The 144,179-nt window shown below is 39.7% G+C and overlaps 4 protein-coding genes across 13 annotated transcripts in view; 3 read left to right on the forward strand and 1 right to left on the reverse strand.

Moving 5' to 3' along the window:
* Window positions 1–5,285: 5,285 nt before the first annotated feature.
* On the forward strand, window positions 5,286–13,755 carry ism2b (isthmin 2b; the record flags this gene model as incomplete). The annotated part of the gene is made up of 6 exons (XM_081379473.1): window positions 5,286–5,405; window positions 8,671–8,853; window positions 9,375–9,675; window positions 12,555–12,692; window positions 12,785–12,853; window positions 13,238–13,755. 6 exons carry the CDS (start codon window positions 5,286–5,288, stop codon window positions 13,753–13,755), a joined length of 1,329 nt encoding a protein of 442 aa, XP_081235599.1.
* A 23,896-nt stretch (window positions 13,756–37,651) lies between these two features.
* On the forward strand, window positions 37,652–95,614 carry ccdc85cb (coiled-coil domain containing 85C, b). Of its 3 annotated transcripts, none has more exons than XR_014031032.1 (8): window positions 37,652–38,841; window positions 77,666–77,745; window positions 81,640–81,678; window positions 85,344–85,445; window positions 89,022–89,114; window positions 90,609–90,707; window positions 92,652–92,933; window positions 93,269–95,614. XR_014031032.1 is itself a non-coding variant. In XM_081378085.1 (8 exons), the coding sequence occupies exons 1-8, from the start codon at window positions 38,142–38,144 to the stop codon at window positions 93,274–93,276; spliced, it is 1,200 nt and encodes a 399-aa protein (XP_081234211.1). In that variant the 5' UTR covers window positions 37,652–38,141; the 3' UTR covers window positions 93,277–93,287. The 3 variants fall into 3 exon arrangements, 2 of the variants coding, with proteins under 2 accessions (XP_081234211.1, XP_081234210.1); XM_081378085.1 differs by having other exon boundaries at window positions 92,652–92,730; window positions 93,269–93,287; XM_081378084.1 differs by having other exon boundaries at window positions 92,652–95,614.
* Window positions 95,615–116,189: 20,575 nt separating this feature from the next.
* On the reverse strand, window positions 116,190–125,935 carry ccnk (cyclin K). 2 transcript variants are annotated; one of them, XM_081378428.1, is made up of 11 exons: window positions 125,818–125,935; window positions 124,020–124,295; window positions 123,820–123,901; window positions 122,088–122,219; window positions 121,892–121,997; window positions 121,729–121,786; window positions 120,334–120,503; window positions 119,961–120,163; window positions 119,510–119,543; window positions 119,335–119,403; window positions 116,190–117,885 (listed from the first exon to the last, which is right to left on the reverse strand). In XM_081378428.1, the coding sequence occupies exons 2-11, from the start codon at window positions 124,220–124,222 to the stop codon at window positions 117,308–117,310; spliced, it is 1,635 nt and encodes a 544-aa protein (XP_081234554.1). In that variant the 5' UTR covers window positions 124,223–124,295; window positions 125,818–125,935; the 3' UTR covers window positions 116,190–117,307. The 2 variants fall into 2 exon arrangements, with proteins under 2 accessions (XP_081234554.1, XP_081234553.1); XM_081378427.1 differs by having other exon boundaries at window positions 121,892–122,219; window positions 125,818–125,932.
* A 16,122-nt stretch (window positions 125,936–142,057) lies between these two features.
* Window positions 142,058–144,179, forward strand: part of arid1b (AT-rich interactive domain 1B) — a 114,126-nt gene continuing 112,004 nt past the window's right edge. For all 7 annotated transcript variants that reach the window (XM_081379174.1, XM_081379175.1, XM_081379178.1 and 4 more), the window contains exon 1: window positions 142,058–143,354. In XM_081379174.1, coding sequence (XP_081235300.1) covers window positions 142,335–143,354 — 1,020 coding nt within the window. In that variant the 5' untranslated portion in view covers window positions 142,058–142,334. The remainder of the gene's footprint in view (window positions 143,355–144,179) is intronic.

Genomic DNA, 144,179 nt, shown 5'->3' on the forward strand with positions numbered 1-144,179 from the left:
AATAAGCTTGATATATACACTTCTGAAGGAGAGAATTTATTATAGCTAAACTTATAGCTTACGTAAATAAGAATATGACTTTTCATGTCCATATATATATATATATATCCATAAATATATTAACACATTTATTAATACATTGCAGTGTATCTGCATTTAACATACTAGCTTTGGTCTTTTAGGTCTCCAAATCTTAATCTTTTTCAAAATGCACATTTCATTGCATTGAGTTAGCGATGTCTTAATGAACTTATAAAGAGGAATACTAACATTTTCTGATTAGTTTAATCAAAGCTTTCTATTATGGAAAACTATTATGTTTTATCTTAATTTGAATTGTGGTACTTTCTACAAATAAGGTACAGTTTGGTGTCCCTCATCTGTATCCTCCTCCTTATTTGCTCTCTAGTTTTGATTTAACCAAAACAGGGGAACAAAATATTACAACATGGACACGATTTTGTGAAATGAGGGAACAAATTATTATATTTTGCACACGATTTTGTAAAACCAGACAACAAGTAATTCTATTGTGTGCATGATTTACTGGGAATGAAAATGTGCTGACCTATTAGTAACAAATTGTTAATGTGTGTGTGTGTGTGTGTGTGTGTGTGTGTGTGTGTGTGTGTGTGTGTGTGTGTGTGTGTGTGTGTGTGTGTGTGTGTGTGTGTCACACACACACACACACACACACACACACACACACACACACACACACACACACACACATATATGTATTGCTAGAAAACAACAATCACACAAATTGGGATATTAAACTATTTAGACATGTTCCACATTTTGGTAATAGGCTTAAAAACTGCAGACTGCCTTACACTCATCATCTGTAAAAAGTTTTTTTTCCTTTGCTCATTTTTATATATTGTTTTTAGAGTTTCAGGCCACTATTTGTACTCTATTTGTGGAAAGTTACTTTATGTCTGTCTTGAAGATCTGTTGCGGTTTGCATTTCTCGCGATTACCGCTTTGATATCTTAGCCAGGGCATTTCAAAAAAGAAATCTTCTTTGAGCCAACAGAATTAGGCTGACATTGTTCATTCAACATTTCATTATGTCTGCTGTTAACAGACAGCAGTGAAAAGATGTTCATGTTGCTATTTTAACATTAAGAGTTAAGATAATCTATTTTATATAATCTATTATTTAAACCTGTCTTGTGTTCTAACAAAAGTTCTAAATACGGGTCACTGATATATGAAGAGCACTGTCAAGTCTGTAACGTATGTATGATGATTTGGCTTATGAACGCCTGTCGGATGTACTTTTTTTTTTTTTTTTTTTTTGCACAGTTTTTTTCCTATTCCTTTTTGTGTTCTGAAGTTTTGTTCTTAATCGGAAAGGCAGCTCTAAATATGTCTGACTGCAGATGTATGTAAGTGGGACTCTATGACTTCAGAGCTACTGATGACTGTTAAGAGATGCAGATATGACGTTGGCATATGCACTATAAGCAGCCTCTATAAATGAACGTAATGCCACTGAATTGCATTCGACTGTGAAATCAAAGGGCATTCCACAGTTTTTTCCCTGTTTGTTTGTTTCTTATCCATTCTGAGTTGGAATTTTTCCAATATTTATCAAATATACATGCTATCATGGTCAGACTCGTCCGTGTTAAAAAAAAAAAGGCATTTGTTGAAAGTGACTGTCTATTTGTTTCTGAAGATAATTAAAAAAACATGTATATGTATATAAATATAAATAATATATATATATATATATATATATATATATATATATATATATATATATATATATATATATATATGTATATATATAGTGTATGTATATATAGTGTATGTATATAGTGTGTTTGTTTGTTTTTCAAATCCAGAGTAATTATCAGATCTCAGAATTAGCAGTTAATTAACAGTGACCATTAACTTCTATTGTATGGTTTTTTTTTCTACTATGGAAGTAAATGGTTACTGTCAACTGTCTGGTGGAACAATGAATCAACCATAAATATGTAACGTAATACACATTTTTCATATTTATGGCAGTTACACTTTATTTTGATGGTCCACTTTAGACAGTACTTACTGTAAGTATCTTTGCAACTATATGTCAGCTAACTCAGAGTAGAATAAGTTGACATGTTCCTGGAAAGTTACTTATAGTCAGTAGAATGTCTGTTGGTGGAGCATCAAAATAAAGAGTTAGCAGATATTCAGCAGACAGTACTAATACTCTAAAGACAGTTAGTTGACAATAACATGTAGTTGCAAAGACAAAGTTACTTATAGTTAGTTGAATGTCTAAATGACTGGTGTATCAACCGCACTGCACTCGAGAGCTACTGCTCACCAGATCTGGAGTATCTCATGTTGAAATGCAGAGCGTTTTATCTACCGCTGGAGTTCTCTGTTGTCGTCATTGTAGCTGTTTACATTCCACCACAAGTCAATGCTAAGCAGGCCCTAGCACTGCTATATTCAGTCATTAGTAAGCATCAGGATGATCACCCGAACAGAGCCTTCATAATAGCAGGAGATTTTAATCATACTGATAGAATTTGTGGAGCACTTTCCTTGTATCAGCCTGTGCAGTGTCCCACCAGAGACTCCAATATTTTAGACCATATGCACACCAACATTAAAGACTCACACAGAGCTTTCCCTAATAGACCGTCTCGGACAGTCTGATCACATCACACGAGATCCACCATGAAACTGTTAAGACCTGGCCAGAAGATGCCACGGCGCAACGACAGGACTGTTTTGATCGCACAAACTGTGAGCTGTTTGGAGAAGCAGCAACCCAAGGAACAGAGACAGACCTGGAGGAACACACAGCCACATTAACAGCTGTGTAAGAAATTAGGAAATGTAACAGTGGAGAAGAGGTATGCTAATCAGAAACAGTGGATGAACAAAGGTAAAAAAAAACCTCTAAGAGTACGCAATGATGTGTTTAAATTGGGTGACCCTTAAAGAAGGGCATTAAAAAGCAAAAGCCAGCTATAGACAATGTGTCGAGGCCCACTTCAATAGTTCTGTGTGGCAAAGAATCAGCAGAATCACCTGCTCTCCTCCACAAGACAATCGCCTCTCTGAACAACTATCGACCAGTGGCACTCACTCCTGTAGTGATGAAGTGTTTTGAGAGACTTGTACTCTCGCACATCAAAGATACATACCTGCCTCACTTGACTCAGATCAGTTTGCATTTAAAGCGAACAGGTCCACAGAGGACGGCCTATACCTGGCTCTCCACACGGCTCTGAATCATCCAGAGAGACACAACACGTATGTAAGGATGCTGTTCGCAGGCTATAGCTCGGTGTTTAATACTGTCAATCCCTGCAAACTGACCATAAAACTCCACCCGCTAGGCCTGGGCCCACTGTTCTGCATTAAGATTCAAGATTTCCTGACAGAGCTCTCACAGGTAGTGAGACTGGGGCCCTATTAATCCTCCACTAGCACTGGCACACCACAGGGGTACGTGCTGAGTCCCATCATGTACTCCCTCGACACCAATTGAAGTTTGCGGATAATACAACTGTAGTGGGGCTGATCACGGATAATGACGAAACAGCTTAGAGAGGAGGCACAGAATTTGGCAGATTGGTGTTTGAAGAACAATCTCCGAACATTGGAAAAACCAAAGAGCTCATTACTGACTTTCGGAGATCCAAGGACGGGAATTAGCATCCGTTTCCTGGGTGTTTACATTACAGAGGACCTTACCTGGCCCACAAATGCCACTGCACAAGTAGGCACAGCAGCGGTGGCCGCTCTAAATCAATCTGAGAAGAACATACAATGTAACTAATCACCCGCATTTTCTGCTAATGTTTACATACAGATTATGGCACATGACAGTGAACATTATTTACAATTTATGAACATACGTATGTGCAATACTGTATTGCTAAGGTACTGCCTCTTGCACTATATCACTTTATAAAAATTTACTGCTGCTGCTGCTGCATCAATGTTTATACTGTTTACCGTCATTTTATACTGTTTTACTCTGAACATTGTTAAACAATTACGCACATACATGTCAAACTGATGTTGTTTTAAAGTACTCTTGCACTACCTCACTTTATAACACTATACTGTGTGGCTGCACTATGTTTATTGGTATTCTACTTGTTATTTATTATTATTATTATTATTTACTGTTTTAGTAATCTTTTAGAGCTGCTAACCCCATTGTTGTGTACTACTGTGCATACAATGACAATAAAGGTTTTTATTCTTCTTAAAGTGGACCTTTTTTTATTTTTATTTTTTTACATTTCTTTAAATTTAATTTCATTCAAATTTTACTTTCTTAGATTAAAAGCCAATGGCTACGAGTTATGCATTCTACATCCTGTTTGCCACCTCGATTTAAATTGAGTTCAAACTTAGGAAATTAATTGGAATTTAAAAAGCATTCTTAAAGGTTTAGTTCACCCGAAAATGAAAATCCTGTCATCATTTACTCACCCTCAAGTCATTCCAAACCTGTATGAGTTTCTTTGTTCTGCTGCAGCTGAACACAAAGGAAGATATTAGAATATGGGTAACCAAACAGTTGATGGACCCCATTGACTTCCATGGTATTTTTGGAGGGCCCATCAACTGTTTGAATATCCTTCAAAATATATTTTGTGTTCAGCAGAAGAAAGAAATTCATAGCTAAATTTCTGAAGGGAAATCAATCTTCATACTCACACACACCTTGCAGATACATGAGCATCACTGGTTCTGTCACATGCGAGGAAACGATTCTCCTCCCATGCTGAGATTGCTGACCCCTCTGGAGATCATCGGACCGTCCTGCGACTGTGCCACTGCTGCGTGCGCTCTCAGCTTTACAGCTCAACTCAATACCCTTCTCTTTTGGCACTTGATACCATTTACCGTAGAAATGTGTCAGCAATGACTCTGACATCTTGTAGAGTAAGAGAAGACAAAGTTTTGTAATAGTTGAATAAGGATGCACTGGTGCGGACTGAAGAGAGGGAGACCTGCAGTCGCTACTTAAACTGAGAGACGATCAGTCTATTGGCAGACAACAGTGCAACAAGACGTTTCGAGTCACATTAATGTATTTTTGAAGGAATGAACAGGCGAGGGTTATCTGTATGAATATATAAAATGTGCATACCTGTGCAAGTTTTAATGAAGTTTGGATGAAGATGACGAACAGCGCATTGAAGAAGATCTTTGCCAGGAGGGAAACGCGCAGAGCTTCCTAAGCAACGACTGCACGTTTAAGACTTTATTTTAACGGTATTTAGTGGACAGATACGCAACTGTGCAAAATGCTAAGGGTGCGTAAAAGTTTCTGGGTGCTTTTAAGTGTGTTTCTGGCTGTCTGGATAGAAGGAGCGAGCAGCTTCCCTGTGAGACACCAGAGATCCAGACACGGCGGCTCCGGAGAGGTGAGTACAAGTGGAGCTAAAAGCACTCATCTCGTTTTAGGATTCTTCTTCAATGTCACAGGGGTTGATTTGAACAACAACAACAACAACAACAACAACAACAACAAAAATCGTGCCTTTATCATTTATCTTTGCCGTTTTAAAATGTATATGTACATTTTATTGTTTTACTGTGTGTAAGACTTCGATTTCAGTCTTACAAAATCTCCAGATTAAATCCATTAGAAAATATGTTAAAAATGATCTAAACAAAGAAACGTGCCCTTGGTTATCAGAGAGACAATAATTTTAGTAAAGAGCAGGCTTGAAATGAAAAATTAGACGTGATGTGTGACGAAAAAGAAAAATCTATCACTTGTTAATAGAATTTTTTTTTTTTTTTTTTTTTTTTGCATCATTTCCAAACAAGCTGTACTTTCATAATGTGTGAAAATGTTATTTTTGTGTGTTTGTATTTGATAAGCATATTTCAAAAAGGTCTCATTTGTTAACATTAGTTAACGTATATTAACTAACATGAAACAATTAACAATGCTTGTTAATGCTAGTTTGTAATGCCAGCTGGTCATGATAGTTCACAGTGCATTAAATAATGTTCACCAATACAACATTTGATTTTAATAATTGGTAAAAATTGTAACATTAACTACGATTAATAAATGCTGCAGATGTATTGTTAATTCTTAGTTCATGTTAACTAACTAATGTTAACGAATGAAACCTTATTGTAAAGTGTTACCAAATTAACCATAGCATGACAAATAAGTCTAGCCATTTTATTCCATCTACAAACTTCTCATTTACGAACATTTGTTGATTCAGAAGAAAAAAAAAAGAAAAGAAAAAAAATACAGAATTGTCCAATGATCCATGTAGTACATCCACAGTTGGACATTGTTAGCAGATAAATGATCTAATGGTTGTGAAAAGTGTTTTAAGAGAGTTACACAGAGACAAAACTGCCTTGAAGAAACTGTAATGCACCATGAAACATAAAGTCATTTTTAAACCCAAACAGTGCAAGTTATATTAATTTCAAGTTACCAAATGGTCAATACTGTTTTTTGTTTAATTGAATATTGCGATATTTATTATATGTTTATTAAAATTCATGTGCCCTCATAATAATCTTTAATCACAATAACTTCCCCTCCCTCTTGCAATTGCATCTCTTCTCTGATGACGGGACATGTCACTCATATAAGATGTACCAACAGCAAACGACGATCCAACTATCCAATCATTTCCCAATAAACAAAATCAAGTCCCGCCCTACATATTTTCCAGTTCGAGAAGATGTTTCACTCACATGAGGGAAGAAAAGACTACGGCAACTTCCGTTACATGCCGACTTCAAGCATTAATAATGTATAATAATGCACTGTGTTCATCTTCAGATAAATTAAAACAGTATTACAGTTAATACTGCTAATAGTAGTGATAGTGGCACTTAATAATATGAAATAATAATTTCATGCTGATATCTCTACATGCACCCAGTTTTCAGTACACATTTTTTTACTCTACCACAACATGGTAAAATGGTTGTCCATTTAAAATGATCACCATGCGCCCTTTTTAATAATCTGTTTAAATTATTGAGTGATCATTTACCATTGGTCATTGTGTAAATGTGGCAGAATATCTTGGTTGGAGGAATTGTCTTGACTCTTAACCACCCCACAGGTGAGAGTTGCATCTTGTCTCACTAATACAAATCTTAAGTGACTATATCTTGTGGTCTGGCAAAAAAAATTTAAGTTTCTTACTCATCAAGAGCAGTGCAACATGTTTTTTTTTTCTGCTTATAGACCAATATATTCAACACCACCCCTTTTTTTTATTATGTCACCATGCAAAGGAGGCCAGAATAGAGAGAGGTCCCATACAGTAGAGTAGTACAATAGTGAGACCTTACATAATACTGTTTAAAAAACAAGTTTCATTCTCACACAGGGTCATAGTTCAGCTCCTAAATTGTTTTTTTAGCCCCTCTTCTGTGTTAATGTGGAATTTCCTGCATTCTGGTCTCCTTGATCTTGTGTGTGTGCACACGGGGGCCATGTCTAACCTCTCCAAGAAAGGTCCTGCTACTCAGTTTTGTATTACTAAATGTCTCTTTTGTTTTTACATGTGGGGCAGGGGTCATCAAAGGGAAAGGGAATGGGGGGTCTTAGTTTATTGTTTTTCTTCACTGGTTTGGAAATGGCGTGGTCCTGTGACTTTGATATTGGAGGTCACATAAATCTATGCTGCACTGCCGACTGCTTTCCCAATGCCCCAACATAAAGTGTGTGAGCTGATCATGTCCATGTGTCTCACCATAGAGCTCAATAGAGGCTGTGTGTGTATTGCATGGTCTTTTGCTAGTGCATAAGGCTTTGTTTCAGGGTCTGGAATTCATGCCATATGTTTGTGATGGTGAGAAAGCCCACTGGCAGCACAGGCCACATTCCACCGTCGACTTTACAATGAATTAACAATACAGAGAAAGACAAGAGATGGCCCCAGGCAGACTAAGGATGCAAGGAGAGATTTGGTTTCCATTATGAACACTTAGGAAATTAAACGCTGAGTAACAGCGACTACTCTTTCACCTGGCCCCTCTTGTTGAGACTTCCAGGAAGAAAAGACCAGATAACATTGAGAATAAGTCTTACATAGAAGATCAAATATCACTGAGTATCCAAAAATTAGACTTTGGACACCTCTGATTCACTATTACATTCATGCTCAGAACCGATATGTTACCAGTTGGTTAAAACGCATCAGCACCATCACAGTGATAATTGGGTACAAGTTAACTCATTATAAGCTTTTTATTAGGGAAGGTGATCCTTTTTGCTTGAGAGTTATACCTCTAATGGAAAGTTGCAAGGTCTAATGCAAAGTCATTGTCAACTCACCATATGCAAGACTTCTGCAAGAGGAAATATCTTAATAGTGACTAAAATTTAACTCATTATAAGCTTTTTATTAGGGAAGGTGATCCTTTTTGCTTGAGAGTTATACCTCTAATGGAAAGTTGCAAGGTCTAATGCAAAGTCATTGTCAACTCACCATATGCAAGACTTCTGCAAGAGGAAATATCTTAATAGTGACTAAAATTTATTTTTCAAGTGAAGGTCACTTAAGATGTTCCGAAATGCTGAAATGCAGGTGCAGTTAGCACTTATTGTTGCATGTTATGTTTGTTTTTCATCAGACACATCCACAGACATCTTTGAGAGACATTAGCAACGACCATAATCTCCTGCACCAGCAGAACCAGGTCCAGAGTGATTTGGCAGACTCACATCCCCACCAACACAGGTGGCTCCAGCATCGCTCTACAGGTGTCCTGCCACAGCCTGAGCCTGAGGAAGAATCAAAACCCTTTGTTCTAGACCTCAAAAACTTTCCAGACCTGGCAAATGCTGACATTGGCTCCCAAAACCCCAACATTCAGGTGAGAGCATGCAAGAGAACACATCTCAAGTTAGTAGTCATCTCTGAAATGCTTTATGTTAGGGAGTCCCTCTTCCAAAACTTTTGGTGACTGAGCAGGGCAAGTCAAAAATGCAGGGCCGGATATAATAATCCATTACAGGGTTTCTCCTCTCTGAGGCTAATGTCTAATCCTGTCTAATCCAAAGTGGATTCATCAGCATCCATAGTGAGTCATCCCTCCTCATAGGATGTAATTAAGTGTAATAACTAATCTCATCTTGAGATGAGGAGGAAGCAATTCTGCTTGATTTGATATTGAGCCTGAGCTCAAATCAAGAGACTCGATCAGTGAGTCACTGCTGAAACTAACTGCCACTGACTGTTCTCCAGACTAGAAGCAAGGCATTCCTTATGCAAAATGATTTGTCTTTGTTGCCTTTATTAGCTGTGTGTTTAAGTTCTCTAAAACAACACCCAATTTTCAATCAAATTTTGATTCAGTGCTTTGAATCCCTGCATACTTTGCATCTTTGGTTGTAGGTGACCATTGAGGTGTTGGATGACCCCCCTATGGAAGTGGAGAGGGATCTGGTTAAAGAATGGAGCAATGACTGGCCCACATCTTCTCCCTCCTCTACTGTAGAATGGCTTGGTGGAAAGAAGCTTTTCTGGCCTTTATTTTGGGGCTACACGGATGCAGATTCAGGGGACGATGGTACTGGCCAAGCAGTGGAGGAAGAGGACGACTACGCACTGGAGTATGACAGCGGGGAACCCCTCCCTAGTGGTCTGGGCAAGACAGATGGTAATTGGGAAAGCCCATGGACTCAAAGCCATTATGGTGAGTGCTCTCTTGTATATTAGCTGTTTCTACACACAGTTCTCGAGCCTTTAGAAGTAAGACTGTTTGAACTAAGTGAAGTTCCTAAATGTAATTTCGGGAGGAGTGAACCCATCTAATCTTTCAATTAACTGCCGGAGCATAAAAGCAGCCGCTCAACTTGCTCTGGCATCAGCTGTTTTGGCATCCCTCCACCTCCCCAAACTCCACCAACATAATTTAGACATCTTGCAACTAGACTCATCTTCCAAGCATTGGTAGTCCCACTGGGGGGTATATCTAAGCTTGAGTTGAAGCTGCTTCCTTGAGTCCCTCTACTGTGGACAGCAAGCCAAATATGTTTATTAAAAGCTTAAAAAATTATATGGGCAAATGAACTTGTGAAAAGAGTATTTTCTGGAGTATAAAAGAGTATAAAACTGGAATGGAGAAAAAAAACAGCTGTTTTTAAGCAAGACCAGAATTTGCACAATCAGAACTTTAAGCAGATGAAGATGGTGGAACGGGAGAATTTAAGAAAGCTGGATTGCCAGCAGTCAGATAAAAGGTGATTTGAAGAGTAGTTGAAGGGAAAGAGAGATTTAGAGATTGGGGAGGGAGGGTAGAGCAAGCTGGTAAGGAGTGTTTCACAGCATTAATTCGGACTAAACTTTCAGCCAGTGACGGGGTATTTGTGAGTGTCGGACCTTTGAAGTAGACACTGGTCCCACTCTGTGGAGAAGGCCGCTGTTTGAAGACGAGCCCGATCCGCTCACTAATGGCAGCGTGAGTGCGTTCTCTTGGACAAATAAGTCCATGCTTTTGTTCAATTAGAGCGCAGATCGGGAACACAGAGTGAGAGGGGTCATCTGTTTACTTTTTATGTCCCGCGGGTTGGGCCCCAGACCCTCCACCCCCTCCACCCCCTCCACCCCCTCCACCCCCTCCACCCCCTCCACCCCCGTCCAGTCCAGAGCGGCTGGGTCTTTTAAGCCTGTTCAAGAATCCTAGGCTTTTCAAGGCCATGCATAACATCATGCCTCTGTTGCTTTTTTGTTTTTCTCTCTAGGACATGTCTGTTTCGTGGTGGGAATTGTGTACTTTGTGCTGTAGCTGTGCAGTCTTGTTTCATTGGAGACAAGGATGAAATGGGACAGGGATTTAATTTTAGGGGTCAAGGAAAGACATTATGATTGAGATTAAGGATGGCCTCAATCTAGACCAGATTCTCATAAAACATTCAGATCAGTGTGATGGGGCAGAAATGATATTCACGGATAAGAAAGAACATTTCTAGTATAATATAAGAGGAGAAAGCTATCTGTTAGAAGCTGCTTAGTTGCTACAACTGAGCTAGAAGAACATGGAAAAACATGGACAAAATATATTTGTCTTCTCAAGAACTGAATAGTGGACCCTTTAAAAGTTCTTTCTGCCAAAGGAATCACTTTGGGGTCCCAAACAGACTCAGATATACAGATATAATAGCCTGTTCAAAATGTTCTTGACTCCAGCAAGGGGTAACTGATAATGCTAACCATCCTAATCTTGACCCTCTGGATGTAGTGGCTGTTTCTGCTGATTAACCTCTGATATAAGACTAACCCCGTGGCTGTTGTGGGTTTTGCAGTTTGGCACTTCTACAAAGCCAGCTAGAATAGTCGCTGAGCCTACGCCTCCTTTTCATCATTCCCTAGTCTGTCTGTAATCAGGGTGCCATCACTGTGTGTGCAATATCATTGGCACCCCACCCAAATTCAAGTTAAATATTTAAACATTTTAGTCTCTAATCTATACTCTTTATTACAGAAGAAGGAAGAATACATCTGTTGTCCTTGTTTAATTCATTATCTGCAGTCTGCTTTTGGTAAAGAGTTTTGAGATCTCCCCCAAAGCTAAAAGCTAATCAACTTTTTGAGGCCTGTTTTCCTTTTTTTGGAGGCTATATTAGTCTTACTTACTCAGCTTACCGGTGTTTGTCCGTGGAAAAGTTGCCATCATGGTGTTCGAGTTTTGTTGTTGGTGTTTTCCAGGGTGCTCCTGTGCTAAGGTGTTCTTGGGGTGGTATCTTTAAGCTCAAAGGTGGTTCTTTGAGTGGTTGTTTTGTATTATTGTAGAACTGGACATTTCTGACATATAGACTTACTTGGACACAATCACGCCTGATATTAATTTACTCTAAATTGTAATGTAGACAAATTAATTTTCTGTAAAGCTGCTTTGAAATTATATGTATTGTAAAAAGCACTATACAGTGCTGAATTTAATTAGTGTGTTGCTATGCATTTGCTGGGATTATTTATAAGACATTGCTGGAGTGATTGCTAGGCCACTTCTAACTGCTAAGTTATCTATTTGACTATATTTACACATTGCATTAGCATCAGTTTTTTGTTGATCGGATCACTGAAGCCCCATATGGAGGTAGTCAGAAACTAAATAAGCAGGGTTGTCTTGACAACACAAGTGGTCACATGTTAATGCCAGGTGGAAATGGTAATTGTTATGAATCGATCACTGAACAGTACTAGGGGCGGCAGTGGCTCAGTGGTTCATGTAGATTGTCTACAAACCGAGAGGTTGGTGGTTCAATCCCCGGTTCCACCTGACCAAGTTTCGAGGTGTCCATGAGCAAGACACCTAACCCCAGCTGCTCCCGACGAGCTGGATGGCGCCTTGCATGGCTGACACCGCCGTCGGTGTGTGAATGGGTGAATGTGAGGCTATGTAAAGCGCTTTGGTGGCCATAGGTCTGTGAAAGCGCTATATAAATGCAGTCCATTTACCATTTACCATTTACTTAAGGTTAGGGGTTTTGTTCAGAACCTTTATAAGCAATAGGGATGCTTGTCTTAGTAACCACACATAAATGTGTAAACTCATTAGTCTTTTCCTCTTAGAAGAAGCAGAGGAAGAGTGGAGTGCATGGAGTCCCTGTGGTGTCACTTGTGGCCATGGCAATCAGACCCGCTCACGCTCATGTGGAGATTTCTGCACATCCACTGAGTCCCGGAGCTGTGACCTTGTCCCATGCCCAGGTTACTTCAGCACTCAAAAATGTGTCTGTTTTTATTTTTTAATTCAAACCCATTTTTATGTAATTTAATGTTAATGCTGATTTGTTTTTCAGATGATTGGAACAGTGTGGCTCATGTCTTTCCATTCGAGATGGAGAATGGTACAGAACCCTTTGGCACTGGTAAATGCTTTAAGTTTATACCTTCATCAGGCATATACAACATACTGTTCAAGCTCAATCACATTTAAAATTACTGCGAAGATCCCTTAATTACCAATCACACTCAATGACTGAATACATCATTAACTCCACATCATCATATTCAAAAGTTACATCATATAACATTGTACATTGTTATTATATTATAACGTTGTACATTATATAACATCAAAAATTTTACATTATATAACCGAGAATAAAAAAAAAACTATTGCATCACATTAAATAATACTTTATCATTCATGCCCATAGCTGAAAAGGGCATGAACTACTGTTAGACAAATGGCAATATGCTATAGATGATTTGACTAATGTGTAATCTTTTTGGGTTTGGCTGTTTTGCAGATGTTGACAGCTGTGAGAAGTGGTTAAATTGCAAGAGTGAGTTTCTTCAGCGTTACCTGCAGCAGGTATTGACTGAATTACCCAGCTGCCCGTGCACCTATCCTTCAGAAGCCTCCAACAATATAGTCAGTCTGCTGGATGCAGAGCACGACCGAACCTTCCAATGGAGGGATGCTAGCGGCCCACAAGAACGATTGGACATCTACAAGCCCTCTGCACAGTCCTGCCTGCGTTCCAGCCTATCTAAAGATGGCACCACTCTGGCTGCCCAGCATTGTTGCTATGATGATAACATGCATCTAATTACAAGGGGCAAGGGGGCAGGAACCCCCAACCTAATAAGCACAGAGTTCTCTCCAGAGCTGTATTTCAAGGTGGATGTAATGCCTTGGATACTGTGCAAAGGAGACTGGAGCAGGTTTCATGCAGTCCGCCCACCCAATAATGGCCTGCATTGCACGGAGAACCCCCAACAGGACATTTTCATGAATGAGTTGGAGGAGGCCAGAGAATATTAAATCACCAAATTACTATCCGTCCTCTGACTCACCGTCCTGCTGTGGTGCTTAACCCTATTAAAATAAATAAATTAATAAAAACCCCGGCCAGCCGCATAAGTGTGCAGTATAGAGCCAGTCTTGTGTTGTGGAACGCATTGCCGTAACTGTTTTCGCAAAGCCTCTAGCTTTTGTTATGTTTGGAATATTGTGGAAAATGAATGGAATGATTAATACAGCATTTTTTGTTGTACAACAGTTGTTGCTGCTGCTGCAATCACATACAGTGGGGTACAAACGTCTGACAATGGTAGTGAAAAATATTTGTTTTTGTGGTGTTTTTTTAATAATTTAATACAGCTTTATTACGAATTATATTATCAGAACAATACCATGAATTTCAGAATTTATTAGTATTTTGGTTTGTCCCTTTTGTTTGAATGACAGCAGAACTCAAGCTGACATGAGATCCACATTTGTGCAAAACCTGATGATCATGTGATCCGGCATGATTTGAGAATGTTCCAAAGAGCATCTTATGTGCTTCAGTCTGACCCTTTGTACAAAAGAGTTGCTCATGTGGTCAATGTCATTTTGTTATTTGGTTATCCTAGAAATAGTATAGAATCCAATTATTCATCCTAATTCATATGTAAAATTATTATTTGTTTTAACATGAACATAATCCTAATAGATTTTGAATCCCATATATTCAGTGTGGCCTCAGACCTTTGGACCCCACTGTTTTTACGTCGATATAAGTGCCATCCAATGTAAAATCTGGGTCCTGAAGCAAAATGAGTTAAGAACCTCTGCTTTAGACTTATGGGTGAATGGGCACAATTTCACTGCCAACTCAGGGGAAATCTTTCCATAACAATCAGTGTTCATTTAGTTCTTTAATTGTTTCAGAATTTCAGAAAAGGGAATGAGCCGGCAAATGTAAAGAGAATATTATAATGTGATACTTTTAATATGATGCTTATGTAACGTGTTGCTGTTGTTTTTGGAAACTATTGCAGGGGAACTACTTAATACTTCCTGAAATATTATTATTAAGAGTATGCAGACTGAATATGCACATGCTACGGCTGGCACTTTATTTAACATTTATTGAAATGTATATTTGCGTGATGTTATCCGTGTTTCTGGTGTTGCTATTGTGAAGAGATAGCTTCCTGGTCATTGTTACATTAATGGCAAGAACAGTAGCCTATTTCTGTGTTGGCATGTGTTGTACAGTATTTATTGTATTTTTATCGCACATTTGCTGACGCTTTGAACTGATCATTCATTCAGGTGGTACACTAGCCAGGATCCTCCAAGACAAACTGACCTAAAAAGGGAAATCATGTTCTCAAACACCTCTTTAAAGACAATTAATACAAGTCGATGTTCGCTGTTCATTATCATGTGTACTTGCAAGTTGCAAATTCTATAAAAAAAAATACAAAGATGAGTTTGAAAAAACTCTTGCTTGTTTCTTTGAATAAAATGCATGCGTCGATGTTCATTTAGGTTTGGATTATGAATGAATCTTCACATCTGGACTAACTTATGCTAAGCACTAACACTCTGTGGAGAACTTTTTGGCACTACCAAACAAATACCTGTCATCCATTTATCTGAAGAACCATCAACAATAGATCAGTTAGAGACTCAGGGCTTATGTTTTTGATTACTCTATTTTTCCATTTGCTTTTAACTAGACACAAATGGAAACTCATCTCCCCGGGGCTATCTGCTTTCCCCCCCTTAAAATCTGTTTTCAGTTAGAAGATCCATTAAATTGGAGTGGCAAACACAATGTAGAATTGTAATTTGAATTTGACAACATAAATACATATGCAGCAGATGTAAATAATCAACCGTGATATCACATCCAGTGTTTGGAGTAACACATTGCAAGTAAAGTAAGTTACGTAATCAGATTACTTAGTAAAGTAACTAATAAAGTAATGGCAAAAACAATTCTGAGTTACTTTTTCAAAAAAGTACCTCAAGTTACTTTGTTTTCCAGTTAATTGACTGACAGCTCTCCTGTCCTCCTGTTGAGAAATCGTGGATAATGGTTATTGTAGTTCTATCTAGACTAAATGAGCACACATTTACTCATCTCACACAAAAACAGATGAAGTATTCCTCAAAATGAATAAAAACATGAAATGCAAACTTAGAGTATAACACAACCCTGCAATAATTAAATATGTTAAATTACACAGATATACTTCATGTATTTAATCTCACTTTATTAACCAATTCTTTGCTGCTGATCCAATTTAAAAGTACCAATAAGCAGATATAACTTTAGATAAGCATCACATTTGTTTCATTTTTTATTTATTTTTATTGCTGAATTAAGAGTGTTGAACTTTCTTTTTCTGCATCCCATTCTTCGGCAATCCAGAAGGTTTGTTTTAGCTACTGTACAAGCGTGAATTTGCATTTCCTTTCGCATTTGCACTTACATTTGCCAAAAATATAACTTTTTTAAAAAAAAAATAAACAAGCAAGACCACCCCAGTTGAGAAAGAGTAATGCAAAAGTAACATAATGTATTACTTTCCATAAAAAGTAACTAAGCAACGCAAATAGTTAATTTTTAGGGAGTTACACAAGTGTGGGGGAAAGTTTCTTTTAAAAGTACAGCCCTTGCTCTCTGTTTGATAGATAGATAGATAGATAGATAGATAGATAGATAGATAGATAGATAGATAGATAGATAGATAGATAGATAGATAGATAGATAGATAGATAGATAGATAGATAGATAGATAGATAGATAGATAGATAGATAGATAGATAGATAGATAGATAGATAGATAGATAGAGGCTTTTTTGCACGTTGTCATGTCTGTCAGTATGTTCTTAGGCAGGGATTAGGGGGTCAAAGAGCAAGGTAACAAAAATCCATAGGATTAAGATTGCAGAGAAATCTCAAGGATCTTGTTCTTCAATACATATCTTAGAAATCCATTGACTTCCAGAAATCCAATCATTTGCAAATGGGTCACCATAAGATATTATACCAGAGGTCTGCTACTACATTACTTGGGCCTTAAGATGTTTAGAAAAGATCTGTAAAAGTTCCTGTTATTTCAGGATGAAAAGATAAAACAATGTACATAAATGTCAATTTTTGAAAGGCTACTCTTAAAATCCACAAGTATTTTACCCTTACCAGTATTACCAGTGTGAAAAATGCTGGCATAATGCAACACAATGACAAAGTAACAAATGGTTGATCCACATCAGAAGTGCGGGCTCAGGCACCCTGCCAGCACTGATGTCTGCAGTGCTGTTTGCTCTCTCAGGGCCACAGGGATCTAAAACACACTCTGTGTGTGTGTCTGTGGAGCCCCTTCAGACTCCTGTGCAGTCTGCCACCCACCGAGACCACAGATGGAAGTGATACAAGCCACACATGCTATAAACCCGATTATAGCATTCAACCGCCTTTTTTTCAGCTTTCTTTTCAATTAACTGGCTGTTTGAAGACTGAGAACTGTGGTGATTCGCACAGATAGAGGATGTGTTCAACTCATTGGAGGGCATCTGTGTAGGATAAATCTGTGGTGTATAGGATAAATTGAACCAAAAATTTAAAAACCAGTTCATTAGATCTTTCATTTCATACCAGTACAGTCATTTGATTCTGATATTTGCTGCTGCAGATATGTAAAATTTATTTAAATGACTAATGATTAGGTCAAAAATCTCATTACACAAATGTTTTCTTGAGCAGTGGTTTTGAAATCTGGTTTCAAACACCTAGCTCATAACTTAGCTAGGTTTTGATCCTATAAAGCCTACTGTCTTATTTGATACACAAATTATGGTCTCTAAATTATCAACATGATCAAAACATTTCTGAAAAAGCTGTTAGCTACGTAATCTACCAGAAGCCTTCTGACGTCGGATTGACAGTTTATCATTTTTAACAGGTACAAAGCCTTTTAGTACACCTTCAAGTTGTGGTACATTTCATAATATAGCTTTTGTTATATAGCCTATATTTCAAGATGAACACTTACTGGACTGGACTGGACTGGACTGGACTGAACCTATGTAGGTTTACTTGAGCCATACATATCCATGCATTATTTTTTAGTCAAGTCAAGTACCAAACATAACATATCACTTTGAGCTTTTTGAGGAAAGTTTATTTGTAGATTATCTGTTTCGTCCCCACAATAAAAACTACAGAGCTCTGATCATAAAACTGCATGATTTGAATATCATCTTACATAGCCTATTATCGGGATATATGGTGATATTTATTTGCATTTTATGTTAGTGTTCTGGCTCATTGATTTACATTGCCAGCCATCAGAATTTCATCTTTTTGGCCTTAAAAATATAAGCAACAATTGCATATTTTTGCTCAGTGTGGGTCTTTAAATAAAATTTTAGATGTTTTTACCCTCGCTTCAACCTTACATTGTGTTTGTGTGTGTGTGTGTGTGTGTGTGTGTGTGTGTGTGTGTGTGTGTGTGTGTGTGTGTGTGTGTGTGTGTGTGTGTGTGTGTGTGTGTGTGTGTGTGTGTGTGTGTGTGTGTGTGTGTGTAAGAAGCTGGACAGACATTGTTTTTCCTCTTGAATGTAGGAATGGAAGAAGGCTAGTACTGCCCTCTATGGTCCACAACCGTTCAGAACAAGTTCCAGAGACACGGAAATTAAGGCCGTAAGGCAGACGCACATTATAGCCTACACTGAGCTACTGTAGCCTAATGAACCATCATGATCTCAGAATGGGTCTCCTTTATGATGTTTTACCTGCTCGCTGCTGTTTTCAGTGCATGTATTGCATATTCTCTGTATGTAAGACATGTTCATCAGAAATATGATCATATACCTGGACCTCCAAGAGATCTGAAACTTTATGAATGTGTTATTTATATAAATGTGTTTGATAGAACTATATAACGGTATTGCAGTAAGTCAGTATTTGTCAGTATATGATCAAAGATGAGATAAATTAACATGAAAACTGATATTCTGACAGTTTTCTGCTGGGGCATATACCATCTTTCAGTATGCAATGAAATCGAAAAGTCTTGTGCACGACCTTTTTCTTCAATGGTAAGAACAAAACTCTTGTATAAACAGATTATTTGCAAATTTTTGCCAGAGTAATATCTTGTTGTTTTGACCTTGCATCTACAAAACGTGTCAATTGTTAAGTAATATCACGTAGGTAGTGACATTGCATATCTCTCTCTCTCTCTCTCTCTCTCTCTCTCTCTCTCTCTCTCTCTCTCTCTATGTGTGTGATTTGTTTAATATTTGTACTCTAAAAAGTCAAATGATTTAATGTAATTTAATATATTTTTTTCAGAAGAAAACTTCTGAACGTTATTGAAATAGAAATATAGAAATATAAATATTAAGCCATTTTCTAGCATGTAAGCTTCTGAGAAACTGCTGGAAAATAATAGCCTACAGTTTTATGCTTTCCACTTCATCAATATACATTTACTTAACTATAATAAAAACACAGTTGTTTCACTGAATAGCAGGCATTTCCTCACTTCAGCTAAATAAATAGATATATGGATATAGTGTTTATTAATCATCTAGGGGAAATTTGGTAAAGGGTTCTTCTCGCCAATGTGACCATGTTCTTGTTTTTAAGGGGAGAGAAATATGGCCCTGTCTACAGGATCATGTACAGTTTTCATTATGTCATGATCATGGTTTATTGTCCTGAGGCTACAAAGGTAAATATTTAATCTTTTATTTCTTTATTAAAAAAGAAAAGAAAAAATTGTATCAGAAGCCACAAAATCTAATAATAATAAAAAATCTCTGCCCTGTTATTGTAGACAATCCTGATGTCACCTAAGTATCTCGAAGATCCTTTTGTCTACAAACGCCTCTTTAACTTGTTTGGAAAAAGGTATGTTTATTTTTTAGCGCAATTTTCCAACGGACAAAATTACGATTGTTAACTCATGATTTCTGTTCTGTCTGTGCGCACCAATCTTGCACTTCTATCTCCTCCTCAACCAGACCCCCTAGAGACTTCGGGTTTTCGGCATTATGTTAAGGAAGGTCTAATCCTAATCTCGGGAACGCACACAACACAAAAAAAAAAAAAAAAAAAAAGATTGACTATCTCTAAGTGTTGTGATCCCATGACGTCAGAAAATTGCGCTAAAACACTCACTGAGTTTTTATTACTTGTTTCTGGATATGTCATAGCATTGCTAGGTTAAGTCTTGTGTCAATATCTCTACATTGATAGCAGTGTACTACACTAAGGCACATTACTACTATCATCTAGAAGTTTTTTGGTAGAGGCCCCATGAAATCAAAATCTGAGCTATGCTGCATTTAGTCCGATAGCTTTAAAATCATCTACAGTAGTGGCAAAAAGTGATGTCCAGAGGGGATGTTTGTTTTTAATGACAATACAAGTTTGATAAAACCATCTACATATAAGGGGATTTAAAGCTGCCGTCGGCAACATTTTTTTGATCATATTCAGTGAAATCAACACTATAATCCGAAAGAACAACATAAATAAGGTGGTTTTATTAAAAAACCGAGCTTCTAACTCCACCTGGAGCGTGTTATTTGTTTTTGCAAAAATCCACCGCTCCCGGATCATCGGGTCCAATCAGCGCAGGGGGGTGTGAGATATGACTGTCAATCACAGGTCGTGCACACGCCACAGATCCCCTCTCCCTCGCGTCTCGCGCTAGTAACAATATCACATGCACACGACACGCCTGAAGTTGGCCTGAAGATTGTACGAAGCGTGATGGCGGAGAGAAAATCTACTAACAAGCTTCCAATTCATCGGTTATTGCTATCTATGGGTATATTAGCCAGGGCAGCCTACCTCCGAGTCCATGGTGTTGATCGATGCTGAAGAGACGCGCGCGTTCACAGAAAATCAGGTACACACCCACTGACGAACACGAACTCTATGGGAGGGTGCTCGTTGGTAGTGGGGGAGGGGCATGAGAGTTGTAAACATTCAAAATTTTGGCTAAGTCGATCTAATCTGCCAGACTTGCCGACTGCAGCTTTAAATATGAGGGAAGAACAAAATGCTATATTCAGTTATTCATATATTGTTGTTTTTCTTGTTATTGCATGTGTTCATAATTTATTTGTATGACAGCTTGGACAAAATTATGGCTGCACAATTTGGCATGTTTCATTGCACAACTCCACAATACACTGTATGCTTTCCTAATGCTAAGTATACTTGCAGTCAGACTAATTCAGTATATTTCAAGTGTGTTAATGATTAATTAACTTGAATGTGCTATTTCGGAACAACTCATTTTGTATTATTATTACTCATTAGTATTAATAAATTGTAGTAAAGCATAACTTTTTAGTGTACTTTTGTGTGCTAAATTGGAACAACTTCAAGTATTCTTAGTATACTTTAAGTATATGCCTGTATAGGGACTAATTACATGCTTGATTAGTGATATTAAAGTGTGCTTTATATGTGTTACAATTACAAATTAATTACAAGTGTCTTCGAAACATACAAGCAATATACCATAAATGTATTATATTTGAGTAAAAAGTATATGCTTGTGGTGACCCACAAGTAAGACTGAAAGAGACATTAACCAAGGGACTGTACCTTTAAGGTAGAGATGTTATGATATACGAGTTCCAGGTTAACGTTGTGTGGCTGTTTTGACCTCACTCGCTGTACAGTGTATTAGATATATTGAAGTGGAGAGTAAAGCTGACTCGACGCATCTCCGTCTCTTGTCTCCTCACTTATTGCACTCCACATTGGTGACACCGACGCGAGTTGGATACGGCTGAATTATGTCACACAACGACGGTGGTGAAAATGCTGCTGCTGCGGCGTGGCTAATATATTGGCATTATCTACGCTGCCACCATCAAATTACCGGATCCACGGTATACGTGGAGCACAATCCACGGCCGTGGTTTCAACACATCAAGGCCCAGTTCCAGCTGAGAGGAATAACACAGGACATTACAAAGTATTTCCACGTGGTAGCGGCCTTAGATGCATCGATGACAGCCAGGGCTATGGCGCTGTTAGAGGCTCCTTCGGCTGACGGCAAGTACGACGCACTCAAAACATTCCTGTTGAACCTCTTTGAACTGTCGGAGCTGGAGAAGGCAGACCGCCTGCTGTCCCTGAACGGCCTTGGCAACAGCAAGCCGTCCGAGTTAATGGAAAGGATGCTGGCTGTGCTGGGTGCGGTGGATCCCTCGTTCCTCTTCGCCCACATTTTCCTGCGGCAGCTTCCAGCACCCGTGCTCACCGCACTGGCCAGCTCCCCCCTCCATTCCTCCAGAGACTACCGGGCGCTGGCTGTGGAGGCAGACAGGATTTTCCTCGCCAACTGGCAGCAGTTTGTCCATGCACTGCTGCCCCCCCCAGCGCACGTCTGCCCCGCTTCCACCCACGGAGGACAACCCGGACACCGCAGCTGCTGTGACAGCCCGCCGACAGCGTGAGGACTGGTGGTGTTATTACCATTCTAGGTTTAGGGCCAAAGCCAAGCAGTGTCGCCAGCCTTGCAGTTTTGGAGCCCAGGGAAAAGCCAGGGCCGGCGCTCATTAGCAGCTATGGGCGCTGGCCATGACTGCAAGCTGTTATTCATCACTGACACCTTGTCCGGCCGGCGGCTGCTGGTCGATTCTGGGGCTCAGCGCAGCATCCTGCCGGCGAAACCTGTTGACACCATGGCTGACGGGCATGGCCCCCCGATGGACGCCGCCAACGGCATGCCCATTCGTACCTATGGCGCGAGGTATGTGGAAGTGTGTTTCGGCGGGCGGCGTTTCGGCTGGGACTTCGTCATGGCTGCCGTGTCTACGTCGCTGCTGGGGGCGGATTTCCTCTGCGCTTACAGATTGTTGGTGGATGTTACAAACTGCCGCCTGATCGACGCTCTCTCTTTTGCTTCGTACCCCTGCACGCTGGGAGGGATGGGGGCGTTTTGTCTGTCGAACACGCTTGCCACCGGGGACCTGTATCAACGCCTGCTTGCTGAGTTCCCTGACATCACCATGCCCACATTTGCATAGGCGGTGGTTAAGCATGGCGTGGAGCACTACATCACCACGGTTGGCCCCCCAGTCTATACACGAGCCCAGGGAGGAGTTCGCCACCATGGAGCACCTCGGCATCGTGCGCCGCTCCAACAGCCCGTGGGCTCCCCCCCTGCACATGGTGACCAAGGCTGATGGCTGTTGCCGTCCCTGTGGTCGCCTGAACAACGCCACCACCCCCGACCGGTACCCAGTGCCGTACATACAGGACTTCTCCGCCCACCTAGCCGGCGCCACCATCTTTTCAAAGGTGTACTTGGTGCGCGGTTACCACCAGGTGCCTGTCCACCCGCAGGATGTCTCCAAGACAGCAGTCATCACACCCTTTGGTCTTTTCGAATTCCTACAGATGCCTTTCGGCCTCAAGGGTGCAGCGCAGACGTTTCAACACCTCATCGACTCTGTGCTGCGGGACATGCCGTTCCTGTTTGTTTACTTGGACGACATTCTCGTGGCCAGCGCGTCCGCAGACGACCACCTGACGCATCTCCGGCAGCTGTTCGGCCGGCTCAGTGAGCATGGTCTCATCATCAACCTGGCCAAGTGCGAGTTTGGCCAGTCGTCCATCACTTTCCTCGGCCACCACGTCACCCCGCAGGGGGCCGTCCCCCTCATGCTTGTGAGGCATGGTGTTGGATCTCAGAGACCCATTTTTTAGTGTAAGAATCTAACCAAATTGCATATGTCACTCTAAAGTAGTATGGTTAATGTAATATAATCTGTTTTTATTTTTTAAATGTGGGACCTCAGCTTTTTCCCAAGAATTGGAAGATTAAACAGCAAGTTAAAGATGCAGCTGAACTCCTGCATAAAACAGGAAAAAAATGGATACAAAACAGGAAGACAGCAGTAGAAAATGGAGAAGATGTACCCCAAGACATTCTCACACAAATCCTCAGAACGGCAGGTATGTGGGTCTCAAGTGTATTTTCCTTCTTCCATTTGTTGTACAGGTAACTTTTAAATGGGCTGCATATTATAAAAATTGTAATTAATTATTTAAAAAATGTGCTTAAATTAACCATTTAATCACACCATACCACGGTTAAACCTAACAAGTGTGAACATTTGATAAGTAATTTAACATTTGAAAAAAAAGTTCAAAGTTCAGAAGCACGAAGAAGCATTCGTTCAGTTCCTTCCTTGCCGCACTCAAGGGGAGGGGCCATTGGCCACCGAACCTCTCCCCGGTCCTTCAAAAGCCAGGGAGGTGAAAAAGCAGAGCGTGGCGAGCCGTGCTCCCCCTCATAAGGATTGGAGACAGGCTCGTTGTGCTCAGCAACCTCCCAAGCCAGACCTCAGGACTATTATCAATAGAGAGAGGAAGTCCTGATGGTCTGGCGCCCAGTCTGGTGGGGATAGCCCCCCGCGGGACGGGGCGTGTACAAAAACTACAAGAGCTACAAACTCTTCTGAGCTAAGAGGCCATAGAACATGTTCCTCTTTCAGAGAGAGGGTCGGGCTATTACAGCAGATACTTTCTGGTTCCAAAGAAGGATGAGGGGGTGCATCTAATCTTAGATCTTCGAGGCTAAAACCGTACAGTCAAAGCGCTCAAGTTCAAGATGTTAACTGTCAAGACACTCGTGTCGCAAATTCAACATCACGATTGGTTATGGTAGAAACCACATAGAAATATTGCCACAACTCAGGAAGTTCCTGAGGTTCGCTTTCGGGGGCGAAGCGTATCAAATTCGGGTTCTTCCATTCGGTCTAGCCTTGTCACCCCGCACATACACAAAATGCATAGATGCAGCACTGGCTCCATTACGACTCCAGGGCATTCGCATTTTTAATTACATCGACGATTGGTTAATACTAGCACAATCGCAAGTGATGGTACTTCAACACAGAGACATTGTGTTAGCTCATCTAGTTTCTCTAGTGTTGAGACTCAACGCCAAGAAAAGCGTTCTTTCTCCTGCCCAGAGGACAACTTATCTCAGGATCATTTGGGATTCAATCACGATGCGGGCACAACTGTCTCCCACTCGAATCGAGACCATTCGGCATACCATGAGCAAAGTCAGGCTAGGCCAAGATTGCACTGTTCGTCAGTACCAAAAAATGGTAGGTTTCATGGCTTCAGCATCCAGGGTGATTCCTCTGGGGCTGTAGCACATGAGATCGTTTTAGTTGTGGCTAAAAGCCAGGGGATTTCATCTAAGGGCCAATCCTCAAAGGCAATTAAAAGTGACGCACCGCGGGCTTCGTACACTATCTCTGTGGCTCAGACCGCGGTTCCTCGCCTTGGGTCCCACTCTAGGGACGCCTTGTCGTCGCAAACTGTTTACGACAGACGCCTCCCTGATGGGATGGGGAGCGGTCTTAATTGGTCGTCCAGCTCAAGGGGAATGGGAGGGTCATCAGCTTGATTGGCACATCAACTGCCTCGAGCTGATGGCTGTATTTCTGTCCCTGAAATACTTTCTCCCTCAGTTGAGGGGCTGTCATGTCCTAGTGCGGGTGGACAACACACTGGCAGTCTCTTACATAAATCATCAGGGAGGTCTGCGCTCACGCAATCTGAACAGAATAGCGAGGCAGATTTTGTCTGGCCCTTTGTCTGGCCCAAGATGTGCCTGAATGCGTTTCCTCCTGTTTCTCTGCTCCCAGGAGTTCTAGCCAGAGTTCGCCAACAAGGGTCTTGCCTCTTACTGATAGCGCCATGTAGGCCGAACAGATTATGGTTCTCGGAGATAATATTTCGTCTCGACGGCTCGATTCCGGAGTGGAGGGACCTTCTGTCTCAGGTGGAGGGCACGATATTCCATCCCAGGCCCGACCTGTGGAACCGTCAAGTTTGGCCCCTGATGGGTACCAATTGAGAGACATTGGGCTTTCGCCTGAAGTTATTGAGACCATTCTAAGTGCTAGGGCTTCCTCCACTAGAAAGAGTTATGCCAGCAAATGGGGTGTATTTGAAAGGTGGTGCGCCTAGCATAGTGAACTCTTTACATGATGCGGTTCCAGCTCAATTAGTGCCTGCGCAGCCAGGCAAATGGGTGACAGTGAGGGATCGCTCTAGTCGCAGATCAAAAAACCACTCTTCCGTTCCGATTACCATAACAAATCGATTTGCCCCGCTCAGTGAAACACCCACTGAGAGTTTTGTTGATTGTGCCCTAGTTATTGGCCATTCTATTACACGGAACGTTAAAATAGAGACACCAGCCACCATAGTCACATGTTTGCCGGGAGCCAGAGCACCTGACATCAAAGCAAATTTAAAAGTGCTGGCTAATGCTAATCGTAAATTCTCTAAGATCATTATTCACATCGGCACAAATGATGTTCGACTCCGCCAGTCGGAGATCACCAAAATTAATATTAAAGAGGTGTGTGAACTCGCAATCACGATGTCAAGCACTGTAATTTGCTCTTGCCCCCTTCCTGTTCGCAGGAGTGATGAGATAGTTAGTAGATTGTGTTCTCTTAACGGTTGGCTGTCTAAGTGGTGTCCGCTTAATAATATAGAATTTATAGACAATTGGAAAAGTTTTTGGGGCAAACCTGACCTGTTGAAAAGAGATGGTATTCATCCCTCCTGGGATGGTGCTGCTCTTCTCTCTAGTAATATGGCACATAGTCTTAGAGCTCAAACATGACAATCTGGGGCTCAGGTCAGGAACCAGACAAACTGGCTTAACCAACTCTCTGCTAGCGGCCTCACGTCACCCAGGTCAGATAAATCCCATCACATAGAGCCTCTTTCACCTAGCTATCATCATATAAGAGACTGTGTCTGTTCCCCGAATTTGGAAATCCAAAAAAACGTTTTAACCCATCTAAGGTTAAAAATTTAATTGATGTTTAACAAATAAAAAACAGCTATAATACAGATGAGCAAATGCTAAAGCTCGGGTTGCTGAATATTCGATCGCTTACTTCAAAAGCACTCATTGTTAATGATATGATTTCAGATAATAACCTAGATGTGCTGTGTTTGACAGAAACCTGGCTAAAACCAAACGATTACATTACTTTAAATGAGTCCACCCCGCAAGATTACTGTTATAAACATGAGCCTCCTCTGAAACGCAAAGGGGGAGGAGTTGCTGTAATCTATAGTAATATTTTCAAAACCACTAAGAAATCAAGTTTTAAATATAATTCTTATACTTAATGTAATAATTGTTAGTACTTAATGTAAAAATATATAGTATAAATGATAAATCACGTTTGAGATTTGTGCTGGCTACTGTATACAGGCCACCAGGGCACCATAAAGATTTTATCAAAGAATTTGCGGACTTTCTATCAGAATTAATATTGACTGCAGATAAAGTACTAATTGTTGGTGATTTTATTATACACATCAATAATGAAAAAGATGCATTGGGTTTGGCATTTAAAGACATTTTAACTCTATTGGAGTTAGACAACACGTGTCAGGATCTACTCATTGTCGTAATCATACTCTAGATCTAATATTATCACATGGAATAGATGTTGATGCCGTTGAAATTCTGCAGCAGAGCAATGACATCTCAGATCATTATCTAGTTTTGTGTAAACTTCATTTAGCCAAGGCTGCAAAGCCGACTCCGTGTTTCAAATATGTTAGACCTATCACTTCTGCCACTAAAGATTGCTTTATCAATAATCTTCCTGATCAATTTCACCATCTCAGCATCCCAGATAGCTTAGAAGAACTAGATATTGCGACAGAAACCTTTAACTCTTTTCCAGCACTTTAGACACAGTTGCTCCGTTGCGCTTAAAGAAGATAGTCCAACGCCATGGTACAACGAGCACACTCGGGCCCTTAAGAGAGCAGCCAGAAAAATGGAGTGCAACTGGAAGAAAACAAAACTAGAGGTATTTCGCATTTCATGGAAGGAGAGCTCAATTGCTTACAGAGAGGCCTTAAAAGCTGCTAGATCTGCTTATTTTTCAAACCTATTAGAAAAAAAAAAACATAATCCTAGGTATTTATTTGAAACGGTGGCTAAACTAACGAAAAAGAAAGCTTCAAGCACCGAAGTTTCCAAGCAACACAGCAGTAATGACTTTATGAACTTCTTTACTTATAAGATTGATAATATCAGGGAGAAAATTATAACTATGCAACCGTCTACTACAGTATCGTATCAGGCAGTGCATTGTAGTCTCCCTGAGGAATAATTTGATTCATTCGTTGCTATAGGAGAGGAAGAATTTACTAAACTCGTTAAATCATCTAAATCTACAACATATGTTAGACCCTATACCGACTAAGCTACTGAAAGAAATACTTCCAGAAGTCATAGATGCTCTTCTTACTATCATTAATTCGTCTTTGTCTCTAGGATACGTACCAAAAACCTTTAAGCTGGCTATGATTAAACCGCTTGTTAAAAAAACGCAACTTGATCCTACAGACAAAGACGAATTAATGATAGTAAGAAGAGGATCTATGACTTCTGAAAGAAATACTTCCAGAAGTCATAGATCCTCTTCTTACTATCATTAATTCGTCTTTGTCTCTAGGATACGTACCAAAAACCTTTAAGCTGGCTATGATTAAACCGCTTGTTAAAAAAACGCAACTTGATCCTACAGAATTAGTCAATTACAGGCCGATCTCGAATCTACCTTATCTGTCAAAGATATTAGAAAAAGCAGTGTCTTCACAACTGTGTTCCTTTCTTGAAAGAAATTATATCTGCGAGGATTTCCAGTCCGGATTTAGACCGTACCATAGTACTGAGACAGCTCTTGTTAGAGTCACAAATGATTTGCTCTTATAATCCGATCGTGGTTGTATCTCTCTATTAGTGTTACTCGATCTTAGTGCTGCATTTGACACTATCGACCACAACATTCTTTTAAATAGACTCGAAAATTATGTTGGCATTAGTGGAATTGCACTAGCATGGTTTAAATCATACTTATCTGACCGTTATCAGTTTGTAGCAGTAAATGAAGAGATGTCTCGTCGATCATAAGTTCAGTATGGCGTACCACAAGGCTCAGTACTAGGACCGCTGCTGTTTTGATAAATTAAAGTCCAGTTCTGGACTTCCTGCAGGAAAAATTATCAACAGGCACATGCCCCACCACTCTCAGGGTTTACCTACACAACCGTACGGGGTCCAGACACCTTCAAGCACGGTGGCGTGGGTATTCTCATTCCCAATGCACTAAGCAGCGCAGCATCGACTGTAGCTTTTGAAAGGGAACGATCCAGGTTACTTGACTGTAACCCTGTTCCCTGAAAACGTTATCCTGACGATGTTCTGACGGGTGCGCGCCAATGACGTCATCGACCAAAGCTATATTTCCTCCGGGTCAATTCTATTGACGTGTTACACACAATATTCACAGCTGGTCACGATTAAAGACGTTCCCAATGCGCTAAGCAGCGCAGCATCTCATTCTGGTTTTTCAGGGAACAGGGTTACAGTCAAGTAACCCGCATCGTTCCTGGAGATCTGTCTACCTGCAAAGTTCACCTCTAACCCTGATCCAACACAACGGAACCGGCTAATTGAGATCTTCAGGAGCACTTGTTAATTACAGACAGGTGTGCTGGATCACGGTTGGATAATGAACTCTGCTGGTAGGTAGATCTCCAAGAACAGGATTGGACACCCCTGGTCTTCAGACATGGTAATTTATGCTACAAACACAAATGGTTCTGTATCCATTTATCTGAATGGTCTTTGTATTGTTGACTCAATGTATTAGGTCTTGAAGGAAACACTGCGACTGTACCCCACTGCTCCAGGAACCAATCGCTGGTTGCATGAGAACATGGTTATAAATGGGCTGAAAGTCCCAGGCGGCTGCTCTATTGCTGTGAGTATTGCCAGATTCCCAGTAATGCTGGTCTGTTCACTCTGTGGCCAGTGTGATACCTGGCTGGGGAAGCTATTTCTAGCTACACAAGTACAGCTCCTGTCTACTTGAATGAAGATTGAAAGAAATCTTCAACATTGTTTGGAAATATTATATTTTAGTTAAAGTCCCCCTGTAGTCAATAATTGTATCCCTTAAAACTCATCTTTGATCACCAAAATTAAGAATGTCAATGTTTTTTCCTTGAAAAAAATGTCTTCATGCCTTATAATAGCTTGAATGTAACTCTACACCCTTGACTCATTTAGTATACACGGTTCTATCATCATCATCTTCTTCTGCTTATCCGGGGCCGGGTCGTGGGGGCAGCAGTCTAAGCAGAGATGCCCAGACTTCCCTCTCCCCAGACACTTCCTCCAGCTCTTATGGGGGGACACCAAGGCGTTCCCAGGCCAGCCGGGAGACATAATCCCCCCAGCGTGTCCTAGGTCTTCCCCAGGGTTTCCTGCCGGTGGGACAAGCCCGGAACACCTTCCCAGGAAGGCCTCCAGGAGGCATCCTGAACAGATTCCCGAGCCACCTCAGCTGGCCCCTCTCAAAGTGGAGAAGCATCGGCTCTACTCTGAGCTCCTCCCGAGTGACCGAGCTCCTCACCCTATCTCTAAGGGATTGCCCAGCCACCCTGCGGAGAAAGCTCATTTCGGCCGCCTGTATCCGGGATCTTGTCCTTTTGGTCATGACCCACAGGTCATGACAATAGGTGAGAGTAGGAACGTAGATTGACCAGTAAATCGAGAGCTTCGCCTTGCAGCTCAGCTCTTTCTTCACCACGACAGACCGGTACATCGACTGCATTACTGCAGAAGCTGCACCGATCCGTCTGTCAATCTCCCAGTCCATTCTTCCCTCACTCGTGAACAAGACCCCGAGATACTTGAACTCCTCCACTTGAGGCAGGAACTCTCCACCAACCTGAACAGAACCGGTGACAAAGGGCGGCCCTGCCGGAGTCCAACATGCACCAGGAATAAGTCTGGCTTGCTGCCGGCAATGTGAACCAAAGCTCCTGCTCCGGACGTACAGGTAAATAGCCCTTAGCAAAGGGCCCCGGACTCCATACTCCCAGAGCACCCTCCACAGCACGCCGCAAGGGACACAGTCGAATGCCTTCTCCAAATCCATAAAGCACATGTGGATTGGTTGGGCAAACTCCCATGAACCCTCCCTTGGTCCAGTGTTCCACGACCGTGACGAAAACCGCACTGCTCCTCCTGAATCTGAGGTTCTACTATCGGCCGTATTCTCCTCTCCAGTACCCTGGCATAGACTTTCCCAGGGAGGCTGAGAAATGTGATCCCCCTGTAGTTGGAACACACGCTCTGGTCCCCCTTCTTAAAAAGAGGGACCACAACCCCAGTCTGCCAGCCCAAAGGTACTGTCCCCGACCATCATGCGATGTTGCAGAGGCATGTCAGCCAAGACAGCCCCACAACATCCAGAGACTTTAGGTACTCAGGGCGGATCTCATCCGCACCCGGTGCCTTGCCACCGAGGAGCTTCGTGACTACCTTGGTGACTTCAGCTTGGGTGATGGACGAGTCCACCTCCGAGCCCTCAGCCTCTGCTTCCTCAATGGAAGACGTGTCGGGATTGAGGAGATCCTCGAAGTATTCCTTCCACCGTCACGACATCCCCAGTTGAGGTTAACAGCTGCCCACCTCCACTGTAAGCAGTATTGGTAGGGCACTGCTTCCCCCTCCTGAGGCGCCAGACGGTTTGCCAGAATCTCTTCGAGGCCAACCGGTAGTCCTTCTCCATGGACTCACCGAACTCATCCCAGGCCTGATTTTTTGCTTCCACAACCACCCGGGGTGCAGTCTGCTTGGCCTTCCGGTACCTGTCAGCTGCCTCAGAAGTCCCACAAGCCAGCCAGGCCTGATAGGACTCCTTCTTCAGCTTGACGGCATCCCTTACTTCCGGTGTCCACCACCGGGTTTGGGGATTGCCGCCTCGACAGGCACCGGAGACCTTACGGCCACATCTCCGAGCGGCCATGTCGACAATGGAGGTGGAGAACATGGTCTACTCGGACTCAGTATCTCCAGACACCCTGGGGATCCGGACAAAGCTCCGCCGGAGGTGGAAGTTGAAGATCTCTCTGACAGGGGAATCGGCCAAACGTTCCCAACAGACCCTCACAGTACGTATGGTTCTGCCGAATCTGTCCAGCTTCCTCCCCCGCCATCGGATCCAACTCACCACCAGGTAGTGATCAGTTGACAGCTCCACCCCTCTCTTCACCCGAGTGTCCAAGACATACGGCGAGAGGTCGGGTGAAACGACCACAAAGTCGATCACCGACCTCCGGCCTAGGGTCTCCTGGTGCCACGTGCACTGATGGACACCCTTATGCTTGAACATGGTGTTCGTTATGGACAAGCTGTAACTAGCACAGAAGTCCAATAACAGAACACCACTCAGGTTCAGATCAGGGGGGCCGTTCCTCCCAATCACACCCCTCCGAGTGTCACTGTCACTGGCCACGTGGGCGTTGAAGTCCCCCAGTAGAACGACAGAGTCCCCAGTCGGAGCACTTTCCAGCACCCCTCCCAGAGACTCCAAGAGGGCCGGGTACTCTGCACTGCCGTTCGGCCCGTAGGCACACACGACAGTGAGAGACCTATCCCTGACCCGAAGGCGCAGGGAAGCGACCCTCTCGTTCACCGGGGTGAACTCCAACACATGGCGACTGAGCTGGGGGGCTATAAGCAAACCCACACCAGCCCGCCGTCTCCCACCACGGGCAACTCCAGAGTGGTAAAGAGTCCATCCTCTCTCAAGGAGTGTGGTTCCAGAGCCCAAGCTGTGCGTGGAGGTGATCCCGACTACTCTGAACTACTCCACGTCCCTAGAGCTAGTTTCCATGTCCAGGGATCGGGTTGTCGAGGCCCCGCCTTCGACTGCCGCCCGATCCACTTTGCACCGACCCCTTACGGTCCCTCCTGCAGGTGGTGAGCCCACGGGAGGGCGGCCCCACGTCGCTCCTTCGGGCTGAGCCTAAGGGGGGAGGCACGGCCACCAGGCGCTCGCATATGAGCCCCAACCGTGATGAACCGCTCTTAGTCTGACCCGTCATCTAGGACCTGACCCTACCAGGGGCATATAGCCCCGGACAACATAGCTCCTAGGATCATTCGGGTAAGGTGGCAGTTCAAGGAGGTAATTCTGTGAATAGGCGGTTCTTTGAATATGCAAATTAGCCCCGCCTCCACTCACTCACACCAGCTCAGAGATCCACTTGTTGATGATCACACGGTGATCTGATTGGTTACAAGGTAGTTTGTGACGTCAGAAACACCAGCGATTTCAAACCGTGCTTTTGAGACTGTCTTTGGTTCACTGCAGTTTTAAGGAGAAAATACTCAGCAATGGTGTTGGCTTATGAATTTACACATGGTTTGTCTTAAATCATATTAAAAACACCACAGAGACATATAAACAACATTAAAAGCTTGATTTTGACCACAGGGGGTCTTAAAAGGGTTAGTTCACCCTCATTTACTCACACGTGTGTTGTTCTAATGCCAAATGCCCTTATTTCTCTTTCGGACCACAAAAGGAGAATTTGTAAAAAAGTCCCGCTCACGTTCATCCATATAATGGCATTGAATAGCGACCAGCATAAAGTTTTTTTTTAAAGACACAGAAGTATCACAGAATGATCCCATGCGGCATGTGTCGTAAATTCCAAGTGTTCTGGGCATACAGTATACAATAGGGTTTGGCAAAAAAAAAAAAACGAAATTGTATTTATTATTCTCCAAAAATCCTGCCATTGGTCTTCTGTGCACGGCTGCACAATGTGCGCGTTTACCCCAACTTGCCCAGAAACAGCACACAAGGGGCCCTATTTTAACGATCTGAAACGCAAGTATCAAACGCGAAACGCAAGTAACTTTTTGGGCGGATCTCGGGTGCTGTTGCTATTATACTGGCAGCATAAATTACTCTTGCGCCCGACGCAAATCTAAAATGGGTTGGTCTGCAGTAGCTACATTACTCATAGGTGTGGTTTGGGCGTAACATGAAATAAAACAACCAGAGCATCATCTCACATTCCCTTTAAGAGCAGACGCGCTTGTTCCATGGCGGATTGCTATTATAATAGCGGATTTGCCAGGCGCACGCCAGGAGCGGTTCACAGCCGAGGAGACCGACGTTCTTGTCAGGGCCGTAAAAGACAGAGAAGTGACATTGTATGGGGATGGGAGAAACCCACCCAAATTAGCTTAGGTTAAACAGGCATATAATAATTTTGGTAAATGTGTAAGCTAGATTTATGCCTATTTTTTCACATCTTCATGGACACCACAATGATTTCCCTCATGTGGAATATTTTTCCTTGTAATTATGTATGGTTTGCAAAAATTTCAACTGCTGCGTCTATTTGTAGATGAGTGAAGCAAAGTGTATGCACGTTGTGCACACGCTATATTATGGCCAAGCATGCGCCCTTAAAATAGCATCTGAACGCACCACTGAAAACGCGCCACTGACTTTAGACTAGGTTTTTCCTGGTCTGTGGCGGAATTGTTTTCTGGAACTGCAAAATAGCACCAGGGAACGTTTGCACCATTTTTATCCATCTTTATTTCTCACAACTTGTGTGCTTTTTCTGGGCGAGTCAGAGTGAACTGTGGCGCTAATAGAGTCTCATGAACATGCAGTCGTGCACAGAGGTCAGGATTTTCTTTAAATAATACATTAAATTTTGGTTGGATTTTTACCAAAACCTATCATAAACCCTTCAGAACACGTGGGATATACGACACGTTGCATGGGATCATTCTGTAATATTTTCGCGTCTTTTTTTAAAAAGCTTGAAGCTGATCACTTTTCACTTCCATTATGTGGATGATGCAGAGCAGGACTTTTTTTCTTAAATTTCTCCTTTTGTGGTCTGAAAAAGAAAGAACAGCATACTGCACTAGAACAACACCAGGGTGAGTAAATTATGACTAATAATCATAATAATTAATAATTCCAATAAATTCGAATAATGGCATCATCAATTTTACTTGTTTAATTGTATTTGAATACATTACTATTTTGAACCATTTTGACCTTTTTCCATAAAAAAAAACTTTTTTCCAGTTCTTATGTCTCTCAAAGACTGGAAAAGTTTTTCAAAGATCCGTTGAAGTTTGATCCTGAGAGATTTGATGTGAATGCCCCCAAGTAAGTCATTATGAGGACAAGCTGTAAATGAGTTTTATGAGGATGTTATAAACATTATAGCATGAAATCTGCTGATATCAAATTGTATTCTTGTCTGAAAGGCCTTATTACTGCTACTACCCATTTGCACTTGGTCCACGAACCTGTCTAGGGAAGGTCTTCTCACAGGTAACAAACACACATTTGCGCAATTTTTTTTTCCAAGTGCCAAATTTGCTGTGATCATAACAACTTGGCGTATTTCTACATTCAGATGGAGGCTAAAGTTGTGCTTGCCAAACTGCTTCAGAGATTTGAGTTCAGTCTGGTTCCTGGACAGTCTTTCAGCATTAAAGACACTGGAACTCTAAGGCCCATGAGTGGAGTGATCTGCAACATTAAACCATGCTCATAGGACATGTTTATGGCACTTGTTTTGTGTCAACTCTTGTGTAACTTGGCAAACATGGTCTTGGCAAACATTAACCTAAGCACAGAAGTTGTAACAGGCTATTCATCTATGATACTTTATCCACACTTTTAATTGATTTGGTTTTATATCATCTCGTAATACATTATGTGGATTATATACAGTGCTGGGTAGCAACTGATTACATGCAATCTGGATTATGTAATCAGATTCCAAAATGAAGTAGGCTACTTGTAATTGGATTATTTTACTTTTTAAAATACTCATAATCAGACTAGTTACTTTTCTATTGATTTTATGATTCATGATTACATATTAGTAACACAATGGCAGTAAATTATTCATAATTTTATCTTTTAAATTTTAATTAAATATATATATATATATATATATATATATATATATATATATATATATATATATATATATATATATATATATATATTAGATTAACAACAGATTTGAATGTTCTCGGTTCTCTGATAAAATTTAATTATGGTCACATGACTTGCAGGTAAATGCGGTATTTCAGTCTTTTTAGTGTTTTATTTTGAATGCTTTCATTTTTCCTTCAGAAACCTAATTTTGGGAAACCCTGATGTAATGTAATGTTTAATGCACTTCATTTAGTTAATAACAAACGTTCTGTTTGTATTTTTATATCAATATGGTACAAGATTATCATATTCAAATCAATGTGATAAATGAGTTGGGTCAAAGTAATCTAAAAGGTTCAAAAAGTAGTTTGATTACATTACTTAAAATGTGTAATGCTATATATTTTTAGATGTAATACATTTTTGTCATGTAATTTGTAATCAGTAACAGACAAATAATCGACCCAGCACTGATTATATAAATATGAACATTTTATAAACACAATAGGAACTAATGAAACCACTGGTGAAAATGCTTGTTTTGCTCATTTAATACTTTTTTCATTAAAAATTATATTATCAGCAAAATCTTAAAACATTTTGTTTATCAGATTTTAAAGATGTCTCTTTACATAATATATTTTCCTACCACTTTGCCAAACAGATTAAACACAGTGAATAAAAAAACATAAAATCTGATTTACGTGGGGTCCTTTTTCTTTTGAAGAACAGTATTTCTTATTTGTATTATGTGAAACTGTAACACTTGTTCTTGAAGTACGACAATCATGTATTATAAACGTGTCATAAGAAAAAGCATCGCCTTTCCAGGCCCCAGCGAGGATCGAACTCGCGACCCCTGGTTTACAAGACCAGTGCTCTAACCACTGAGCTATGGAGCCAGCTGTGGCAGTCAGGCGGAAAAAACTCTATTTGATCAGAACATGACATGTTTTATCTGGTAGAGTGTAAAATTGTCAAGGACCTTCTTATTTTTAGGCTAAGTGATGTGCCAAAATATAACTTTACCACATTTGCCGATTTACAACCTTTTTATAGAAAAGATACGAATTAAATGAGATTGAGATTAATTATTAAGGTATAGGCTACAAGTATTTTTTTTTTTTTTAAAGAGGAAGGATAAAGAGGAAAAAATGTGTGTGACTTACCAACCGACCAAAAATACTTTTTACGGATTGTTCGTCGATGGTTTCGTGGCCTGTAACAGCCTGTAAATAGTACCCGGATGGAAATATAATGTTTGGCCACTAGAGGGCGAAATTCGCCAACAAAACTCTCCACAATCACTTCTGCAGGAACCATTCTCAATTTAGTCATTCATTGAAGTGATGCTAGATGTGCCAACACTAATAGGCCTAATAATAAATATTTGTTGAATAGATGGTGTGATAAGGTAGGAAAACATATTTTGTGAGAAAATGAAAGTTTGACCCAAACAGAATAATGTGCATAATAGCCTAGATAAAAATCACAAATGTCCTAAAATAAAGATCTGATAACCAGTGGATCTGATTTTATGTGATACCAGTTTTTTTTTTTTTTTTTTTTTTTGTAGTGTGTGATTGTAATGCCATATTTCTACACCTGACAGACACTTTTATCCAAATCACATTTAAGTATACATTTTTATCAGTTTGTCTGTTCAATTTACATTTTAGAGGAAAAGTACGTCATATTTGACTTTCTTTAAATGATAAATAGGCTATCTCTGGCAGCCACGAGACATCTGCTAACCAAATATAAAATGGTCTTTAAAATGAGTGGTTTGAAAGTAATGACACGGTCGATCGACGTTCCATCATCTATTCTTTCCCTTTACTTATACCTAATAAATAGAATAACAATCATCCCGCTTGTGTTTCTTTATAAGGGGTTGGGAAATGTAGGCTCTGTCTCTTTAAGAGGGCAGATCCTGCTTTTTGCCTCTCATCCCTGAACCTGCTCCGATCCGCTCGGATCATTTCTTCACACACCAGTTCAGAGGAAGAGCAGAACCCGAGAGAGACCCTGAACATCGACACACACGAGGAGCTAAACTACAAACCCATTCTGATCTGAGCTCTGAAGCTTCCGATCCATCTGAACGTGAATGCAGGCATGTTTTTTTAAATGAAGGCTGTGTTTATAGTTATTATTATTTTTCTTAATATTGCTCTTGAAACCTCTAAGATCTTTCGTGCCTAAAAGATTTTTTTCTTGAGAAAAAACGCGTTTCATTTAAAACGATGCCCGTGGATTCATATATCGTGATCTAAAATGTGCATGATTACAAAGTTAGTGGTGGTGAGTGAGACGTTAATAAAGGTGATAGTTTGAAAATACATTTCTCTGGAATACAAATCAGTTTATGCACAGTCTTGCAATTTTTCAAAGGGATTCCCGTGAACATTATATGAATCCTTTTGGTTTTTAATGCGTTTTTACATTGTGCGTTTCTGGTGGGATTGAAACAGCATTATGTTAGATCTATGTTGAATATTTCAGCCTGAGACTGTTCCTCTGTAAGAGTCATGATGGCAAAACACTGTCCTAACGATGACCTGAGTAAGATCTCTGATGATGAACTGATCCGATGGAGCAAAGAGGACTTGATTAAGAGACTGAGAAGGGTTGATGGCGAGAAGATGAGCCTGATGCTGGAACATGGGAACAAGATGAAGGACATCAACCGCAGACTGCAGGTGCACCTCCATGAGATCCGTAATCTGAAGGATATCAACCAGAAACTGCAAGACGATAACCAGGAGCTCAGGGAACTCTGCTGCTTTCTCGATGACGATCGGCAGAAAGGTAAGAAGCTGTCTCGGGAATGGCAGAGGTTTGGCAGGTATACGGCGAGCTCCGTGTGGAAGGAGATGAGCACCTATCAGCAGAAACTTAAGGACCTGGAGGTCAACCAGGAGAACATTCTTCGGGAGAATGCAGAACTAAAGGAAATCATTCTCATGTTGGATGAAGACAGGAATGGAGCGGGATCAAGGAGTTCTATTGACAGCCAGTCCAGTCTGAGCAACCTAAATGGAGGTTCGGGAACCGTCAGAGATGTTGGTGACGGGAGCAGTACCTCCAGCGGTGGAAGTGCTGGAAGCCCAGACCATCATCTTAATCATATACACAAGACTGTAGAAACCAAGGTTGGCACCATAAGACGATCAATGGATGATCTCTCCGCTCCACATCATCACAGGAGCATCCCCAACGGACTCAATGGTGAGTAAACGTCTTTGCCACCATTACTGTTTAAACACCACAATGAAATTTTTGTGAGTTTGAGTTTTTGTCTTTCAATGCATACCTTTTAGCTTTGAGGCCATGCATATATTAGTACTCTCTTAATAAGTACACATTTAAGTCTTTAGGTCCTTGCACACTGAGTCCAAATTGTCAAATTAATTTTTTCGTATTCATCATCCTAAAAATTTGTCAAGGACAGAAACCTTGCACACTGAGTCCGATGCGCATTAATTAGGTTAATCCATTGCGAAAACATTCGCAAAACAATAGAAAATGGAGTCTTCAAGCAGTGAGGATGATTTTGTTGTCCTCTCTCTTCTTAAAAAGAGAAAAATAAAGAGGAAATATTAGGTCCATCATCCAATCCTGAGATTGCTTAGAGAGGAAGGAGAGTTCCACTTCCTCATCAAGGAAGGAGCTGCGGGATTATCCCGAGCGATTCAAAGTTTACTTTTACGTTGCGAAAATTTCAGACTCAGTGTGCAAGGACCTTTTGTCTTCCAGAAAAACAAACCAACAATTCTGATGACTCATCTTGCACTAGTGGGTGTGTCCATTTTTTTTCTTCAATCAAATTCTGTCTAGAACGAGAATGTCCCACTTATTTAATAAAGAGCTGGAGGGCTCATGATGTCACTGTGCCACCATATTGGGATTCCCACACATGCTACTATCTTAATTAGCAAGCATCTGATTTAAATGTGTGAACATTACCCAACTATATGAAGTTTCAGTGGAATGCCCCTCCCCCTAAACTATAAATGCCACATAAATGCCTCTGATTGTCAATTGCAAGCAATAAATCATGGCTCATGACTGCAGCATAAACGAAAGTGTATTAGCTATTCAAAACAATATTTCCTGTTAACTTACTGTTTCAATTTGAAATATGTAAACGGGAGAAAACTGCATTTCATGTGGGCTTTTAACAGTATTGCTCATTAATCTGAGGTATGAAGTTTGATTAGGCTTTATTTCAAAGAGCTATTTAAATAATACTAGCATTAGCATTATTGGAATCAATCATTTCCTAACGCTTTAGTTTTAAGTTCTGTAAGTAATATGAAACTAGAGGAGCAAACTTGCAAAATAGCTTGGGTGAACTAATGTGAACGATTATATTACTAGTATGTAGTACTTAACAGTTAACTGTAAGCTAGTGTTTAGATCTCACACTATTACTGAAGATGTAACTAATTACCCCTGTGGTAATTACTTGAATCACCTCAGATCAATAAAACAACAGTATCACATGTGAGTGTGGCCTTGAGTGAAGGTCTGGTGTTAATTGCTTTTACAGTAGGTCGGGTGTATGGATTTTGGATTTGCTGATGGTCTTTGTTTTCTCATGTTGTGAAAGGGCTTGCAAAAAGAAATCAATGTGATCACCACCCTAAACACCCACATGAGCTGACTGTTTGATAGCTGTAATGAAATGGCGTATTAAGCCTGGCTTTAGTTGCACTCCCAACAATGCCGGGATTTCAGATGACAAGACAGTATTGTGCTTTTGAAGCGACATCTGAAAATGCTTCCTGCTGAGTGGCTAGCTTTTGACTTTTGAGTCTGCGTTTAACATAAATGCCAATTGAAAATGTTTAGAAAGCTTGTAATGTGTGAGCATAGATTGACCAAATATGATGTTGACCTCTGATACATTTAAAACATCAGTGTTTGACAATGTATAATTATGCTTATGAAGCCTCTCAAGTCATATTTCACCCCAAATCAAAATGAATAAATTATATTGTGCTTAAAAAAAATTATGCCTATTTTTAGGACCATTGAGTTTTTTTTTATTGTGGCAATTAAGCACAAATATCATTACCATATTAATAAAAATCTTATTCTCATTACTGAAATGCAAACATGATAATATTTTATTTAAAGGGGCTATATGTAGAATTCAGAAACCCTAGTTATTAGCGACACCGGTGGCCGTTAAGTGAACTGCGTCCACTTTGCTGAGAGCAACGTTTAGATTAATATGTAAATATGTGCTGCGCGCTTTTCTCTCAATAACAAAATAAACACAACAAAAATGACAGCGATGAAAAAACAGCAGTTAAGAAAGCATCTGATTATTGCCATGTGGATGTTTGCACAAGGTCTATCATTCACTGGCATCATGTCGACAGATGAGGTAATTAAAATGACACAGTTATGATAGTTTGATTATAATTAGAGACTATAGACCTGGCTCTTTGAGACTATAGTTTGAATCAATCCCTTTTCTTTGCATGACACATTGACGTTACTGTACAGAATAGTTCTTTCTGCATTATCCTGAACATTGTATAAGCATTCCTTTCATGTGTCATTGAACAGAAGAGAAGATCTCTGGAGTGTGTGTAAAAGTCACATCCTTTGAATTATCTCGGCAAAAATGACCCGAATCCTTCACAGAAAAATCAGTCTACAGACTTTCATAGACAACTAAGTCAGGGAAGGTCTTTTATTTTAAGTTTCGTTATGAGCTGTTCACACATTTTTGTCATTACAATGTAACTGTGCAAAAGTCTTTCATCAGGTTCACCCATTTCCACCCTGATAAACTCTCCATGGCTTGTGCGCAACATGGTGGTCTACTTTGATCTTAAAGAGGCCTGTCGCTATGCCATCTTTTCCAATCGATGAAATCAGTTTTATCATGGTTAAGCCCCTGGGGGTCAATGTGTGTGGCCTGGATTCAATGTGTGGCGCAGTGTCATTTAATATGATGTCAGGTAGAGTGCATACAGTATATGTTCGGACGGAGTGTGTCTTGATTCCACAGGGGTCCTCAGACTCGTTAACAGCCATAGGAAGGTGATAAATGTGTGAAGTGGGACCTGTGGAGGTATTTGCCAGAGATGTTGGCTAGTGTAAGGAAAATAGAGAGTGGATGGATTTGAGTGTGTGTGTGTGTGTGTGTGTGTGTGTGTGTGTGTGTGTGTGTGTGTGTGTGTGTATGAGGTCCCCTGCTCTCTTTCCTCCTTAAGGGGTCTCATCAATCAGTCGAGCCGTTGGCCGTCCCAATGCACAGATGGTGCTGCGGTGATCTTCAGAGACAGGTTCATATTTCATTGCAGTGTTCGATCCCAAGCTGTGTTGCACAACTGCTCACAACTCTATGGTTTCAAGAGTTGAAGCCTTCACACACACAGAATGCTACATTGCTAGCATATTCTAACACTGGTTTCTGTGGGCAACATTTTTGCAATTCAGATTTCGAAAGTAAATCAAGATCCTGTGAATCACTGTCTAACAAGTGTCCTGATGATTGTCATGCATGTAAAGCATGTTAATGGATTTAGTCGTCATCAATTTCTCACTTAGATCTCCTACAGCAGCCTGTGTCAGTCAACTTGCTCAGGTTAATTCTAAAATCCGTGGTGAGATTTCAAGTCATGGGTTCCATTGGAATTCCAAACCGTTTTTTTTTTAACGGCAGTTTTCAAATTGGCAAAAATTCTAATTTCAAGCTGTAAAACTGTGATTGGTCTCTCAGCATCGCCCATACCCACCCACCACACCTGAGATCCAGTTTCAATTGGTTGAACTTTCAAATGATGACTGCTTTCAAAACAAACACTGCGTCAAATCCCAGAAATCCTATATCTTTAGCCAAGCAGCATGTTGTGTCTCTCCATGATCTATGCAATGTCTTATGTTTTGTTTTGCTTGTTGTTCAAGACCACCTGCTCTAAATAAAGATATGCGATCTATTATGATTTAATAATGTTTTGTGAAGTGACAAAACATGCGTTGGCAGCGCTTTTTCATGCAAATACTTGGTATAGTTTGGTCTCAAACTGAAATAAATATGCTTGTTGTAATCTGCTAATGGAGACCTTTTCAACGATGTATGACACGAGTCTATCTGTTATGTACGGTGATTTTACAGATCACATTTTCATGTACGGTAGGGGGCACTATTACACATCTTCTGAAATAGTACTGATGCGATATCATGTAGGCATATGCATATGTAAAATAACGAGATCATCAACCTTAAACAGCATATAAATCAGAACTGCCTTAATGTTACTGAATAAAATGTCGACCCCGGACCAGCTACAGGACAGTGAAGCTTTGGGGGTGTTGATGGACTCAATCTTCTCCATCTACTTCTGATCATCGTTCTGAATCTGATCCAGACATAGTCTTTGACAAAAATGTGATTTTCTCAGCTTTTTGCTCAAAATGTTGCTTTTTTTAATGAAACACCCACATTCAAGTGTTGATAAAAAGGAATGCATGAAGCTAAAATAAATGCATTTTCAGATATTCATACAACAAAATATTCTGGGGGCCATACAAACTTTTGATCAAAAATGTTGGCAGTGGCTGGCAACTTTTTTCAAAAACTCTGGCTGGGGAAGAGTTAAAAGCACTTGTTAAGTGATGGTCATATGCCTATATTCCCTGTATAGCCACGCTTCTAAGCTTTAGCAAGACCTATTTTGCCACATAAGGACTACAAATACCCAACCCATGGAAAAGACCCAATCTCAAAATACACTGTCTCACGGTAAAAAACGTAGCTATTTTGCGAGGAGGTGATTTTGTCTCAATCATACAAAAAAATTGAAATGAGATTCATAAGATTTTGGTCACTAGTTTGCCCAAATGTAAAATTAAGAATTACCATGAGATTGTGTTGAAATAGCAAAAGAAGTTTATGTACTTGACAAATCAGACAAATCAAAGTTATATGTCTGTTTCAGGTACCAAACATAAACGGACTGGCAAAACAGTAAAGCAAAGTGGGAAAATCACTTAAAGTAATATTAACCAGACCTTATTTTACTGCATGTATCTATACTGTATAATTCGAAAACCGCTGTTACAAAACCCCACTGGAAATGATAAATGAGCCTGCTGGGTTGATCTGAAAAATTAACATCATGACTTGAGCTCTATTGAAAACTCTTGCATAATAGTCTCAGTAATGTAAAGACGAAGGGGATTACATTTTATGAAAAATTAGGAACTATGAGATTATACATTTTGGACCTTAAGACCTGGAACATAAATTCATTGTTGATTTCATATTAATGTTTGTGTTTAAAAGTCATGAACTCCAGCCAAACAAACTGTTTAACCAAAAACAATGTTTATTAGCTTGATTATTTCTAATTATTTTTTGTCCACTTTTACTTTACCTATAATTGTATAGGCATACTTGGTAGGCATACTTATCTATTTCAGGTAATTTACAATGCAATATATATGTTGATAAGGGCATGAAGCAAGAAGACAGACATATAAAATGGCAATGTGATGATAAACAGAGGGAGTATTGTCAGACCAGTGAGGGGTCCATTTGTTATTACACTTCGGTGAGGTAAATGTTGTGAGTTACTGAGTAACTTCTGAATGGATGTGGTAATCTGGATATCATTGACTTATGCAGAGGTTCTCAAAGCTAAGTGCTGCATGTAATTTGAAATGACCCTGCTGCAGAAACTCAACCAGTGTCAGAAAAGTATCAAAAGTATCTTGCTCAGTATCCCTATACTAACATGTAGTAATATTGGTCTCAAATCAGATTTCAGTAAAAAGTAATTCGGTGCATCCCTATTAAAAAGTGCCACATTTTTAAAAGATGTTTATTTCATCTCATCAACCCCCCATAAAATAATCTCTTGACAGCCTTATGAGGTCTTTTTCACCTTGTATCAATGTTAAATCACTGAACCCAGTTTAAGAATGAGGGCAGTGACCCAATGAGGGTTAAAGTGAACCTGTGAAACTAGCTTAGCCAGGTCTTCACAACTCAATCATTTGCCAAGCCCGCAGATTGCATCTTGGTGTGGTGACCCTGCATAACATTCATGGAAATTCAGTCTGTAAACTTTCAACAAATGGTGACCAGATCATTTTCATCTTTGATTTTTTTTTTTCTATTATTTTAAAGCAGGGGTTTCCAATCCTGTTCATGGGGGACCACATTCCTGCAGAATTTAGCTTTAACCCTAATTAAACACTCTTGAACCAGCTAATCAAAGTCTTCAGGATCACTAGAAACTTCCAGCCTGGTTTGTTTGAGCTAAACTCTGTAGGAAGGTGGATCTCCAGGAGCAGGATTGGACACTCTAAAGGATTTATAAAATGTAAATAGTACGTTTCCCTATAACTTGGCAGAGTTCTTTATCCAGGCTTGTTTCTTTTCTTAATTATATTCTAGGAGTTTAAAGGGTGTGCCACTCAGCTGGCCAGCGTCAGAAGTGTTGCTCTTTAAAAACTCGCTTTTCCAGTATACGCAAGACAGATAAATCACAACATGGTATTCTTAAACAAAACTTCTTATCTGTGCTGTCACAGCATGTAGGACAGTTACTGAATCCATGGCAGAATTAAAGGGAAAACCAATGCAGCAAGAGTTTATTTTTTAACTTTGTTTGTGGCTCTGCAATAGTGGAAGGTCTTTCTTGGTCGTTTGGTCTAGGAGTGCAGGCATGAGATGGCCCACGCAGGCTCTTTCAGCTGACTTTATTCAGACAGAAAGGCTGCCTTTCACAAATTCCCAGATTCCTTATTAAACTTTCTCAACAACCTGAATAAAGAGACATAAGTGAGACTCATACAGTGAACCTCACATAAGACGACAAGAATTGAGATGGAGAATTTCCACTTATATAGTGTATAGTTTAAATAACCTTTGGTCTTAGAAAATGGTTAAGTAAAATGTCTGTAGATGTTCTGTGTGAAACTCTTGAGCTGGACAGCTGTTGGCACTGTTGCTTTTAAATAGCTTCTCTTTTTTGTATTACTGGCAGCTTTAATTAACCACAGCTATTGTACAGTTATAAACATACAGATAGACATCTTTTGATGTTGCATCAATACTTGCGCTGTATTTGGAGCATTTTGTGTCATTACCATTGTGTTTTTTTATGGGATACTCCTTAATTTATCAACTGTTTACTTTGTGTGGTTTTTGAAGCTTCAACTTTGGGCGATCCTTACACTTGCATTATATGGACTCACAGAGATGAATTGTTTTTCTTAACTTTTTTTGTGTGTGAAGAAAGAAAGTCATACATCTGGCATAAAGTGAATACATGATTAAAGAATTTGTGTAAAAAAAAAAAAAAAAAAGGGTAACTTTTTCAAAACTCATCTCGGGACCCCTAAGAACATGTCCTAAACTACTGTCCCTATGTGTCTGAACGTGGGCCAGTTGAACCCCAAATCAGCCTTATTATTCTTATTCAGGGCTTCCTGAAGACCAGTTAATCAACTTCCAGTCGGGCTACTCACACTAGTCGATTAAAAGTTTTGCACATTTCCAAGTCCACAGTCAGTGTTTATAACTAGAGCTTGTTGAGCAATTGCATGGGCTTGAAGCATCCATCTACAGTAGGTCCAGGTGTGAATCCATTGATTGTCTGTTTATTTATTGCTGCTTAATGAAATGCAGCGTAATGAGGTTGTTATCGAAGAGACCAGGTGGCACATTGGCAGGGCACTAACTGCTCCAAAGCACACATTCAGCAATCCAATTCTGTTGACGCAAACGGTGACCTTCATTTCGTGTCAGGCAAAAGTTAACCAAAGTGTCCCCAATGTCATCAGAGGCCAATTTGGATGGAGCTCTTCCTGTGAGCGTCAGCCGTTTCTGCAATCTGCCAGGAGAATAGCGTATTCTCTAAGCAAATTCACAGAGTGTGTCTCTGTCTTTCACCTCTGACATTTTGTCCTAGTGTCTCAGATGTCATTGTGATGACTTTGTCCAATTTGTGGGATGCAACTGCTGGACTTTCTTTATTAATCTGTATTATTTTGTTGATAGATTTTTGCCTTCATTCATCCTCATTAAGTGTTCTTTTTGGGATTCATGAAATCGGTCATAAAGTGTCTTGCTTTCAACTTCATTCATTCCTCCCACGTTGATGATTCCCACGACATATATCACCTAAATATAAAGCAGGGACATGGTGATGGGGGGGAAAAAATAGATGGGAGGAAAATTTATATTTCAATGCTTTTGCATTCTCTCAATACTTTTGTGAGGGAAATAAGTAAAGATGCACTGATATATCGGCCAATATTCGGTATCGGCTGGTAAAAGCAATTATTTTCACTATCAGCCATTGGCCGATTTTTTAAAAACAGCTGATGATCAGGGCCGATTATATCTTGTCAATCAAAAGGTAGTGAAAACCTGAAAAACAAGTCAACACCAACCTCAGTTCAAGCGCGAGGCATCTATTCCACTTTAATACAAGTTACAGCACGAAAAAACATGCATGAACATCAGAAGGTATGCATGCATGAACATATGAAGGTATGTAAAAAAAATTTTTTACAACTAACTGAAATGTATCATGTTATGTAATTGCTCAATCAACCGCAGAAACACGCCAATAAAACAGCCTGTGAACAATGTCACTTAACATTGCATTTACCGCTGGAAAGTTATCAAGTGTTCACAGTTTGTTAGTAAGCAATAAAAACACTTGAGAGGAGCTTTTTTTTACTGTTAGTTATATATGTATGCTTGCATAAATTTGTCATGAAGACAAGTGTTTATGAAAACTACCTTATGTGCAAGTGAGTATACAAACATATAATATATAACAAAGTATAATAAATGTGAAAATAAATAGCATTTGAATATAATGCTAGGATCTGTTATTGATTTTAACCTCCAATATTATAGTATAGGTAGTACCAAATGAGAGGGTTCCCTAAATAGTTTGTAGCATTAGTTGGTAGAAATTTTTGTTCCTTAAGAAAATAAAACTATCGGTATTAGTATCGGCAGATATCATTCTGAATAATCAGCTATTGGTATCGGCAGAGAAATTTTGTATCAGTGCATCTCTAGAAATATGAGGTAAATGGCAATCTTCTGATGTTCATGCATGTTTTTTCGTGCTGTAACTTGTATTAAAGTGGATTAGATGCCTCGCGCTCCACGCTGCAGCTTGATCTGAGGATGGTGTTGACTTGTTTTTCACGCTATAATTTTGTTAAAGAATGCAGAGTTTCTTGGGGAACACAATGCTTTTGCGAGAATGCAAATGTTTTGTGGGAGAGTTTCTCTGGGGAAAGCAATGCTTTTACAAAAGAACACAAAAGCAAAGAAATATAATATTTCCTACCATTTCAAATTTTTCATTTCTCAAATCATCATGTCCCCTTAGGTGCTCCGTACCAAAAATTTGAAATGGTAGGAAATATTATATTTCTTTGCTTTTGTGTTCTTTTGTAAAAGCATTGCTTTCCCCAGAGAAAAAAAATCCCAAAACTGGATCTTCATATTTCTTCTTGCTTTTGGAAGAATTGAGGGTCTGCCTCTCCATGTTCTGAGCTTATGTTTTTTGCCTAAAGAAGTGGGCCATCTGTCCATTGATTTTGTCTAAAAAACCACAAAGCTGAGGCCTTCAAAAACTGTTGAATGGTCCTCTGGAAGCATGAACCCACTAGACATGTCTGCAGGCAAGAGAGAAACCTGCTGAGCTGGGGAAAAATGCCCATCCTGTAAATCTTTAGTCCTGGGAGGGGGATTTACACCTTTTCTATTACACCATTTGAGCAGGACTGTCTAACCCTGTTGGTGTCTCAGTTCTCATGTGAGAACAGGATTGGAAGGGTGTGTGTCTTCTCTGGAACAACTGTGGCCTTATTTTACCCAATCATGGGATGATGGACTTTTGAATATATTGGAAATTTGCAACGTTTCTGCAGAATTGTGCAACCACTGAATTACTGAAAATTAATGCCCACCTTGTGGTGGCAAATGTGGTCATGCAGCATTTTTTTATGTTTTCATCTCAAAAATATTTCCTTACCTCATTGATTAAACAGCCTGCTTAGAAACAGCCCAAGCCACTGTTAGTAGTTTGGAAAATCTCTAAATAGCTTGTCATCAAATTTTATTGACCACTGTTTTGTCTTTTTTTTTTTTTTTTGGTTCTTTTGCTCTAGTGTTTGCTGTATTCAGTCTCCAGCAGTCTAAAGGGCTAAACTAAAAGCCAAGTGGTTTACAAAAGTGTAGGATTCGTGAAATGACAGCATGGCAGCATCTCTGAATGATTATGCCTTTAAGCTAGCTTACAGTGTTTGCTTCAGCTCTTAGGTGAGCTATTCTCTCTAGAGACTAATATGATCTGTATGCGTTAAAGGTATGTTTTACCCATGCAGCATCATTCCAGGTGCATTCCACAGGAGCTTGGAGACAGACACACCTTTAAAAAAATAGTCAATAAAGAGCAGATAAATGAATCCATCCTGTTTTGTCTTGCAGGGAACATCCATATCAGCTTATGTGAGGATGTTTATTATCAACTATTAACTCAAAAATTTGATTCTGTCCTGTTTGCAAAAAATTTCAGTTAAATCACTGAAAAGAATGATTCTATTCACATGTATTCTGCAGTTCACATGAAGTGAACCGACCAGTTTCTGTCAGCAAATTCAATTGGAAATTATTTTAATTTTAGGTTACACTTTATTTTGATAGTTCACTTGAGACATTCTACTAAAAATAAGTAACTTTGCAACTACATGTGAACTAACTCTCATTAGAGTTTAGTAGATCACAAAAATTGATCAAGTACCACAAAATTGTTTCTTGAGCAGCAAATCATCATATTAGACTGACTTCTGAAGGATCATGTGACACTGAAGAATGGAGTAATGATGCTGAAAATACAGCTTTACCATCACAGGAATAAATTACATTTGACTTAACAAAAGTTGAGGAAACTCTTCTTATTTAAGTTGTCAACTGATCACCTTTTACAGTGTATTTGTATATTATACATATACTGCTGGATCTTTAATGTTGTGGGCCTATTTTTTAGCTGGAGGTCCTGGACTTCTTGTTCAGATACATGCTATCATGTATTCTAGCAAATACCAACAGATAAAAAATCCAAACCTGACCGCCTCTGCTGGAAATCATATAATAATCCATGGTTGGTTCTTATATCAGGACAATTATCCAAAACAAACATCAAAATAAACAAAAAAAATGGTCACTGAGCACGAAATGGTGGTTCTGCCATGACTATCTCAATCCCCTGACCTGAACCCAATAGAAAAGGAGTGAGGAGAACTGACGAGAAGCAGCGCCAACATTAAAGATCAGGAGAGATTCTGTATTAAGGAATGGTCTCTGATCTCTTGTCAGGTGTTCTCCAAATTCATCAGGTATTATAGGAGAAGACTCAGAGCTGTTATCTTGGCAAAAAGAGGTTGCAAAAAGTATTTAATAAAATGGTGCTATCAGCTGTGGAAAATGTGTATTAGAGAAAATTAGTTATTTTTGATAAAAGGTCAAAAGGATTAACAATTCCGATTTATTTTCACAGGCTTCTTTTTTATATTTACCAAGGCTGGCAATAATTCTAACCACAACTGTACAGTTACAAGGTTACTTAAAGCAGTGGTCCTGGCGCCCTTTGTTCCCTTGCTCCCTATGCCGTTAGCAGTGCCCTTTGAACTTGAAAAATCTGCAATAAAGCTCTAGATACATTTGTGGAAGGAAGTTAAACACTCCTGCATCAGTTAAAGACACACCCTTCATTCAGCTCATAGTTTTAAATCAGCAATCTAACCTCTCCTCCATCACAAACTGTTCTCTACTCAAAATTCAAGCAAGAGTGAAGGGAATGTTTTCTTATGAGTAGAGGGATTCACAAGGGCGTAAAAGATGAAAGTTGCTCTTCATGGGGGTTAGGGTGCTTTTTGTGGCGAGCTCAAGATTAAGTCTCAGAATCCGTAAATTTTGCAGTGCAAGCAAGACTGTTAAGTCTCTTGTTGCTAGGATACTATTTTTTGTGTTTTTGGAGTGTGCACTATCCTCTCCCACGGTATTGTCACTTTGCTATTTTTTAACTTCAAAGGAGGTCAAGACTTGTTTCAGACCCTCGTTTATGAATAAGCTTGAGCAATGAATAGAACAACAGTTGCCTCTCAAACGAAAGTACATCTCTTGCTAGAAACAAGCCTAAGATGGATATATAGCAACACTGCAACAGATTTGTCTGTTCACAGAAAATGTCCTTACACCTGGGACTCTGTCCCTGCTGTTCTATATTCTAGGAATGAGGTGGTTACATAACCCACACTAATTGGGAAAACTTGTGAATTTGGTGGAAGATATCACCACTGGTTGAGCTCAGTTTTTTCTCCACCACAGATGTGTCAGTCAGGGCTCTGCAAAAACTGCACTGAAGCCGTTTCCATCAGATGAAGTCAGAGCTTGCCTGAGGTCTCCGCATTGCGGTTTCATCTCTGGCTCCACCAGCGCGTCTTATAGCTATCCAGTGGGACCAGTGAACGCTTGGTGGTCCGAGATTAAAAAGGACACCAACACAGGGGTAGGTACTAAGATGGCAAGATGTGTTGGAATGCAACTTAATATGAACTTTTTGCGGGACCTGCCAGAAAATCTTAAGTCCTGGATATGGTGGAGGGATAAGCCAATGCCTTAAAATTCACCCCTCCAATTACTCACAAGGCCCCAGAGGGATGGAGACTGCAGAAACAGAAGTCATACTACTGCATGCACATGCACTTTTATGTTACGATAGACCCTCATGGAAAGACTGAGAGGGATGCTGACATGGCTGTGGTTCATTGGCATGTTGAAGTAATGTTTTTCCCGGGTCAGTTGCATAATATGTGGGAAGATAATAACAAGGAAACCTGACCATAAAGCATAAACATAGGCACCGTTAAAAATGCCCATGCTAAGGTCATAGATTTTTGATTGTTTTGGACTATAGATTTGAATCCAGCATTGTAGACATAAGAGTTTATGACTTCTAGCTCTTTGAGAAGATTGTGATTGTGTAAAATTCAGACACATCCTCTAAATTAAACTGAATTGACGTATGCAAACATGAGAATTAACATAAGAAAATGGACTTCAGGAAGGCTAGTCTACATATGATTAAAACATAAATGTAATGGGTGATTTCTTGATGTAGCAAGGTTTGTTGATAAGGGAAGAAGGAGGCGGCGAACCTTTCCACACTTTAATAATAAAACAAATACAAAACGAAAGTAAAAGCGGCAGCCCTTCATGGACAGCTGCCGCACAGACATAAACAAAACATAACGTAAAATAGTCCAGGCCTGGTCCTCTCTCATCCTTCACTGTCGTCATTCCTCCTTTTAAGCTTTGCACCATTCTCACGGACCTCGGCCCGCCCTGCTTGCCACACTTGAATGTAGAGTTCATAATTCATACTAATTTAATAATTTCAAAAAGGGTGGTTGTTTACAAATGTGGTTGTTCATATGTGGTATGTTAAGCATCCATTTTTTGGTAATTCTGCGATTTATCATCATTGGCCAGCAGCAGCGGGCAGTGCATTTCACACCTAGGCCTTCAGTGGTGTCCTACCTGAATTAATCCACCTATTAATACCATCATTATGACGCCACGGCTATAGAAACCATCAATATTATACTGCAACGCAGTATAACAGGGCTTTGCATCACATACAGGTATCTTATTCAGTGAGAATGAATGCCATTACTAAAGCAAGAAACCCAATTAACACAATTCAATACAGTCCACCCCGTGTTTTCCGTGCATTTTTGTAGTAGGCTACCTTTTGAGTTCTCCGACCATGGAAAGCCCAGGGAATACGGTTTTGCCGGGGATTTGAAATTAAAGCAAATTGTGTGTTTTTGTGCACATTCTACAGAAAAGAAAACGCAAAAGCATAACTGGTTCTTGAAAAAGCTAACCAACTGTTTTGAACAATCAAAAGTATGACAAATTTCTTTCAGTTGAAAGTCTATGGTTCAAAGATAATACAGTGTTTTTCATTAAAAATGATTTAAACCCACATTTATTTATTTTAGAAATGCACTTTTAATATGAATGTTTAATATGAATGTTTGAAAAAAAATGAAATTTCGATCATAAATTTACAAGAAAAATTAAAAATCATATTCAGCTCGGAAAAAGCGGGGACAAAAAAAGCATTATACTCACCAAACCTACTGATTATTTTTACCTTCTTCCCTCAAGAAGACTTAAATTACTCTGTTGTACAGTTTATCTGTGCGTTTCAGTTCCAACAATAAGTCCTTTTCTATCACCATGGAAGATAATGCTGAAAGTCGAGTCTGTTCAGTCGTATTTCTGGCATAAGTTTTAATTCGCTTTAGGGCTGAGAGTGTCTGCTCGACAGAAGCAGTGGACACAGGGACAGTCCCATGAAGGAAATCAATGAGATCAGCAGGACTTTTGCCTTCAAAATCAGTCGTGGCATACATTACAGTCAGTTCTGTTTTTACCCGGACAGATAGAATAGTCCATGACTCTGCGTTAAGCTGGAGAAGACTGAATGCGGGAATTTTTTACGGTATGCTTGAAACTGCTGGGGGTCGAGGAGGGAGAGAAACAAAAACAGTTATTAAATCTAGAGGAATATATTTTAGTTTAGTTTTAATTTATATTTATATTTTAGTTCTCTACAGATGTGGTTTGCTAGCTCTGACTACTAGTAATAGAACGGTCCCGACGGACCATCACTGTTGGCCAGTAACCAGTGCTAAACCTTTGAACTTTTCAACATTTAAATTATTGTAACACGTTCTGGTCTTCAAACCTCAGTGGAACAAGTCTATATATAATGTGATGAACAACACCTGTGTGAACTTGAGGGGAACTGAATTCATACATCCACTATTAATCATTTTGACACCAGTGGGTTGAAAGTCTTTGCAGTGGCTCAGAAGATTGTTCTGGAAAAAAGGTCTGACATCATTTGTTTGACACTTGCTGTAATAATTAGTGATCTAGAAGTGTGACTAGTACACACTTGTTCATTTGTACACCTTCCTGCTTTATGATCTTCTAATGAGTGGCAAGTTCTGCTCTCAGTAGTATTGTTCCTCTACAGAATGGGAATTATTCACTTTTCTTCTTTTACTTTTCATGGATATGTGGAAGGTTTTTTTTCATACTTTCTCTCACCACACAGCCAAGTGGTGTCAGAACAGCAGTAGAACTTGAATATTCCCCAGTTGCCTTGTTAAATTTTGTGGAACAGTCTACTGCAAGCACCATATATTGAGAATGTTGCACAAAAATAGGCACTTATAACTGTTATATAAACCTACAGTAGACACCAAAATGTTCTGAAGTGCATTTAAAAACAAGAATTTAAAGGACATATTTGGACATGCTCACACATGTTATTCTTGCACCTTCAAGTCAAATTCCTGGGAGTCATTGAGAAGTCAATTTTGTCCTTTATTCAAATTTATTTGTCTTATGTTTCTCTTTTTCCCTGAGATTATAGGCGTGTGTTTAGGCTGAGAATGGAAGAAAGTCTCATTGTCAGTCTAAGCAGGGACTCAAAAGGACTAATGAAACCTTGTCTAAAACTGGATGATGTCAATTAATTATCATAAAATTCTTTTGGATCAATTCTTTTGGATCTATTTTCATGTATATAAAAGGGGAACCCTTTATATAAAGAACACTACAGAGGACTTTAAATGTGCCAAGTTGTTTTTTAGAAACTGAAGATTTAATGGTTTATGTTTATTCACACTTGAGTGAGGTGGAGATTATCACAGTGCTTCACATGATCATCTTCTGTTTTTTTGAACAGGACAGAACAAAAATGCTGTCTGACCTAACATGAAGAAAAAAAAAATACCAAAGAAAAAGTACACCAAAAAATAAGAATTCAGTCATAATTTACTCACCCTCATGTCTTTCAAAATCATATGCTGTAATTTTTTTTTTTTTTTCGTGAAACACAAAAGAAGGATAAAAGTTTCTAAAGCCATAAAATAATTTTGCAAGGAACATTTATTTTCATATTACCGGTACTTAACTGGTGATGGAAGACGTTAGCTACGGTTACATGGACAATTGAAATCATCTCGATTGATGAATCCAAACAGTGTTTACATAAACACTAAATAATGTGACGGGGTTGATGTGTGCGTTTATATGTGATAAGCTTACTTTACTTCAGTAAGCGGATTTAATATTTTTCATGCGCTCTTCAAATATACGGTTTCCAGCTGTTGCTGCAGACTAACCATCATCCTGCCATTGCTTCTTTTCTTTGTTTTGAACAGCGGACTTAATATTATCTATTTCGGGGCCTGATTAGGAGACGACGAGCACATGAAGCTTTTGTGCCATGCTACTTATATTAAACATAGAGTAAAAACACCCCTTCCCGCGCCCAAAACAAGGTGTCTGTGGAAGAGAGTCTGAAGGGACGCCATTGTCCTGCAGCACTTCACAAACGATGAGTGGAATGAGAATGACACAACAGTCATTTATTACACTATATTCAACAACAACAACAGCTCATCATTACGCCATCTTTACGTCATTGCACATGCAGAGAACTTTACAGTTTCGATTTTCAATCTGATCAAGTGTTTACATGTTCTATCGAACGGATTAGAAAAGGTTTAAACCACCCCTTTCAATCGGATTTAGCCAATTCATTCCGATATACGTGGTTACATGTGACTTTTTTTATTCTAAATGTGCTAGTCCGATTACAAATGGATTATTAGGGTCCATGTTAATGAAGCTATTGACAACAATTGTGCTAATCTACCAAATAAAATTTGTGCTTTTATTGTGTTTATCTTCCAGTAAATATCTCATGACCGCTGTCACCCTAAACTCTTGAGATCATGGCTCACGGCTCATATGGAGTCTGTGGGACTTTTTGACTTGCTACATCGCATCCACATTTTAAAATACTTAGTTTTTTTTTTTTAGTGGTCCATGTGGAGGGAAAGTAATCTGTACTTGGCCAGAAACAACACAGATAATTCAAGTTCATGTCTTCCTTGATAAACACATTGGCGTCTTGGGTTACATAAGGGTTCCTCTTGCCAGTGTTGAGATTACACCCTTTACCCGGCTTAGAGGATGCATTGAACTTCTGAGGCTTATGGTGTCAGTGTTAGTTAGAAGTATGTGGCATCCGCTAGAATTGGACCGCAGGCGCTCTTCCAGCCACCCACCAGCAAACAAACAGCTCAGACACTCCAGTCTGACCTGTGTGTGTGTGTGTGTGTGTGTGTGTGTGTGTGTGTGTGTGTGTGTGTGTGTGTGTGTGTGTGTGTGTGTGTGTGTGTGTTTGTCTGCTCTCAAGAGAATCAAAAGTGGAAGGCAAGTCTACACGTGATTTACATGTGAATGTAGTGGATAAGCAGGTAATTAGTTTGAATGTACTTTTTTCATAATTACCATGTTCAACGAAAGACATGTCTTCATGGCCACACCTTATGTGGTGTTAGAACTAATGGTAGTGTCTAGTGACTAATTTGCTATATGTCATTCTGGCCGATTCATCAAAAGTTATTTTGCTATTTTGAGATCACATCACATCACATTCTGAAATTCATGTGAATTTGTCCATTAATTACCTAGACTTTGGGGGCCCACCATAATCATATATTAAAATATATATATTTTTTAAAAACTTCTCATAATAATATAAATGTCTCTAAGGTTGTTTTCCACCATTGCTTTGGCAAAGTATCTCTCAAACTAAATTAAAACAAAAGTGTGATATGACTTTGTGCCCTTGCCAAATCACAAAAGACTAATTTAATTAAATAAGTATATACTACTACTACTACTACTACTACTACTACTAATAATAATAATAATAATAATAATAATGAATACTATATATTCTTATTGTTTGGCTTCTTAAAACACCAGTGTGAATGTAATGTAAGTCAATATAGACTGAGACACTATATGAGGTTTTATTAAGAAAGTTCGGGAGGAGCATGTTCAGATAATTAACACAAGTAGAGAGCACTCAGCAATCAATGGTAAGAGGTATATATACACTCAGCAGTCTCACCTCAATCCATTGACAGTTTTGCAGCATCCCCCCACTACCCCTTCTCCACGCTTCTAGTCCTAAACACTTACATACGGGGGGAGTACTCTGGGTTTGGGCAGAGCTCGGAGCCCTCCCCCCATGCCAAATATGCATTAAACTTTACCCCCTCAAATTGTATGTAAGTGTGAACTCATGAAATCACAACTAAAAAGACCCCAGACCCCCCTAGAGGGACCAATGACCACCCACCTAGTCTCACAAAATCCTGAGGGAAATACTGGTATGGTAGTAACAATAATTGTATTGGATTATGTACACTGTAAAAAATAATTCTGTGGCTTAGTAAATATTACAGAAATTTTTAACTTTATTAACTTAATAAAATCTCTGTATATCGTTTACTTGATTGTTTGAGTTAAACATACCAAAATAATTGAGTAAAAATCCAACAGTTAATTTTATCTAAAATTTACAGATATATTTAAGTTTTTTTCAATAAAATAATTTAGTATTTAACTAACCAATTATTTCTTTATAATATACTTAATATAGATGTGAAATTTCTATCAAAATATTTGAGAATGTTTAATTAAACTGATCTGTTTCAAGAAACAAAAAAATTACTTAATTCAAATCAATATTATTAATATATTTAACACGCTCTTAAAATTGAGTAAGTTTACTCAATTAAAACAATGCCCCCCCCCCCCCCGCCCCCTCCCTCCCCCACCCTCTCCCACCCTCTGACGTGACGAAAACTCGACGGTTGGAGTGAGCGCGGGCTGTTTGAACTCTCCAGTCTCCAGAACAACAGCTCTCTTCTCAGCGTCGCAGATTTGGTGCATTTTCACTGTGAAATTCAGGTTGGTGTATGTTTTATTTTATCTATAAAATCATTACTGTGCTTTAAATCATATTTAATGCAAAACAACATACAGAGGCGTAATTCGACACCTAAACGAGACGAGAGCCGCGTTTGTCTTTTTGCGTGATTGAAACGCTTTGCATAAACATATGACTTTCATAATGATAATGAATATAATTATTATCATTTGGATGATAAAATGTCCTCAGAACTATCACTTTTTGTTTATTGGCAGGTTATGTCAGTCGCTCGCAGTATATTTCGGCTGTGCCTCAGACAGTGACTGTGAGTGAAACGCAGGACGGCGGTATGAAGTTCAAAGTTCACCCGCAGAGGCGAGTCTGTCTCCGGCATGAGGACCAGCGCAGATTCGGTGGATATTGGATAACAGAGTGGTTGATTACACTTGAATTAGGCTACCTGAATGTTTAAATATTTCATTTTTACTTGTTAAATAAGTTTAAATGCAGGCAATATTGTATACATGAAAAAACAGTCTAAAATGTGCTGTATTGCTGTACTCATTGAAAATAAAGGCCAATGTAATGTATACTGGTGGTTGTCTGGAGTACTATTTTACAAAGGTTTAGAGAAAATAAAAAAGTTAATATTACTCATTAATAAAAACAGTTAATATTACTCATAAATATTGTTTTTTTAATGTTTAAATGTTAAATTATTTCTACTCAATTTTATTTGTTAATGTACCAGATGCAGTTACTCAGATTTACTTAATTTTTTTACTTGCATTTACTCAATTCATACAGTATATTTCATTGATTTCACAGCTTTAAAATTTACTCAATTTTTTTGAGTGTAAAAATGTTTCACCAATAAAATTGAGTAAATAATAGTTAAACTTTTTACAGTGTATCTAAGGTAGCTTTTACTAATGTATGAAGACTGTTACCGATGTTGTAGTCATACACTTGTTTCATGTAAACTGAATCGAAAGGGAATCTCTTTGCCCTTGTTGATCTTGGCATCTGGTTGTAAATAAAATATTTATTGGACATTTGTAGTAGCTGTGATGTGCTCAGCTGCGTCTCTGAAGGCCATCTGATGTTGTGATGCGTCTTCTGTCCCCCAAGGAAATGTGTTTGATCCTGCTGTGGTCTCGATGGTTATGTAGCTTGTAGACCTGAGGGATTATGGGATAAGGGTCTTATTTTGTTGTCGTAAGTCAAGTCAAGTCATCTTCATTTATATAGCGCTTTTAACAATGTAGATTGTCTCAAAGCAGCTTCACAGAGATAAGCGTATAATTTCAGGTAACAGAGATTGTTTGGGCTTTATAGCAGAGTTAAGTTATTTTCCTAACTAAAGTTAGTTTTGATTGATTTGCTTCCGTCGCAACGATCATTTGTTATTAAATTTGGGGCCGCTAAGACGACACCATTCCCTCTATACAGACTTTAAACACGAACCTGTGAGAAACGCTGATGGCGTTCACATGCGCATTTAGAATGGGTTCTATATGTAGTGGGATTGCCCCTTTAAGAATAGTCTGCGTGGCCCCTTTAAAAATCGCGCACGGATTGCATTAAGTGGGTGGGTACGTCAGGTAATTATGTAGCTATATAAACACAGGTGAGATTTGGTTTCTTCATGACCATATGCTGATGTGGCTTGCTGGTGTAGGTCTTGCATCTCCTTCACTCCTCAAGAAAGGTATGTTCTATTAAATTGAAGGATCAAAGATGGGAGGGAAATATAAATTTAGAATATCCATATATATATATGGGTGTTTGTGGGGATTTCATTTAATTCACTTCTTTGATTAATTTGTCTGTTTGGTATAATTTTAGATTAGTTGGGTGTGTCCAGGCATTGTTAGTGAGCATGTGAGTGTCTTGCACAGGAAAGGTAACTTTATTTTTCCCTTACCCTATTTGTGTGATTTAAATGTGAGGAGTGGGGAGGGAGAAAAGACCAAACAAAAATATTTATTTGTCTTGCAGAAGTTGCCAGCTGCTGCTTTGTTGCTGTTTAAATAGCGTGTCCAGTTTTGGGACGCGGGATTTGCATTTGTGCAAGTGTTTGCACGGAATGTCTTCAGTCTCATGTGGTTGTATTGAACACATGAGCGAGCATAGTCGGTTCGCTATTACCTATACCACGCCCGCGTGGTTCCATTGAACGTCTTCAGCCGTTATTCCCATCTCAACTCTCGAGATTGCATGGAAGATCCTCGTCTGCACAACGCTCACGTTGTAACGCGCTGTACATCCGTGGCCTTGTTTCTGGCGCCACTTGGTTTTTGCTGGTGAAAGTACAGTGGGTTGTATCAATGCATTGTCTGTGTATTTTGTGTAAGTGTGTGTAATGTTTAAATGAAATTGTTGTTCCTTTTGGTGTGCTTCATTTCTTTATTTTATTATTGTTATGATTTTTGTTATTGGGTTTTGACTATTACCCAACTTATTTAATTTGTTTATTTTGTTTTTATGTATCAGTTTTTTTCTTGCTCTACATTGATAATGCTTGAATGCAGATCTGTTAACTTTGGTTTCTTTTGGTTGGTGTTGAGTGGGTTTAAATTATTTGATTTCTGGTTTGGTTGGTTTGAAGTGCTTGTGATTTGTATTTATTTTTGGTTTAGTTGAGTAGAAAAATGTTTTAGCAAGAAAAACCACCTTGTTCAATTTGTATTTTATGATTTTTGTGAAATCTTATTGCTTGTTTTTTTGTTTTGTGTGCTTGACCAGCGTATGGCCCCCTGCAAATTGACCAGAACGAAGCCCATTGGGCTGACTTATTAAAGTGTCTTTTTATCATGAATGTTGAGCTCAGCTGTTTTAGTGTTTAATTGATAAATAAAATTGTAGACTGTGGTATTGTCTCTGCTTGTCCTTTTCATTTATTTGAAAGCCTGTTATTGAGGAGGCTTGAAAATTTGGTGTCTTATTAGTGAGCTGATCCTCTCATTCGGTTCCTCTCATTCGGTTACATATAGTTATGTGCGTTAGAATATACGCAGGTTTGGAATTCCCTACAAGCCAAGCCTAAACAAAGTACTTGTCTTTCCTTATAAATTTTGATAAAGAATTTTATTTTGTTGCTTTGGGGTAGGAACGCGAAACGAATTTTCCCGACAACGCCTTATCTGTATAGTGGTAGAGGGATCCTCCATAGGGAGAGACTAGTTGGCACTTCAGCACTGCGTTGTCATCGGTCCAGGCGAAGGTACTTCGTCAGATCTGGATACGGCCTGGATCCGGCAGGCTGCAGGAAAACCTCGGGATAAACACACACTAAAATTAGCGTAGATGCCATTCTTCTCATGATGTAACGAGTACATCAGGATTTATGGGAAAGTGTTCCCGGTTCCGGCTGACCTAATCTATGCAGCCTAACATTAAATTATAGAAGTCTATAATGTATTATGTGAATGCTAGGTCAAAGAGATGTGTCTTTAATCTGGCTTTGAACTGACAGAGTGTGTCTGCTTCCCGGGCAATGGTAGGAAGACTGTTCCAGAGTTTTGGTGCTAAATAGGAAAAGGATCTACCGCCAGCAGTCGATTTTGATATTCTAGGTATTAGTAACTGGCCGGAATTTTGAGATCGCAATAGACGTGAAGGACTATAATGCGTTAAGAGCTCGCTCAAGTACTGCGGAGCTAAACCATTTAGTGCTTTGTAAGTGATCAGCAATATTTTAAAATTTATGCGATGTTTAATAGGGAGCCAATGCAGTTTTGACAGAACCGGGCTAATATGGTCATGCTTCCTGGTTCTGGTAAGAACTCGAGCTGCTGCGTTTTGAACTAGCTGTAGTTTGTTAAGCGTGCAGGGCAACCACCCAGTAGAGCATTACAATAATCTAGCCTTGAGGTCATGAACGCATGAACTAATTGTTCCGCATTTGTCAATGAGAGCATATGGCGTAATTTAGATATATTTTTAAGATGGAAAAATGCAGTTTTTCAGATACTAGACACGTGACTTTCAAATGAAAGATTGGTATCAAAGAGCACACCCAGGTTCCTAAACGACGACGAAGACTTAACAGAGCAGCCATCAAGTGTTAGACAGTATTCTAGGTTATTACGTGAGGAAGTTTTTTGTCCAATAATTAGAAACTCTGTTTTTTCAGAATTTAGAAGTAGGAAATTACGAGTCATCCAATTTTTTATATCCGCTATGCATTCCGTTAATTTTGTGAATTGATAAGTTTCGTTAGGTTTTGAAGAAATATAGAGCTGAGTATCATCGGCATAACAGTGAAAGCTAATGCCATGTTTCCTAATGATATCTCCTAATGGTAGCATGTACAGAGTGAACAGCAGCGGTCCTAGTACTGAGCCTTGTGGTACGCCATACTGAACTTGTGATCGATGAGACATCTCATCATTTACTGCTACAAACTGATAACGGTCAGATAAGTTTGATTTAAACCATGCTAGTGCATGTCCAGTAATGCCAACATAATGTTCTAATCTATTTAAAAGAACGTTGTGGTCAATGGTGTCAAATGCAGCACTAAGACCGAGTAACACTAATAGAGAGATACAACCACGATCGGATGATAAGAGCAGATCATTTGTGACTCTAACGAGAGCTGTCTCGGTACTATGGTACGGTCTAAATCCGGACTGGAAATCCTTGCAGATATCATTTCTTTCAAGAAAGGAACACAGTTGTGAAGATACTGCTTTTTCTATTATCTTTGACAGAAAAGGTAGATTCGAGATCGGCCTGTAATTGACTAATTCTGTAGGATCAAGTTGCGTTTTTTTAACAAGCGGTTTAATCATAGCCAGCTTAAAGTTTTTTGGAACGTATCCTAGAGACAAAGATGAATTAATGATAAGAAGAGGATCTAGGACCTCTGGAAGCATCTCTTTCAGTAGCTTAGTTGGTATAGGGTCTAACATACATGTTGTAGATTTAGATGATTTAATGAGTTTAGTAAATTCTTCCTCACCTATAGCAACGAATGAATCAAATTTTTCCTCAGGGAGACTACAATGCACTGCCTGATGTGATACTGTAGTAGACGGTTGCATAGTTATAATTTTGTCCCTGATATTGTCAATCTTATAAGTGAAGAAGTTCATAAAGTCATTACTGCTGTGTTGCTTGGAAACTTCGGTGCTTGAAGCTTTATTTTTCATTAGTTTAGCCACCGTTTCAAATAAATACCTAAGATTATGTTTATTTTCTTCTAATAGGGTTGAAAAATAAGCAGATCTAGCAGCTTTTAAAGCCTCTCTGTAAGTAATTGAGCTCTCCTTCCATGAAATGCGAAATACCTCTAGTTTTGTTTTCTTCCAGTTGCGCTCCATTTTTCTGGCTGCTCTCTTAAGGGCCTGAGTGTGCTCGTTGTACCACGGCGTTGGACTATTTTCTTTAATCTTCTTTAAGCGCAACGGAGCAACTGTGTCTAAAGTGCTGGAAAAGAGAGAGTTAAACGTTTCTGTTGTAATATCTAGTTCTTCTAAGCTATCCGGGATGCTGAGATGATGAAACTGATCAGGAAGATTATTAATAAAGCAATCTTTAGTGGCAGAAGTGATAGCCTAGGTCTCACATATTTGAAACACGGAGTCGGCTTTGCAGCCTTGGCTAAATGTAATTTACATGAGACTAGATAATGATCTGAGATGTCATCGCTCTGCTGCAGAATTTCAACGGCATCAACATCTATTCCGTGTGATAATATTAGATCTAGAGTATGATTACGACGATGAGTAGGTCCTGACACGTGTTGTCTAACTCCAATTGAATTTACAATGTCTTTAAATGCCAATCCCAATGCATCTTTTTCATTATCGATGTGTATATTAAAATCACCAACAATTAGTACTTTATCTCCAGTCAATATTAATTCTGATAGAAAAAGTCAATTCGTAAGTCAATTTGATTGTGGAAGTTCAAGAAATAATTAAAGCATGTGGAATTTTATCAAACATACCTGATATAACTTGTCAGCTAATCAGTTGAGGATCCAGTGACCTGCATTGGATACGTTTAAAGTGGAGACATCCTAAATCCAAACTGTTTGGGGGCCTTCAGGAACAGAGTTGGGAAGTACTGTTGCTTTTCAGTCGGGAGAAGAAAAAAACTATCAAATCAAACAAGCCAAACTCTGGTGTCAAACAGTAAAAGGAAACCAGTTTCTGCAAGTTAAAAAAGTGCTCACTTCTCTAACAGTTGCTTTCTACACTAACTTTCTTGTCCAGCTGCAGTTTGGTGGGATGGCCTGATCTTTGGTAGTTTGTTCTTGGTTGCACCATGTTTTTCATAGTTGACTTCACATTGCTTCAAGAACAGATCTAAGCTTTACCAATCTTTGTGTAATCTTCTCCAGCTCTGGTCCTCCGACCAACAGGCAGTTCCTTCAACGCATGGGAATAAGAACAAGGGGTTATTCAAGCACTGTATAATTTAAAAGGTCTGGGAGCTCAAGCTTATAATTGAAATTAGTGTAAGAGTTTGAATACTTGGCCTCACACGTCTTAAAGGTGAAGTGGTAAGTGGATTATTTCTGCATCATTTGTTGCATTAAATGGAATCGTTAAAATAACGACTTTTCAAACTTCACCCATCTGTCATTGGCCTCACAAACAGACGCTGGTCTGGACAATCAAGTTTTTTTTTTTTTTGATTGATGAATTTTGCAACAGTTATTTTCCTGTTTATTTCTGTGAAGCTGCTTTAAAACAATCTGTATTGTATAAATCGCTATACAAATAAATGTGACGAATTTATTTGAAAATGGTCAGGAAAAAGTATTTCAATGTCCAAAATTTTACAAACTTTACCTTAAAACACAAGACATAATAAATATCAAAACCCTCCCTGGTTTCCTAACAGAGTAAACAAACAGTACTCAGCACTTGTCTCCCTGAGGAGGCGACTAGGCTCTGAGCAAATGGCTTCATTTGTAGGTGTGTGCTTAAGTGAGGATCAAGGTCACTGTTGCAGTCAATGATTAAACTAAAGACAACGCTCCCAGCAGCAGGTAAAGATTGAAGCGTACTGTAACATTGTAGCTGGTTATTCAGTCACTTTACTTTGGTTCAAATGGATAGTTCAGCCAAAAATAAAAATCCTGTCGTCATTTACACTCATGTCATTCTGAATCTGCATGACTTACTATTTCTGTGAAACACAAAATGTTTTTTGTCCATACAATGAGTCAGTGGGGTCCAGTGTTTTTTTTTTTTTTTTTTTTTTTTTTCAAGACTTTCATTGTATGACTGTCCATTACCACTCTCTCCACCAGAGAGACTTTGTCTGCACTACTGTATTGTTTACGTTGTGTTGTGTAGCCCTAGATCTTCCAGTTTCTCTTTTTGAATTGACGAATACAGAGTACTGCCATCTGCTGGTATGGAGAGTTATATCCTCTCAAGCAGGAACGTGCCAGTTGGCCGTTGGCTGTAGGGTGGTGAGTAGTGTGTAGACCATTGGCTTTGCAGTGTGTTCAAGTGCAACTTTCAGGCCCAGACGCAGGCGAATTGAGGCGACACCACAGTCTACTGTCGTCACCTCCAATTTTTTAATGTTGGATTGGTGTTTCTGGCCCTTAAGGGACTTTTCCTCCATTTTATCATCCGTCAGGTGAAATTGTAAAATGTGAAAAAAAAAAAGCTCTTAACAAGCCACAGAAGTAACGTACATGTTACTGTTTAAACAATTTTTCTGCAAATCCCCAAAGGAGCAATACTAATAGTGAAGCATGCCTTAGCAAACACCACTAATACGCCTAATGGATCCCAGTCTAGAACCTCAACATGAACTCACTATCCAAACATGACTTCTCTCTCTCTATCCATTTCTGTCTTTCTCTAACATTCTTTGTTTTCCCTTATCCTCTGTTCTTATTTCCCCTACCCTGCTGTGAGACAAAAATCTTGTGCAGGCTTTTAAACAAGATTGGTTCTCACTTTCTTTTTAACCAAGTTTGAATTCTAAACTCAGACAAACATTTAAGGTTTTTTTTTTCAGAGTTAATTTAAGTTTATAGACGGCCAATAGCTTTTTTTACCTCTCTTTAAGTTTCATTGTCTGCCGTGCTGTAGTTTTCTAACAGAATGAGGTCAGACTGTAAGGAATTAATTATTTTAGGGACTGTTGTTTCTGCTTGGACTGCCACATCTTGCAGCAATTGATCCAGCAACTTCTTGCACACACCCATTTTAAAGCTTTCGCTTTGAGTTTTTTCCTCAAATTTTTTCCCTTTCTGTTTCTCTTCTTCAAGACTCACTTGAAGAGTCATTCACAAACACACACACACAGTTTTGATTTGTATTTAAAACACATGCAGTATTGGCAGAGCCCACAGTGTGTTGCAACAGATGTTCAAAGGAAACTGAACGACAGCATTCCTGTAGGCTCATCAGCGTGTTTCCAAGAAGTCTGAATTCATCTCAGTTCTCTCGAAACAAACCCTGCTGCATTTGTGGGATTTGGTTGCGACTGCTGTTGAAAGGGAGTGCTTGTGGTGTCATGAAGACAGCTTTACGTTTGCTGTGGCCTTTCCTGAAGATTCCCGCGTGAGCCTTGTGCCGCAGTGTTTGGAAGTGGGTCATGGCATTGCTGATGCGATTGGAAGCGACAAAGCGAGAGGGCCAGACTCAGTCCCCCACCCCCAGAAGCTCATCCACGTCGTGCTGCCACACACAAACATCCATGTCAGTTCATTGAACTAACATGGGCAAATAGCTGATCAGCGTGTTAGATTTATTTGATTATGATATGCAGAGTTGTCTCTCAATACATTTGGAGCTGAATTTTTGTAGTCTGTGATATAGTAAACCAAACTACAAGAAATGGTGCACATTATGTGCATTTTTTTTTTTTTTTACCATATACACTGCAAAAATAAACAATACTGACATACACACCAAACAATACAAACATAAAACAACTATTTTGAAGATTTGGAAGCAGCAGAACAGTTCAGTCAACTTTTAGTCAAAATAGTCAGATTGTATATATGAAATATAAAGTATATGTGGAAATACATTTGCAGACAAGTACACCTTAATTTGCAACACGGAAGCTATTTGATGAGAAGATGTGCGAGACTTCCAATTAATTCGCCTCTATAGGTAAATAACTAGAATAACAGTGCATAAATGGTAAAACATTTTGTGCTACAAACCAGTGTGTGATTTTGATTATGGTAATTAAAACAATATGATAAATGTCAGTTTGCAAAATTAAGCAGCATAACAGACTTTTTGTGTACATAATTGGAAGCAAATGACACGGGAAGCCTTGCACATTCAAGATAAAAATGGCCGTGCTCCTCTTATGTTAAAAATAAGTTGGATATATAACAGTAAGATTTAATTTACGGACTGGCATATGAACTATTAAACACCTGCAATTAATCCTAAAATTAATTGTTTATTTAAAATAAGTTTTTAATAAAAAAATATATTTTATTAGCTCTTTAAACACAAGCTTTCACAGAGAAAGTGGTTGCTAGCAAGCTGCAAGTTCAAACTAGATGGGCATTTAAGGGATATGGTACAGTTATACCACTTATTACACGGTATTTCACCACATAAATAATAATAAGAGATATAAAAGAGATAATGATTTGAGATTAAACTAAATCATACCTGTTTGTTATCTTATAATCTGTTATAGTGTACAAGCACAAAACAATCGTCTCAAAATGGCATCAGCTGTGTTTGTATTAAACGAGAGAGTGAGTCCACGATACCCAGATGACATAATTAAATAACTGTACACAAAATATTGATTTGAGTTTTAATATTTTATAGCTCACCAAAGTCAAAACTTCCACAAGGAAAAATCTTTCCTAGCAAGCATAAAGCACCGACTTCAGTAACCCGGATGATCCAGTGTTATCAGTTTTTACAGGTTGTTATTGGGCGAATAACATACCGCTAGATGGTGTGACTGACCAATCAGAATCAAGTATTCCACCGAGCCGTGTAATAAATTATATGTAAAATGCAACCTGCCAAAGTGGCTAGTAGGAGTGACACCACTGCTGAAATCCACCTGCACTAGTGTTAATGTCAAGCCCTGAATTTAATGTACTTAACCACACTGCGAGTATAATAGTTTTGAATATGAAATACTGAATAATACATGCACTGGTTGTTATCTTGAATCAGGCCCAGAGGGATTTGTGAAGACTTAACTTAGAGTTGTTTAAATGTTCGTTGTCTTTTGAGCTGAATCTTATAGCATAAGGTCGGTTATGTTGTCCTCAAACCAATAGCTCTGATGAGGCTGAGTATGAAAACTGGATGTTTATAACTGCTTTTGGGTATAGTGGAGCCATATTTTGGTAATACTTTAGTTTAAGGTCCAATTCTCACTATTAACTAGTTGTTTACTTGCATGTATATTATTAGGATATTGTCTGTTTATTAGTAGTTACAAAGCAGATATTAATGCCTTATTCTACATGACCATATTATACATCCCTTAATCCTACCCAATACCTAAACTACCATTCTAACTATTAATAAGCATTAAATTAGTTGTTTATTGAGGCAAAAGACACAGTTAATAGTTAGTAAATAGTGCGAATTGAACCCTAAAACTAAAGTGTGACACATATTTCTAATAGCTGGTTCTGGTTGGAATGGTGTTTGGTAGTGGATGGATCTTACTAGGACGCTGGTCCAGAGATTTTTTGGATCGGAGTTGATTCTTAATCTGCTTGGCCCGTGCCCATAGGTCAGTCAGCCAGATGAAGTTAGATTAGAGTGTCACAAGGGAATTGCAGCCATCCAGCACTGACTCGCTGTCCACCACTGAGGGCTTTACTCAGACACGCCAGTGGGTTTAGCTTTTAGGCTAATAACTATTGCCACCCATCTTATACACCCTGCCAACACAGTTGGTATATAAAATGACTCTTTTATAACAGAGGAAATATGAACATTATTGTCTGGCATTCATTTTTGATATTTTCACAAAAACTGAACAGAAGTGCATTATTTAAATGATTAAAATCAGCACAGAAACACTTACTGTCTTTTCTTCCTCAAAAGGGAACTTTTGGCTGTTACAATTTCCCAGTTTCCCAGCTAACTGTCAGCACATGTATTTCATTCCTTGGATAGCCAAATGAAACAAACTGCACGCCTTAAACAGTTTTTTAAAAAGTTAGTTAAAGTACGTGCTTTATTTCTGCTCACAATAGTAATTGGTGAACTGCAGAAGGTCGGAAAGTACGGTCTTTGCTCAGTTGGTCAATAAGACCAAATGTTAAATTGCAGCGTAATATATTTTACAAACAGGAAATATGTTATGGGAGTGTAAACAGTGTAAAGTCACATTTAGTTAGTGGGTCCCCTCATCTGAGGAGTCGGACAATGCTCCTAGTTGTTTCCATTAATTAGTTCAAATGGTCGTTTTCAATGAATCTATTCAAAACTATAATTTAACGATTTGTTTGTTTCATGACTCAAAAATGTTTCCCGAAGTCACTGTGTTTTTCACTTAAAGTCCCCCTGTAGTCAATAATTTTATCCCTCAAAACTCATCTTTAATCACCAAAATGACATAAAAAAATGCCTTATTCATGCCTTAAAATAGCTTGAATGTAACTCTACACACTTGCCTCATTTAGTATACCCGGTTCTATGAATATGCAAATAAGCCCCGCCTCCACTCACTCACACCAGCTCAGAGATCCACTCGTTGACGATCACGCATTGATCTGATTGGTTACAAGGTAGTTTGTGATGTCAGAAACACCAGTGATTTCAAACCGTGTTTTTGAGACTGTCTTTGGTTCACTGCAGTTTTAAGGAGAAAATACTCAGCAATGGTGTTGACTTATGAATTTATTCAAGGTTTGTCTTAAAGCATATTAAAAACACCACACAGACATATAAACAACATTAAAAACTTGATTTTCACCACAGGGGGACTTCAAATTTTTTTGTTAAAAATATAATCCGTTCGAATGTGTTTTCAACTACCTCTGGAAGTGGTCAAAAGTGGACAAGCTCAAAAAGTTTTAGACCCTGTTTACATCTGTATTTAGCATTGTCCACTTGTGATCCGATCAACTAAGGCCCCGTTTACACGTACATGGTTATTTTGAAAAACGGAGACATTTCCCTTCGTTTGCGCCCTTCGTTTACGGAGGATTCGCCAATGAAACCGATTCTTTCTGAAAACTCCGGACAGAGTGGAGATTTTAAAAATCTTCGTTTGCACGTTTGCATGTAAACAGAGAAAACGCCTCGGTTACGACTGTAACCTCGGTTCTCTGAAGAGGGAACGAGCGTTGCGTCGAGAATGACACTATGGGGGGGAACGCTTTGCGTGATGACGTCTTGAAGCACATGTAAAATCAGTCCAATGGTGTGGCGGAACGTCAGAGGCGGGTGACGTCACGTACCAGGAAGCTATAAAAGCCGGCCCGAAACAGAAAACGAAAGCTTCGTAAAAGTCTGAAGTCGAGCTGACAGGCATGAAGGAGATATGGCAAGGCGACGCAACGCTCGTTCCCTCTTCAGGGAACCGAGGTTACAGTCGTAACCGAGGCGTTCCCTTTCAAGGGAACTCCCGTTGCGTCGAGAATGACGCTATGGGGAACGTCTATACCAACGCCTCCATAGCTACGAATGTCTGTCCTGTGTGTAATCTGGAGAGCAGCACTAGGAAGACAAAACATGAGACCCTGGAGCAGAGTCTAGATCCAGAGAGTAAAACCTGACGAAAGTGTGCGGTGAGGACCAGCCTGCCGCATCACAGACGTCCTGTAAAGAAACTCCTGAAATAAGGGCTTTAGAGGCCGCCATACTCCTCGTCGAGTGCGACCGGACAGCCAAAGGAGAAGGCTGCCCAGCCGCCTCATAAGCAAGTGAGATAGCCTCGACCACCCACTTGCTCATCCTTTGCTTAGACACTGGACCTCCTTTGTTAGGGGACCCAAAGCACACAAATAATTGATCACTTTTTCGCCACAGGGCAGCTCTGTGGACATATGCGTCTAACGCCCGCACAGGGCAAAGCAAATTATTAGCCTCCTGGTCCGCATTTTGAAAGGGAGGAGGACAGAAGGCCTGCAGAACAATAGGTCTGACCACATTAGTGGGGACCTTGGGGATATAGCCCGGTCTCGGATGAAGAAATGCTTTGATCATACCCGGAGCAAACTCCAAGCATGACGGAGCAACCGACAACGCTTGGAGATCCCCTATTCTCTTGAGAGAGGAAATAGCAAGAAGGAAAAGAGTTTTCAGCGTTAAAAACTTCTCAGGAACCTCCTCAATTGGCTCAAAGGGGGCCAGGGACAAGCCTTGTAACGCAATGGACAAGTCCCATGGTGGCACCCTAGAGCGAACTGCAGGCCTCAGCCTCCAAGTGCCACGAAGGAAACGAGATATCAAAGGGTCTTTCCCCACAGACATTCCACCCAAAGGAATGTGGTAAGCACCTATGGCCGCCACATAAACCTTTAAAGTGGACGGGGTTAGACCTGCTGTGAACCGGTCCTGCAGGAACTCCAGCACTGTACCAATTGGGCAGTTAACTGGGTCCAACCGACGGTCACTACACCAAGAAGTGAAGACTCTCCACTTCAGGGCATAAAGTTTCCTCGTGGAGGGAGCTCTGGACTGTAGAATGGTCTCAACAACCTCAGTTGAGAGACCTGACTCTATGAGCTGGGCCCCCTCAGAGGCCAAGCCCACAGGTTCCACAGTTCTGGGCCGGGGTGAAATATTGAGCCCCCTGCCTGGGACAGAAGGTCTCTCCTGACGGGTAACTCCAGAGGATGCCCGTCGAGGAGGGAGACCAGATCGGGAAACCATACTCTGCCCGGCCAACGCGGGGCTATAAGAAGCAGGCAAACCCGGTCCCTGCGAACTCTCTCCAGAACTCCCGGGAGCAGAGCAACTGGGGGAAAGGCGTACAGACGTAGCCTCGGCCACGTCTGAACCATAGCATCCAGTCCCAGAGGAGCTGGATGCGTGAGGGAGAACCAAAGTGGACAGTGAGACGTCTCTCGAGACGCAAACAGATCCACTTGTGCTTGGCCGAACTCCCTCCATATAAGCTCCACCACCTCGGGGTGGAGCCTCCATTCCCCGGGCCTCGGCCCCTGCCTCGACAGAGTGTCTGCTCCTATATTCTGGACCCCGGGGATGTAAGCTGCCCTGAGTGACAGTAACTTCCCCTGGGACCACAAGAGGATATGGCGTGCCAAGTTGGACAACGGGCGCGAGCGCAAACCCCCTTGGTGGTTGATATAGGCGACTACCGACGTGTTGTCCGTATGTACTAGCACATGGTGTCCCCTGAGATCTGTGATAAAGCTCCTCAGAGCCCGGAAGACAGCTAACATCTCTAGGCGATTGATATGCCAGGAACGATGATGGTCTTCCCACAGACCTTGAGCTGAGCGACCCTCCAGGATCGCTCCCCAACCCGTGAGGGAAGCATCCGTCGTTAGCAGTTTGCGACGACAAGGAGCTCCCAACACTGGGCCCTGGGACAGGAACCAAGGTTTCTTCCACATTACCAGGGCACGTAAGCATCGCCGCGTGACCCTGATTGTGCGAAATGGGTTGCCCCTCGGGGAAAACCCCCTGGTCCTGAGCCACCACTGCAGGGGCCTCATGTGTAGCAGTCCAAAAGGTATCACGTTGGAAGCTGCTGCCATGAGACCCAACAGTCTCTGGAACTGTTTGACAGTGAGTAGCTGGCCTAGCTTTACACTTTTCACAGCTGCAAGGATGGACTCTATACGTGGCGGTGACAGGCGCGCCTGCATCGACACTGAATCCCAAACTACGCCTAAAAAAGTGGTCCTCTGGAGTGGAGAAAGCACACTCTTCTTGGCGTTCAGCCGTAACCCCAACTCTTTCATGTGGGCGAGAACAACATCTCGATGTTGAACCGCCAACTGATGCGACTGAGCTAAAATCAACCAATCGTCGATGTAGTTCATGATGCGAATACCCTGGAGGCGCAGGGGCGCCAGAGCTGCATCCATGCATTTGGTGAAAGTGCGGGGTGATAAAGCTAGGCCGAATGGAAGAACACGATATTGGTATGCTTTGCCCCCGAAAGCAAACCTCAGGAACTTCCAATGACACGGACGGATGGAAATATGGAAATATGCGTCCTTGAGGTCTATCGTGACAAACCAGTCCTCGGACCTGATCTGTGGCACGATCTGTCTCAATGTTAACATTTTGAACTTGAGCTGCATGACTGACTCGTTCAGAACTCGAAGATCTAAAATGGGACGCAATCCCCCGTCCTTTTTCGGAACTATGAAATACCGGCTGTAAAACCCGGTTTCCCTGTTGGAGGGAGGTACATATTCTATGGCCCCTTTCTCTAACAGAGTGTTTACTTCCTGTTCCATAACCAGAACCTGCTCGGGGCCCACCACTGTGGGCAGGACCCCCATAAACCGAGGTGGGCGTTTTTTGAATTGTATCTGATACCCTTTTTCCACGGTCTGCAGGACCCAACGAGAAACATTCGACAGTAGCTTCCACGCTGTCAAAGATTCTACTAGAGGTACCAGCCTCTCGAGACTGGTTTCTGGATTTCGTTGTTGTTGAGTAGTCAATTCGTCGCCCTGTAACGGTGCACCGGCAGGGAACGACCGAACAGACTGCTGTAACACCCTCCTCGGAGGGGGCGGGCATCCCGAGGCCACTACGTTTCCGGGTGGTCCTTGAGATATGTGCTCGCCGGAGACCGCTGCGCCCTGTAACACCTGAGGCGGCAGGGTTGGCAGAACGGTCCCCTGAGGGTACCGAAGAGAGACGGGCACCGTAAAAAGAGGTGTTAACCGCTCTGCTTCGGGGGGGACTACCCTCATTTGTCCTGAGCCCTCGGACATCAGGATTTCTTCCCAGCAGCCTTCTTGGCGGTAATAACGGTCCGCAGATCCGCTCTACCCCTCGAAGACTGCTGGGTTTGAGCGCGCCCTCCGTGTCCCCGAGATTTTTGTGGGGGAGCACGGGAGGACACACTCTGTTTCTGAGTGGCACGATGATCAGCGCTCTTTTTAGAGGAGTGAGGCTGCTCCCGCTCAGCAGCCTCATAGAAAGAACGGCGGGGGAGAAGTTTTTGGAGAGCAGCTGCTTGCTTAGCGGCTTCTTGTGATTTTGCTACCGCAACGTTAACTGCATCGCCAAACAAACCAACAGTGGAGACCGGAGCATCTAAGAGGACATGCTTTTCTTTATCCTTGATATCACTTAGATTGAGCCACAGATGCCTCTCAGTGGCCACCAGGGCTGCCATAGACCGCCCGATAGATTTAGCGGTCTCCTTGGTGGCCCTGAGAGACAGATCTGTGGCTCTGCGTAGTTCGGCCACCGTGTCAGGACCAATTCCCCCGCCCTCCTCTAAATCCCCCAATAATTCAGCCTGATAGGCTTGCATGATTGACATCGTATGCAGACACGCTGCGGCTTGACCAGCGGCTGCATATGATTTATGAACCAGGGAAGATGTCACTTTAACTGGCTTAGAGGGGAGTGTAGGAGCCTTCAGGGAAGATGCCGTTGCTGGAGAGAGATAGCCCGCAAGCGTCTCTTCCACCTTCGGCATCTCCCCATAACCATACTCTTTATATTTATATATTGAGGAGTAGTGTGATGTTTGTGGTGTATAAACTCTGTAAGACACTGGTTTCCCCCACGATCTCGACACCTCGGTGTGGAGATCGGGGAAAAACGGCAGGCTCCTGCGCTGGGGCTGCGCACGAGATGGCAGGAAGCATTCGTCGAGCTTACTTTTCGAACGAACGTCCTGCCTATCCTCTGGCCACTCAATTGAAAGTCTGTCAACAGCTCTAGTAATAACATCAAGCAATTCTTCAAACGCATGAGACTGAGGTGGCGAATCCTCAGACTCAGCATCAACACTCACAACATCCAACTCCTCAGAGCTGGAAAGTTGCAGTACTGGTGCCTCCATCGGGGGGGAAGAAACCGCCGCGCGTGCTTCCACACCCTGATGAGAGGCACTGGATCTGTCAGTAAGAGGCTGAGATAAGGCAGAGCCCGTCTCAACATCCACTGACAGATCCATTTGCGAACCCCAGGTCTGAGATCGCCGCCGAGCCTCAGCCGCGGCGGGACCCGAGCCCTGGGGAGCATGGTCGGGATTGAACCGAGCCAAACGGGATCGGAGCGTCCGCAATGGAAGCGCACAGCAATGCACACAGTCACCACCCTCGAGTGCTGACTGGGCATGCTCCTCTCCCAAACAAACAACACAAAGAGTGTGTGTGTCACCTCCCGTTAAATAACGCGGGCAGGGATGGACACACACTCTAAACTGCTGCTTGCTCGCCATACTGAATAATATATATATAGATATATAGACAGACAACACCAAATAAACGGACAGATTCAACACAGAGCGCAACTGAAGACTCAGAAAGCTTTCGTTTTCTGTTTCGGGCCGGCTTTTATAGCTTCCTGGTACGTGACGTCACCCGCCTCTGACGTTCCGCCACACCATTGGACTGATTTTACATGTGCTTCAAGACGTCATCACGCAAAACGTTCCCCCCCATAGCGTCATTCTCGACGCAACGGGAGTTCCCTTGAAAGGGAACCGGAGTTTTAGGTAGCGACGTCACAGAATGTGACTATTTTTGGGATTCTGATTGGCTAAGGTGGGCTTGAGCTTCTCGATACACTGCCACCTAAAGGTTTGGCATGCTCTTGACAGCATATACACAGGTTCGTGTGCACGATGTTATTTTTGAAAACGAAGAGGGGTGAAATGTCCGTTTATGAAAATAGCCACCCACGTGTAAACGTAGCCTAAAACGCAAATCTTAATGCCAGGTATAAACAGTGGCTTGACATGTGACACCCGTTATAGGCATTGGGACATTAACAGTTACAGATTTATTTGCAAAGTTCACTGCTGTACCATCTACAGCAGTTTAGAGTAGCAGCTGTAGACTGCGGTAAAATAATTCTCTCATGACAATTCTTGGAGTGTTTGGCATGGTAATGGATATGACAAAGTTGATATGTTTGGTCTCGGTGTAATAGATCTGCTATGGTGCTGCTGTTATTGCTGCTGCTGCTGCTGCTGCTGCTGCTGCAGAGCAAGTACGGGACTTGCTATTGCCAATACAAACACAACACTCTGCTGTTGTCAAGTAAGACATGCTGCTGCTACTGTACAATAACATACATGATTTACCTTTAGCAGATATATACAGGTGGAGCTGGGGAGGGTGGAGGGTTTCTGAAAGTGCGCTGCAACTGCTACAGCAAATGCTGACCAAGTATTTGAAGGTTAAGCAGCGAGCTCATTGGCTACTGATACAGCAGGAACAAATCAGCTGTGCCCTATAGAGAATGATGTGACTGCAAGCAGATTGAGTTAAGGATCTATCAGCCTGCACCATCTAGACTTTCATGACAAAACTTTGTATTTATCATTCACTTAATCTAAACCCTGTAACCTGTGATTTTATAATTCAGTATTGCATTCCTTTTCTTGTTTGTTTTTTGTCTTGCATGTTACGAGGTCTGTGATGTGGTGTATAATTTTCCATGCGGTCATAGCTAGAACCATGATGCCAGCCCAGAAATTGATAGTAGTATTAGTCATCAAACCATGCATGACGCTTTTGGTCATTTTAATTCTTTGACACTGTGTACAGAGAAAACATAAATAATCTCAACTGTGTTACCAGAAGGAAGGCTAATTTTAGGCTTAAAGCACTGTGGGATTAAATTAAAAACACATATGCATGAGAAATTAAAGCTGCAGTAACTTTTTTGGGTTAAAATTATCCAAAATAAATTTTTGAGCAGGTACATAACCAGCCAGTGTTTAAAACTATCTGCTTGCCTTAGCTAGATTCAAAATGGTAAGTTTGTTACCGTTAATGTTTTTAATTCCAGTGGTACTGATGGATTTCCGCAGGAAATTCAAGCATGTCTTTGCGTCATTACTTCACATCTGTACACATAAAGAAGGAGTCTCGGCTGGTAGGCTATATTGCATGTGAGAATGTTGGAGGTGGAGATTTATAGCCTTTTCTCACAGCACTTGATAAAATTAAACTTATCAATTTGATGGCGGATCTAGAAAGGTTCAAACGACAATCACCAGTGACAACTGGAGATTCACCCGTTGTAAAATGCAAAAACTTCGGACTTCGGAGTGGCTACAGAAAAAAACAGACTGCAACCGGGCCCATGCGAAAACAAGGATAAATATCGGTAAGGCATTAAAAGTAGTCACGCAATGCTGAATTTGTTAACATTAACAATTTGAGAACAAAGTATAATTTACACCATTTAACATGGTATGATAAGCGAACGTCAGATTTAATCAGCGCGATTTACTGCAATGCTTTTTTTCCCTTAGTTGGTTAGAACAAAAGTGGATGTTACTTGTTCAGATGACATTTTCCGGTGAAAATTCTTATGTTGGTCATACTTCCAAAAAGTAGAATCTGTGATTGCGAATGACAGTATCCACACCGGTGCGGTGACTGACAGCCGCACATTCTCCTCAAAACATTGGATTCATCCGCGCTATGCCGTGCCGAGGCACAACCCGCGTAAAGTTGATAAAGTTGATGATTCCGCGAATAACTGCAATTGCAGATTTCGAACAGACAAAGAGGAAAAACTATGGACTGCAGCTTTAAGTAGGCTGAATCAATTCAAAGCAAAACCCCCAAAGATCACAGGGTGAATTCTCAAGTCTTTAATTAAACTGAAGTTTCACCGCAGTTTGAAAAATATCAAAGGTATGTGATTTTGGGCTTTAAAATGCTTCACCTGATGTGCTAATTAGTGTTTGTGACTTTGATTCAACAAATCTTTTGATCACAGTACCAAAAAAGACTTTCTTTAATTGTTTCTTTAACACTTTCTTTAATTGTTGAATGCGATTGACACTTCTGAACAGCTGATCTGAAGAAATTAGCAATTGTTGGTCAGCAGGTTGTCTTGTAGAGTGTGTTTGTTCAGGAGGTCCAACCTGAAATGTTCCTTTACAGTAAGTTCACAGCAAAAATGTATTCTCATATATGATTCTCAGTTCACAACAGAAAAGCCACTAGTTACACTACTAATACTATGTTTTTTTTTTCTTTCTTTACATTAGATTACATTCGATTTTAAATGTTCTCCCTTTTCTATTTTGTCTTACAGATGCATCCTCAAACTACATTCGCCAGCTGGAAACCAAGGTCCGGATTCTAGAGGACAATAACAACAAACTTCTGTCACAAGTAAGGACTGTGTTAACAACATGCTTTCTTTCTACAGCACTTGCATATATGAGTAACTAGACCTAGATTTGCCATCGGGTGCCAACCTTAGTGGTGGCAGTTTGGGGTTATGAAAGAGGCAGCCAATCTTTAATTCATGGTGGGTCAAACTGTTAAATTGGCACACAGCATCCCCTCTGGCATGAAGAAGGAGCGGCTTACCGTCACGCTGGGATTGTGTGGGCATCTCTGAGCGTCTGTGGCCTCAATTTAACCTCTCTCGTGGAGAATGAGTGGGTTTCACCAACCGAAAGAGCATTTAAAGTTCACCTATGTATCCTTAGGGTACCACAATCAACCTGCTTATCACCAAAAGTCAGAAATGTATTTCCCCTCTATAGTACAGACATCTACAACAAAACGCTTACCGTGAACCCACCCAGCAGAGGAACATTACAGCCCACTCTCCTCTGCACTTGAATAGGATTTCAATCGTTCTTTCACCTCAAGCTTGTGTAGGTAGGAATAAAACGTGCATATTTAGAGAAGTGAGGGGCAATTACATTTTCATGGCTTCACATAGGTACTTTTTAAAAGCTGGTAAAGGGATAGTTCACCCAAAAATCTAAAAGTGAACTGTACTTTGATGACTGTACAGGGCTGTTAATACTGTAACAATTGTTTTGATTATCAATGAATCTGTTAAATATTTCTTCAATTAATCGGATACAAGATTTACTGTATTTAATTGTTGTAAATCCTACCTAATGTACTCCTCTTAAGCAATGACCAAAAAAGATGTATTGAAGTAGCATATGCAGGGTTTGAAATTAACTTTTTCACCCTCCGGCCAATTTGGCTACTAAATTTTTAAGTGACCGGCCATTCAGAACTTCTACTAGCCAAAAAAGAAGAAATGAACCAAGTTAACTACGTCACAGCTTTGGCTTATATATATATATATATATATAATTTTGATTTCATATTTCTTGGATAGGATAATCCTCTCATCCAGCCATCTCCTCCCTTCCTCATTCATTTTCATCCTTTTCACCAAAAATGTGTTTTAGGTGGACAGATCAATCAAGTGAGTAAACATAGTAACACGCCAAATTGGCTAGTGATTTGACAGCGTTACCCGCCACACTTGATTTTTACCCGCATTTGGCAGGTTGGTGGTATGGAATATATTATGTCGACCAAAAACGTTTTAAAATATAAACATTAAGTGAGTCAGAAATCAACTGTTTCAAAAGTTGTTTCAAAATCAAAAGCTAAATCAGAAATCAACTGTTTGTTTACAGATACAATATATACACTAGTTAAGTCAAGTCAAGTCACCTTCATTTATATAGCGCTTTTAACAATATGGATTGTTTCAAAGCAGCTTTACAGTGAAAATAGGAAATTAAAGTAACAGAGATTGTTTTGGCTTTACAGCAGCTCTAGAATAAAGTTATTGTCCAGCTAAAGTTAGTTTTGATTGATTCACTTCCGTTGCAAAGATCATTAGTTATTAACTTAGGGGCCGCTAACACGACACTGTTCTAACAGAAAACCCTTAACACGCTCTGGCCCGCTTATCCGCACAACAACAGTGCCTGGTGTCTCGAGAACGCAAACCTTGAAATAGGTTCCAAGGTGCAAGCGTTGAAAATTTTTGAAAAAAAACCATTTCAAATTATTTTCTATTTTCAAATATTTTAAGTTCATTCATTCCCGTGAAGTTCATTTTCAGTATCATTACTCTAGTCTTCAGTGTCACATGATCCTTCAGAAATCATTCTAAAATGCTGATTTGCTGCATCACAGGAATAAATTACATGGTTATTTTAAATTGTGATAATATTTTACAGTATTACTATTTTTACTATTTTTGACCAGATAAATGCAGCCTTGGTGAGAATAATAGACTTCTTTTAAAAATATTTAAAAAAATCGTAATTTTTCCAAACTTTAGAATGGTACACTGTATACTGAAATTTATTTTTGGTTTGAATATAAGGGATTCTATTACAATGCCATTTCAGTAAGTATATCATTGTGGGATTACAATTAAATAATTTACATCTTAAAACTTTTTTTTTGTTCAATGAACAAATATTTTATTTAAAATGTATATTTTAGTCAAAATAATTTATGTTCCTTTTCTCTGATGCTGTCCGCCGACATCCACTCAAATAGGCCTATGGCATATGTTGCTAGAGATCAGGTTTGACATTGAAATTAGAACATCAATGTGGCAAATGTCACGACTCCATGGCTTCAGAAAGCTTAGAATATGGTGCACAAGCCAATGCCATATCAGTCCTTTCACCTTTAATATGTACAGTAAAAGAGCAGCCAGTCCTTTCTTTAGCATTTCTTTTTTGTGTTCCACGGATGAAAGAAAGTCATATACTGGGAATGACACGGTGGTGTATCTCTGGGTGAATTATTCCTTCAAGTCTCCAGTGAGGATAAAAACACTGCGTGGGCACTGGAAATACTGACTACAAAGCAGTTCTCTTGAAGCCCTTTTGTAGGTAGAATTCATCACAGTATTCATAGAAACAAAGCCGAGAGTGTTGGCATGGCCAAGGGCTTGAAGAGAAAGAGTCCATGGATCTGCAATAATTCTCTCTTTTAATCACATATCCTCATTACGTTTTCATCGCCAGCCCCGCTCTGTCACACAGTGGATGTGGGTGTATCAGACGGTGGTACGCTTAAAATGTTGTGCCATTTCGAGTCAAAGCTATTTGAGTCTCTATCTCTGAACATGTGGAACATAGGGCTTTGAATGTCTGAAAGCATTTTATCCCCAGGATGGAAAGCACTTTGTAAGAGTATGATTAAAATGCAAGAGAGTTACTTTCTCCCTCCGGTCAAATGAGAGAAAACGGTTTTCGTCTCATCGGTGCGGTCCTCTGAGAATGAGAGCATTCACTTGAAGCATGATTAATTCAGAGGAGAGCTCAATCCTTCAGAGAACACTGTCCTGAGTGCACATGAACCAAGCTGAACTCGTGATTTCCCAGGATACCTACACTAGGCTTTTCCTAAAAGCCATTTCAGCTGTTGCGATAGATGACACTTTTGGTTTGTGATTTACTTGTGACCCTGAGATTGAAAGGTCTGTTGTCATGGAAAGGCCCTATAAGTCTTTGTTTTGCTGACAAATGTCACATTCACGTCATGGTAGAAACTGGTCACCAGTGTTAGAGGAAAGTTATTTTTAAAAAGAATGCATTACAATATTGCGTTACTCCCTAAAGAGTAAATAATTGCTTTACCTTTTTGCTTTTTATGGGAAGTTATATGTTGCTTTTGCATTACTTTTTTTCACCTGGACTATTAAATAAATAAATAAAAAAATCTATTTTTGGCAAATGTTGGGGCCCCTTCACTCCAAAAGTGAAATGAATGAATGAAATGCAAATTCACTTCTGTATAGTAGAGGCGCAGCTCAAACAAACCTTTCAGATGTGCTGGAGAAGAAAGTTCAACACTCTTACTTCAGCAATAAAAACAAAAAAATGAAACACAAATGTGATGTTTATTTAACGTAATTTTTGCTTATTAGTACCGTTAAATTGGATGATCAAAGGTCAGCTGCAAAGACATTGGTTAATAAAGTGAGATTAAATACATTAAGTATATTTGTGTGATTTAAAGTCCCCCTGTGGTGTAAATCAAGTTTTTAATGTTGTTTAAATGTCTATGTGGTGTTTTAATGTGCTTTAAGACAAACCATGTTCAAATTCATATGTCAACACCCGGTATATTTTTCTGTTGATATGAGGAATCATGTGAGCAGCAACAGAGGGTTAACACAAAAATGTGAAGTCTGAAGCCTAACTGTTTGAAAAGGCAATCTGATGATTATAATGTATTTGTTTAATTGGTTTGTGAAATGTCTCTTGTGTTCTCCAGCCCTGTAGCCGTTATAGCTTATCAAAGCTGTCCATGAAGGTAACTTTACCACACTTTTGCTCAGTGGTGATGGAGCTTTATATCCTCCTAGCTCTCTTCTTGCTTCTTTCTTATCTTTGTATTCATGTTCTCTAACTTAAAAAGCTGGTGTGTAAAATGGCATGCTAGTCTAAGTGCTTGTGCTAACATGCTGGGCTGATGGCGCATGAGCTCATATGCTTGTCCCTCTTTCTGATCTTATCATTTATTCAAGCAACACAGGTAGTGCAGCATCAATTTTTCATGTCTGACAAACTGATGGATGTAAAGATGAGTATGAACATATTTAATTTTTTTATAAATGCCCCCTTATCTGTCTTGGCCATCGTCCCAAATCTTTTCTAAGAAGATGCACCATTCTTTTTTTTCTTTTTTTTAGCACTGTCTGTCAAGTTTGAAAACAGTTGAGTTGCATTAAATTACATTTGACTGTCCAGTAAAATGCGGACTTGCTTATGTTCAAAACTCTCTAGTTTTTGGGTAGTCTGACTGAATGAAGAAACCCTATAATTACAGTCCATCAGATTTTGGACAAAGCAGTTTGCAATATTAAAGCAATTTGTTACACAAAGCAGTGTTTTGATGGGAATTAACTTTTGTCCCTGAATCACTACTGCTAAAATATTAAAGCTAAATTAAAAAAACAAAGTCTAGACAGTAATTGACTAGTCTGTTGCTGAGTGACGGGGTGATCCTACTCATCTCTAGTTTAACGATAATTCAATTATTTAAAAAGCCTTGTCAAATAAGAAAGAATGCAAAGTGTGTCTGTCTAGTCAGGAATAACTACTCTTTTGTAGTCAGATGTTTCATTAATTACGTGATGTTGACTCTGATGTTGTCTGAGCAACAATACATTCAGGTGAGGAATTTTGGCCCTTCGAACAGGTTGCATTCCGGCAGTGCAGGTATTTCATAGGGTGAACCTATTTCTATTGACACGGTTGACGCGCAATAACGTCAGTCTACAGGAATTCTGACACTCCCTCAGTGCATTCAGGCTCATTTCAACAATAAACACAAGGTGTTCATATAATGCTTCTCAGAATTTTGGACACCATTGTATATAATTCCATCTTATAAATCTAATTGAACCATACAGTTTGTACAACAAACTTCAATTTTACCAATTCTTACCTTCTTCAGTAGATAACTAAGCACAAACACACCCTGTTTTTATGCCCTCTGTAAGCTGGGCATAGTTTTCCTTCTCTTTCTCAGGAAAAAGACATCTCTCTCAGCAACTTTAGAAGAAGCTGTATTTCAAACTGGATAATTTCTCAACAAACAGTCATAACTGTAGACTGAAGACAGGATGAATATCCTGAACGAGGATAGAAAACTCTCCAATTATAATTATTTAAATTATTTTCTATATGTAAAATTCAGAAACCCTTGTTTTTAGTGATACCGGTGGCCATTAAGTGAACTGCAGTCAGCAACTTACTGCTCGTTCTCACACTCATGCACACGTAACACAAAAGAGACTCAATGTGATTCAAAGCCTCGATATACTCATATACTCTTCTTTTTCGTTCTTCACTTAGAGTTTAAAAATAAGTTGAAAATACCTTTGCAGCGATATACTGTTAACGAACATCCAGACGTCTTCCACGCTGCTGAGAGCGACGTTTAGATGAATATGTAAATATGTGCTGCATGCTTTCCTCTCAATAATAAAATAAACACAACAAAAATTAAAGCGGTAAGAAAGTGGTAGTTAAGAAACCATCTGATCACAGAGATGTGGATGTTTGCACAAGCTTTGCAATCCACCGGCATCATGTCGACAGATGAGATGATTCAAATTACACAGTTATGATAGTTTGATTATAATTAGAGACTATACAGATCTTGCTCTGTGAGACTATATTTGGATCAATACCTTTTCTTTGCATGACACATTGACATTACAGTACAGAATAGCTCTTTCGACATTATCCTGAACATTGTATAAGCATTCGTTTCATGTGTCATTGAACGGAAGAAGAAGGTTTTGTTTTTTTAGATTTCGTTACACACAGCGATTAATACATGAAAATTCTTACATATAGCCTCTTTAAGTGGATCTGTAATGTGAGCATCATAGCAAAGTATTAATACATTACTGTAATAAGTTACTAAACACACGTTATTATAGGCCAGGTAAAAAAAAAGAAACAAAAATACACACACACACACACACACATATACAGTATATATATATATATATATATATATATATATATATAATATTATTATTATTATTATTATTATATATTTTTATTTTTTTATTTATTTTTTTTTTTTTCTGCCAAGTTTGATCAGCATTCTTCATCAAATTCTACACAAACCGCATACAAACAAAATTTTACTTGTTTATACAAGTACATCAGTGCTGCATCAAGGTGTCCTAAATACCATGAATGGTTAGTGGGCGAGACAGTATGTTTAGTTTGCAGGCAAATGTGAAGTTCACATCTTCCTTACAGCCACTGAAAACACAGTTTCTCTTCTGAAAGAGAGTGACAGAGTTATTTATAGGTCTTCTTACAGTAATCACATGCATTCAAAGGACATGAAAGCAAGACATTGAAAATGTCATAAGGATCACTGGTGATTAGAGATGATGCCAGCTGGAGCCTGTGGGTGTCTCTATTACAGCAGCTTTATATGGACAAGAATACCTACAGGAAGCTGTGTGTGAGTTTGTTCTGATCGAGAGTATTAATGCTACGTTTCATTCAGCTCAGAAACACAGAATTCTATACTTCATACTACTTCATACAACAACTTCATATTTGGGAAAGTGCAAAAGAACACAACTTTGAAGTCAGGTTTCCTATTCTGAAACTCTGAATCTGATTTTGACGAGATGCAGGAATGTGATTTCACACAAACATGTCTATTGAGCTCACTACCCACTGTGCATGTGCACAATTAATGATAAAAATTCACTTTTAATCAAATATAATGCATTAGTGAACAAAGTTCCTACATTATATCATAATAAAATGCATCAAATGATCTTCTCTGTTGTTAACACAAGCAAAACAAAGAGCTTACTAAAGCTTTTCTTTTGCTAACATGGCTTTGTTGACATTCAAACACTTGCAACACTAAAGATAGCATAAATATGTTGTACATAAATACATCATCTCCTGAGCATCAAGCAATGAAAACACTATAATGGATGAAAGGTGAAGAAGATTAAAATTAAACACATTTGACTTTGAATACAATAGACCTTTGAATAGACCTTTTAAGGCTAGTCAATTCACTCGGCGGCCATCTTGGAAACCCCTTTGGTAGCTGTTTTCTTTGTATGCAATAGATGTAGGCTACAGCTTATTTGTTTGAATGGGAAAAGACCAAAATCTCTAAATCTTTTTTTCAAGGATATGTTTCAATAACATTTCCAAGCTAGCCCACCTAGCCAAGATCTAGTCAAGAATAAATAAACAGCTGATTTTTAACAATTCTTTTTTAATTGAAGCAGAGATCCCCACTTTCTCTCAATAATTTTTCTTCAAAAAATTAGTGACCTGTCTCCTCTTTCCTCATACAGGCTGTGACTTACAAAACTATATTTCTCCCACTTTTTAACTTTCCATTATTATTTTCATTGATAACAGTGAAGTATGTTTTGTTTGATGGAATGTTTAATATGCTCTCTTTCCATCCAGTGTAATCCAGGAGACCTGCGTGTCCTGCGTAAAGGCACGACCCTGTACCGCTCGGAGTCACAGCTGTCCTCGCTCCCCCAGAGGCACGAGGCTCTGCTGAATGTGAGTGATCCTCTCCAACCCACTGCACAGAAAGCATCTAAGTTAACTGCTGTTACCATATTTTCCAGAATACAAGTCAAGTTTTTTATCAAAATCTCTAAATCTACATCAATGTGCGGCGACTTATATTCCAAAGCAACTTATATAATGCAATTGACATCAACCAAGCAAAACTGCGCAAAACTCACATTTGGATTAGTGCCAAATGAGAGGTACATGAGTTTATTTGTAGCTCAATTCCCACATGCCTGTAGTTTCTGTGTTGCTTTAAATACATTAATTTAGGCTTGGCTTTTATAACAAGTGTTGTTCATAATAAATGCCACTAAAATTTATGTTTGTTTTAGACTTTCTTTTTTTCATTCCTGTTCTATTTTCACTTCTTTAAATTTGAAGGATTTGTTGTGGCGTGAGGGGAACTAAAATATATGTTAATAGTTTTAATGTTTGTAAATATTTTTTTGTTTTTTGTTTTTACTGGTATTTTACATTCTTTTTGAATGTAATAATAACATGTGACTAATACACCGATGCGACTTATCTGCGTGTGTATTTTCTTTCAACAATGCAGTTTTTAGGTGTGACTTATTTTCTGGAAAATATGGTATTGTGAATAAAAAAAATGATAAAAAAATTACATAATTAATCAAGTCAGTCTAAATGTGTGCATACAGTTAAAAGTAGCACAGCTGGAATAGAAGAACATGTCCTGACTCCTGAGTGACTTAATTCGATTCTGAACAAACAATTAAATTACTGTGGATTGTAGGTGAGGGATGGAATTATGTTCAATGATATGAAATAAAAACTAACTTTTTGTCATTTCTGTTTAATTATGTACTGGTCTACAGCAAAAATGTCTTCAAATAACCTTCTTTTGGGGGCTTTTCTCAGTAAATATTGAAGTGTTTAATTCAGGTAATAAATCGGCATGTATTTAATTATGCAATTAATTAGATTTAAATTTGTAATCAATTGGCACTGGCAGCCCAAGAAAATTGATCAAACCAGATATCATAGAACACACAGAGATTATTATAACAAGAAAGTTATTAGCACGATTCTTTGGGAAGAAAGGAGATCCTTAGTACGTCAAAACTTTCATCTGTTGTACTTCGCTTTAGGCTTTTCCTGTATGGAACCGGAGGCCCTTTTCATATCTTTGAAAACTTTTTTTTCTTTAATTGGCGCCTGGAAAATTAGCAGAACCATATGCTGAAAAATCTGATGAATAAAAGGAAATGCTAATGAGCCTTTAGCCAGTGCACAGGAAGTCTCGCCGGTGTGTTTTATGTGGGAGGCTTGCGTGAAAATCTCCATTGTCAGCTGAAATTCTTTATAACGTTAATGTAGAGCTTGAATTGAATTTCTTTCAATTGCTTTGACTCAGCATCTCCACTGAGAAAACAGGTTAAGAGATAACAGGTTATTTAATTCCATTTGACCTTTCACGTTTTATAGATTGTTGGTGTCACATCCAATCAATGTGTGGTTTTAACAAAAGCACCTCACAATACCATCGCACCGCATTGTTTTGTGTAGCGCTAGATTATCTGATGGTTAATCAGGTATATGATAATTAAAGGCAACTAATCTCATCTAATTTAATTTAATTACTTTGAATCACAGAATTAATGATTATGTTCTCATTTTATTTGAAAATAATACCATGAAATAATGAGTTTACTGAAGTTTTAGCTAATTTTTTAAAGTGTTGTGAGTTCCTTTAGAGACATATTTGTGTTTTTTTTTGTGTTTGAGAGACTGTTTGCAATACTACATATTGCATGACGTGCATTGTAGTATGTTGATGTGAATATTGTTGATTAATCTCATGCAAAAAGGATGTGGCTGAGTGAGCTAGTTAACCTGTTAGCAAAGTGATATTACACTCTTTTAGCTCATCATACAATTATTTTTAAAGGATTTTTCTTATTATTCTAAAACCATTGTTAGTGCATTGTTCTTCCAAGGTAATTTTTCACTTGTCATATTTTCATCAACATTATGGTTTAATTGAACTAGTTAAATTATAAGTATAATGCGTCAACTGATAAAAGTTTCAACTGATTTTCAGTTTAAATTTTGTTGACAAGATTAACCATGGTTTCCATCCAGTTGTGTACTTAAGTAATGCACAACATTGGACTATCGCATAAAGCATTTGCGAACAAAGCAGCGTTTCTATTCCATGCGTTCAAGAAAACAAAATCGTCACTTCCTGGGAAATTGGCGCAAAATATATTTTTATCTCTTATCTCTAATTAGAGTGAGAATGACTATATTCAACCATTTGAAAATAGTTTCCATGGAAACAATCTCATATTATGAAGAGTTCCTTCCAGAAGCGTTTGATTGATAAGCTCTCTCTTGAAACACTTATCGAAGTGTATTAGATACTTATTAGATCATCATTAATACGGCACACAGCACAACACATAAGCGCTTTTCCCCCATCATTTTCTGTTCAAGAACGTTTTTAAATGGGCTGTTTTGTGGCCATCGTCAGTATGAATGTATGTGGATCATGTCCGGCTCTCTTCATGTAGTATGAATGATTAAACACAACCAGGGGCTTTTTGTCCTCCACAGCTCTCTGGGCTGTGTGTGCAATGTTGAGCTAAGATGAATGTTTTAGATGGAATGTAGTTTTCATTATGAATGATCCCCATATCTCTGAGTTGAGATGGTTAATTAACAATGATGTATTAGTCAATATATCACCAATGAGAACAGGACCATGGTGCATATATGCATGGTAGATCCAAAAAGATCTACCAGCTTAGCCTCGTATCGAAATAGTCTGAGGTAGTCTGACAAAAAAAGAGTCGGTCTACTGAGCTGTTATCTTCGCTCCTGTGTACTTGAATGGCGAAGCATCAGATTCTACAAAACTGTTGGTTACACTTTACCTCTCTCTAGTTTAGCTGGTAAACCACTTAAACCAAACTTGACCCACTAATGACCAGCTATAAACCAAGTACCGTGTTTCAGTAGTTTAGCTGATTTTTCTAGCAGTCCAGACAGCAACATAAAGTACTGTCGGCCCAGAACCGGCCCACATCTGAGCCGTTTGGATTCCATGTGTACCAGATGTGGGCCGGATCTGGGCCGACAGTATGGTGCTGTCTGGGAGGATGCTTTTATATTTTTTTATGTTGTGCCCTTATCTTTTACAACAAGGGCATAGATTTGGTTTTAAAAAGGTAGTTACAATAAGGCAGGAGTCAACCCTGAAATTATAATTTTATTTATAACAAACCAGCAATTAAAGCAACGAGTCACAGGACTTGAATCAATATTCAACAAGTTGGTGTTAAAGAAGTATAAAGAAAAGAAATAATATTGTGCTGGTCTAACTGGTGAACCAATGCAGTCATGCTGTTCTCAAGAATTATAATATAATAATAATATAATTGTTTGTAACAATGTAAGTGTTTACTGTCAATTTTGAGCAACTGTAAGTTGTACACCATGATGCCATAAAAAAATATGATGTACCATGGGAATACCATGGTCCCTTAACCATAATGTTGTCCAGGAGTAACTGACCACCTCATGCGTTCTCCTCTCCAGGGAACTGGGCGACTACAAACCAGTGAATCTTCTCCCTCCACTGGGTTTATCTCATCTGTACAGAAACCTGAAGCTGTGGTTCATGCAATGAAGGTACATACATTACCACACTCACACACATTATCTAATAGCATATATATATATATATATATATATATATATATATATATATATATATATATACACATACACTCAGCGGCCACTTTATTAGGTACACCTGTTCAACTGCTTGTTAATGCAAACATCAGCCAATCACATGGTAGCAAATCAATGTATTTAGGCATGTAGATGATCAAGACGATCTGCTGAAGATTAATATGAGCATCAGAATGGGAAAAAAAAGTTAATTTAAGTGACTATGAACATGCGTGGTTGTTAGTGTTAGACGGGCTGGTCTGAGTATTTCAGAAATTGCTGATCTACTTGGATTTTCACACACAACCATCTCTAGGGTTTACAGAGAATGGCCTGAAAAAGAAAAAATATCCAGTGGGTGAAAATGCCTTGTTGATGCCAGAGGCCAGATTGGTTCGAGCTGATAGAAAGGCAACAATAACTCAAATAACCACTCGTTACAACCGAGGTCTGCAGATCAAGAGCATCTCTGAACACACATTGAAGCAGAAGAGCTACAGCAACAGAAACACACCGGTGACCTTCCTGTCAGATAAGAACAGAAACTGAGGCTATAATTCACACAGGATCACCAAAATTAGACAATAGAAGATTGAAAACATGTTGCCTGGTCTGATGAGTCTCGATTTCTGCTGTGACATTCAGATGATCGGGTCAGAATTTGGTGTAAACAACATGAAATCATGGATCCATCCTGCCTTGTATCAGCGGTTCAGGCTGCTGGTGCTGTAATGATGTGGAGGAGATTTTCTTGACACACTTTGTCTCTCTTAGTACCAACTGATCATCGTTTAAACGCCACTGTCTACCTGAGTGTTGCTGACCATCTCTATCCCTTTATGACCACAGTGTCCCATCTTCTGATACTTCCAGCAGGAAAACACGCATGTCACAAAGCTCAAATACTCTCAAACTGGTTTCTTGAACATGACAATAAGTTCATATATACTCAAATGGCCTCCACAGTCACCAGATCTCAATCAAATAGAGCTCCTTTAGGATGTGGAGGAACCGGAGATTTGCACGTGTGATGCTTTCATATCAATATGGAACAAAATCTTTGAGGAATGTTTGCAGCACCTTGTTGAATCTGTGCCACGAAGAATTAAGGCAGTTCTGAAGGCAATATAAACAGTCAACACATCAAATATGATAAACAGAACCTCAAAAACATGAGATCCAATGAAGTTTGTCTTCTAAAGAACTAAAGTTTTAATGGTTTGGACCGAGTAAATGTAAGAATTTTTATTTTTAGATAAAATGTCCCTTTTTCTAATTTAATACTTTTTTCAGTTATTAAATGTATTTTCAACATAATATTTTGAGAGAAATGTTAAAATAAAATATTTGCTTTAGTATTTGTCCCTCTTTTGCAGGAAATTACATCAACAGTTGTACAGTATGTGACTATATGAGTTGGTTTAAAAAATGCTCTTGACCATGTATTAACAGGTTCTGGAGGTTCATGATAATCTGGACAAGAAGCTTCCAGAAGAAAGTGAGGAAGACCTGAATGAGAACGAGAAAGCCATAGTGCGAGAGATGTGCAACGTGAGTGTTTATCTTGATTTTTGTCTGTGATAGACCCATTCACACGAAGCACGATAACTTTAACGACAATGATAAAAATATAGTTCTAAAAAACGTTTAAAATATAAAAGAATAGCGGAGTCCACACAACTATAATGATAACATCACAGAGAAACGATTTCGTTTTTCCAGCTGATGAATGATAAAATAAACATTGACAGCCAATCAGAATCCATCCTGCTTTAAAGAGCTCGAGCATTTAAAGCGACAGACGATAAAACTGCAGGAGGGTTAGAATAAATAGAACGATATCGTCCGCTGTTGTAGACACTAATATAGTTATCTTTATAGTTATCGTTCTTGGTGTGAATGGGCCTTTAGCTCTCTCAGGCGCTCTGAAACATAAGTAATCCAAATACTTCAATGACTTCATTCATTCAGTTGACTCTTTGTTAAGTCTGCATGATTATTGCATAATTTAAATGTTTAAAGAAAAATGGAAGAGAAAAATGTATTACACCAATTCAGCCCTTCAATTTTACTTAAAATCACTCAAATGTATTACACCAATTCAGCCCTTCAATTTTACTTAAAATCACTCAATTTGTACTTTTTAAGCACATTTTACTTAAAATCCACGGACATGTCCAGTTCATTTCTACTGAATGTTCTGTAAAGCTTCCCTTCACAAGGAAGTGTTACCAAGTGGGTGGAGCTTTTGGAAGGGTCAGTTAATGGACAGGTTGATACTCAGAGCTCTTGATAGCTTGAACCAATAGTTTGATCTGTTTGTTGGGCCCCTCTGTGGAATGTGGGAATGAAGGAATCCAGCTCGGATATCTGGCTCACAATAACACCTCTGTGCTTCTCACCTGGAGACACCTGGCCTTTAACCCCATTGCCAACACTGTTCATAAGAGTTCTGGATGGATTGATGTTTGGGCTTGTTTTTGCTTTCTTTCTGTGGGTGGTAATAGTGTTAAATATGCTAGACTAATAGCAGTGACTTGCTTGCATTGTGAATAAGGCGCAGTATATATATATATATATATATATATATATATATATATATATATATATATATATATATATATATATATATATATATATATATATAAAAATTATAATTAGTATGCACACTATATCTGTATCACATGGGTTATCGGCCAATATTACTATTTTTTTATTTAAACGGTCGATGTTATTTTAATTGTGCTTGCTCATTTTCCCTTATTTTTACTTTTCTGTTTTTAGTCCGTATCCTCAAAACGGTATGTTTACACGACAACGATGTACTAAAAACAGAAATGTTTTTCTATTTCATTTTGCATATAGACGACCATGTTGTCAAAATGATCCCCGTTCACAAGGATCCGACGACTAAAAACGCTGTATTATTCATGCCTGGCCAGTAGTTGGCAATGTCACTTTGTAAAGAAACACTACACGCCTATAGACTGAACACGTAATACACAGGCGCATGACGTCACCGTTTTCACAAACTTGCATTTTTGTAGTTTACACGGAGACGATAACAGTATTGTTTACGAAAACGAGCACTTTAAAAACAAAAGTTTACATTTTCAGGCCCTCAAAACGCCGTTGTCGTGTAAATGAACGTCCAAAACTAGTTTTAGTTGAAAATGTCCCCTTAGATTATCTTTTCCGTCACCTAATACTCACTTTAAAACACAAATAACACTGTTCACTGTAATCTTTAAATTCAAATCTCAGAATGAAAATACGTCTTTCACTGTACCTTTGTACCTTTAGACAAAATGTTATTGAATATCCACTGTTGAATATACTGTAAAAACAGTAGTTAGTGCATCCCTAATTATAGGCTACAAATGATATATGAGCCTAATTTACATAGAAAGGACTGAAGAATGATAAGGTGTTTTAAGAGGCAGGTTGTGGACTGCCATACAGCAGCTGTTTTGTGACTGGTCTCTTTGTGTTCAGGTGGTGTGGCGAAAGCTGGGCGACGCAGCAGGATCAAAGCCGTCCGTGCGACAGCAGCTCTCTGGGAATCAGTTCAAAGGTCCTCTATAGCAGCTCTAGCACACGAGGAACGTTCCTCCTCCTGTTCATCCAACATGAAACTCCAATAGGGCCAAACTGAGAAACTGCTCACAGGAACAACGGGCAACACAAACACTCCCGTCCACGACCATCTTCCATGTCAAGTCATTTGGAGTCGAACTTGCCATTGACGTTGGATCACTCCACACCAGTTTTCAGATAGTAGCCATGTTTTGTATTCAGTGAATCAGTGAACATTCAAAGCAATAATTCACATTTAAATAACAGTGTTTGACTATTAATTATCATTTCTTTATTTCTGTGATGAATCTTGTTTGACTTTATGGCCTTGGCCCAAATGACACATCCTCTATGAGCCAACAGTCATTGGCAGTTACTCAACAGTCAATGCGGTCAAATGTAGACTCCACAAAGGACGGTGTAATTTGGGACAAGGCCCATGAAGTGTTTATGACTGGCAGCTAGTCATGTTTGGTCAGTTTGCCTCATCTGTATTTTTTTACCGTCTTTTTCCTTCTTTTCTTATTCTTTTACAGAACAGTGATGTCAGAAAACTCCTTATTGTGTCCTTTAGACAAAGTTGGGTCCATCGAACTTTCAGAGCAAAGTGGGCAACACCAGATAAGACTCACTCACTCCACTGTGTTCTGGTGCAGAAATGACTCTGAAAGACAATGTAATATATGTACATAAGCTTTAAATCACTTTATTATTATGTTGTCTTTTTACTTTTTCTAGTGACTGTTTTTAACTCAACAGCGAATGGGGTTTCTTAACAGCGCAACACTTTTTAGACAGTGCAACTGAGACACAATAGCAGCACAATACATGCTAAATATGATTTTTCCCTGTTCCTGTATTTTAAAAAAAGTTGTCGGTCACAACTGAAATTCATTGGTTTTATATGTTTAAGATGTCAAATTTTAAAATGGTATGCTGTGCATTCTTGACAATCACGTCTCTCAGGTCTGAGGAAATTACCAGTGTAAATCATATGTAAATCATGTGTCTGAAACAATGTATTTGTCCTTTTTTCCAGCCTTTCTGTTTAAGTACATGATTACAGTTGGTTGAGAATGACACTCCAGTCCATTTGTATTGATCCATAAACAGTCAAGACTAATATATTGACAGAAATCATTGTACTAACCTAATGTTTAAAGATCTAAGCTGTCCGGTTCAACCTTAACCTTATTAACCTTAAAATCTAAGACTTCTGAAGGCCTTTTCATGTGATGCAGGTCAAGGCATAACGCATCACCAGTGTGGGGGGTAGTAACGCATTACAAGTAACGCGACTTACATAATCAGATTGTTGGAGCTGCGCCCTCTATTGTACAGAAGTGAATTTGCATTTTCTTCAGCCTGAGGCTTATTCATTTCACTTCTAGTATGAAGGGACCATAACATTGCCAAAAATAGAAACTTTGGGTTTTTTTTTGTTATTAAAAAACAAACAAGCAAGCACAACCCAGGTGAGAAAAAGTAACGCAATTACTTTCAATTCATTTTCCTAAAAATGTAACTAATTTACAATTAGTTAATTTTTAGGAAGTAATGCTATATTGTAACACTACTTTTTAAAAGTAACTTTCCCCAACACTGCACACCACACATGCCACACACTGCTTTGACCTCCAAATGAATGCATGGCACATAAGGGTAAACGGTTTAAACTGAATGAGGTCTATGTCTTAAAAAAGTCTGAATTTAATACTTCACCCCAGGAAAGAAAACTGCACTCATCAAGCATTTTCATCTTCAAGGTATTTAGGCAGTTGTGGCGGGGAGATTCTCTGTCCCTGTCAGTATTATTGAGTTATTTTGGATGAAAAATTATCCTCATGCAATCAGAACGCCCACCATTCACAAACTTATTCATGTTTCCCACCCTTTGCTTGTTGGATTATTCAGTATCATGGCTAATTTGATAATGTTTTCAGTTATTAATGTGTAGTGTAGCACTTTCAGCACTATATAACACATTTTATGTTTAAATTCCACACATTTACCCTCAAAAGTCTGCAGGGCCTGCTATTCGGCAGAGAACAAGCATCAATCCTAAGTAGTGGTCAGTCTGGATATAGCAAGTGATGTTCAGCTAATATAAATGCATGTCGGCAACAGTTTAATGTATGTATGTGAGTCTCTTTTTCCTGTTTTTTCTTTTTCTTTCAATGTCATATAAACTACTGAGCTAACCAAGTTGTAAAACAGGCATGCTTATAATTGAAATACTAAGGCTGTGTTCAGAATGCAATACTAGCATACTGGTTATTGTGCAATATATGCTGAATACTAATATATATATATATGTATATATGTATGTATGTATATGTTAAAAATATGAAATGTTAAAAAAGCTAACAGTATGTAAAACAATACACATACAACCATAAACATTAGTACTGTCATATGGAAAATTCAAGTAAATATCCCAGACAGGAATATTTGCTGCCTTGCGCGCAGCACGATTTTATTCACGCTGCTAGGCAGCCTGGATTCCATGGACCAGATTTTCGCCTCAGCGAGGGGACCAATCACAGAACGGGGAGGGAGCAGCAAGACGATGACGACGTCAATGCGACACACCGAAGCAGTTTGTTTATATCTATGGATCCAACATGACATCAGATGCGAAGTTACCTTTCGATGCAGCCTTAGATAGTGTTCTAAGTAGTTTAGAACGCAAGTTTATTTCGTCTTCTTCCTCGTCGAATTTCTGTCGCTCTACATACGTCATTGGTATAATCGAAACGATTGGCTATGAGCTACGTACAGGCGCATTTGATAGACATTCGTAGCGCCCGATAAACGGCTCTGGGCATTCGTAAACCACGCCTCAAATATGAGAAAAATGAACATGTGGTTCCCAGACCACGTTTTCATGAGACTAGGTCTGACGTTAGCCAGGCTAGTGTCGGCCCAGATCCGGCCCACATCTGGTACGTGTGGATTTAACGTGTACCAGATGTGGGCCGGATCTGGGCCGACACTATGTTGCTGTCTGGGATATTTCATATTAAAATAAATTGCAGCTAATTCCAGTTCAATCTTCAAGCTACAAATGGAAGGTTGAACGCACTGCATTGTGGGATACAAGCTTGTGAAATGTCTCCTTTGTTGTATACTACATTTTGTTAAATATATATAGCAAAAATTACAAGAGACATATGTTAGTAAGCTATTCTGAACATAGCCAAAAAATGTCTTAAGAAAGAGTCAAATTGATCAGAGGTGTTTTCTCTTTAGGGAAGAGTGCATTTGATTGGCTGGCATGAGTTTTGACCCACCTGTGTCACATGAGAACCTACTGTTGTTAATGAAAGGAGTTGCAAACAGATCCTATTCAGATCGGGGGATGATTTTATTTGGCTCATGTCCCGCCTCTTTTGTGCACGAGGTTTTGTTCGAAACCTATATGCACCTATACCCTGTGTTGTTTTATTGTGTAAAACCTCTGAGGTTTATCCTGTCTTCAGTATTAATAGGTGCAAGCATGGCTGCAGGAGATGTCGGGGTGATATTTTATGGCGGAGATGTAAAGAAAAAAGTTGTACAAAGTGAACCAGGTCGATTTTGTCAATAAAATAAACTATTGCTTTGACTCATCACGTTTATTTATGTAGACAATACAGACTGTTTCAAAGCAACTTTACAGTAATAAACCGTTTTAACAGTGTCAATGTTTACAAAAAATCCCCAATTATAAAACAACTTCAGTTCCGCCCAGACAGCAACATAGTGTCGGCCCAGATCCGGCGAACATCTAGGCCGTGTGGAATCATCGATGTGAAAAACCAGTGTTACAATGACTTAATACTCTTTGTAGCAACAGGTGTCTAGAAACTAATCCAATAAATTGAAGATCAACTACTAAACATGTACTTTATGTAGCATATTTAGTTTAGTGGTTGTCAAATGGTGGGTTGTGACTGAAATGGGTCACAAGGCTGACCTGATAAGGTTTCCAAAAACAGTGGGAAAAAATAGGCTACTGCTAAATGCAGCTAAATGTATTTTGTGCACAGTTGTTGATGTCAAAAGTTAGGTGCAGATTTATTATGTCACTTGCTAAATTAAGTTTTTATCAATAACACATTAAACAGCGGTTTGTGACATGGTTTGTGCTTACCACATTTCTTTGGTGAATTATTGGCTGCGTATTTTGGTATATATTTTGGTACAATGGGTTGCCACTTGAAGTCCAATGTGAAACTTGGTTCTAGTTCACACGCCAATGCAAGATAATCAAATAAATGTTTGAGAATTGTGCCCCCTAATGGCAATAAGGGTAAATTACTTATTTTCACACTCATTTAATCTCATTGACAACCTCACAAAATTCAAACCAAAACAACATTTGAACGTTGGTAGCTTTTGGTAATCACTGTATTATGACCACAAATTTTTAATTATGTGAATGCTTTCCAAAATGCTTAGTAAACACCTATTATTTTTTTTTTTTTTTTTTTTTTTTTTTTTTTTTGCTAAATAAAACAAAAATAGACATATATGGGACATTGCATTCCAGAAGTTTTAAATATTGTATTTTTGTTAAAAGTGCTTATTCGTTGGTCATGTCATTTGAGCTTCAGTTTTATAAATAAATATTTTAGTTCAGGGCTTGCTTGCTTGTAATTGTTTTTTAAAGTCCCCCTGTGGTGAAAATCAAGCTTTTAATGCTTTAATGTTTTAATGTTTTAATCCTTAAAACTGCAGTGAACCAAAGACAGTCTTAAAAACGCGGTTTGAAATCGCTGGTGTTTCTCACAAACTACCTTGTAACCAATCAGATCAACGTGTGATCGTCAACGAGTGGATCTCTGAGCTGGGGCACGTTCAAGTTCAAAACGGGATACATAAATTTTGGGGCATCTCGCCTGGTTACGTCCTGCATCACATCTCTCATGCGGGTTCTCGTCGATCAGGGTCAGCGCGCACCATAGCCCACACAGGCAGGCACAGAACTAGCTAGCGAACCTAGGTCTTAAAGGTAGGGTAGGTAGGAATTTTATAAAAAACTTTTTTCCAAATTTGTTTTAAACTTTCTATATATATCAATACATAATTAAAATGTAAGTACTCTGAAAAAAAGAGTATAAAAATCGAGTGACTCTATACCAGTGGTGCCCAATAGGTCGATCGCGATCTACCAGTCGATCGCAAAGACAATGCTGGTAGATCGCACATAATTTTAAAATATGCTTTTGTTAAATTTGAATAAAAATAAATATAGCATTGTCCTTCCTTCTTTTAGTTTCTGTATAACTTGCACTTGACGAATGAATTTTTACCAGGCGCGATTTTTGTTTATTCGGTTGTCATGACAACTAGCCTGCTTCTGCTTTCCAGCTCAAGAGCTTCGGAGAACAGAGCGTGAAATTGTGAAGCTAACAGTATTCGGAATCGGTAGCGTACACAAATGCCATTCATTCATTCATAAATTCCAACCATTTGAAAATAAACTGTTTGAAAATGATCAAAACACCGGTCCACCATGACTGATGACAATGTGGAGGCCTGTTTGAGACTAGCTATCAGCAGCTTCTGCCCGGATTATATAAAACTGTCTGATTCCCAGTCAGTGCAAGTCATCAGAATAAGGCAAAATGTTGTAAGTATTTTGAGTTTAGTGTTAAAATTGAATATCAACAATGAACATTTATTATTTTTTCTCCTTAATTACAAGATTACATGAAGTACTACTACTGTAGTAGCAACAAGCATTTGAAGTGGGTTTTTTTTTTTTTTATTAAAATGTGTTTTTTAGTTGTTAGTTGGTAGATCTCATTGTGTTGATCATTTTAAAAGTAGATCATCAAGCAAAAAAGTGTGGGCACCCCTGCTCTATACCATTTAAAGGGCACCTATTATGCCCATTTTTACAAGATTTAATATTGGTCTTGGGTGTCCCCAGAATGCATTTGTGAAGTTTCAGCACAAAATACCCCACAGTTAATTTATTATAACCATTTGAAAATGTCATTTTTGGGGCCTGTTTTAAAAAGAGCTGTTTTGGTGTGTACCACCTTAAATGTAAATGAGCTGCATATCCCCGCCCTGCTGCTGGACCTAGATGATGAAGAGAGTCCGGCACAGAATAAACACGAATGAGAATGGACTGTCTCGGAATGGTTATTTGATACATTTATGTACTTACAAAGTTTTAATCGCGTCCCCTTTGCAATTATGGATGTGCAACACACACACACACACACACATACGAACTGTGATAACGTTCGCGCAATTTTTTGAAACTACACACACACACACACACACACACACACAAATACTGTGATAAAGTTTGCTAAGTACAAATGATTTATTTATTTTTTTCTTGGGGAGGGAGATAGACGTTTATATACTGTCTCTGGAGATAGAGCAGACCTTAATTTATTTACATTTGTAATTGCTGCAAAAAATGATAGCCTATGTGACATAAAACTGTCTGACGTTGTTTGTTGAGACATCCTATGACGACGACAATAGCTTTAGACGCATTTGTTGTTGAACTAGCTGACATCGATTGAAATGACTATTTGCTCATAAATCAAAACATACACTTACTTCTTCTGGAGGTGACGTTGGATCGCGAACAGTAGGCAACGATCCACACTTGAGGATTAACTTTGACCCTCGTTCACTAAACAGTCAGTCAGAAAATGATTCTCGTATTTAGGAAGTTTAAGTGGCGCCTTTTCTTCATAAATAAAATCCATCCGCTGCGTTTTCAGTGGCTCTGATGTCAGTGAAGACTACTATGTCCATTCTTAAATCCCACAACAGAACACCTAACGTTACTCTTCTTAGGAGACATTACCGGCTGTCGTTGAAACAATGGAGGATGGTGTGTACAGATCACCGAGGGCGGGGTCTATGCCAAAACCAGATGTCAATCAAATCACGTCGGTGGGGCTTAGCGCAATTCTACGTCACAGTGCGGGCAATCTAGAACAGGGCGTTCTGAGACAGTGCTTATGATTTATTGAGATAGTAAAAAAACTACTGGGTGGATTTTTATCATTCTATGGTGGTTTTGCTCACACACTGCCAACACACATTTATGTTCAAACACCATGTAAAAGTGAATTTTGCATAATAGGTGCCCTTTAATCTGCATTAAACACAGCTCATTATTTCCATTCGGGACAAAACAAAGGATTGGCTTAGGCGACTGTCACTCTCTCGCAACCATGGCAACCACCCTTTTGCCACAAGATCTGCCCACTTGCACGAACACGTTTGATTTAAAGAATTCAAGAGGCACGGAACCTAGGAATAGCAAAACAATGGCAGAGAAAGAGCAATCAAAATTCACATTACCGGCATATGCAGTTAAGCGAAGGCAAACAAGGCAAAAAAAGGAAGACAGTACTAGAAAAGGTAATGAAAAAAAAAGTCTTTGGATAAACAAAGAAATAAAACGCGTGTCAATATCCTCGGACCCTAGTTGCACGGCCTCTTGCACGACCTCCTCTGCTTCGCCCTCAACCCCGGAGCCCGGACCTGTCCTCGAGCTGACGATGCGGTACTTGTCTCTGGAGTGTAGTCCTCATCAGAGTCAACAATGCTTTCATCATGGAAACTCTTACATGCAGAACACCATATATGTTATGAATCTTACACGAAATTCATCTTCATCACAATGTAACTGATGGTAATGGAAAAACGTGTATCAATACAACCTGGTTTTAGCTTTGCCTTATAGATATAACTAGCTCGTTAGCGAATCAAAAAATATATATTTGAAACTTTACCAATATCAATATGCTAGCTTGATAGTGAGTACTAAAATACATCTTATTTGTTTATATTCATAATGATAAAGTTAGATTTTTTTATTACATGTGATTCTGACCTGATGTCACTACATGCACTGTGCTCCTTCCTCTCCGCTCGTCTCAGGCAGAGCAATAATGCGTCTTCCAGCTCAGCGGTCGGAGTCGCGCGTTCATGCGTTTTGGGGGCGTGGCTCTGGAAGGAGCCCAGAAGGGAGGGGGTGGAGTGAATGGAAATAATGAGCTGTGTTTACAACAGTCGTGAGAGGTCTACAGACACTCGATTTTTATACTTTCTTTTTCAGAGTACTTACATTTTAATTATGTATTGATATATAAATAAAGTTTAAACAAATTTGGAAAATAAGTTTTTTAGACAATTCCTACCTACCCTACCTTTAAATCTAATAAGTTATGTTTTTTACAACACGTTTTTTGATGGAAAAGTGATGTTTAATTTCCATAGTCTTTGTTTAGTGAACGAAAGCGAAATCAGGAATTGCGGTCTTTCAGTTTGTTTATCGTTACCTAGCTACCAAGGGTTTAAGTTGTACAAGATGTGCTGTAGCCTTAATTACAATGGCCAAGTCGCGTTTCATATTAACAGATGAATAGGCTTCGCTCAGTTTATTAAATACATCCAACCTGAAATGTCTTTTACAAACTATGAAGGGACAATGAATCAATACACTGACATGGCAATGCTAGACACATAGCCTTCTTTGTTTGCACAGTCCTACCGTGATTTTGTCACTCTTCTCTCCACTCCTAGACCTACGTCTGGTGACAGCGGGGAAACTTTTACCTCGATAAAGTTAGGCCTAGTTATTGTATTGCAGAAAAGAAAAGTAAACTTCCAGTAAACTCCAGTTAACCAGTTCATGTTTCTTCTTTAGGTGATTCAAGCAGTAACGACTAATTAGACTCGATACTGCTATTACAGGTGGAATTATGAAATAGAAACAGGCCTTAATGCAAGATTTTAATCACGTCAATACACAATAAATAGAACATTTAATTAATAAATTAATCAATAAGTCAGGATAGCCCATTTATGCAGGTAGTGAAATAGTTAAAACAAAAGAGATTTAGATTTAGATAGAAACCGTAGACGGGCTCTGGTTTTGCTACTGTTTCCGGGTTGAACGTCATGTTTCCTGGAAACGGCGTGCAATCTATGCGTGCAATGGGGTTTGAGATACGTTTGGTGGGTGTGTCAGAACTGCAGTCCAATCAGCAGCAACACGTATATAAAGCACGCGGTATTAAACGTGAACTCGCACAATGGGTTTAAGGAAAGTAATTTACAAATGTGTTTGATGCAGCTCGGTATACGCAACAACTGAGGATATTAGAAGACATGTATGTCATAAGTTTTATTGTAAAAATATAGGATATCAACATAATGATGTAGTTGTTTATATTTTTAGCTTCATTGCAAGTGTATGACATTTGGTATAGAAATAAACAATGGTAATTAAGTGCTTTTCCTAAAAATGAGAAAGAAAATACAGGGTATTAAAACAGTATAAACTACACATAAAGTCAGTATGTGAGGCTAAATAGATGTGTTTTTAGTCTGAATTAGGTAAGATGTGTGCTTCCATTTCAGTTTCAGCAATCCCTTCACTTGATTGGGATGTTCTCTTTTGTTCTGGGCGGCAAGTGCAGTAACTGTAACATCGGGCATATAGTATTAAACACATATTTATACCGACTCATCAGCTGACTGACACTAAAACCAGAGAATGTCTAATAGACCTTTCTCACAATAACCGGAAATACGTAATCGTTGTGGAAGCGGAGTTCCTGTCAAGCGTCAACACACCAGAAAAACATAAACTCGGGCAAGTTTAAAATGGATCAAAGAGTCTACACAACTTCATTAACGGATTTGCCAAATATTACATTTGCTGATGTGACGACTCGTGGAGGAAAACTCCGTCACCAAAAAGAAAAAACGAAATAAAGGGTAAAAAAATGTCCATGAGGAATTTGATCATAAACATCAAGGTAAGTAGAGAGCGAGGCTAACTGTTACTGAACTGTTAACTAAAATGACACATCATTAGCGTGTCAATAGCTCTTGCTAGTTGCTTGCGCCATTTGTTTATGTTGCCCTGACTGCGGAGGAAGTAGATTACCACGACGATTGCGTATTTACGGTCACAAATACGGAAGTTGTGAGAAAGGTCTATAGGAAGAGAATTGGCACTCTCTGCTTACTTCCGGTTTCTGGACTGGCTGCAGTAACACGTCTCTGTCCATGCGGGGGCGCGCGCAGGCGAGTGCAGAATGAATGGAGGTCTATGGCGAAAAACCCTCAAAATCCACTTTTCTCAGGATATAATTTTTTGTCTAGTAATTTGAATGTTGTATTCGAAAGGAGATGCAAAGAAATTACACATTGCTGGGTGTTAGATTTTTTAGAGTCACTTATTTGGTTTAAAAAGTCTTTTAAAATGTCAATGACGTCAGAATGCTGACGTCATTAGCAGAATGCTAGCGTGTTATGGGCAACAACAACTCAACCTGTAAGAAATCGAAAAGAAATAAGTACTCGTTCATTCAACTTTCGACCTATAACCCATGTTGAACTTGCAAAACCTACAATAAAATCTGAGATTTCTCAACCGCAATCGGGTGAAAGAGACACATTTAGCCGTCTAGCCCCATAGACTCCCATTCAATCTGCACTCGCCCGCGATAACCTCCAGTGGAATTCTAATAGAACTGCAACCAAGATCGATACAATGTGGCTAATAGGAAGTGCCAAGGCTCTCCGTAGACGGGCTCTGCTAAAACTAAATACTTGGGGTTTCGAGTCTGACTGCGCATGCTCCATGATCTTGCGAACAAACCACGCCCTCGTGTTGTCGTCAGACTCGAAACCCCAAGTATTTAGTCTGAGCCGACTTGATCAGGCTCAGAAAATTCTAAACAAAGAACACAAAGAATGGCCTTCTCAGCTGCCATAGTTGCAACTCTTGCGTCATCAGAACAGTGTGTTCAACGCAACACCGTTTCTGTTTAAAAAACGTTGTGCAACGTTTTGTCGGGGCTGAACGCAGCCCAGGTGTGAGTGATTGGAGGCGGGGCTCATTTGCATATTAATACAACCTTGTATATTAAATGAGGCAAGGGTGTAGAGTTACATTCAAGCTATTTTAAGGCATGAATATTTTTTTTCCAAGGAAAAAACATTTAAATATGTCATTTTGGTGATCAAAGATAAATTTTAAGGGATAAAATTATTGACTACAGGGGGACTTTAATATTTTTTTATGTAGGTAGGTATACATTATACTAACGTTAATATCACAATGCAAATGCACAAGGAGGCATTGAGCAAATTTATTTAAACAAAGGACAAAAGACATGAGAATAGTTTCTGATAAACTATCCAAGTTTTCAATTGAACAAATAGTTAGCCTGACTGAACAAATAACTTTATTAGTCATGAACAGATCAGCAGTTCACGAGCAAATAGAAATAGAAATATATGAATCAAACTTTGACATGAATGTATTTTAACTAATGACCTGTTTACGTCTCTAATGTATGGACTCCACAAGACCTCTGAACGTGTCCTGCAGTATCTGGCACCAAAACATTAGCAACAGATCCTTCAAGTCCTGCAAGTTGTGAGTATGGATTGGATTTGGTTCAGTTGGATTGAGATATGGAGGCCAAGCAACACCTCTTTGTCTTGTTCCTCAAGCCAATCCTGAACAATTTTGGTTGCCCCAACCCTACACATTTTTGATGTCTCTCCTATCTTGACACGCCCTTCTGAGGTCTTGGAGTATTTACTAAAGGGCTAATGAGTTGAATCAGGTGTTTTATTGACGAGACGTCTGAAATGTACTTCAGGAACAGGGTTGGGAACCACTAAACTATCCTGCTGAAAGTCCATTGCTGTGAAGAGCTGTACTTTGTCTGCAACAATCTTTAGGTAGGTGGTACGTGTCTAACATCCACATCATGACTGAACTGACTTCAGCTGAACAATAGCCGCTTTCCGACCAAGTAGTTACAGGAACTTAGTTCTAGGAACTGTCCACTTCTAAACAGTTCTAAGAACTACTCTCCCCCAAACTCGGTGTAACGTTTATTGGTAACAATCGTAATTAGGTCATATATGAAATATTAGCTCGAGCAGTAAGGAAATTTGGGGAAATATTAAAATCATAACTCAGTCATAATTCATAAATTTCACATATGCTATTACATTACCTGCTAATTATCAAAATATTTCGTTCTATAACTGGTCTCTCATCAGTCATTCGACCAGCGAATGCTTTGATTATACCAGTTAAGAAGGAATATTTATATTATCAAACCTCAGACAAATTCTCTCCTGGCCGTGGATGCAAATTGCTGGGTTTATGAATTAAAATAAAGAGCTAGTAGCCAGATCTTACCGCAATTTCATTGACAATTACATTGGTGGGATTGTAACACAGAGTCAGTCAAAGTATAAAAGATTTATTTCAATCAAAAATGACACACAAAGGATTATATGCATATAGGAAGTAATATAGGCTAATCTACGTACGTAAAATTACACAAGACCCACGAACGTTTAAACAAAACAAACATAAAACATGACTTGATCAGAATGAAAATAGGAAGAAAGTTAGGGAGAAAGTATGGTAATTTACAAACAGAACCTTTTAAGAGACAACTGTGAAAGCCGCTTCGAGAGAGATCATTTTATACGTTACTTGCGATTCTGTTCCTTTGTCTGTGTGAAGCTGGGCTTCGGGACCACGTGCGTATCTTGGCTGGACCGTGTCTCATCGTTCTGTAGGCTTGCGTTTCGCGTGAAGTTCTTAAAAACTTACTGATCGTAACATTACCGAGAGGTACGGAAGTCTCTTCCCGGTGCGGGAAGGGCGAGAAAACTTGGTTACAGGACGAGACTGGATTTCTACATCCGCGGTTCGTTTGGATGAAGGCCCTGTCCCCTCTCCCGAGAGCAGAGTTCAGAGTTCGGAGTCACGAGGGTGAGAGCGTATGAGAGCAGAGAGAGAGAGAGGCGTCTGCTTGTGTTGTGGTTTTTAAAGCAGCGCGGGGGTAACGCCCAGTTTGATGATGGGACCCAATGAAATCTTTCGGTTCTGAGGCGGGAGCGTTTCATTGTTTGTGAAGGAACGCCTCTTCTGATCGTACACAGAAAAATGCATTAAAACTTTAATACCACATTGTGTCTAGGAATAAACATTTCTGCGGAATATAGTTTCTATCTCTGTATTAAAGAAGCTCAGTACGATCCGTAGGATATCACACCCGACATTAATATCAGGTAATGAAACAGATACATCTCAAATGTATCAACACACGTGTCCATTACATCTGCAGAAGGGCATAAATATCTCAATTTATCCCATCACAACCCATAGACAAGAAAACTACATAAAAACATTTTGATAATGATTCATGCGTGTGTGTAACTTGTATTTTAGGAGTTTCAGAGTGGTTTGGTGTGTGTGTGATTCAGAGCGGGTTTTCTGTTGAGATCGGAATGTCAGTAATGTCTTTGAAGCTCACACTGTCGAGAGGGGGGAAGCGAGTCGTAAACGGGGGTTCAGTTACAGAGTTTGCCAAGTCTGTGGGACTTAGAAAGTGTTTTCACTTTTAATTAGTATATAAATTAAAAGTCCATTTTTACCCATCGAGCCATAGTCGTTACATATCCCCCTTTTTGTTAGATAAAGACCTCGGAAGGACTTTATCGAACAACAAATTAGCGCAATGGTCGATGGCAAGTGGCTGATGAATGAGGACTCAGGTCAAATGAGGTTTAGGCGAGCCCCGGATCGGGACCCCCTTTTTGCGGTTCCATAGGAAACCACCAGACACGGCTTTGTGAGCTTTGCTGTGGCTGCTCACATTTGGTAGGGTCTGGTACAGGGTGAAAGCCAAGACGGGAGTCAGGGCGTGGTCGGTTGCTGTGGAGGTACACAGCGCAGCGTCAGCTGCGGTCCAGGTATGGACACAGGTGAGGTGTTCAGGCTGGGCGGTTGCCCATGCTTGGAGGGACTGTGTTGAGTGCGAGTCCTGCCTTGGTGTTCAGGACTCAGGGTTGCTCTCTCCGTGCGATGCCGGATGCCAGACCTGTTGAGTGTGGCTGCTTTCTCGCGAACCACTGCGGCCTGCATCCTGTTAGAGGCGATAGGGAGAGAGAGAGAGAAGGAGAAAACAACAAAAAAAAAATTTCCAGCGAGGGACGTCCTTGGTTGGCTTAGGACAGTCTTTTGTTTTCGCTGAGGTTGGTATGCCGCATGCTTTTTTAATGTCCGGTGTTCAGCACATGGTGTGTTACTGGGCACGCTTGACCCCCCTTTTGTGCGCTGGGATTTTACAAGCTGTGGCGCTGTGATGGCAACATGTGCACAATGCGATTTGAAAGTCCGGTGAACGCAGCATGTGCGTGGACTCAGAGAGCAATCTGAGTTACTGGCTGTCAGTGTTCAGATGTCGTGCGAGGGTGGCAGGTGGGGTAAGCGGTGGCATAGGACAAGTTTGTTCTTCAGAGGCCCGCATGACCTTGTTTGTACACAGCGGAGGCCGCGTTAGTGGCTCTGAGGTGTGCAGTGTAATTGTCAAGGTTCGTTTGTGCTGTGTAATCACTGCAATCTTGAAGGTGTTAGGATGGTCGTTGTGTGACCATGTAAAGTGTTCGAACCACCCCCTTTTCGATCAGTTTCCTTAGAAACGTTGGCGTTTGAGCTGGTGAGGTGATCGAAGGGTGGCTCAGGCTGATGTCGGTGCTGTCACTTTGTGAAGTGCTGACACTTTGTGAGGTGACAGTTGGCATTGTAACCTGTGTGTGGAAACAAAGTTCTTGGTGTTGTTTCAGGTTTTATGCTTGGGCATAAAATGTCAGGCCTGTTCTATTGGTCCATCCTGTGAAGGAGCTCTTTCAGCAAAATCAGGATGTCAGTTGTATCAGAAGTGGCTGTGCTGTCTTCATCTGTGGAGTAAGAAGAGTCAGGCTCACCAGTGTTCAGGACAGAGTGGTTCCAGGGCTGGTTGTCAGGGCTTGGAGTTCTGGACGGCTGGTGATTCTGGTCCCAGAATCTTTCAGAGTGCTCGCTTTGGTGCTCTGGACTAGCACTGTCACCGTAGTACTGCCCTCCGCTGGCCTGGAACGGTTCTGACTCTCTGTAGTTAAGACTGTGACAGAGGGGTTGTTCAGAACCCGGTCAATGTCTGAAAGGTACGTGTGTACATTGTGGTCTTCAGCAACATAGGGATGTTTCTGGCCATTTTGTCAAAGCTTGTGGGGTGAGAGAGCTGTTTGCTGGGGGCCCAATCCGTCTGGGGGGATTCTGACCCATTACAGCTCTACTCTCTTCAGCTTGTGATGTGTTGACAGGCATGGTGTGGTGCAGTGGGCTTGCGCCCGCCTTTTCAGCTTTGTGTGTGTGGCTGAAAGGCGCAGACTCGCTGAAAGGGGATAACAGTGTGAGGTGTGTTTCCCCTTCCCGGTCACCTTTAAGTCTGTCAAAATGTGCAAGTTCTTTGTGAGAAATGTCAAGTTCGTACCTGAGATCATGACTTAGCTGAGTAAGCTGATGGAGTTCAGCTCGGGCCATTCGTAAATGGGTTTTACAGGCCTTGATTTCAGAGTCTTTGTCTCTGAGTTCAATATGTGCTTTCTCTATGAGAGCTTCAGCCAGTTGGAGTCTTTCGTCGAGGTCCTTCCGGGCCGCTGTGGCTTGAAGCCGTAGTGTGGCTGTCTTTTGCTGCAGGTCGGCGTTGCTCCTTTCGCTGTCCCAGGCCCTGGCGACGAGTTTGAGTGCAAGGTTTCCGAAGATTTTGGACAGCTGCTCGTGGCTGTATGTCTGGGCTGGATCATGGGACTCGAACTGGTCCAGGTCTGTGTCCCGTTGCTCTTGGCTCAAGGTCGTCTTAGCGGACTGCAGGACAGGGTGAGCTCGACATCTCCGCTTACTGTTGGCGAGAGAGCACAGCACACACAAAAAGAAAAACAAAATGCAAGTTTGTTTTTAGGTTAATGCGCTAGACTCATACGGGCCGCTGCCGTTATGAGAATTTGGGCTAACTGATGCTGACAGTTAGCGGAGCCAATTGCGTGGGTACGTTTTAGACCCACAATAGAAATTTTGGCAGGCGGTAGCCTGGTGGTCGCCTGGCGATGCCAACTTTGATCGTCACTCTATTATTCAGCTTTCCTGGGGGTCTCTCTATAAGGTTCTGTCTCTAAGTGAAATGAGGGAACAAATCACACAGAAAAGAGAGAGATAAAGGTGAGAGCAGGGAAAAAGGTAAACACAACACAAGGAAGTGAATTGATCTGCAAATGAAATGTTGTAAACAATAACACGGGGAGCGTTATTTAAAATAGAGGCCTAAGCCTCTTAAACACTGCTAGAGTTCCTGATAGGTCCAGCAGGCGTGAGTTATCGGGACAGGATCTCGGAAGAGGGGGTGTCTAAGAGAGAAAAGTAGGCCAAACACCTAAAATATGACCAGGGGAATATCTAGTATTCTGTGGTTTATAATAAGTGGATGGGTTTTATCAAATTTAGTTTACCTGAAGTGACTGTCGAATCACCGCAGTGCACTGAGAGGGTGCTGCCAATATATACACAATCAGGGATGAACGTTAGGCTTAATGTGAATTAAGGCTTTTTGGGTTCAACACATTGAGTAAATATGCACGCAGGAGTCATAGGCGAAAGGTTTTACTACTTATGATAAAAACGAGAGGGAATTATGATAACTGGTGGTAATTATCAGAATAAACCCTCCCCCTTTTGGAGATTGGAGAAAGAAGAAAAGATTATCTGTGAGATACAATTTTGAATAACAACACAGGCTTGTGATGCAGGAAAGGACTAGGCCTCTGACGTGGGTTTGGACCACAGGGGGGCGTAACTCCTTTCCACCTGGTTGAGCAGACACAATTTAAATTAAAATTCAAACTAGTTTAAATTAAAATTCAAATAAACATGCAAGAGATCCAAAGATAACAAGGGAAGAAAATTAGAATGATAGCAGTGAAGTATCCATACTAATTATCAAAATAATTGAACTGAAAATCGGAATGATTTTTTTTTTCAATCCTTACAATAACCTTTAAGTTATTAGAAATGGTTATGGTTAACCACAATGTTGAGACACTTCAATGCAGACTTGAGGGGAGAAATGATAATCCGACCCAGGAGGACCACAAGGTGGCGTGCTTCCCCCCCCTGGGTGGGCTCTCAATGGACTGAGTGAATTAAATTTTAAGCTCTAATTTGATTTTCTTTTTCAAATTAAACTCAAAATGTGACAGTCAAAAACAGAAGAGAGAATTTATCTAACTCTCAGATAACATCCGCATAACAAACTCGGGGTTTTGAATGCATGTCCCATTTGAGAGCTCAGAAAAATTCAGTCTAGAAATGAAAGCAGTTTTAGAGGAAACGCAGGTCTTCTCTGAAAGCGTCCACGAGATGGCGTTGTTGCGCTCGTGCAGGCTGACAGTAAGAGGAAGTGCTTGTTCAGATGACGTCAGCGTGGGGGCGTATACTTTGAGAACTGCCACACACCTAAAGGCTGCCCTCTAGTGTTGGTCAGTGTAGTGATTCAGCAACTGAGGCTTGCAGACTTTCTGTCTTTTAAGAATCACAAATAAATTCTGGCTCGTTTTGCGCGCGTTTCACAAATGTGAATTACAGGAATTTAACGTCTGTCTTCGATTACACATTTTACAGGAAACGGTTCAAATACACACAGGAATTATCATCTGTAGTGTTTACAAGTAGGAATTATCGTCTACTTTCTAATGAATAGGCAGCAATTTCTGTTTGCTTAATGCGAGCAGGAATTTCTCGTCTGCTTTTTAATGCGCAGGAATTTTTTCATCTGCTAGTAATTGCAGTCTCACATCACACAAAATTTCACTAATATGAATTTTCATGCGTGGCTTCACATTGAGTAGCTAATTCAGTGTTTCACCAGGAGAGAATCGTTGCTAACGATTTAAGAAGGGGGCCCTAGCGACTGAAATGGGGAACCTCGCCCAGATCAGATTTATGCCTCGCACGGAAAGAGGAGAGCATCGTCCTAATTCGGCGGTAATTAAATACTGCTCAGATTTATACGTACTAATTAAGAGTTTTCTTTGTCTTAACAGTCGTTTAATTTTAATACTGCAGTTTATACAATTTAACAGTGACTAAATGTTTGCCATTTGTGGACACTGTTAATTTGTAAGCTGAGCTGGCTTTGTGCCTCGGTCAGCTGGGTGAGTTCGCTTTACGACTTTTCTCACAGTTCAAAAATATGCATGCACAATTTTTAATCAACAAATCAATAAACTTATGACTGAAACTGAATTTTTCCACCAAGTAAAGTTTGAAATGCCCGCATTCTCCACCATGTCTGTAACGTTTATTGGTAACAATCGTAATTAGGTCATATATGAAATATTAGCTCGAGCAGTAAGGAAATTTGGGGAAATATTAAAATCATAACTCATAGTCATAATTCATAAATTTCACATATGCTATTACATTACCTGCTAATTATCAAAATATTTTGTTCTATAACTGGTCTCTCATCAGTCATTCGACCAGCGAATGCTTTGATTATACCAGTTAAGAAGGAATATTTATATTATCAAACCTCAGACAAATTCTCTCCTGGCCGTGGATGCAAATTGCTGGGTTTATGAATTAAAATAAAGAGCTAGTAGCCAGATCTTATCGCAATTTCATTGACAATTACATTGGTGGGATTGTAACACAGAGTCAGTCAAAGTATAAAAGATTTATTTCAATCAAAAATGACACACAAAGGATTATATGCATATAGGAAGTAATATAGGCTAATCTACGTACGTAAAATTACACAAGACCCACGAACGTTTAAACAAAACAAACATAAAACATGACTTGATCAGAATGAAAATAGGAAGAAAGTTAGGGAGAAAGTATGGTAATTTACAAACAGAACCTTTTAAGAGACAACTGTGAAAGCCGCTTCGAGAGAGATCATTTTATACGTTACTTGCGATTCTGTTCCTTTGTCTGTGTGAAGCTGGGCTTCGGGACCACGTGCGTATCTTGGCTGGACCGTGTCTCATCGTTCTGTAGGCTTGCGTTTCGCGTGAAGTTCTTAAAAACTTACTGATCGTAACATTACCGAGAGGTACGGAAGTCTCTTCCCGGTGCGGGAAGGGCAAGAAAACTTGGTTACAGGACGAGACTGGATTTCTACATCCGCGGTTCGTTTGGATGAAGGCCCTGTCCCCTCTCCCGAGAGCAGAGTTCAGAGTTCGGAGTCACGAGGGTGAGAGCGTATGAGAGCAGAGAGAGTGAGAGGCGTCTGCTTGTGTTGTGGTTTTTAAAGCAGCGCGGGGTAACGCCCAGTTTGATGACGGGACCCAATGAAATCTTTCGGTTCTGAGGCGGGAGCGTTTCATTGTTTGTGAAGGAACGCCTCTTCTGATCGTACACAGAAAAATGCATTAAAACTTTAATACCACATTGTGTCTAGGAATAAACATTTGTGCGGAATATAGTTTCTATCTCTGTATTAAAGAAGCTCAGTACGATCCGTAGGATATCACACCCGACATTAATATCAGGTAATGAAACAGATACATCTCAAATGTATCAACACACGTGTCCATTACATCTGCAGAAGGGCATAAATATCTCAATTTATCCCATCACAACCCATAGACAAGAAAACTACATAAAAACATTTTGATAATGATTCATGCGTGTGTGTAACTTGTATTTTAGGAGTTTCAGAGTGGTTTGGTGTGTGTGATTCAGAGCGGGTTTTCTGTTGAGATCGGAATGTCAGTAATGTCTTTGAAGCTCACACTGTCGAGAGGGGGGAAGCGAGTCGTAAACGGGGGTTCAGTTACAGAGTTTGCCAAGTCTGTGGGACTTACAAAGTGTTTTCACTTTTAATTAGTATATAAATTAAAAGTCCATTTTTACCCATCGAGCCATAGTCGTTACATCGGTTTTGCTGTTTGCGTTCGCACTGGCCAAGTGGCCATAGGAACTGGTAGGAGGGGTAAGGGAGTGATGCAAGCACGGTGACTTTTATTTTGACGGCGCAACGGACCTTTATTTTGGCGGCGCTGAGAACGCCAGAGCAAACGATGCTCGCATTCTCTGTGTTTATTAGTTAGCGATCTGTCTAACAGTACTATTTAATATATTAGATAGAACTGTTATAGAAAGTAGACAGTATATGAAAAAAAGTGTATTAGCCTATGCCGTGTGGTTGATGTCCAGTGTTGCTAGCTGGGCAGATAAACATAATCATGTTTGACTTGGTCCCCTCAAAGTTGCGTTGGATTTTCTCTTCAGCATAAAGGTTTAGAGACCCATCTATCACTGTTTTCCATGTTTGTATAGTTTATGGAGTAAATATATAGGCTATAATCTGTGTGTTTACATTCTAGCTGTTTTAAAAAATGGCTGGTGCTGGTGCTCCGCGTGCGTTCGGTCAATCAGCGTACACTAACGTCACGGGTAGTTCCTATAGTGCTGGTTTAGACCCTACTCTGAAGTAGGAGCTAAATTAGTTCCTCCAAATGGAGTTCCTAGAACTTAAATCGTTCCTAGTTCCTGCGGTGTGAACACGCTGACATCCGGGTACTTTAGCCAATAGTTCTAGGAACTGTAAAAAGGTTCCTCCGGTCGGAAAGCGGCTAATGACACTATTTACAGCTGCTGTACAGCAGATCTGAGTTTTGTTTGCAGCACTGAATAATGTTCCTGTTATCACTGTAAAGCTGCTTTGAAACAATCTGTATTGTATAAAGCACTATATTCATGACGACATGAATTCCAGCACCCAAGGTTTGGCCGCATGCCCATTTTAGGCACTTTCGGCAGTGGACGGGGGTCATCGTGGACACTGGACACTCAGACTGATTGGACCAGATGGGCTAGTCTTCGCTCCCCACATGCATCAATGAGCCTTGGGCACCTGGGTTCACCGGTTGTCCTTCCTTGGACCACTTTTGGCAAGTACCAACTACTGCATACTGGGAACACCCTACAAGACTTAAAGGAGAACTCCGGTCAATTTTAACATTGAGCTCATTTTTTTTTTGTAAATTTGGAGTGCTGTGAGTACAGAGAACAACAACAAAAATCGGTGTTGCCTACACCGTGTTATCCTCTTTTTAAAATTTGCACCCTGTTGACTTTAATGGGGCAAGTTTTAAACCTGCTTTTAGGCTCTTAACATCCTTGATGTGTCATTACAAGTGCACAGCCAATGTGAGTGATTCCTTCAGAGTGAACACGGTGAATCTGACTGCAGTAGATGTGAAAGATATGAATAAAAATGAAGTTAATTCGGCCAGCGCTCATACCTGTATTTTCTTCCTGTTTTCGGTTGAAGTCCACAGTAGTCGATTGTCGAGTTCTCCTGTTTTCGGTCGAAGTCCACAGTAGTCGATTGTCGAGTTCACGCGCGGGATCACAGGTAACTAAGCAACAGTGGAGAACTCGACAATCGACTACTGTGGACTTCGACCGAAAACAGGAAGTAAATACAGGTATGTGCGCTGGCTGAATTAACATCATTTGTATTCATATCTTTCACATCTACTGCAGTCAGATTCACCCGTGTTAACTCTAAAGGAATCACTCACATGGCTGGGCACTTGTAATGACACATCAAGGATGTTAAGAGGCTAAAAGCAGGTTTAAAACTTGCCCCATTGAAGTCAACAGGGTGCAAATTTTAAAAAGAGGATAACACGGTGTAGGCAACACCGATTTTTGTCGTTGTTCTCTGTACTGACAGCACTCCAAATTTACAAAAAATTGAGCTCAATGTTAAAATTGACCGGAGTTCTCCTTTAAAGTCATCCTGTAATCAATTATTTTATCCCTTAAAACTCATATTTGACTACCAAAATGACATATTTAAAAGTTTTTTTGGTTCCACTTTATTTCGATAGTCAACTTTAGACATTCTACTAACTATAAGGACCTTTGCAACTACATGTAAACTAACTCTCATTAGAGTATTAGTAGACTGTCAGTAGACTGGTAGGTTATGGTTAGGTGTTAGGGTTCGGGTCAGTAGAATAAGTTGACTTGTAGTTGCCAAGTTACTTAAAGTCTGTTGGGGGAGCATGAACATAAAGTGTTAGCAGATATTAAGAATAGTCAACTAATACTCTAATGAGAGTTTGTTGACATATAGTTACAAAGTTACTTATAGTAAGTAGAATGTCTAAAGTGGACTAAAGAAATAAAGTGGTGCCACCTTTTCTTGAAAAATAATTCTTCATGCCTTAAAATAGCTTGAATGCAACTCTACACCCTTGTCTCATTTAGTATACAAGGTTCTATGAATATGCAAATGAGCCCCGCCTCCACTCACTCACACCAGCTCAGAGATCCACTCATTGACGATCACAGGTTGATGTGATTGGTTACAAGGTAGTTTGTGACGTCAAAAACACCAACGATTTCAAACTGTGTTTTTAGTTTACTGCAGTTTTAAAGAGAAAATACTCAGCATTGGTGTTGACTTAGGAATTTGTACATGGTTTGTTTTAAAGCATAAAAACACCACATTGTAACAACATTAAAAGCTTTTTCACCGCAGGGGGACTTTAACGTTTTGAAGATGCTCTGACCCAGTTGTCTAGCCATCACTTTTTTGGCCCTTGTAAAAGTCAAATCTTTTCACTAATGCCTGCTACAGACTGCGATTTTGACAATCCTATAAGATCATTACAAATCACACTGTACGACATGGATATAATAAACTTGGGTACGACATGTATGTAGCCTGTACGATGATGACACCTATTGAATCTTAGGCTACGACTCAAGTTACTATAGAAGAATAAAACATCAGCATGCGCTAGTGGTAAACAAATAGAGCAAGATGAATCACACTTTGGCAGTTGTGGTTTTTATGTGTGCTGAAAAAAAAGAGAAAGCAAAAGAGGAGAATTTTGATGCAGTCATTGCTAGGTAAAAGAGGCTAACTTGGCATGCCAATTGTAAATGGAGCTTGAGGTAAGTCATTTTAAGTTTAAGCGGCATGTCACATTGATCAATACGCCATTTCCTGTTGCATTTTCATTGGCTAGTCAGTAGACGTCGGTCGTATCAGCAAACACACTGTGAGATGATCATGCTAAATTTATGACCCTGTCTGAAAATGATCTCAGGCTATCTTTAGTTGCAAGACCGTGACAACGTCCGTCTTTGAACCTCTTTCACTGTAAGACGCAAGACCACCGTTTAGGAGCCACGACCACAGAAATGTGGTCACTTGCTAATATATCCCACCTCTTGACAGGTGCCATTGTAACAATATAATCAATGAAATTCACTTCACCTGTCAGTGGTTTTAATGTTGTGATGTTTCAGTATATACTGACATACAGTATATCTTGGGATGCTTTTTCTTCTGTCATTCTATGCATGAATGGATCATTCAGCCAGGAGCTTGTTTGTATCGTTTTAAACTCAGGCAAGGTTTGTAAGCCACTTTCCCACACTATTCTCATGTTAATCCGTATCATTTTTACAACTTGTGGATATAGGCCTACTTGTTTATTCCAAAAACAAATTAGTTTCTCTGGTAATTGATAGCATGACAGTGGTGCAGTCAATAATTTCTTTAACACAAGACAATTCAATAAATGCTTAAGGGAAAAAAAGACTTTTATTATCTGCCTAAAAAAAACAGCAAACACAAGGTGGCTGTGCACAGCAAGTCCTTTGTCAATCAACTATTAACCAAACTAAGGCACATACGGGAAACTATGATACTAACAATGTCCATCAATCAATGCACTTAACTCAGTCAAAGATGCCAGAAGTGCATCTGAATAAAAGGACTGGCAAGGATGATTTTTGGGATATTTTCCCCATGTCGCTAAGAAAATATGAATTCTGCAACATACCAACTAAAAAGCAAAGCCAGAGGCATGTGAAGACATAACATTGAGGGAAAAAAATATTACAGAATAAATCATATGTACAACCAAGAATTCATAATTCAGAAAGGTGTTTGGAATGTAAGTGGTGATGTGAATGAATTTAAAGGGATAGTTCCTCCAAACTGAAAGTTCTGGCATTATTTCACTCACTCATGTCATTCCAAACCTGTATGACTTTTGCTTCCAATGAACACAGAGAGATTTTGATGAGTTTTTACCTTGTCAGATCTTTTCATACAAAAAACATTGATATTGACCAGAATGAGAATGAGAATTAAAAATAATAATTCATACTACTATATTCCATGTCTTCTGAAACCAAACAAAAGCTTAGTGTGAGGAACTTTAAAGCTGAAATCAGCTCTAAAATCAATTTAATTCTGTCTGTGCTATCTGTCTGACTTCAGAAAACTTAGAAAAGACCAAGTCATGGACCACAAGTCCACTTTTATAGTGGGTTTTTTTTGGTCCTTTTTGCAGAAAGACAACCAATTGTCACTGTATGGAAAAATATCCATGAAGATTTGACGAAATTCAAACAGATTTAGAACAACATGAGGGTGATTTTGAGGTGAACTATCCCTTTAATTCAAAGAAGTGGAGAGGAAGTCTCACCGAATGGTGAAACCCTAAACCCAAGCGGAAGTCTGTTGTAGTTCACATCCTCCCTGACACTCAAGTTCCACCAGTGTTCAACTTGGCAGCTGAAATGTCTGTATCTTCCTGTGAAACCTGCATCAGAATACACATAAACCTGGTACAGACGGTATATACTGTATACAGGCACATGTATCATGGGTGTGAAGAACTGATTTCATCACCTCTCATCTCATCCACGCCCCTCTGTTCATTCCTGCCACGGGTGGCATGGCGTGGGGGGGCAGCGGCACCTGAGGTTGGCCGGGCGGGACGGGTGGAGGAGGGTACCCAGCGGGGGGGAGGCCCATGCCCGGAGGGGGCACACTGTGCCCTGGTGGCATGCGTGGGGGTGGAGGGGGGTAGCTGGGGTTGTAGCCTGGAGGAGGGTAAGATGGGGTGGGCGGGGGCAGATTGGGAGGAGGGTAGGTGGTTGGGGGAGGGCCCGGAGGCGGGGGGTTTTGGTGTGGATAGACGTGCGGGTGGTAAGGGAGCCCGTATGAAGGAGGCATGGGTGCGTAAGAGGGCCCTTCGGTCTTCATCATGGACTGCAGACTCTGAAACCCCTCCCCAGACATGTACGAGCTGGACGTGGACATTCCCATGATGTAGCTGGAGGGCGGAGGGGGGGGAGGGCGGTGGGGTAGAGGGGGCGGCGCCCCGTGGGGCAGGGGAGGAGCCGGCCCTTGTGCTGGGTCCATTTCAGAGGGTGTGGCTGGTTCTGCTTCAGCAGGAGGCGCTGGGATGGCAGAGGGAGCCTTGCGATCTGTGTGTGGGCAGATTGCAGACAAGTTTTTAACATCACACTATCAAATCAGTAGTCCTTGATGAAAAATCTAATAGCAAATTTTAGTAAAAATTACAATTGTGATTTAAAATGTAATACAAAACAATATTTATATTCAACAATATTTATAATAATTAATATTGTTTAATTTGATTTGCAACCTTAAATATACCATACTAATGGTCTTAATTTCTTTTTTTATCTGAAAGTCTTTTCATCAATTATTTAGTAAAGATTTGTGACAATGATGACACTTGGCAATCTGATTGCTCTTTATTATTATTGCTGCTTTTCTCAGACAAAGGCTCTGTTTTTAAGGCAGAAAAAAATCTATTATTATTATTTCCTAATTTTGAATATCTCTGCAAATATAGGTGGATTTGAAATTTCTTGGGTTCTTCTTAACTATTAATCAAATTTAGCGACAATGATGTTATTTAAATCTAATTGTTTTCTTTTATCGTTGTCACTCTCCTTAAATTTCGCCAGTGTTTTCATGGTAAAGTTGCATATGTAGTATCTTTTAGTATTATTTACTTTTTTTAATACATATTTTATAATTGTTCTGGTTCATTTGTACAATCTCACCTTGTCCATAATGTCACACTGGGCTAAAATCAGTTTTGACCTCCCTTGCCTGTGTTTTGTGTTGTGGTTAACTGCAAACTTGAATGTAACTTTTTGTGTGTGCGTGTAGGTGTGTTTGGTCCTGTCCTGTGATTGTACTGTTTATTTGTTTGGATGCTCCTAAAATCTTCATTTTTTAAATGTTAAACCACTGAATTCTTATTTTGACGGAAAACACACGGGAGCCCTTAAAGATTCTCTTTTATTGATACGTGCTTCTAATTACCAGTTTGGGAAGATGGTTGGTGCATGTTGCATTCCCAAACACAAGTTAAAGCAACCCAAACATAGACGGACATAAATCCTGTAGCAGATCTAGGCAGGTGGAGCTGGGGGAGGTGGAGGGTTTTTAGAGGAACTCTGATGACAGTGAACACTGAACCAGACTATTTAAATGTTGAGCAAGCAATCTCATTGGCTGCAGGATCAGCAGAGGCCAATCATCTTGAGCCATGTGGTAATGATGTGATTGCTTGCAGATTGAATGTAAAGGACTGATCATCTTGCGCCCTCTAGAGTTTCATGACTAAACTAGATATTTATTTCTGTCAAAATAATAACAATAATTACAGTAGAACAGTAGTGCGTGTATGTGTGTGTTTGTAAATGCGTTACTAAAAGCAGTTTGTCTGAAGTACTAAGATGCAGAGTAATCGATCATGTAACATCAAGATAATTTCTAATTTCTAATAATGTTATGTAAACGAAATCAGATTACTTCATATTTTGGTTTATGATGAGCAACGAACATGTATCCAATGATTTATTCTGCTGCCTATTCCAAACTCCAGAAAGCCTCACCTGGGGGTTGGGACACAGGAAGAGGGGGCATCGGACTCTCCAGGCGGGGTATCTTAGACCCAACTTGCTCTGAAACAAAGACAAATTAACACTTAATAATGGTAATTCACCATCTCACAATAGACATTCATTATCATGACACTATAAAATGTCCTCTGCATGCAGAGTGATTTACCTGCTGGGGCTTTAGGTTCATCTTTAGGAGAGACCTACAAAACAAAACAAGTTGTATATAAACATTTACATTGCATTACATAGCTGAGACTTTGTTTCATATCAAAAGTAACAAATAACAAAGCACATTTCATTTTCAGCCAAATATTTTTTTCATTTTGACACAGATCTGGCCTGAGTTTCAAAATTGTTAATCGCAGTGCTATACAGTTTGTGTAAAAGCCACAACTCAATGTGATTCCCACTTTTAAAAATGAAATCAGTTCTAGCCGAATTCCTGGTAAAGAACTACACTACCCATAATCCTGAATGAGAAAGCACCTTAGACCCACCAATTAAGAGTCAGGAATGAAGTATGAACAGCTGTGTGCCAGGGAAGGGACGGGAAAGAATTTGGGACACAAATTTGTGTTTTCCAAAATATATCAGCTGACTGTAAATGCTTAACTTACATGTTGCCGTTTAATCTTGGCGGGCGGGCTGGCCTGGGGGGAGTTTTTCTTGGAGGGGGGTTGAGCGGGAGGGTTCGGCACACCTGACTGACCGGGCTGGGCCGCAGGAGGGGGCGGGGGTTTCTCTTTATCCTGCATCTGAGGCTGCTGGGGGATCGGCTGCTTACCCTGTGAGTACAAATCCAGAATCTGGTGGCAGATGTCTGTAAAACACAAGAAAAGAGTATTGAGAAGAAGAAAAACAGGAAGTGAGCATAAGAGACTTCTTTTAAAAACATTAAAAATCTTACTGATCCAAAACTTTTGACTGGTAGTGTAATTGATTATTATGACAGAGGGACATAGAGAGAGTTAGTCAAACCCAGTCTCTCACCCTCCAGCAACTCCACTGGCACATCTTGTACAAACTGCTCCCACCAGCGGCGGGACGACTGCTTGGACGTCCACTCCTGAATGTCAAATTTACACAGCCGGCCGGCAAGGTACATGACGGCCACTGCTATGATCTCAGGCTCCCACTGAAGGGACAGCATTGTGCAGAGACTGAAACATGCGACACACAAACATGTTATTACTGCGCAAGAGTCAAAGACGATGACATTAAATATTTTGCTTGTAAAACAAAGCCTTTCACATTCTTTTGTTGCTTTTTGGTGCAAAATAAACAATGGTTTCAGTGTCATTGATAGTTCCCTCACTGTTGTAAACGAAGCAACTGTGATCCAAAGACATACAAACTAGAAAAGCTGCAATGTCACAAATTGTGCATCCCTTAACAGCTTCTAACTTGTGGAAATTTACCATTAGAAGTCTAAGGGGCTGTTTACACGACACCGTTTTCAACTAAAAAGGTAAAACTTTATGCGTTTTGGCCGTTAATTTACACGACAATGGCGTTTTGGGTGCCTGAAAACGCAAACTTTTGAAAACGGGTTTCAAAGTGCAAGTTTTTGAAAACGGTCTCCGTGTAAACATCAAAATTTCGAATCTCTGAAGATGATGGCGTCATGCACATGCGTATTACATGTTGTCTATAGTGTTTCATCGCCATCTAATGGCCTGGCAGCAGAATACAGCGTTTTTAGTCGTTTGCGCTGATCCGTGTGAATGGGGATCATTTGACAATGGTGACGTCTGCACATGGAAAACTAAAAGGAAAAACTTTGAAAAAGATTTAAGCATATCGTTGTCGTGTAAACGTACCCTATGATCTCCTCCAAGTTTTCCTTTTTCTTGCATTGAGCAAGAACATAAATGGCAAAAAAGAAAACCAATCACAATATCTCTTAATGTTCTTTGGACAGGTGCAGTTTTTACAGAGAGAAAGAGTATTATTATTTTAGTATCAGTGAGATATTATTATAGTTTATTTTATATTGTCAATTAGATACATTTTAGTATTTTCTGTTTTCATTTTAATTTTAGTAAAAGTTTTATTAATGTTGTTGTTGTTTTAGTAACAAGTTTTTGTTAGATTTTTTACAAATGTTTTTATTTAATTTAAATTTTAATGAAAATATATATATTTTTTTTCAATTAATTAATTTTCAATGTTGATTTGGCAACTAGCTGAAATAAAATAAGTTTAAACTTTTATTTCATTTCAGATTAAAAAAAAAATATTTATGGTTAATCTTAGTTAACTATAATAACCCTGATATGGATATATGGCAATAACTGAATGATAACCGAATCATGGGGACAAAAAATATCAAATTAATGACACAAATAATGTTTCATTGCTGGTAATAAATAAAGTCAATCCAACCTGTCATTGACAAATGTCCACGCCATCTGCACAAGCTTCTGAACTTTGTTCTTGTCACCTAAAAATTAAACCATCCAATGAACAACGTCACAAAGCAGCGCTATATAAAAAACAACAACTTGAATTGACTTCTTAAATTCAAAATGAAATTTTAAACAAATACCTTTGAGCTGTTTAGCGTAGCGCAGCAGAAACTGGTAGGGGTGTTCAACTTGTAAATCAAACTTGATAGTCTGGAGTAAAATTCTTTCCAAGACCATGACCTCTTCCTGTGGAAACATCCCACGAAAAACAAGTGATGTTAAATGCAGTGCTGCCATGACAAGACTGAGAGTTTGTGTGTTGAATGGGTTGCAAACCTTCGGATCATCTCCAAACTGTGCGAACTGCACATCGGTGAGCAGACTGCGAGCGGTTTTGATGATGTCTTTACATTTCTTGGGGGTTTCTTCTACTTTACCAGCCAAGAAGAGACAACAAGCCCCGGTCACCTGTAGAGGGAAACATAAATGAACAAATGTGATTCACTTTAGAGTGTGCTACAGGCTACTGCTAACCTTTAACATTCACTGGTCACTCAGTCCCTATCTTTCAACCGAGATGCTTTTAGCTCCCAAAAATCAATCAATCCAGGGACACATTATTAATGTATTTTCTGGAATCTTTGTGTGAAAGGGGCTTGAGATGGCGAACGGGAACATGGTTTGAGTAACATTAGCAATACATTATTAGCTGTTTGATAACGTAGTCAAGCAAAAGGCTAATCATATTAATTACTATTATGTATCCGACATTGTAGAGAGCGATACATAAAACGCATTACCATTCTGAGCCTTTATAATTCACTCTTCCACTTCTTCTTCGCAATCAGTTTCTGGTTCAAACATATATGGCTGAATTATTCCAGTATTTCCACTTGTCATCGTGTAGCGTTTACTACAGTAAAGTTGACAGAGGGGATCTCTGAGCTGGTGTGAGTGAGTGGAGGCGGGGCTCATTTGCATATTCATAGAACCGCGTATACTAAATGAAGTGAGGGTGAAGAGTTACATTAAAGCTATTTTAAGAAGAATTTTTTTTTTTTAAATATGTCATTTTGATTATCAAAGATGAGTTTTAACAGATAAAATAATTGACTGCAGGGGCTCTAAATAACCATAAATTGGACCAAATAGTAATTGTATGGTCTTGTAGATTAAATGTGTTTAATTCAAAAACTTAAGTAAAAATCCACTTAAAATAAATTCATATCAATTGAAGAATATGAATATACAGCTATATTTACCCACATAGATATAGCATAAGATAAGCAATTCATGTAAAATTTGCACAAATCACATGAATTGCCTTTCAATGTCAGAACAGAGAATTTCACGAAAAGGCGAAAGTTTGCAGGTTTGCTCTCTACGGAGCCCCTTAAAGGACAAGGTCGATGCTTTTGCATTTTCGCGCAAATGTTTTTCATTCCCTCGAGAAACTTCACGTTCGCTCGCTCGCAAAACCTTTTGAGCTCTTTGTGAGCAACAAAGTTTCTCGGCCGAACGCAGAAGTTTTTGCGAGGGAACGCAAAGTTTCTTGGGGGAACGCAAAACATAATCATTTTTACAAAATCATTTTTCCTCCATCTCATATTTTTTCCCTTCACCATGTCCCTTCAGGGTCTCCATAGCTCTCTGTGTTTTTGCAATTGAGGGACTATGAGAATTGAATTATTGAGAAATACAATAATTTGGCTTTAACCAAAGACCCATCTTCCCTCAACCGTACTTCAGATCTACTACTACTACTACTACTGTGGTATTAAACGGTGGTCAGTATATTAAAATAAATGTAGTCTATAGCCTACATTGCATTGCAAAGGAATCTGAATGGGTGTGCCGTATATACAACCATTTTTAATTAAAATGATAAAATCACTGTAATGTAACACAATCTCAAGTGCCTTTTTGCTTTATCACTACAAAATCAGAACAAATATTCCAAGATTCCTGTAGCACCTGCCAAACATAATATATATATATATATCTTTTCTTTTAAGTAAAATATACATATAATAGCAATGACCAGATTTTCAAAGCATTATGTACTTACATATCTAGGGAACTGCTTGAAAGAATGAAACATGTAAAAACGATGAAAGTATGTTATTCCAGTCGCCAGAGTGTCATAATGTCTTAAAATGGGTTAAGGATAATATCAAATTCCTCTCAGTATTTAAAACTCAGTCCTACACAGATGTACTTGCACTAAACTGCATTAAAAAGGTAGAAATGGCAGCATTAAGAGGATACAGTCCCAGACGTGTCCCGACGTCGAATATGAAGCGGGCCCCCTCTCGTCTGTACCGGGCTTCTGTGGCTGGGTCCAGGCCATCCGACTGGGACGGGGTGTGGGCCAAGTCCTTCTTGTCCCAGTACCAACATGGCTTTGTGTGGTCCAGATTTGTGGCAAAACTTCCAAAAGTGGCGTTAGAGTTCTCCTTGCCGTCCTTCATTTGGAAGGAATTGAAGGCTGATGCCAAATTGGACAGTCCGCCGTTGAACAGCAATAATCTGCACTGCAAAAGACTTAACATATCATTTAGTTAGTTATTTAACCTCAAACATGCTGAAAAGACAAATATATATATAGAGAGAGAAAATATTATCATTATATATATATAAATATACAATATAAATATATATAAATATTATTGACTGTACTGACACTATCAAATGAGAACACAAAAACTTGAACTGAGCTGAATTTTCGGAAAAGCTGCTTTTAAAGTTGTTTCATAACTTTGCAACATTGTAATTGAACTGAACTGAATCAACATTAAACTGAATCATGACACTATTGTCTCCAGTAGATCTGCTTGACAGCTGAAAGTTGTTTCATAATTGATGAATTTTTCAGCATTAACACTATTATTGTCTTGTGTGCTACTGTGAAACTGCTTTGAAACAACCTGTATTGTATTAAAGTGCTATATTAAATGCATCTGATGTGACTTTTCACTGGAAATAAAGATTTTGGATTTCAATATCAATCACAAAAGCAGCATGTATTACCATTATTTTTTTTGGACACGTTTTCACTGGAAGTAGTAGTACAACAAGATGCTTCAGATAATATCATGAAAAAGACCAAGGTACAAACCATGCTAATTATTCAGTACCATAACATGATATATAAAGAGAAAGTAACAGGTTAAAATCTCAGGAAAACATGTCCAGGTCACATCTCTGGTAATTATTATTTCACAGCCACATTTTCATTACAGGAAAGCTTCTGGACATTAAACTAACTGTTGCAATTTCCATTATTCAAGTTGGATTCTGATTAGATTCTTAAAGATTCATTAGATTAGGATTAGGATTCTTAAAGATTCATTAGATTATTTTTTATTTTTTTTACTTTATTAAAGTAAACAAATGCAGCAGTCAGTATTGTCAGTAATAATTTAATACAGTAATAATGTAGTACAGCAACAATGTATTAAAGCAGAATTACACTCCAATGACAATAACACATTAATTTTGCTCTTTAAAATCGTAAGAATAGAAAATCTGTTTCTTGTAAATATTTAAAATTCTAAATTATATTAAAATATGCGTCATTTACTCCAAGCACACCATACATTTCTATTTACTCAGTTCAATTTGGGGGTGAATGACGTGGAAATACTCCAGTTGACAGGGTTTATAAAATACCACCAATATCATTATATTAACATTAGATATCATCGCTGTACCATGGTTATTTAAAGGGAATTCACAATAAATAAGATCAGCTTAGAGTCTGAGTAACATTTAAAGTTTAAAACACTTTCGTTTCGTGTTGACATCACACACTGAAATCCATTTAATACCAAATATTTTAGATATCGCTGATCACGTATGATATTAAGTTACTAACGTACCTGAATTATACATGTAAATGTGATGTTTATGTGAAAATAGCTGTTTAATCTCTTATCCCTCAATTAATTTTGACATAATAGACAGTGGGAGTTCAGCGCTTCTAATAGATCAGATCAAGATCAGATCAATTACTCATCCTTCATTTTATAAATCACATATAGCATACAAAATTCATTAATCTTACCGTTGTAATATATGACACGATTGTGATGTCGATGAGGTTGGCAGTTAGGTCAAATTAATCTTTGTCAGTCTCACATTCACGACATGGAAGCGGCCATTTACTTCGGTCTTCTTCTGACACTTCTCAGCGGCACTAGTGTGCGTCATTATCCCACCAGGAGCAGCATTAGCGCCTTCTGCAGGCCTGGAGGACAATGCGTAAACCTGCTACAGACACAGCAAAACCAATTAAATCATCAAATAGCTCATTACGCTGCTCCTGGAATTCAAAAACTGTAAAAAATATAATAGATAATAGCATTATCATTATTATAGTTAATAATATAGGAAGAAGGGACAGGGCTTTGGATGGAGAATGTCTATCACTGACATTCCATCTAACCTTGTTCTGTGAGACTATTGGATAACACTGGGAAAGTTTGCCTATTACAACCAGAAAAGAAACTGCACCAAGGTTCACCAGCTGGGGAACTAAGCTGAGGAGCAGAATAGGTGCTCACATCCCATCCTCAGAGGGGAATGGCACAGAAAAACAGACACCGGCTCCATTTGGAGATTGTAGAATGGCCAACACCTAACACATTCGCATGATTCTACAACCTCCAAATGGAGCCGGCGTCTTCCCGTGTGTTGTTCGGCGCAATTCATTCCTTTTTTTTCTGGTGGGAATAGGCCAGCTTTCCCAGTGTTATCCAATAGTCTCACTGAACAGGGCTAGATGGAATTTCAGTGATAGAGTCTCTTCTTCCTACATTAGTAACCTAGATGTTATCCTGGTATATTTTTCTGTCGATATGAAAACTCGTGTACGTTTAGCAATATGGCAAGTGAATTACGTATATTACGATGTTATGATGAACTATATGCCTTTCTCTGACGTTCAAAGTTGGGATAAGCGTTTCTAAGGATATTGATTTTTAGAAGGCAGACTGAGATGGCAAACAGAAACATCAGTTCTGACTAGATCTCTTCCCAAATTGTCCCTCTCTAACATTTTGGCCTTGTTTTTATTTGTTGACAAAAATGTTAATAGATTCAGGAGTCAAGTCAAGTCATCTTCATTTATATAGCGCTTTTAACAATGTAGATTGTTTCAAAGCAGCTTTACAGAGATAAGCGTATAATTTAAGGTAACAGAGATTGTTTTGGCTTTATAGCAGAGTTAAGTTATTTTCCATCTAAAGTTAGTTTTGATTGATTTGCTTCCGTCGCAACGATCATTTGTTATTAAATTAGGGGCCGCTAAGACGACACCATTCCCTCTACACAGACTTTAAACGCGAACCTGTGAGAAACGCTGATGGCGTTGACATGCGCATTTAGAATGGGTTCTATAGTTATGTGCGTTTGAATATATGTACGCAGGTTTGGAATTCCCTACAAGCCAAGCCTAAACAAAGTACTTGTCTTTCCTTATAAATTTTGATAAAGAATTTTATTTTATTTTGTTGCTTTGGGGTAGGAACGCGAAACGAATTCGATCCTCCATAGGGAGAGACTAGTTGGCACTTCAGCACTGCGTTGTCATCGGTCCAGGCGAAGGTCCTTCGTCAGATCTGGATACGGCCTGGATCCGGCAGGCTGCAGGAAAACCTCGGGATAAACACAGACACTAAAATTAGCGTAGATGCCATTCTTCTCATGATGTAACGAGTACATCAGGATTTATGGGAAAGTGTTCCCGGTTCCGGCTGACCTAATCTATGCAGCCTAACATTAAATTATAGAAGTCTATAATGTATGTGAATGCTAGGTCAAAGAGATGTGTCTTTAATCTGGCTTTGAACTGACAGAGTGTGTCTGCTTCCCGGACAATGGTAGGAAGACTGTTCCAGAGTTTTGGTGCTAAATAGGAAAAGGATCTACCGCCAGCAGTCGATTTTGATATTCTAGGTATTAGTAACTGGCCGGAATTTTGAGATCGCAATAGACGTGAAGGACTATAATGCGTTAAGAGCTCGCTCAAGTACTGCGGAGCTAAACCATTTAGTGCTTTGTAAGTAATCAGCAATATTTTAAAATTGATGCGATGTTTAATAGGGAGCCAGTGCAGATTTGACAGAACCGGGCTAATATGGTCATACTTCCTGGTTCTGGTAAGAACTCGAGCTGCTGCGTTTTGAACTAGCTGTAGTTTGTTTATTAAGCGTGCAGGGCAACCACCCAGTAGAGCATTACAATAATCTAGCCTTGAGGTCATGAACGCATGAACTAATTGTTCCGCATTTGTCAATGAGAGCATATGGCATAATTTAGATATATTTTTAAGATGGAAAAATGCAGTTTTACAGATACTAGACACGTGACTTTCAAATGAAAGATTGGTATCAAAGAGCACACCCAGGTTCCTAACCGACGACGAAGACTTAACAGAGCAGCCATCAAGTGTTAGACAGTATTCTAGGTTATTACGTGAGGAAGTTTTTTGTCCAATAATTAGAAACTCTGTTTTTTCAGAATTTAGAAGTAGGAAATTACGAGTCATCCAATTTTTTATATCAGCAATGCATTCCGTTAATTTTGTGAATTGGTAAGTTTCGTTAGGTTTTGAAGAAATATACAGCTGAGTATCGTCAGCATAACAGTGGAAGCTAATTCCATGTTTCCTAATGATATCTCCTAATGGTAGCATGTACAGAGTGAACAGCAGCGGTCCTAGTACTGAGCCTTGTGGTACGCCATACTGAACTTGTGATCGATGAGACATCTCATCATTTACTGCTACAAACTGATAACGGTCAGATAAGTATGATTTAAACCATGCTAGTGCATTTCCCGTAATGCCAACATAATGTTCTAATCTATTTAAAAGAACGTTGTGGTCAATGGTGTCAAATGCAGCGCTAAGATCGAGTAACACTAATAGAGAGATACAACCACGATCGGATGATAAGAGCAGATCATTTGTGACTCTAACGAGAGCCGTCTCGGTACTATGGTACGGTCTAAATCCGGACTGGAAATCCTCGCAGATATCATTTCTTTCAAGAAAGGAAGACAGTTGTGAGGATACTGCCTTTTCTAATATCTTTGACAGAAAAGGTAGATTCGAGATCGGCCTGTAATTGACTAATTTTGTAGGATCAAGTTGCGTTTTTTTAACAAGCGGTTTAATCATAGCCAGTTAAAAAGTTTTTGGTACGTATCCTAGAGACAAAGATGAATTAATGATATTAAGAAGAGGATCTATGACCTCTGGAAGCATCTCTTTCAGTAGCTTAGTTGGTATAGGGTCTAACATACATGTTGTCGATTTAGATGATTTAACGAGTTTAGTAAATTCTTCCTCTCCTATAGCAACGAACGAATCAAATTTTTCCTCCGGGAGACTACAATGCACTGCCTGATGCGATACTGTAGTAGACGGTTGCATAGTTATAATCTTCTCCCTGATATTATCAATCTTATAAGTGAAGAAGTTCATAAAGTCATTACTGCTGTGTTTCTTGGAAACTTCTGGGCACCGTTTCAAATAAATACCTAGGATTATGTTTATTTTCTTCTAATAGGGTTGAAAAATAAGCAGATCTAGCAGCTTTTAAAGCCTCTCTGTAAGTAATTGAGCTCTCCTTCCATGAAATGCGAAATACCTCTAGTTTTGTTTTCTTCCAGTTGCGCTCCATTTTTCTGGCTGCTCTCTTAAGGGCCCGAGTGTGCTTCGTTGTACCACGGCGTTGGACTATTTTCTTTAATCTTCTTTAAGCGCAACGGAGCAACTGTGTCTAAAGTGCTGGAAAAGAGAGAGTTAAACGTTTCTGTTGTAGGTGAAAGAGGCTCTGTGTGATAGGATTTATCTGACCTTGGTGACGTGAGGCCGCTAGCAGACGGTCGGTTTAGCCAGTCTGTCTGCTTCCTGACCTGAGCCCCAGGAGTGAAGAGGCTCTCTGATCTAATGGATGATAAACTAGAGAGACTATACTACTATCTACTGTAAGTATATTTTTTTGATAACACTTCACAATAAGGTTTCATTTGTTAACATTATTAACTACATTAATTAACATGAACTAAGAATGAACAACAATACTTCTAGTTAATGTTATTTGCTACATTTTTTAAGATCAATATGTTGTATCTGTTAACATTAGCTAATGCACTGTAAACTAACATGAACATTTTGTTAACTAACATTAACATTAAATGCTGTAAAAAATATATTGCTCATTGTCAGCTCAGGTTAGTTAATGCATTACAAAAATATATTCAAAATAGTTTAAATGGTTTAAAAATAAACAAATGAGACCTTACTGTAAAGTGTTACCTATATTTATATTTCATTTTTTATTGTATTTTATTTAAGTTCTTTTAATTTAACATCTTGTATATAAACTTAAAAAGTAATATGTTAGATAATAATTAGAAGCTGGCCCTCTGCTTTTAAAATTTAGTAACGGACATTTTCTGTGTGTACTTAGACAATGCAAGGTAATGAGACATAAGATAAGTAAGAGAATATAAGATAAGAAGGGTCTTGGATACTGCTCCACTTTAGACTTTGTATTTTAAACTGTGTTTAATATTGTAACATGTGAGAAGAGTTGAGGCAGAGAATCCAAATGCAAGCACAAAAGTTTATTAACAAAAAACATAAACAGATAATCCAAGAACAAGAGGAATCCACAGAGAGTAGGCAGGAGAGCAACAACAGGAACACACATACAGGAGCAATGACTGAACAACTGAAGCACAGAGGTTTAAACAAATTTCGTCAAAGTTCGACAAATTAACATGTTCATCAAAAAAGTGCATTGAATTAATTTTATACCTGAATTGCATTTAATGTATTATTTTAATAGGTTAATATATCCTTTAAGAGTTAAATGGAACACAATAGTAATGTTTTATAACCTCCACACCACAACTGAGATGCAAATATTATACAAATATTAGAGATTTTACTACTGTAATGTGTAATATGGGCTATTGATATTCTAATGTAAATGCATGCAACAAAATCCCATTACAGCATGCCCGCTCTCATAGCTGTCAGCAGAGGGCAGTACTGTTTGACAGATTGCATGATTGTACCATGGTCTGCCTTACACTGAGCACAAACTGATAAAGACTGAATATTCTGGAAAAAAAGAGACTGATATTCACGTCAAGTCACCTTCATTGAGACAAGCAAACCTGCATCCAGCATCCCATGCTAGTCCCAGCATGAAAAACATATAATTACTTAAGGTATATCTTAAAATTACTTATAAAGATATAAAGTCTTTTCTTTTAGAAAAAGAAAAAGAAAAAAGAAAAAGCAATATGGACTATTTTAAAGCAGTTTTACAGTGATAATAGGAAATTACAGTAACAGAGATTGTTTTGGCTTTACAGCAGCTCTAGAATAAAGTTATTGTCCAGCTAAAGTTAGTTTTGATTGATTCAATTCTGTTGCAAAGATCATTAGTTATTAACTTAGGGGCCGCTAACACGACACCGTTCTAACAGATAACCTTAACGCGCTCCGGCCGCTCATTCGCACAAAAACAGTGCCTGGCAGCTGGAGAACGCAAACCATCAAATAGGTTCCAAGGTGCAAGCCTTGAAGAAAAAACAAAAACAATTTTTATATATTGTATATATTATATACAATTTATATATATATACACATTTTTTTTTTAAATCTCTGCGTAAGCTTTAAAAACGCAAACCTGTGAAAACGCTGACGGCGTGCACATGCGTATTACGTGTTTAGTCTACAGGTATACTCATTTGAATAAATATGTGCGCAGGCGTGTAGTCTTTCTTTACTAATTGACCTCAACAAAATACTTGTCTGGCCTTAAAAATGTATAATACAGAATTATGTATCACTTCCGTGTAGCCACGTGCACCGGAAATAATCCCCACAACATTCTATCTATACAGAGGTAAAGGGAAGGGAGGGAGGCCTTCACAGGGGAGGGACTGGTTGACACTTCAGGACTGCGTTGTCGTCGCGTCCAGGTGCAGGTCCTTCATCAGATCTGGTAAACCTCGGATAAACAGAGACACTAATATTAGCGTAGACGCCATTCTTCTTATGATGTAACAAGTACATCAGGATTTATGGGGAGTGTTCCCGGTTCTGGCTGACCTAATCTATGCAGCCTAACATTGAATTATAGAAGTTTATAATGTGTATTCTAGATCAAAGAGATGTGTTTTTAGTCTTCAGATTTACATCACATTTTGATCAGCAAAAGAATAAATAGCTCAATATGAACATCACGATGCACACCTCCAAGATATTGTTAGAATATTGCACTACAAGATGTTTTATGGAGCAAATTCGGATTCCCTACAATTACCTGGTACCTTGGTTTGTCTAGGCAGAAAACTTGAAGTAATCTATTATTGAATCTATCATAACCGAGTTGTCTTATGTGGAACACAAAGAAAAGATACAAAATAAGATCTCATGGAGAATGTTTAAACTGTTCTGGACCCCAATGATTTTCATTGACATTTTTCCAAATAAATTATTTTATGTTCCACAGAAGAAATTCATGCAGGTTTGACAAATGTTGGCAATATTTTCATATTTGAGAAAACTATCCTTTTAAGTCAAGTAATTTTATAAACAAAAAAATATTTTCTCAATTTGAACCATGAAATTTATACTTTTCAAAGTATACACAAAATTTATAAGGCACATTAAATCAGCACATTTGTCATGTTTTATGATTACTGATTGAAGCTACAGCCATCTTTTATAATTTCTCTCTTATTCTGTTTCATTGTTTGCCTTTATGAAATTAATAACTTCAGTGTTGGCATTTCAAAGCTCAAGTGTGTGGCCAGTGTGACAGATTTATTCAGTTAAGGCCTACCAATCTGTGCTTTAGCTTTTCCAGATCAAGTTTGGTTAGTTACCTTATTCACAAAGTGACAATGAACTTATTAAGTTAACATGTTAGCTAGTTTTGCTGAGATTGGAAGATCATATCTGATTATTGAAATCATATCTGATTATTGAAATGGCACATCCAACAATATTTTACATGTGATTGTGCAGCAAATGCTAAATCAACTGCATGTTTTCACATTTAAAGACAGCATGAAATGACTATAAAGGCACAGTTTTCTATCCTGTGTTGATGTATTTCCTATTGAAATAGGAAGTTTGGTTGGGGCTTGTAGGCCTAATTTTGAAAATGCCAATAGCCTATTGCAGAGGTGGGTGATATTAAGGAGAAGGACAGCCTGTTTTCTGCAAATTTAGGGATACTGCTAGCCTGCCTGAATTAGTGTACACAATATACTGATTCACAACCCAGGAAGTTAAGGGAGCATATTGAGACGTACCCATTTGCTGAGTCCGAAATCGCATACTCTTTTGAGTAGGTACTTATTTTTAATAGAGTAAAAATGTGCACGAGATGTCATTTGTGCCAACTGCCATTATAATTTTAATGTTGAGAAGATGAATATGAGTAGGGGTGGATATGTAGGCTGTGCATATTGTATATGTACATGGGAATGCTTTTTTTTTTTTTTTATGTATGTATATTGTTATGTTGTGTTGGTGTCCTTGTGTGTGGTGTATAGTGAAGCCAAAGACAAATTTCCACTTGTGGACAATAAAGGAACTAAACTAAACTAAACTAAACTAAACTAAACTAAACTAAACTAAACTAAACTTCATGACCACTAAAAAAGTACATTCTATATAGTATGAGTGTTTGTAGTATGAATGTAATTCGGACGTACTACATCCACCATACTGTCATTATCATTACCAGCATCAGTTGCGTCGCTTCACTGCCGTTCATAAATCCTCTCCCGTGGCCTCATGGGATAGTAATGTGTCCATCATATGCACACTTCAGAATCTCCCCGGAAGTAGTAGATCATCCCGCTGTGACTACGGATATACTTTTGTCACATACTGTTATTCGTCTACTGTAAAGTATAGGGAAGAAGGCAATTTCGGATGCAGCCATTTGTAGAAAATGTTATTTGACAAAAAATACACCTGCAAATGAAAAATCTGTTTTTCTGGAAGACAAAGACTGTAAATCTGTAAACAAAAAAATGTCGATTTACAGACACAAGCATGTTGAAATGAAAAACCATCAAACTCACATTGTGATTTAGTGGGGTTGCAGAATAGATACCTTTATAGTATCATAGTATAACTTTGGTTCTTGTTATCATTACAGCTGACAATTCTAATTTTAAGTTTATCTATTTATATTACTATTACCTGTCAAACATTCCGTTTTAGTACCACAAAAATCTCTTCAGTTTCTCTGTTCATACTTGCTAAAAGGAACAACACTATTCTTTTGTATGAATTTCCACACAGTCAGAGAACAGACCAAGATTTCAGCTTTGCCTTTCAGTTAATATTAAAATAGACCTTGAATAGTGACTTGAATATGTAAGACTGGCTGCTAGGCAACCATTCATTAGCACAACTAAAGCAAGTTTTTACTTAAGTAATTAATAATGATCAGGTAATTTAGTGATTACGTTATCATTACGCGCTGTCCTCTGAATAAACCGAACAAAAACAGCCAAAACATACCTCTATAATTTTGGTTAAAATGTGCACTTACATCAAACACTTATGAAAACACAAGTAGCTTTTATACATTTGTGTTCTTCAAACATACACTGTGGGCCTAAATTAGAGAGTCGTTTATGTCATCATATCCGCCAACACAATTACTTACGCTCGCTATAAAGTTGGGTCCTCTTGTAAACAAGAAAATTAAGAAGAGCTTAAAGACTGCTCCAGTGCCGTCAGAGACCCAGTGGAATATAACCGCTGCGGTGTGATTATTAAAATGAGAATCTAATGATTTGCCTCTGCCAAGGTCAGGCGAGGCTTAATTAGGAAAAATGCAATCAGCGACACCGTGCCTTGTTCTAAATGCAGTTTGGGCCTGTGCCAGCTTCAGCTCAAGCACGTTTCGGTAAGAAAGGACGGTTGCCATCTTGTGCTGCTGGTCGAAATGAAGCCACATAACAAAAACATTAAATACATCAACCTCTTACATTACTTATACAAAATATGTCTTTTTAAACCTGTATCAATGACTATCTTCCTAGGAACACAATAAAAGTTCTTTTTGTTTACATCAACAAATTGGATGGCAATCTGAATTTATTTGTACATTGTTTGTGATATTCTGAATTTTTGTATGAAATATGTAATATATTTCTAATATATATATATATATATATATATATATATATATATATATATATATATATATATATATTCTGTATATATAAATTCTGAATAAACGCCCATGACCTTGGCGCTTGCAACGGGTTCGATTCCCAGGGAAAGCAAGAACTGATAAGAATGTAAATGTGTACCTTGAAATGCAATGTAAGTCGCTTTGGATAAAAGCGTCTGCCAAATGCATAAATTTAAATAATACTGTTCAGCAGGTTCACAATGCTAGATACACAAAAAAGTAAGAAATTCACTATTACGTATCTCGATTGCGTATGTAACCCTCGTTCCCTAAAGGAGGGAACGGAGACGTAGTCGACGTGTCGACTGATTGGGATCACGCTTAGGGAGCCTGTCATCTTCGAGTATTGTTAAAACAAGCCAATGCACATTGACGTGTGTGAAGTGCATCACACGCTCCGCCCCGCAGGCGGATACGGATAAATACGGAAGTGGATGCACTGACCACTTGTTTTTCGCTGAGGAGCCGAGCGGAGCCCGGAGTCAGCGGTGGTCCGGCAATAGTGGCGACAGGACTACGTCTCCGTTCCCTCCTTTGGGGAACAAGGGTTACATACGTAACCGAGACGTTCCATTTTAGTTGCTCACGTTCGACATAGTCGACATGTCGACAGATTGGGATCCCTATTAAAACACCACTAGTGCTGCCACCTTCCAGTGCCAAGACAAAAGCCTCCTGGTCCTCCCGCATATTGAGGCGGAGATAGGACAGGGCTTAGGCCAGGAAAGACCACTGGGAAAGCATTAACCTTTCGTTGAAAGGAATACGGTGCGGAAGCCACATCCTGCCCGTAGGGAGGTAACGTGGAGAATAACACATATGGACTGAGCGAATTACCAGGCAGTACAACATATGGAATGTCACTGAGGTGGCTCCAGCCGAAAACAGGGGGGAGACGCAATCGGTCAGTGACGGCAGAGCAGGCTCTGCCAAGGGAAGACATGGGCTCACTGCAGGGAGCCGTACTGTGGAAGAATACACATATGGGATCGCCGTAAGGATCACCACATATGGACCAGCCTAGCACAAGTTCTACCAGTGCATACGAGTGATAGGCCTAGCATTGGACGCTCCGCCACATTCAACGCTGAAGGGGTGTGGAGGAACTCAACAGGGTTCGGCTAAAGGGGAACTCAACTGGAGCAAAATGTATCCAGTCCATAGGAGGGGAATGGTGCAGCAAGTCGACACTATGAACCGGGCTAACAGTGAAACTGGCTTCATGTGAAGGGAGCCCATGGAAAGCAACCGGCTCGACACATAGGCTATTTTCCTAGCAAATGTGCTGGTGTCGCCCAGCCCGCAGCTCTAAAAGATCTGTCAGCGTGGCACTCTGTGTCAACGCCCAGGAAGGAACTACACTCTCTCTTTGGAGGGGCTCACTACCCAGGAGAGCACGGTGCACCTTGAGTAATGACACCAAGATGATGGCAGCCACTATGCAGTGGGCCATCCTCTGCATGGAAACAGCCTTCCCTTCTGTTGGTCTCCATAAAAGACAAGAGCTGGATGAGGTCCTGAGGCTTTGCATTCTGTCCTGTATAACCGCAAGGCAGAAGGAACAGAGAAAAGCCAGGGCTGGGTCTGCCTCCTCCAGGCCAGCACTTGCAAGCTCACCACCTGGTCCCATCTTAAGGGAGAGGTAGGAACCTTGGGCACGTATCCAGGCCAGGGTTTTAGGATATCATGAGAGTTGGCAGGCCAGAAATCCAGGCAAAATTCGTCGACCGAAAATGCGTGCAGGTGCGTACAGGTCCCCTACCTTCTTGGTAGAGGCAAGCAAACAGGAGAACTGTTTCTTTAAAAACAGGATTTTTAACTCAGCTGCCTGCAGTGACTGAAGGGGAGGTCTCTTGAGTGCAGTAGCACCAGAGATAAGTTCTCTGCTCTGCTTAGGGGATGCTCAAGTCGTGCTTCCCAGGATTAGATCCACTACATCATGATGTGCGTTAATACAAAGGCAACATATATTTTGAGGGTGGAGGGAGACAGCCCTTGCTCTGACCCATCTTACAGGAAAGAAAGCACAGAAGTGATCTTCCCGTGAAGTGGTCTTCCCATGAGAAGAACACCAACAATGAACAGGTTCTACTTCAGGTCCTAAGCAAGCCTCACTTTTTAGAGGGAGAAGTGATCTACGATCATTTTGAGGTAGATAACTGAATCTCCGCATCGAGACAGGGAGTTTCCAGAGGTCTGGTGCGGGTGCCGACGGTGCCCCGTCCCTGTGATGTCCCAGAGGAAAGGGTCAGGAAGGGGCTGTCGATAGGAGCAAAAGTTCAGGGGAACAAGGTCCAGTTGGGCCATTAAGGGGCAACTAAGAAGACCTGCTCCTTCTCCTTCATAACTTAGCACAGTATTGTGCAAGAAGGCTAACTGGGGAAACGCATTTTTGCGTAGACCCTGGGGCCAGCTGTATGCCAGTGTCTCCGTGTTGAGGGTCTTCCACTCGGTCAGGGAGTAAACAACTGGCAAGGGGATGAGTTCGGAGAGGCAAACAGATGTTTGTGGCCCCGAAGTGATCAATTTCGCAACTGTGTGGCCCCGAAGTGATCCCAGAACAGCTGGACTGCCTGGGGATGGAGTCTCCACTCTCCTCGGCCACAGGCTGTCGTGAGGCCTCGTCGGTGACACGATTGAGTAGGCCAGAACTTAAAGTGGAAGAAGCAACATCAGAAGCTTCTGACTCCATAGGAGGAGGTGGCGGGCGAATTGCGACATGCAAGGAAAGTGTAGTGCAACGGTCGCTGTACTGAGCAGTACAGGCTTGCTGAGCAGCGGCATCAAGCAAGGTGAACTGCTCACAACTTGAGGCAATGGATGCCAATGCAGTTGGAGGTTTGCCCAGACCCCCGTTACTGCATGCCCGTTATATGTGGCCCCTCAGGTGGTGTTAGCAGATACTGGTTCTAGGGGCATCTGGCCAGGAGAAGCAAAGGTCTGAACACGACTGAGAGTTTGGCGGCAGGCCGGGCGTTTGTCACCTTGGGACTCGGCCATGAAGCCAGTGCTGAAGCGGTCTTCATATGGAGGAAGCCGACCTATATGCGGCTGCGTCTGCCATATGCCCCAGGAGCCTCTGAAAAGTTTTTGAAAAAAAGATATTGATAAAAAAAAAAAAATTACCTTTTGTTATGCATGTAATTTTTTTTATCTATCTAAAGATACTCTTCAGTGGATGTGAAGATCCTCTACAGTGCATTTAATAAACCTTATACTTCCTCATCTTTAATGGTTTAGTATAAAATAACATCTTATGGATTGTATTTTTAAGGGTATGTTACACGACAACGATGTACCAAAAATGTTGACGTTTTTCCCTTAGCATTTTTCGCATGCAGACGTTATCATTTGTCAAAATGATCTCGAAAGCAACGAAAAACGCTGTATTATTCATGCCAGGCCAGTAGTTGGCGATGTCACTTTGTGAAGAAACACTATACGCCTACAGACCGGAAGACGTCATCGTTTTCACTAATTCACATTTATTTAGTTTACATGGAAACAATAATGGTATCGTTTTCCAAAACTTGCACTTTGAAACCCCATTTCAAAAGTTTGGGTTTTCAGGACCACAAAACGCTGTTGTCATGTAAATATTCGACTAAATTGCATAAAAAGTTTTCCTTTCCATGTAAACAGCCCCTAAGATAGGTCTAGGGTTTAAGACCTGGAGTCATAGCATTTAAACTCGACTTTTTCAATTTAAACTTCCAAGACAAGATCTCATTTTAAAACCTGGCGTGTCTGTTTGCATACATAATGCACAATTCTATCACAAATAGTAATAATAAAACTAATAGCTATAACATGGCTGTTTCCAGTCCATTCAAAATAATTCAGTCCATCATTTGCTTGACCCATGAAAGCGTAAGACTAGCATCGTTTACTACTTTGTATTAGAATGTGTTGCTTTTCTATTGTGGAGTAACCGCTTGCAGTGTCACAGCATCACTCTGGAGCTAAGCCTGACTGCCTGAGTGGTTTTTTTTTGTCTGACCCAGTTTCTGTGCTTGAGCTGATGCCACTGCTGCCGGGGGAGGTCCTTTCTCATCCAGCTCACGCTGAACAGGCCGAGCCATCCCCAGAGTAGGCCTAGCTCTCCACCATACACATATCACCCCATTAAGAGGTGTCATTTTACAGATATAGCAGTTTAAGCAATATTACAGCAATTTGTTGCTTGAGGGAGAAGCCTCAAGCATGTATTGTTAATGGTGAGATACAAATATGCAGGTAACAGAAACTAGCTGCTGGTGCCATTTAAATAAAAATACGATAAAACGTCATTAACAACAGTATAAAATAGTGATAGCACTACATAATATTTTTTTCTGTGCACGGAACGCTATATCCTGTGATTCAGAGCATATCTGTGTGATGTGTTGGGCTGTGGAGAAATGGAGACCAACTGCAGGGTGCTTCACAAAATCTGGCATGGAATTGCTGTTATCTAGAATAGGGTAGCTGATTGTTGATTTAGTGTTTATGTCTGTCAGAAATCTGGGAAATACTGCCTTTCCAGCAGTATACCATATAGAAGGGCAGCAATGAATGTCAGAATCCAATGTCTGTGTAAAATATTTCTGCTATTTAAAGACAATGTGTATCTATGAAGCTTGTTTCCGCCACAGATTTAAAATAAAAAAGGTAATTGATTTTTTATCTCAAAATTGCTATTTTATATCACGCAATTCTGACTTTTTATAACACAATTGCGACTTTATATCACACAATTATCACTTAATAACTCACAATTGCGATTTTATATCACGCAATTCTGACTTTATAACTCGCAATTGCAGCATTATATCACGCAATTCTGGCTTTATAACTTCCAATTGCCCGTTTAAATCTTGCAATTTTGAGAGAAAAAAGTCAGCATTGTGAGATAAAAATGTTATGTTTAAATGTAACCTATATAAAACGTTATAGGTTTAAATATTATTTTCATGCTGTAACTGTAAAGCTATTATGCCCCTATTAACTACAAATGTGAATATAATGTAGATCTATTGTTTACATCAAATCAGTCCAGTCTGTGGCTTGCAACCATAATTTAGCTTCACAGAGCATCTTCGATGACGGTATTCTATAAATATGAAGATTCTGCATTCCGATTCTGACATCCAAAGGCACAAGAAGACATTTTTTCTCTTATTCCGTGGATTTTGCCTATTTTCCTCCACTTGTTACCACTGGTTGTCTGCCACCACAATGCGCGGGCACCTGCAAATGACGTAACCATGACGTCGACTCCAAATTGGTCTACAGATGCGTATTGTTTTTTTTTTTTTACAAAGTAAGTGACATCGCCAACTATTGGCCTGGCATGAATACAGCATTTTTAATCGTTGTCGTGGATCTTTGTGAAATGGGTTCGTTTTGACAACGTTGTCGTCTGTATGTGAAACTTTTCAAAATTGTCTTCTCTCACAAGGACATTATTTATGGGCTCATTATGGAAAACAACAAAGACGATTTTTTGGTTAACAACATCCTTATTTATATTTAAATTTTATATAGCCTACACAAATCTAAATTTCTGAAAGTGAAACCTGAAAGTTCTACGTATTTAACAATGAGTTTCTTTCTTATACAAATGCTCTTAAAAGCATGAAAAGCATTTTTCTCTCTTTTCTTTTTTTGTAAAGCACTTACGCACCTGTTCCTGCTGTCATAGTGTAATTATTTATTTTCGTTGCCGTGTCAGGGTTTACAGATGAAACAGACAAGATGGTAAGTTAAGCTTTAATTGCAGAATGAATCGGAGATGAAGACAATAGGTGAGTAACAGCAACACAGATAATCTTGTATGTTCTTAGCTGAATGGTAAAGTCTCTTTCTTTCTTTCTTTCTTTCTTTCTTTCTTTCTTTCTTTCTTTCTTTCTTTCTTTCTTTCTTTCTTTCTTTCTTTCTTTCTTTCTTTCTTTCTTTCTTTCTTTCTTTCTTTCTTTCTTTCTTTCTTTCTTTCTTTCTTTCTTTCTTTCTTTCTTTCTTTCTTGCAGGTGGTGATGACGGAGGATCGATGAAGGCAGGCGGACAGATGAAGGATGATCGCGTCTCAGGTAATGAACCAGCTAAGTGTTCGAGGAGTCTGAGTGTCATGAATTGACGAGACCAGACGATGACTGAAGGGTGAGTGCTGAATATAAAGGGGTGAGATGACGAGGTACAGGTGATGATGATTACTCAGGGGAAAGTGAGTGCAGGTGTGAAGACACGAGGGATGCTGGGAAGTGTAGTGAAGTGAAGACAGACGATGAAGGTGGTGAATGTGACACCATGTTGTTTGTACATGACATATTGTTTAATAAAAATAAAAATAAAAAAGAGCTGGTTCAGTTGTGATTGATTAAGGTTGGAGCAACCCCAAAATAATGAGTTTTATTTCTTATATGCATGTACAAAATGTATATCCTGAAAATACAAAAGTCTCTTTGGAAAAAACTAAAAATTGCAATTATTATTACATATTTATACTTTGTAATTTTATATTTGCCTTTGTAATTTCATGTTTCTGTATCCATAATTTGATATTTACATCCCAACATTATTTCAGTATTTTTGTTGTCTGCTTTCTGACAGTATTAAATATTAGGCTATGCACCTTTTTGTGGAATTTAAACTATGTCAGGTGCAGCTTCCGCGCATTGTAGCAGACGCATTACCGACTTTTACTTTAATTTAACTAAACATTTTGAAAATGTGAATATAGAAATCCCAAATTTCTGAATGGCCCAATCCGTGTTTTCCAGCAGCCTCGGCGCAGAGCAGTGGAGAGCTGGAGGAGACGCTTATAATGCCATGCTGGAGCAAAGGGGCTCCGGTAGGGGTCTAGTGCACATTTGCGCACGTTCACATTGGCCTCCGTGGGAATTGGAACTTTGGTATTACAAATAAACTTTTAAATAAAGCCAAAGTATATTAATGTCGCTGGTCACCAAACATCACCAGTTAAAGACGAACCGTCGTCATATTTCCCTCTTTCAATGCCTCAGTAATCGTTTTCACAGCTCGTGCCCACTGCCCAGCATACACACACACACACACACACACACACACACACACACACACACACACACACACACACAGCCTTCCACTGACATGACAGGACAGCCGTGGAAAGGGCTCCTCCAAGCCCAAATCTAACGGTGTAAATGAATGAGGAGGAATCGGTGTGATGTGGGGCAGTGGATGGGTACAGCAGCGCTACCTCAATGAATAATGTAGATGGGCATCAGCATGCGTCTCTAGCATCTGCGAAAACACGGACGCTGGAAATCAACCTACAACCTTTTCAGCTTATTTAACCGCGACTCTGAGCATGGAAACGGGTCTGGTCGAGAATCATCAAGTGAAAAATGTTGGAAGCGGAGATCCCCCTCCTTCGCCTCTCCGCACACCTCCACAGCAACAGTCGCACGCATTCCCTCATTCCCAGCAGCAGCAGCGAGCCGTCAGCCACAACAACAACAGCATCAAACCCACACCCGTGCGCGGAGATTTGGGGAATCGACAGGATGGAGGGGAAGAAAACGCTTTGGAGACGCAGGTCGATCGCCATCCGCGTTTGCTGAATACAAGTGACGAGGAAGATCGCTCGTCCAAACCCGGGGGGGAACGGATGGGCAGCAGGTACGACTCCAACTTTGGACCAACGAGCAACAATAACAATAACAACAACAGCGGCAGCGGCGGCGGCGGAGGCAACGCGTCCCAAAGCGGGAGCAGCTCAGTTTCTGAGTTTAATCATTATTACGGGAATGGAAGAGGAGGGCCTTGCTTTGATCAACATGGCGGACAACAAAGCCCTAGGACGGCTTTAATGCATCAGGCACAGAGCAACATGGATCAAGTGCAAAACTCCCACGAAGGGTACCATAATAATCCATACAACCACTATCCCAACTACCGGCCAGGGTACGGTGGCGCTGGATACGGTATGATGAGCTCATCGCGGCAGGGGAACATGATGGGCCCTGGTACCAATTCGCCCACTGCTGCTGCTGCTAGTCATGGCAAGGCTGCTATGGCCTCTGTTGCCCCGGCTCCCGGTGCCAATGTTGGGGGCTTTCAGAGGTTTCCCGGACAGAACCAACAGCACCCTTCTGGAGCGACACCCACGCTAAACCAGCTCCTGACATCTCCGAGCCCGATGATGCGGGCATATGGCAGCGGCTATCAAGACTACAGTAACCCGCCGCCACAGCAGCAGCAGTCCGGGATGGGTTTGGGCAAAGACATGAGCTCCCCGTACAGCCCCGCTGCCAGCCACAGCTGGGGGGCACAACAAAGAAACATCCCGTCCATGAGTCCTGGGAATAACGGGAACAGCAGAGCTCAGGTGAGCGTTTTAGCATACGTATGTGTCAAGCTTTGCATCAGGTCTTAGCTGTGGCCTGATGCTATCCATACCATTAGCTTTCAATGTCCTGCTTTTATATTTATTGAACGCACTGCATGTATATGAATGGTGAAATAACATGCCGGGTTTGGGTTCTCCTAGTGTAGGTAAGATTATCCCGGGGTTTGGTCTTGTATGTGGATGTTGACAGGCAGCAGAACATGTCAAGTTCTGCCCAAGGTGACTGTGCTAACGGTGTTAGCATGAGTTAGCCTGCGCCGAGGCTTCAGTACTGCTACAAGATATTCCCGATACAACGATCACATATACTGGGCTGCTTGTATTCATACACACAGTATAATATCACATAAGCATTACCGAAAAATTAATGTCATGCTACTGAAAAAATTATCGGCCGTTGTTTCGATAAAGAGCTCGTTCGGTGCCATTCAAATTTACGGAACGTTCTAGCATTGCGCCGCTGCTAAATAAAAATACGCTGCTAGCGCGTTTTCTTCCCGATGTCAAGTGGAACAAAGCGACTGTGTGATTTAGTTATTCTGCCCGGATGAAATTTCTTTGTCGTTTTCAACGTATGTTTGCCAGTAGGAACTGTCTGTCTGAAACGAAGGGCTAGACGGTGTTTTCAGCGCAGATCGCTACTGATTAGCATTGTTAGCTGGTGTTAGCGCCATTGCGCCCGTCTGTCTTCACTTCATTATGCAGGAATTAATGAATGTTTTCGCATTCACCTCACATTCTCTAGCTATATTTTTAAATATTATGTGTACTGGTTTTCCTAAACGCAAACCATGTAAGGTTAAC

Source organism: Scardinius erythrophthalmus (genome assembly GCF_964197995.2).
Source record: "Scardinius erythrophthalmus genome assembly, chromosome: 11".
Taxonomy (NCBI): Eukaryota; Metazoa; Chordata; class Actinopteri; order Cypriniformes; family Leuciscidae; genus Scardinius; species Scardinius erythrophthalmus.

Bases quoted from the DNA above. Each gene is read 5' to 3' on its own strand.
- ccdc85cb (XM_081378084.1), top strand. From the start codon at position 38,142: ATGATGGCAAAACACTGTCCTAACGATGACCTGAGTAAGATCTCTGAT. The intron at 85,446-89,021 runs GTGAGTGATCCT...TCTCCTCTCCAG, and splicing joins GGCACGAGGCTCTGCTGAAT to GGAACTGGGCGACTACAAAC. The intron at 89,115-90,608 runs GTACATACATTA...ATGTATTAACAG, and splicing joins CTGTGGTTCATGCAATGAAG to GTTCTGGAGGTTCATGATAA.
- ccnk (XM_081378427.1), bottom strand. From the start codon at position 124,222: ATGAAGGACGGCAAGGAGAACTCTAACGCCACTTTTGGAAGTTTTGCC. The intron at 119,544-119,960 runs GTAAGTTAAGCA...TTTGTTTTGTAG, and splicing joins CCAAGATTAAACGGCAACAT to GTCTCTCCTAAAGATGAACC. The intron at 117,886-119,334 runs GTGAGGCTTTCT...GCCCACACACAG, and splicing joins TCCTGTGTCCCAACCCCCAG to ATCGCAAGGCTCCCTCTGCC.